Here is a 121,896-nt window from a genome sequence, read left to right as displayed (position 1 = left end):
TACACCTCCCCCCCCCCCCGTTAGGGACTCAAGGCATCTTACAGACTAAGAACAGCTAAAAACATTGGGGGGGGGGGCAGGCGTAGAAACAATAATTAAAAAACAAAACATTGGTAGAATTAAAACTAAGCACACTATTTCAAAAACAACGATACCGATCTTACTGCCAGTTTGAGTAGCCTTTTCAAGGCCACGTGTTGATGTTGGAGCCAGGCTTAAAAACAAGATGGTGCCAGCTTTGATGCCAAGTTGCAGTGGCAGCTTTTTAAAGCCAAGTGCCAATCTTAGAACCAGGCACAAGGTGCCATCCTTAGAGCCAGGCTGCTAACGACTTCTTTGGAAAGCCAAGTGCCAACCTTAGAACTCATGCCATCACAGAGATGGAAGGAACCACCCGGTTCAACCTCCGCAATGCAGAGTGCAATTGCAACATCTCTGACCGATCGCTGCCCAGCCTCTGCTTCCATCCCTCAAGCAAAGGAGATCGCACCCCCTGCTAAGGCAGCCTGATTTATCCATTCTAGCATGGGGGTCCTTCTAATGTTTAGCCAAAATTTGCTTCAGTTTCCAGCCATAGGAACATAAAAAGCTGCCTTATACTGCGTCAAACCATTGACCCATCTAGTTCAGTACTGCTGACACTGGCTGGAAGCAGGCAATTTTCTAGGGTTTCAGGCAGGAGATGTTCTCAGTCCCACCTGGAGGTGTTGGGAATTGAACCTGAGACCTTCTGCATGCGAAGTCTAACCACTGGGCTACGATCACCTGTCCTCTTAAGTTCTGCTTTCTGCTGTTGTTGTTGTTCAGTCGTTCAGTCGTGTCTGACTCTTCATGACCCCATGGACCAGAGCACGCCAGGCACGCCTATCCTTCACTGCCTCTCGCAGTTTGGCCAAACTCATGTTACTAGCTTCGAGAACACTGTCCAACCATCTCATCTTCTGTCGTCCCCTTCTCCTTGTGCCCTCCATCTTTCCCAACATCAGGGTCCTTTCCAGGGAGTCTTCCCTTCTCATGAGGTGGCCAAAGTACTGGAGCCTCAACTTCAGGATCTGTCCTTCTAGTGAGCACTCAGGGCTGATTTCTTTGAGAATGGATAGGTTTGATCTTCTTGCAGTCCATGGGACTCTCAAGAGTCTCCTCCAGCACCAAAATTCAAAAGCATCAATTCTTCGGCGATCAGCCTTCTTTATGGTCCAGCTCTCACTTCCGTACATGACTACTGGGAAAACCATAGCTTTAACTATACGGACCTTTGTCGGCAGGGTGATGTCTTTGCTTTTTAAGATGCTGTCTAGGTTTGTCATTGCTTTTCTCCCAAGAAGCAGGCGTCTTCTAATTTCGTGACTGCTGTCACCATCTGCAGTGATCATGGAACCCAAGAAAGTGAAATCTCTCACTGCCTCCATTTCTTCCCCTTCTATTTGCCAGGAGGTGATGGGACCAGTGGCTATGATCTTAGTTTTTTTGATGTTGAGCTTCAGACCATATTTTGCACTCTCCTCTTTCACCCTCATTAAAAGGTTCTTTAATTCCTCCTCACTTTCTGCCATCAAGGTTGTATCATCAGCGTATCTGAGGTTGTTGATATTTTTTCCGGCAATCTTAATTCCGGTTTGGGATTCATCCAGCCCAGCCTTTCGCATGATGAATTCTGCATATAAGTTAAATTAGCAGGGCTGCTTTCTGCAGACTGCAGCAATAGAGAAAGTCTCCTATCTTCTGCAGGAGAACCCTTCAGATATTTGAAGGCCACTCTCACGTCTCCCCTTAAGCTTCCTTTTCTCTAGGTGAAACTTACCCAGCATTTTCAACCGTTCCTCACAGGACTTGCACCATCCTGGTCAGCCTCCTCTGTGTTGATGCTCTGGGTATATCAATGTCCATCTTAAAAGGTTTTGCCCAGAACTGGACACATTCCTCTAGGTGCGTCCTGTGAGAAGTCACTTACGTGGTCAAGTAATCTGACAAGGAGACACCGAAGTAAGCTTCAATACTTCCTTTATTGTAACGCGTTTGCAAAGGCGGGCTCCCCGACCGAGATGGTGCGAAGAGCCCTGAGCATCCTGTGCATGACAGTTTTAATCCCTATTGCTGCCGCCCCTCCCTCAGAGGCTTGGCTTACAATCTACCTATCAAAATATGACACATTACTAATACAATAAACCAATCTACACTCAACTTTAGCCATTTTACCAAATATGGGCATCAGCCTTTATTGTTCCCCACTTCCTTGTTGATCTGGGTCACCATGTGGCCTAGTGGTTGCAGCTCTGCACTTCGTGTATGTTTCCTCTGCAAGTTGTGGTTAGGCCTCAACCTAAATAGGTCAACTGTCTGACACCTGTATCTCTAATTTAGTCTTGCTAAAACCCCAAAAACAACCCTCGCCCCAATTGCAAAGCTGTCAGTTAAACATCATTCCTGAGTTTGAAGCACAATAGCCATTATCCACTTCTCACAATCCCCCCTCTTTTTATTTTAACTTTTGCTTCAAACTCACAAAGCGTTTATCTCCTTGTTTCTCTATGAAAATAATGTTGCACTCCTTATTACAGTGGACACACTGCACACAACCCTCACAATGCGCACAACAGCAGCACTCATAAAAGCATTTGCAGGTACAATATATACACATCTGGTTCTGATTAATGTCCTGAGTTTTCCTGGTTCCTGGTCTCTCGTCTGGTGTTCGTCACCTTCAGCGGGGCGTCTGGGTTTTGCTTTACCGTCCAACGCTCAGGCGGAGCTCGTTTCACCCGATGATAGTGGGTCCACCCGTGCTCTCTGGTCCTTATTGCCGATTCAGTGGTGAGCAGAACCTGGAACGGACCTTCCCAAGCAGGGTTGAGCTTCTCAGCCTTCCACGTTTTGACGAGAACCAGGTCACCAGGCTGGAACGTGTGCTGTTGTTCTAACAGAGGGGGCCGCTGTGCCAGTATGCCTTGCCTGTGGAAAGATGACAGAGACTGGGACAGTGACTGCAAATATTTCCTAATAAACTGGTCCCTGAACTCAATTTGCGGGTTTCCTAATATCACTAGATATGGGTGGCCCATCATCATTTCAAATGGGGACAGTCCCGTGTCTTTCCTGGGGGCTATCCTCATCCGCAGCAATGTCAAAAGGGAGATTCTTTGTCCATGGCAACCCATTTTCCATATATAGCTTGGTCAGGTGCTTCTTCAGCTCCCCATTTGCCCGTTCCACCTTCCCACTACTTTCAGGGTGCCAGGGGGTGTGAAGATTCCACGTGATGCCTACTGCCTTCATTACTTCTTGCATAGCTGTCTGGGTAAAATGTGTGCCTCTATCCGAATCCGGAGCCTCTATCACCCCATATCGTGGGAGAATATGTTCCAAGATAGCCTTACTGACTACCTGCGCTGTTGCCCTCCGGCTGGGGAATGCCTCCACCCACCCTGTTAGATGGTCCTTAAATACTAGCAGGTATTTCTGCCCCCCTCTTTCTGGCAGCTCAGTAAAATCTACCTGCACCCGTTGGAAGGGCCACACGGCCAATGGTCGACCGCCCCTTTCTGCTTTTCTTGCCCTTGTTTTATTTACTTTCTGGCAAATCAAACATTTCCATGCTATGGCGTGGGCCATAGGCCACATATCCTTACTCCAATATAAAGGTTTCACGCATACCTTAACTCTCAGGATAACAGGCTTGCCTTTCAATACAAGTGCCTGGACTCGGGGCTACGTTTGCTTTGTCCTTTGCCCCCCTTTTTCCAGGCTGAGAAACATGAAATGCAAAATCTCTAAATCACCCACTTTCAAAGGCTAGGAGACCACAGATGACAAAGTTAGGCAAAGAAGGGGAAGAGAAAATTGTGGTTTCCCACAACCCCTCCGATCCAGTTGGAGGAAAAAACACAAGCCTCGCTGCAAACACACCAAAGAGAGACCGTTTGCAAGAACACCCACACACACAGCCCCCCCTTCCTCTCAGCCCTTTTGCTAAAGAGGAAGAGAGGAAAAGCTCACCCCTTTTTCTTCACCAATTCCTCCAGAGCACACAAAACAGGCAGGCTGCCACTGTATAACTATGCTTTCAAAACCCTGACTCTAAGGGTCCCTATAGGTCTTACATCCTCTAAAACCTTGCCTCTACGTAAACTCACTTCTCAGAACCCATTGTATGAAAACCAAAAGATACGCAGAAACATACAAGGAAGTACAAGGGAGTTGCCTCGCTGTGCTACAACGACCAGCATAAAACAAGAAGGGGGGGGGTTGTTTCCTACCCTGCAACCCTCACCATTACACACACACAGAGATTGCTTCTGGCGATCCCAGCAATATTCAAAACTGGAAACCAAAAAAAAAGAACTAAGTCCCCCTCTCCTCCCTCAGGAGAAATCAACTGAAGAAAGATAGCTGGGGAAAACTTAACAAAATAAAGATTCTCTCCCCTGTCCCAGCCCTCTGAGCCCAAAACCCTGGCTTTGACACATACACAGTTATGTTAAAGTAGAGAGGGAAAGAAAACACAAAGAGATCCACACAATATCACACACGCATATATTTGGCCTGTGCTTCTGGGTAACACAGCACTCACCAACAACTCAAAGATAACTTCAGCCATTATTTTGGAACCTATTCTCAATCATACCTTCTGATGGAATATCTGCTACTGAGCAACCTATTATGTCCCCTGTAGTGTTTTTCACCAACCCCCCCCTTTCTTAGTGTTCTTTTAGTCATCCACATTCATCACACAACACTTCATCACACAGTTAAATTTCCCATACTTTACCAAACCATCCCAGCTTCCTTTGCAAGGATTCCACGGATTGTGGGTTTTCTCTACAATCCCCTTCACCCACCAAACCAAACGCTACCTCCCCTTTTTTTTTTTTTTTTCTTTTTTTCTATGCGCGTGTTTTCCCCAGCGGACCTCTTTCCTGCTGAGTACTGGCAGCACGCTGGAGACTGATCAGATCTCCCATCTTCTCCCAATAGAGAAGGCCATTACCCCAGCCGGCTCCTGTCTCCCTCTATTCCTCTGTTCCTTGGTCCGTTGCCGTCTTCGTACAGGACTAGGGAAGCCAAGGGCCCGTCCCAGTTTCCTTCTGACAAACCCGTCAGTGTGGCCACTTGGATTCTGGGCGGCCGTCAACAACCCATGTCCTGTCCGTTGGGGCAAGGGGGCTGCCTTTGGTCAAAGAAGGCTAATGATTTTTACTCGGTCCCTTCCTTAACGTGACTGGACCCATCCACGAACCATCTCTCTCCAGCCTTTGATGGCTGTTACCATCATCTGGCACTTCTGCTTCTGTTTTACCACATCCCTATTAACAAATACCTGTTGAGCCGTCCTCACGAGCTTGCTCGTGTTTGCATCTTGCCAATTCATTTTCTGCAATTTTTTTTTTCTGAATATCTGGCCATGCTTTGGTGACAAATTGCATTTTGAGCAAGTTGTCAAAAGCTGGGGAATTCGGTGCTACCCCTGAATACTTAGTCACATGTTCCCTAATTCTTTGGACGAAGTCCCCAGGGGACTCATCTTTTTGCTGATTGACCTCAAACGCCTTGGTCAGATTTGTGCTTTGCAGTACCGCCGCCTTAATTCTTCCAGGATCATTTCCTTCAGATCCTTCATGTGTTCCCTGTCGGCATGCACATTGGGATTCCAAGTAGGGTCCTGCAGGGGGAATTTTACGTCTGCTGCCACCACCTGTTGTCCCCCTTGGTGGCGCGTTTCCCAATAATTCATAGCTGCCCGCCTAATCATAGTCCTTTCTTCAGGCGTAAAAGGTGTCCCAATATATACATTAACTCAGTATAGGTGAAGACATGGGGACCCATCCACATCTGCAACTGGTTTGCCACCTCTTGACTGTTTTCATGTAATTTTTGGCAAAGTTTGTTTTAGCTCCCTCAACTCCGAGGGCTTGATGGGACTCACTACATGAACCATGACTGCCCTGCCTGCTGCATTGATTCCGCCTGGGGTCTCCCTGAGAGGGAAAGACTGTATCGGCCCTTGACTACTTACTCCGAACTTAGTTGGACTAAAAGGAAGGCTTTCCACATCTTTCTTAAGTTGTTCTACCTCCTTTTGAAGCCGAGGATACAATGCAACGGCTGTACCTGATTGGCCTGGCAAGGTAGGGGCAGTAGGGGCAGAGTCCAGGACTGTAGGCTGATTTCCTGCCCCCGTCTGGGGAGTATACTCTGGAGGTTGACCAAACAATTGTTCCAACCCCAAGTCAAGTAAAGGCTCTGTGGGCTCCCTGTTTTCTCTCCCCCCTCGTTGCTGGTTTAGCATTCGACGGCGGGGATTCCTTGGTCCCGTTCCTCTGCCCGGCAAAAGGTGCTGAGCGGTGGGAACTGGGAGAGTCTCTTCCTCAGACTCCTCACTTTTCCCTCTTAATGGGAACTGTTTGAAGGGAGGAGGATCGGGTCCAAAGAAAGTAACCTGCGACCACAATTCGATGTATGGTGTCTCACTCTCCTTTTTAACCTTTATTAAATAATACTTTAGTTGTTTTATCCAGTAGGGGTCAGTCTCCCCATCGGGATTCCATCTATATTCACCTCCTGGCCCTATTGGATATCCTGGCCACACCACTCTACACAGTTTTATCATCTTAACCTTGGACAGTCCCCGACTATACGGTTTCATCTCCTTATCATCCCATTCCAATAGTACCTGTCCCAACGGACTATTGGGATCTATAGGATCCTGGCCTCGACTCTCTCTCGGCCTCCTACAAGTACTCTGTCCCTCTCCCATTTGGCTATGTAGAAGGGATAATAAGAATCTTGCCTTATTTATGTTTGATATAATTCTATCAAAATAAGGGGATTTGATGTCACTTCCTCCCACAATGGGGCGAACAATCCCTGGTCAAAACTCAGAGTTCTCAGTCTACCAAGGATTGTTTTAAAGCCCGTGGTCTGTTTCCACTTATCGAGAAATCACTGAACCCGTGCTTATCCTCCACACCTCAGGGAAAAATGACCTCACAAACGTCATCCAATACCGGTCCTGGCCCAGCGTGCTCTCGCAGTTGGGAAACGCAGTACCCAGAAACGCTTCGGCAAGGGGTGCTAGAACCCCGCCACACACTCACACGTTCATTCACTGAGGATAAGCCATACGCCCAACCTAACCTGGTTCCCAGAATTTCCCTAAGCCTCACCTCCCTTACGGAGTGTGAGCTTCCCTACGAGTATGTGATCTCTCACATCACATACCTCAGAGGCGCTACCTCTGGCTTCTCCTAAATCAGAGACAAGTCTCTCACCCCCGTCCCTCGCCCCTCTCTCAGGGGTCTGCACGTTCCCCGAACGGCGCTGGGGCCTCTCACCCCTCAATACTCACCCCTTTCAGTCCAGTGCCTCTCTCCCAGTGGCTGGTGTACTGGCAGGCGTCCCTGCAGGGTGAAGAGCCTCTCGCTCTACCGGCTGAGTTAGCCGGGCCTCGCCCCTCTCTCAGGGGTCTGCACGTTCCCCGAACGGCGCAAATGGGTTGCTTCACTTCGGGTCTCCGTCGTTCAGCCCCCGGGCTCCGTTGTCACAGAGTCTGAGAGGTAAGTCTCTCCGAAAGACCGGAGTGGCGCCAGACCCCCTGTCAGTGCTCCGCGACACAGACCGTCGAGGGCCCCACGTTGGGCGCCAAAATTGTGAGAAGTCACTTACGTGGTCAAGTAATCTGACAAGGAGACACCGAAGTAAGCTTCAATACTTCCTTTATTGTAACGCGTTTGCAAAGGCGGGCTCCCCGACCGAGATGGTGCGAAGAGCCCTGAGCATCCTGTGCATGACAGTTTTAATCCCTATTGCTGCCGCCCCTCCCTCAGAGGCTTGGCTTACAATCTACCTATCAAAATATGACACATTACTAATACAATAAACCAATCTACACTCAACTTTAGCCATTTTACCAAATATGGGCATCAGCCTTTATTGTTCCCCACTTCCTTGTTGATCTGGGTCACCATGTGGCCTAGTGGTTGCAGCTCTGCACTTCGTGTATGTTTCCTCTGCAAGTTGTGGTTAGGCCTCAACCTAAATAGGTCAACTGTCTGACACCTGTATCTCTAATTTAGTCTTGCTAAAACCCCAAAAACAACCCTCGCCCCAATTGCAAAGCTGTCAGTTAAACATCATTCCTGAGTTTGAAGCACAATAGCCATTATCCACTTCTCACAGTCCCAACCAGTGCAGAATAAGCATTGTGTCATCAATTCTGGTATCACGTTATTTAACGAAAAATGAAAACTCTAACATCAGGCTGGAACCAGCTTTTTAAAAGCCTGGTACTAACTCTTAAACCCAGTTTAAGGTTACCAGACGTCCCCGTTCCCCGGGGACAGTCCCCGGATTTGCAAATCAGCCCTGATAAAATCCTATCATTGCTACTGAAGTTGAAAAGTGTCCCTGGATTCATTGGAAAAAATCTGGTAACCTTAGTTTAATACCAACTGTTCTCTCTTCCCCCCCTCCCCCCCGGAAAGTGCTAACCTTAATGTGAGCCTGGTGCCAGTTTTTTAAAGTTTATTTCGTTTGGTGGGCTTTTTGTTTTTAACATGTGGTGCTAATCTTACAGGCAGCCTGATACCAGCCACCCCCACAATGCAAAGCTTTGACAATCTTCTGCTAAAGGATGGTCTGCATATTGTATAACTTTCCCCGAGACACTTAGCCTCTCCGCATCACAGCCTTTCCCAGGCACGAAGAAAACAAGAGATAAAATTACAGCCCTATCTTATCACCGTCCAAGGAAGAAGTCTGATTCTGTCAGAGTAATTAGGAGATCAGCCAAACCCCCGCAGCTCTGGTGTGTGGGCAGTGGATTATTTAATTATTGCACTTATCAGGGCTTTACATGGGTGTAAACCACCTTATCACCGTGCTGTTTGCTTTAACCGTAAAAAAAATTGCCTGCAGACACTGTGCGCAGCTCTCCATTTTTTGCTCAATATAGGCTAAGAGCTGCATTTCAGTGGAGACATTTTCCTCAAGGGTTGGAAAGGTGCTTAGATTCCTTTGCACATGGGTAGGCAAACTAAGGCCCGGGGGCCGGATCTGGCCCAGTCGCCTTCTAAATCCAGCTCGTGGGCGGTCTGGGAATCAGTGTGTTTTTACATGAGTAGAATGTGTGCTTTTATTTAAAATGCATCTCTGGGTTATTTGTGGAGCCTGCCTGGTGTTTTAACATAAGTAGAACGTGTGCTTTTATTTAAAATGCATCTCTGGGTTATTTGTGGGGCATAGGAATTCGTTCATTCCCCCCCACTTCAAAATATGGTCTGGCCAACCACATGGTCTGAGGGGTGGTGGACCGGCCCACAGCTGAAAAACGTTGCTGACCCCTGGCTTAGATGCCTTTGCAGCTGCTCCCAAGTCGTGTGGTCCCATTTGGACAATGGTTAAAGGAAACCTTAAGGAGACTGAGTGGGACCCAAAATATGTCTCATCCCGCACTCTGTTGTCAACAGCGGCCACCCAGAAAAGCACATGCTCTCCTACATTTCTCTGATGAAAATAGGGACATCCCATTCCATAATGATAATTTTACTATTTATACCCCACACATCTTACTGAGTTGCCGCAGCCACTCCGGGCAGCTTCCAACATATGTAAAAACACAATAAAACATTAAAAAAAACTTCCCTCTACAGGATCGCCTTCAGATGGCTGGGGGGGGGAGTGCGGATAACCCCATACCCTCCAACATTTCTCCAATGAGAACAGGGACATCCTAAGGAAAAGTGGGACACTGGTATGGACGTGGGTGGCGCTGTGGGTTAAACCACAGAGCCTAGGGCTTGCCGATCAGAAGGTCGGCGGTTCGAATCCCCGTGACAGGTTGAGCTCCGGTTTCTCGGTCCCAGCTCCTGCCCACCTAGCAGTTCGAAAGCACATCAGGTGCAAGTAGATAAATAGGGACCGCTCCAGCGGGAAGGTAAACGGCGTTTCTGTGCACTTCTCTGGTTCGCCAGAAGTGGCTTTGTCATGCTGGCCACATGACCCGGAAGCTGTCTGCGGACGAACGTCGGCTCCCTCGGCCTATAGAGCGAGATCAGCGCCGCAACCCCAGAGTCGGACACGACTGGACCGGATGGTCAGGGGTCCCTTTACCTTTACCTTAATCCACCCCACCCCCACACATATACCATACTTTTCCGTGTATAAGACTAGGGTTTTTTTTACCCTAAAAGAATGTTTTAAAATGGGTATCATCTTATACATGGGGGATCATCTTCCCCCATTTTCATAAATTTGAGTCCCCCAAAATAGGGGGGAGTGTTATACACAGAAAAATATGGTATATATATTTAACAGGAAACCATGGCAGCAGATTCGTCATAGTAATTGGAGAAATGTTACAGTTGCTAGTCTTTAGAAGTCCACCCAACCCAATTAGCTCCTTTTCAAACAAACATACCTGGAGTTCAAGCACTGCACCATCGCAGGAGAAGTCACCGAGAAGAGAACCTGCAAAATAAGGATGTATTTCCAGTGGGCTTTTTAACGTAACTTAGGTAAACAGCATTTCTGTCTGCTGCTTTGGTTTCGCCAGAAGCGGCTTAGTCATGCTAGCCACATGACCTGGAAGCTGTACACCGGCTCCCTCGGCCAGTAGCTAGCAAGACTAGTGGTCAGGGATGATGGGAGTTGTAATCCAACAACATCTGGGGACCCAAGGTTGAGAAAGGCTGGCCTATGATATCAATCACCTGGGCTAGTGGGATATCGCAGAACGTTCAACAACATTCCAACCACTCGGGGAGCAAAAAGCTATTGGAATGTTTACAATCCAACCTCTGTGAATGAAGGCCATTAGTTTTCTACCAGATCAGGGTGGAATCATTATTGCAATGAATGTGACAAAATGTTGATGCCTTTCAAGCCTTGCAGAAGAGCTGAGCCATCCTGTAGAATGTTTTTGATCTGATCTGATGCTAAGAACTCCACGTGTGTGTGTGTGTGTGTGTGCGTGCATGCATTTTTTTTGGAGCTGGGGGGGGGGAAATGCTTAACAAAGGCATGGTTCTAATATAAGAACATGGCCAAAGTATATTAAGATTGTATACTAGAGAAAAACAGGTGGAAGAGCTGGGAGGAAGCAAAGGAGGTGTGGTAGCGGCAACAGGAAGCAGCCGTGAGAATGTAACAACCACAAGACAAAGAAAAACAGATGAAGAAGGTATGCAAGATGCACAAACTTTATTCTTGTTTCCTGGACACCCAATAATAACAACTGTCAAAGGACCTTGAAAATGAACAGCAAGATCTAGCACTGTCCTTAAAAGGTTGAAGAAAACAGAAGAAAACTTCTGCCTCTTTTGCTGACCACAGGCACGACGCTTTCCATTCTTAAGTTAGGAATAGAGTAGTTGCTTTGGAAGATGATAATCAGGCATCCGCACAACATGACCAGTCCAACGAAGTTGATGTTGAAGAATCATTGCTTCAACATTGGTGACCTTTGCTTCTTCCAGTACACTGGCATTAGTTTGCCTGTCTTCCCAAGTGATGTGTAAAAAAATTTGGGAGACACCATTGCTGGAATCTTTCGAGTAGTTGGAGATGGCATTTATAAGTCTCTGTCAAGGCAAATCTAACAAAAATGTAGTATAAACAACAATTGGTAAACACTGGCCTGTGAGTGCTCCAATTGGAGAGCAGCCTTTACCAAAGGTGTCATGGACTTTGAAGACATTCGAACTCAGGATGAAAGGGAGAAATGTGCTAAGAGGAAGGCACTTCGGCAACCCCTCACTGTGATCAACTCCCACCCGGAAACCTATGTCCCCACTGTGGAAGGACGTGTGGCTCAAGAACTGGCCTCCACTGTCACTTACGGACTCACTGTTAAGACCATGTTCACAGAAGACAATCTTATTCGGCTACGAGTGATCGCCAAAGAACTGCCTGACTGACACAGTCCATTGTTGTTGTTGTTCAGTCGTGTCCGACTCTTCGTGACCCCATGGACCAGAGCACCCCAGGCAGTCCATTACTGATATGCAAAGGCTTACAGAGGTGAAAAGTGATCAGACAGCAGAGTTGGAGAAAGCTGGACCGAGGAAGGTTCACATGTACCATCCCACTTCTACTTTAGCCACCACAGAACAGGGAATGCTGGCATAAGTCTCTGCACTGGGAACGCAATTGCAAATGACTAGCAGAAAGGAGCTCTCAGTTGCCAGGCAGCGTTGCAGAAAGGGCTTGCCTCATGTGGGCTGCTGCTGCTGCGTCAGGTCAGAGAAAGCCACCATAATGCACCGGTTACAGCTATGCACAGCCACAGATTCAGAGTGCCAATTACGCAGCAAACACAAAGCCTCGGAAAGAGATTGCAAAAAGGCAGCAGCGACTTGCATAGCACCTGCGCACTGAACGGGTGCAATTTTTGCAGAGCTCCACGACAGGCAGATATCAGTAGGTGCCGTTTTCTTCCTCTGTGTATCTCCAGGCCAGGAAAACATTTCCCCCGCTTGTTTCCGTCTCGTAGGCAGTCATTAAAGACACACAGCCTCTTGCCCATAAAAGTATGAGCTCTCATTTGAGTGCATGTTGGGTGAAGTTGGTTGCAGATGCAAGTGTTTCAGGCTAGGAAAGGACAAACATTCTGAACATTTTCTTAGGGACGCAGCAGGGTCTAAAATGTCAGGTTCATTAGGCTATAAATCAAGGCTAGGCAACTTGGTGCCCACACAATGCTTTGGGGGACTACCAACTCCCTGACCGTTGGCAATGCAAACTGGGGCTGATGGGAATTGGGAGTTTTCCAACCTCTGGAGGCTGGCTGTTCCTACTGAGGTCCAGCGCCGAGGACCTTCTGGCGGTTCCCTCACTGCGAGAAGCAAAGCTACAGGGAACCAGGCAGAGGGCCTTCTTGGTAGTGGCACCCGCCCTGTGGAACACCCTCCCACCAGATGTCAAAGAGATAAACAACTAGTGGAATTTGCTGCCAAGGAGTGTGGTGGAGTCTCCTTCTTTGGAGGTCTTTAAGCAGAGGCTTGACAGCCATCTGTCAGGAATGCTTTGATGGTGTTTCCTGCTTGGCAGGGGGTTGGACTGGATGGCCCTTGGGGTCTCTTCCAACTCTAGGATTCTATGATTCTACCTGACATTTAGAAGACACCTGAAAGCAGCCCTGTTTAGGGAAGTTTTTAATGTGCGACATTTTAATGTATTTTTGATCTTTGTTGGAAGCCGCCCAGAGTGGCTGGGGAAACCCAGCCAGACGGGCGGGGTACAAATAAATTATTATTATTATTATTATTATTATTATTATTATTATTATTATTTAATTTTTTTAAATCTTTATTGAGAATTATAACATTCATACATTAAAAACAATGCACAACAAACAAGCATCCCACACACACAAAACCATACTACATCAAAAAGAAAATTGAACAAAACAAATAAACAAATCATACATATTCATTCATTCTATCTATTAATAAAACATCAATATTCACTACTTAAATAAATAAATCATAACCAATCCAAGTTGATCATAAATCGTAATACCTAGTTGTAAACTTGACTTAGGTCTTCGCCTGCCCTCCTCCCAGGTTGCTTAATTTACTCGTTACTGCATTTTCCAACCATTTAGCCAAACTACATGTGAATTTATCGACTTTTTATCTTTCCTTCCCCTTTTTACCAATACAGAATGTTAGAAATGGATCCAAGTTTTTATATTCGGGCACTGTTTTTTCATATATATTCCAAATTTCCCCCATCTTTGATTAAATTTTTTCCCCCATCTTTGATTAAATTTTTTTTGATTACTACCACCTCTTATCACTTCTGTTAATTTTGCCAAATCCAGGAAGCTATATAGTTTCTCTTGCCATTCCTGTATACTAGGTACTTATTGTGTCTTCCAGTAAGATGCGATCAAAATTCTTGCAGCCGCTACTGCATACAAACATATTATTATTATTATTATTATTATTATTATTATTATTATTATTATTATTATCACAAATTATAGCTTGCTTCCTTCTTCTGATGAAGTATCAACAAAGCCTGTCTAAAAGTGCCGCATTTGTTTGTTTTTCGTTTACAGATGACTTAACCCTTTGGAATTCATTATGACAGGAATGCAGAGGCCATGGCCCTCCAGATGTTTCTGAACTACAGCTACAGTTCTTATCAGACCTGATCACTGGCCATAGCGGCAGAGGCTGATGGGGGCTGAAGCCCGATAACCGCCTGAAGGGCATCTCAGGTTTCCCATTTCTGTAACAACTGACAGAAAGGTAACTTAACCCTTGCACATTTGCACGTGTGCGTCAGAGGCAAAGCAATTTTATTTTACATGCTGCAACCAGCAGCAAGTGGCCGGTTCAAAAACCTCTTATAGCCCACTCCATGCTTATTCAGAATAAATTCCAAGCTTTCCCGACACAATTTTGTTAATAGGGATTGCAATCATTTCAGAGCGGAACCATTGAAATTTAGGTTAGTCGTGTACCGTATATTAATTTCAAGGGGTGTACTCCACACTGGATTCAACCCTAAATTGTATACAGAATTCCAGTCTAAGCCAGGCATCCCCAAACTGCGGCCCTCCAGATGTTTTGTGACTACAACTCCCATGATCCCTAGCTAACAGGACCAGTGGTCAGGGATGATGGGAATTGTAGTCTAAAACATGTGGAGGGCCGAAGGTTGGGGATGCTTGGCTTAGACTGAAATTCTGTATACAATTTAGGGTTGAATCCTAAATCTTCTTCTTCTTCTTCTTCTTCTTCTTCTTCTTATTATTATTATTATTTGTACCCCGCCCAACTGGCTGGATTTCCCCAGCCACTCTGGGCGGCTTCCAACAAAAATCAGATACAGAAATATCACACATTTAAAAACTTCCCTGAACAGGGCTGCCTTCAGGTATTTTCTAAATGTCAGGTAGTTGTTTATCCCCTTGACCTGTGATGGGAGGGCGTTCCACAGGGCGGGCGCCACCACCGAGAAGGCCCTCTGCCTGGTTCCCTGTAGCTTTGCTTCTCGCAGTGAGGCTGAATGATGGGGGTGGAGACGTTCCTTCAGGTATACAGGACCGAGGCCGTTTAGGGCTTTAAAGGTCAGCACCCACACTTTGAATTGTGCTCGGAAACGTACTGGAAGCCAATGTAGATCTCTCAGGACCGGTGTTATATGGTCTCGGCGGCCGCTCCCAGTCACCAGTCTAGCTGCCGCATTCTGGATTAATTGCAGTTTCCGGGTCACCTTCAAAGGTAGCCCCAAGCATTCAAACACCCTCAAAACCCATTGAAAGGTAACTTAACAAGAGTTCTGTAACTCCACAGAACGGATCATAAATTGCCTTGCCTGATAATGGTGTACTTGTTAATGTCTGACACTAGGCCATGGGAGACCAGGGTTCGAATCCCCACTTGGCCATGAGGCTCCCCGAGTGACCTTGGGCGAGTCACCCACTCTCAGCCTAACCTACCTTGTAGCGAGGATAAAATGGGGAAAAGAAGTTCCCTTGAGCTCCCTGGAGGAGCAGTGGCATATAAATGCAATAAGGAAATAATGAGTAGCCAAAGAATCATATTCCGTGGCTACATGTTGTTATTATTTTCAGAAGCAATTGATAGGTGCACGATTCTGGTTTTAAACTTGGCAAAAGCCAAGGTCGATTTTATGGGAAGACGATTAAAGTTCTAAACATATTAAGTGACAGTGAAACACACGGAAAGCTAATCTCGCTCCCCCCCCCCCAACCGAAACAGCCATCTCAAAACGCATTATGGTGGCAGAGCTACTGTCAAAGTGAGAAATATTGAGGGAGGGAAAAGGTTTCTTGCTTGCAACTGGGCCCAGCACAGCAGAGCAGTGAGAGAGAAATGCGCAAACACTAAGCATTGATTCAGAGACTGAGGTACCAGCCAAGAAATTCAGCAGCGGAATGACTTCTACTGTACAATCAAGGAGCATGTTACCATAGAGACAGGGAGGAAATTATTTTTGCTGAGGTGCCAGGGGAGGGGGGGGGGGAGATTCTTGAAAAGAATAGCTGTGTGGATTAGTTGTGGGCAGCTATCCAGTCCGCGATCAGAAGTGAATGATACAGCTTGTTGGCTTTTTAATTAAAGATGGATCAAGATTTGGGGTTGTTTTCTAGGGAGCAGTCAGATGTAATCCGTTATTTAACTTCTGATGTGCTCCTGTAAGATGTCTATGACACAGAGAATGTAGAGTATTTGTATGGAGTGTTTTGCCAGCCAGTACATTTGCTTTTCCAAGCATGCGCCGACAACATTTAGTCCACCACCTCCCTCTGGTGGAGACTGTCTCTCTCTCTGTGTTGTTGTTGTTCAGTCGTGTCTGACTCTTCGTGACCCCATGGACCAGAGCACGCCAGGCACCCCTATCCTCCACTGCCTCCCGCAGTTTGGCCAAACTCATACCAGTCGCTTCGAGAACACTGTCCAACCATCTCATCCTCTGTCATCCCCTTCTCCTTGTGCCCTCCATCTTTCCCAACATCAGGGTCTTTTCCAGGGAGTCTTCTCTTCTCATGAGGTGGCCAAAGTACTGGAGCCTCAACTTCAGGATCTGTCCTTCCAGTGAGCACTCAGGGCTGATTTCTTTAAGGAAGGATAAGTTTGATCTTCTTGCAGTCCATGGGACTCTCCAGAGTCTCCTCCAGCACCATAATTCAAAAGCATCAATTCTTCGGCGATCAGTCTTCTTTATGGTCCAGCTCTCACTTCCACACATCACTACTGGGAAAACCATAGCTTTAACTATACGGACCTTTGTCGGCAAGGTGATGTCTTTGCTTTTTAAGATGCTGTCTAGGTTTGTCATTGCTTTCCTCCCAAGAAGCAGGCGTCTTTTAATTTCAGGACTGCTGTCACCATCTGCAGTGATCATGGAGCCCAAGAAAGTAAAATCTCTCACTGCCTCCATTTCTTCCCCTTCTATTTGCCAGGAGGTGATGGGACCAGTGGCCATGATCTTAGTTTTGGTTTTCTGTGTTACCCAAATCATTTTGTTTTTCTTGCAGTTCAACCTTTGCCATCGGAATATAATACAGTATATAAGAATATAAGAAAATGAAGTGCTGAGAAAATGAAATAATGACATTTGGATTTGGGGATGGAAGATAATGTTTGTTTATATAAAGTGGTTTTGTTAGGTGTTACTTTGGCATGTATGAAGTGATTATTGTTTATATGTAGCAGACAGATGAAGAATCGGAAGTTCTTTAATCTCTGAACTCTATCATTTCTATTTCCTCTTGAAAGCTCTTTTCTATCTCTTTTTCCTTATCTCTCTTTCCTTTAAAGGTAAAGGTAAAGGGACCCCTGACCATCAGGTCCAGTCGTGTCCGACTCTGGGGTTGCGGCGCTCATCTCGCTCTATAGGCCGAGGGAGCCGGCGTTTGTCCGCAGACAGCTTCCGGGTCATGTGGCCAGCATGACAAAGCCGCTTCTGGCTAACCAGAGCAGCGCACGGAAACGCCGTTTACCTTCCCGCTGGAGCGGTCCCTATTTATCTACTTGCACTTTGACGTGCTTTTGAACTGCTAGGTGGGCAGGAGCTAGGACCGAACAACAGGAGCTCACCCCGTCGCAGGGATTTGAACCGCCGACCTTCTGATCGGCAAGCCCTAGACTCTGTGGTTTAACCCACAGCGCCACCTGGGTCCTTCTCTTTCCTTTACGTCATGTTTTTATCTTACAGTACTTAGATTAATGTTGGACAAAAATATTTTTTTAAAAATGAATATAACATACAGGCATCGTTAGGATCTACACACACAAACTAGACAGCAGAGTCACTATTGCAAGCAGCGGTAAACAGTTACTGTATATTCTGGCATATAAGACTACTTTTTAATCCAGGAAAATCTTCTCAAAAGTCGGGGGTCATCTTATACGCCGGGTGGAGAATCTGCGGTCAAGTATTTCTCAAACTCTATATTTTAACTGGGAAAGTTGGGGGTCGTCTTATATGGCCAGTCGTCTTATACGCCAAAAAATACGGTACCCTCCAAAATATCAAGACTATCTACATTAATCAACCAATCACAAACTTAGTTGGTCTCTAAGGTGCTACTAGAAGGATGTTTTTTTATTTTGTTTCGACTATGGCAGACCAACACAGCTACCTACCTGTAACTACATTAATCAGGGCATTAACTGCCAAGTGGGGAAAATGATGGGGCCTTTGGAGATTATCTGGGCTAAGCATTCCAGGCCTAGCTCCCCCTGTGGTCCACAAGGATTGCACAAGAGATAGATCTTTTTGTTTTATTCTGTATTTTGTGTTCTCATTATGTTGGGAACTGCCCTGTGATCTTCGGATGAAGGGCAGCGTGCAAATTTTATAAATAAGAAAGGGTGACAAGTTGGGAAAGGGTGCCCCCACTTTAAAAAATAAACAAATCAGCAAGCCAAATCAAAATCATCCCGTTCCTGATTGTAGTTGAGCACATGCTGGCGGATGCGAGAGGAGTCGGTCCAGGTGATGAAGTCCTCCATCGCCCGAGTCACCAAGAAGGCCGGGTCCGTCACGACCTCGGGCCCAACCCGCACGTGCCCCTGCTCCACAAAGGTGACGGCCGATTTCAAGTTCTGGGCCATACGGAGCTTCAGGAGCAGGCAAGGCAGGCGGCGGCGACAGAAGGAGGAAGCCGAGACTCGGTCGCACAGCTCCAGAGAGCTCTTGGAGGCCACCAACCCCATGGCATAGAGCTTCTCTAGGAGAGCGGCAGTGCTCCGAGCCCGGAAAGCCGCCGACTCTGGCGCTTCGCCGAGGTCCCTAATGCGGCGGGCCAGCTCCCGAACCGCGCGGCTCAGCTGGTTGTAGCGGGTGTAGTCCTCCCTGCGCTGCAAGCGGAAGCGGCGGAGCACTCGCAGCTCGGCAAGGTTCCCAGAGGCGGCCTCCCAGTTCACCAGATCCAGCTTCTTCAGGAGCTTCTGCTCGTGGAATTTCAGCTTGCGCACCATCTTCCCTCCTAGACGCAAATGGCCAGAGAGATAAGCTTAGCTAAACACATTATAATCAATTATAAACTCATTACCAAACTCAAAACCACGGAGAGACCTGGTCTGAACAAAGACATTGGATTCTTATTTCATTATACATGACAAAGCTATCTTTGGCCATCTCACCCCTTGCTTTTTCCTTTAGGACTAATTGCAGTCGTTAACAGTCGTCAACAGGTTTTCCACACCCATCAGCCAATCACCCATTCCCACCACCCTTCTGAGTAATACCCCGCTCACTATATATAAGGGTCTGGTGACTTCAAATGTTCAAATATATAACAGGATGTCATATAGAGGAGGGAGAAAGGTTGTTTTCTGCTGCTCCAGAGAAACGGACATGGAGCAATGGATTCAAACTACAAGAAAGAAGATTCCACCTAAACATTAGGAAGAACTTCCTGACCGTGAGAGCTGTTCGGCAGTGGAATTTGCTGCCAAGGAGTGTGGTGGAGTCTCCTTCTTTGGAGGTCTTTAAGAGGAGGCTTGACAGCCATCTGTCAGGAATGCTTTGATGGTGTTTCCTGCTTGGCAGGGGGTTGGACTGGATGGCCCTTGGGGTCTCTTCCAACTCTAGGATTCTATGACTTCTATTTTAGTGTATCTGAAGAAGTGTGCATGCACACAAAAGCTCATACCAAGAACAAACTTAGTTGTTCTCTAAGGTGCTACTGGAAGGAATTTTTTATTTTTTTATTTTGTTTTAATTATAAACCAGTTAGGTTCCGAGCCCAATTCAAAGTGCTGGTTTAGACCTATCAAACCTTACACGGCTCAGGACCACAATAACTCTTTCCAAATGAACCTCCTCGAACCCTGGGGTCGTCTTCTGAGGCCCTTCTTCCTGTGCCTCCTCCATGAAAGGTCCAGAGGTTAGCAACACGAGAACGGGCCATTTCTTCACTGGCTGCCCTTTTAAAATGGGATGGGGTGGTGGGTATTGGGTTGTTTTTGCTTTTATTTTCATTATGTATTTTTGTGCTTTTATATTGTGATTACAGGTCGTAACCCCCCTGAGACCTGCGGGTAAAGGGCAGTATACAAATTTAATAAATCATCATCATCACGTGTCCTTAAATGCTTACAGGTAGGTAGCCGTGTTGGTCTGCCATAGTCAAAACAAAATAAAATAAAAAATTCATTCCAGTAGCACCTCAGAGACCAACTAAGTTTGTTCTTGGTATGAGCTTTCGTGTGCATGTACACTTCTTCAGATACACTGAAATTTAAGGGTCTGGTGACTTCCGTTTCTACTGCACAGAATATATGCACAGTATTAACTGAGGTCATACTGCCCGCCCTGGCATAAACCTAGCTTTTAAAATAATACCACACGATGCAACAAAAAATATGTATTTTTTAAACTGTTTGCCGTGTCTCTTTAGCACTTGCTATATATCTCTACACCTGACATATAAACGCACAAAGGAAAATAATGTTTTCATGGGGTATTGCCACTATGAATTTTAGAACCAGGCTCAGCGAAGCATGTTGATTTCATTGAAAAGTACAGACTTTGGTAAGTGATCAAGGAAGAAGAGCCCAGCTGGATCAAGCAAAGAGGTCTCTAGTCCAGCTTCCTAATCTTACATTGGCCGGCCAAAAGCCCGTGGGAGGTATACAAGCAGGAACGGGGTAGGTCAACGTTATCCCCACGTGCGATTCCCTGTAACTAATATATAGCCCTCGTGCCGAGCAGCCATCGGCAGACCCCTCCTCCATGTATTTGCCCAATCCCCTTTCAAAGCCATCCGACTTCGCGGTTGTCACTACGCCTTGTGGCAGCGAGTTCCACAGGTTAACCGCCTTCCAACGAAACTACGTGCATTTCTTTAATGGTAAAGGGGGGGGGCTGGATCTAACAAATAAAAACAAAGAGGAGACAGGAAAGCCAGAGGAGAGAAATATTTGCCCCCCCAAAAAACACCCCAGCCACCAACTGACCTGCAGCGGCGTCACAGACAACAAAAATAAGGTTCTGCAAAAGTCCTGGTGGAAACAGCAGCAGGATCAACAACGTGGGGAAAGAGCAGCGGAACTTCCTTTTCCGGTCCCCGAGCTCCGCCCACTTCCTCTTCTGGTTGAACATAGACATAATAAATGTGATATAGATGCGTCCTGTACATCTCCCGGGTTCCCTTGGAATATTCCTCTCCGTCGGAAAATAGTTTTTTCCCCCCCAGTGAAAGCAGCAACTTTTTAAAAGCAGTTACAGTGTATCTGAAAAAGTGTGCATGCACACGAAAGCTCATACCAAGAACAAACTTAGTTGGTCTCTAAGGTGCTACTGGAAGGATTCTTTAATTTTTTATTTTGTTTTGACTATGGCAGACCAACATGGCTACCTACCTATATTTTGTTGGGTTGGTGCAGTCTCAGACAAGGGGCTGCAAAAGGGAGGCCCAAACGAGGTGAAGCTACTGTTTCATGCGGACAGCTTCTAGTTGAGAGCTGAGTTCAGGGTGCAGGGGACCAAAGGTGGACAAACTGTGCCCCCCACCAAAGGCACCAGCCTTCCACTAACACCCCAGACCAGTGCCAGATTTGCGTATAAACTAAACAAGGTATAGCTCTCTTGCGGGCCCCCCCCCAAAAAAATTAAAGGAAAAAACCCACTGGATGTACATTTCCAAAATATAAGATAAAAAACAAATAAAATGAAACCTACATACAGCAACAGTGTTTTGTGTTGTGTAGGCTCCTATGATGTAAGTAAAGGGCCTTGCCTGCTAGCCTACTCCCTAAAATATTGCTGGTTTGCTAATTTCTATATATAGGGTGCCTACATTCTGCATGGGCTCCTGCCAACCTGGCAGTTCGAAAGCACGTCAAAGTGCAAGTAGAAAGATAGGTACCACTCCAGCGGGAAGGTAAACAGTGTTTCCGTGCGCTGCTCTGATTCACCAGAAGCAGCTTAGTCATGCTGGCCACATGACCCGGAAGCTGTACACCGGCTCCCTCGGCCAGTAAAGTGAGATGAGCGCCACAACCCCAGAGTCGGCCACGACTGGACTTAACAGTCAGGGGTCCCTTTACCCTTACTTTTACATTCTGCATGGACTGGTTGCATGGCAATTACTTTGATAAAAATACATATTTTTGATATGTGCAAATGGCTTTAGATACCTATTAGGTCCATAAATTACCATATAGCATATATTCAACACAAAAATAGCGACAATCTGTTGTTGACAAAGGACAGCTGGAGATATAAAAGGCCCCATTACCTTCAGTAGCTTAGTGCCTAAATCCGGCCCTGCCCCAGACATGCCATTTACAGTGGGTTTTTTTAATTTTTACTGATTAATTTAAAAGCTGACATCAAGTAAAGATTCCAACTAAATATCAGGAATAACTTTATGATAGTAAGAGCTGTTTGACTGGACAAGAGGTGGTGGACTCTCCTTCCTTGGAGGTTTTTAAGCAGAGGTTGGGTGGCCACCTGTCACGTATGATTGGTGTATGGGTTCTTATTGCACGGGGTTGGACTAGATGACCTTTGGTGTCCCTTCCGGTTCTACAGTTTGTTCTACGATTTAAAATTCTTTTAAAAAATAGAATCAATGTTTATCTCTTTTCACATTAAATAAATAAGACCTAATTTAGGGGACGACGACACAACAGAAATTCTGTTGCTTGGTTGCAGGTTGCAGTAGAAACTACGTTTTAAAAAAACAACATCGAATTCCTGGAATTTGGAGGAGCATCGAGTCCCGCGAGTACCTAATAGGCGTGCGCCTCTCTCATCTACCTACCTCTATGCCAGCGGCTCTCTGAAAGGAAAAAGCTAGCCAATGAAAGAACGAGTGACGGAATTCTCCGCGTCGGAGCCAATGAAAGCGCGAGTGACGGAATTCTCCACTTCGGGCCAATCAGTGGCCCTGGAAGGAAGTGCGGCGGAAAAGAGAGACGCGGACCGGAAGAAGAAGGCGGGGCCGACGCTGTTGTTTCCTCTCCCCAAAGCGCGCTTGAGTGAGCGAGCCTCCAATTGGTGGGCAAAACAGCCAATGGGCGGCCTGCATTCTGATGCCAGCGACCATTCAGCGACGGGGACTGTAATATTTGAATCTGAGGCGAGCGGAGAGGCGGTTTGGGGGTCGACGCTGGAGGTGGTAGGTCGCGTTTGGTGAGTTGAGCGGGCGGCCGTGGGGAATGAGAAGGCCCCATAAATTGGGGGGGGGGTTGAGAGAAGGGGGTGGCGGGCCGGTCGCTCGGCGGTTCGTTCGTCGACTTATGAGTGGGGAAGCTTCGGTCGAACGCTAGTTCTCCTTCGCGGAGCGCATCTGCGGAACTCCCTGCCACAAGATAGCCGCCTATTTGGACGGCTTTCACAATGAGGGAAGATTCGCGGAGGCTGCTATCGCGGCTGCTCTCCACGAGCGCGCTGTCCTCTGAATGATCCCGGGATATTAGGTGGCCCGCGATGCCAGTCCTTCTCGGAGTAGACCCATTGGAGTCAATGGCCACGAAGGCTCTGCTCTGCCTCCACACCTGGGAGGCAGCAAATGCTTCTGGGTGCCGGTTGCTGGGAACCACAAGTGGGATTCCCAACTGGGGTTCCCGGTCGGCCACTGTGAGATCTGGATGCTGGGCCCCCTTTGGACTGATCCTGCAGCAGGGAACTTACTACTACTGTATGTGTTAAATTTGCAAACCACCCCTCATCCAAATATCTCAGGACATGGTTCCTGCTTGGTAGGGGGTTGGACTGGATGGCCCTTGTGGTCTCTTCCAACTCTATGATTCTCTGAGTAGGCAAACTAAAGCCCGGGGGCCGTATCTGGCCCAGTCGCCTTCTAAATCCAGCCCGCGGACGGTCCAGGAATCAGCGTGTTTTTTACATGAGTAGAATGTGTGATTTTATTTAAAATGAATCTCTGGATTATTTGTGGGGCATAGGAATTCGTTCATCTTTTTCTTTTCCAAAATATAGTCTGCCTCCCCCCCCAAGGTCTGAGGGACAGTGGACCGGCCCCTGCTGAAAAACAGTTGCTGACCCCTGTGTCAGGACGGTGTTTCATAGCATTGCATTCTTCCTGATTGCACATCCTCAAGTAGCCACTTGTTCTGCGTGCAGGGATATTGTAGCTTTCTCTTTTCGATTTACAGGGAATTGCAGGTGGGAAATGCTGCTTGGGGGATCCCCATTGGGGCGCCTGGTTGGCCCCTGTGAGAACAGGATGCTGGACTAGGCTCTTGTATATTGAGCTATACAAGAGTCCTATTGCAGGCAAAGCTAAAGGGGGGAATGGTCTGACAGCCTCATTTTTTAAAGTTTGCTTTGAACAAACTCAGTTGGTCTCTAAGGTGCTACTGGAAAGAATTTGCTGTTTTGTTTCGACTATGGCAGACCAACACGGCTACCCACCTGTAACTGATTCTTTGGTTTGTTAAAGGAGAAATCTGAGGGCTCCCTTGGACAAAAAAACAAGGGATTTTTTTTGCCAGAGCAAAACAGCAGCCAGTAGACTTGGTCTTTATTGAAGGCTGTCGCAACAGGACCTCCACCCGTCACAAGATGAAGCAAGATGGAAGGTCCCAAACAGGAAGAGACCCCAACTTTAATTAGTTACTAATCCCCCAAGTTACACCCCCAAACTGCATCATTACTACATCATGGATACATCAGAACATCACATATTGGGAGGGTCAGAGGAGGTAACCTGAGTATTCTGACAACTATGTCATCCCTCTTCAAACCCCTCCCAGACACAAACAAAAGAGTGTTCGTGATTTCCTTTTCCTGCCCTGCCCGGGCAGGGCTAATGGCCATCCTTTGACTTAGCCTGAGTCAAATCCATTTCCAGGTGGTGGGCCTATTGTGAATGAAATGTCCCATAGTCTGACAGATTTGGGTGGCTACATCCCCCTGTACGCTCAGGGGATTATGGCTGCCTTGTGAGCACACCAAGTCTCCCCCCCCTAAACAGTGGAACGGTTTAGATCTGATATACGGTTAATTTTATATGAATTTATAACAGAAACACTATAGAGAAAGAAATATTTTCACTCAAGTGTGTGTGTGTGTGTCAGTGTCATGCTTGTGGAACTAGGTGGTTTGGGGAAATTCCTGTAACAGGTTCTACTGCATAGTGTTAGTGTACGGTTTATGTCAGCATCGTGGTTAGGTCCTATAGACACACACATAGTACTTTAAAACAGTGTTTTGTTACAATACCATTTACTTATGTTTGCATCAAAGCATGGAGCTTGGCAATGTAAGTGAACTGGAAGGAAGTCCAAAAAACCTAAAGGGCAAGATCTTTGTCCTGGCAGCAGATGTGACAGACTTTGCTTTCCTCTCTTCTCCCTGCCAGCCCCATGAACATCCCACCCCAAACTGCTCCAGAGCGACTTCCAATTCTGCCTGCCAAGCAGATATTGGAGACACTTGGGAAGTGGGTAGCTGCACAGGGCAGGTCCTGTTTGCATTGGCAGAAGTTTGTTGTGCAAGTGTTGTTGTTTAGTCGTGTCCGACTCTTCGTGACCTCATGGACCAGAGCACGCCAGGCACTCCTGTCTTCCACTGCCTCCCACAGTTTGGTCAGACTCATGCTACTTGCTTCGAGAACACTGTCCAACCATCTCGTCCTCTGTCGTCCCCTTCTGCTTGTGCCCTCCATCTTTCCCAACATTAGGTTCTTTTCCAGGGAGTCTTCTCTTCTCATGAGGTGGCCAAAGTAGTTGTGCAAGTAGGGTGCCACAAAAGGGCGGGAATCCATAGCCTATAATCTTTCTCACTTTGCATCTAGAAAACAGCAGGATGGCTGCCGCTTTTGCTGCTCGGTACAAAAAGGACCTAAGTACGGAGGCCTTGAAGACAAAACTTGCCCACCGAAAGTCCATTTCCCAAAAGGAGAGCAGACACAAGGAATTTAATAAAGGCAGGAAGTTTGAACTCATTGATGTCAATGCACAGGCATCAAGAAATGGTGAGCCTTCACTGCTGGAGGAGTCAGGTGAAGGATACTTCCTAAGGAGCAGCACAAAGTCAAGTAAGTAAAGAGTTGCAACTCGTGTTTGACAAAACACTGATTTTTAGTGTCATTGTGGAGTTTCCTACATCACCAAAGTGAACGTGCTACAGAGGCCTATTAACGGAAACTGATAAATGACCAAGTTCAGGGGTCACCCACCCCAGAATTCCTAAGGCAGTCAAATGTTAATAGAGGTGAAAAGTGGGAGAGACGCATTTGCTGATGATAGTAGATTATTTATCAGAGTGGTTAAAACAAAAAGATTGCGAAGAGCTCCAAAAGGATCTCTTGGAAGTGGGTGAACAGGCAGTAAAATGGCAGGTCCAGTTCAATGTAAACAAGTGTAAATGATTCATGTAGTGGCAGATAATACTAATTTTGCATATTTGACCCTCTAGACCAGTGTTTTTCAACCACTGTTCCGCGGCACACTAGTGTGCCGCGAGATGTTGCCTGGTGTGCCGTGGGAAAAATTGAAAAATTACTTTATATATAGTCAATATAGGCACAGAGTTAATTTTTTTAACATTTTCTAATGGTGGTGTGCCTCGTGATTTTTTTCATGAAACAAGTGTGCCTTTGCCCAAAAAAGGTTGAAAAACACTGCTCTAGACTGACAATGAATGACCAGGAATGAGACCTTGGGGTAATAGTGGATAGGTAGATGAATATGGCTGTCTCTAATTTAGGTCCCTTTTGGAAGTAAATCATATTGAAATCCATGAGATGTTTGGATGTAAACACAGATGTGATTGAACTGCTAATTCCTCTGAAGTTATTCTGATGGGATCTAAGGTTATTTTTGCTTCCCATGTAGGCAAGAAATCAAGTGCTTCCCATGTAGGCCAGAAATCAAGTTCTTCAGCTAAGTCTCGCGAACAGGAGCGTTTGGAAATGCTGCAGCGTTACAAAGCTGAGAAAGAACTACGGAAGTTAAATGAGCAGAGAAAGCCCATATTTAAATGTGGGCAGTTCAAACCAGAGGCACCTGGCTTCCTTTTAAAACCGTCAAATATACCGGTGCTCAGCAAGCCAAAGGAGACGGTAACAAAAGCAGCAAGTGTGGTACGTGTACTTAACTCTCCTGTGTTTCTTTTCCTTGATGTTGGGTTGTCCTAGTTTGTCCAAACCAGAGTTGAATATTACGGTTTGAAATAGGTTCTGATTTTGGAGGGGTGGTGTGCCTTATGCGGACCAGAAAAAAAGGATTAGTGGTTAAGGAAGGAAGGGATCAGCTTGATTCACAATGGGCACTCCAGTAATTTATGTCTGTTATGTGTAATTGTGGTGCTGACAGTCAGTTGTGTTCCATTACTAAAATCAAGGGCATTCTGAGCAGGGGTTTGCCAGGGTAGCTTGTTTTGAATAAGATTGTCCCCTGAAGCAGGATAAGGGAAGTACATAAGTTCTCAATTCAAACACTCAAGCACTTCCATCAGGGGGGAAATAAGATACGCATGCAACCTTCTAATGTGACTTGGGCTGTGCACACATTACTGGCTTTAAGCACAAATTGGCCATTCTTTCAGTTTGAAAACATATTTTTTTAGGGGGAGGGGGAATGCATCAAAGCACAATATTTCAAAGGAAATGACAGGATAGATCTGGAGTGTGGCTAACATTGTGTGTATACCTCTTCCCAAAGTGGCAGTTTGAGCGCACTGGATGTAGGGTAAACGGTACTGTGTACACAGGTTTTCATCTCAGAGTAGATAAATGTACCCAGTAAGAACATGGTGTTTGCCCTGGTTTTCTGGTCATAGAGGTATGCTGATAGGTATGTTATAGAAAAATAGGGGGGTGGCTTTTGCTGCCCAACTCCCCAAGGTACTGAGTCCACTAAGTCCATAATCCATCAGAGACAAATGGATAGAGGCAGGATGCAGTGAAAGCAAGGCAAGTCTTGTTTATTTTTTTCTAACAAAGTTCCTCCCATCCTGGTAAGGAGGTAAGAGAGACCAAGAATAAAGTGTGCAGGAACCTTTAAAGACTTGAAATTGTCCAGCCCCTTCACTAGAGCCCACCCTAAAAGCACCATGCATACATCATAGAAGGTGGTGGTCTGTCCCAGAACTTTGAGAGTGTTGCTTCTTTCCTGTCTGCCAGGATACCCGATTATGGTCACTGATTTTGGACAGCCTGGCCATTCTTTCATATGGTTGGCTACTCTGGTTAGGAGGTGCAAATACAGTTTTTTTTTTTAAAAAAACTGTTACAAATTTAATAGGAAATGTGTGTTTCTGAGGGTGATGGATGCTTACTCTATCTGTTGGGTATTCCTAGGAAATGCGGTTAACAAGGTCAAAGGTGAAGAACCAATTGCAAGAACCAATCAGACCACCAGCTAGACCACCAACTAGACCACCGCAATCAGTGGTTTGTCTTTTTATTTTTTTACATGTGGTTTGAACAGAAAAATGAGCTGCTAGAACTATGGCAGCTTGGTAATAAACCAGGGGTAGGTAGTCTTTATTGTTGGTCTTGTTATTTATTTATTTCTGCATATGGGCTTAGGTTTGTGTGTTATGTGTTTGCAGCTTGAAATTAAGGGTCATGGCCAACTCAAAAGGTTTGTAGCTTTGCAAATGTTTTATGTTAATTTGAGCCCTTATAGAAATTTAATAGCAAAGTAAATCCTAATCTACCTATATATATGCAGCCAGAATATAGGCAAGTGGGCTTATTTGCTAGAATAGATGTAAGGTTCATATAACTGAGGCAATTGTCTCACCACAGGTTCTTATTTGGGAATTAAAGGAAGGCTCTGTAGAAGTAAAGGGATGGTAAACTGTGTGTGTCTCCCAGTAACACAGGTATGCAGTTATGAAACCCTGGCTCCATTTCTTTCCATAGAGACAGATCTACGTAGACAAACCTCCCAAAGAGAGAAAAGGTATGCATCACCATACTGCAGGATTGCCCCAAACCTTTTGGGACTGCTGTACATGTGAGTTTCTGGATAGCGTAGTGCTAAAGCACTGCTCCTGGAGCTCTTGAGTTCAGGTCTTCCATTGAACTCCTGGACATGTAAAGCAATGTGGCTGCAGTTGGAATTGGTTGCATTTGTTAATCGTATGAGTGTGACTCCCAACAGCCACGTACAGAAATCTCTTGGCTCCCACGGCAGGTCCTGTCCAGTTATCAGGTCTTCTGTGAATTAATGCCACGTACAGGCTCTGCTAAAACAGAGTGGGACTTGATTCTGAGTAGGTTGTGCTTACGCCCAGAATGTGAAATGTTTTAAAGAGTACACATCATCTTCCCCCCCCCTCTCCCCCATTTCAGGGGTGCAGCCTTCAACTTCCACAACTGCCACTAGAAGACCTACAAGGGCCACTGCTGCTGCTCTGACCAAAATACCACAGATATCTCGGCCCGCTGTGAGCACAGGTGAGTGAGGTAGCAAGTAGTTGTGGATTTAGGGAGTGAAATGTCAAGCAATCCATACAGCGACAACTTCTGCATTTTCTTCTTGGCCCAAATTGAACTTTCAACATGTTTCTTTCTCCAGGAACATAGGAAGCTGCCTCATACTGAGTCAGCCATTGGTCCATCTAGCTCAATATTCTGTACACTGACTGGAAGCAGCACTCTATAAGATTTCTTTAGACAAGGTTCTATCCCAGCCCTAACTGGAAATGCCAGGGATTAAACCTTGGACTTTTGGCGTGCAAAGCAGATGCTCTATCACTGAACCCTCCCCAAATATCTGGGATGTATCCCCACAGAAAGCGTTTGAGAAACTTCTCTGACTTGTCCTTCCTTGTTTTGATGAGCTTTTCAGAACCCTGCAGCTCTTCTTGTTTTAGGTATTCCATTGCAGAAAAAGGAAGCAAGTAAAAGCAAGCCACAGCAGAGGGAGGTCAAAAATGCAAAGGTAACAGTAAGTGTCTTGGCTTTTCCTAGTGTTTCACACACACTGCAACCTTAATATCAATAAACTCTACAGCCCTGTTTGTTAGATTGCTGTTATCAATATGTTGTGGGGGAAAGATTAAGAATCTTGATCAGGGTTCGGAACCAGGTGGCTCTCCATACGTCAGTGGACTTCACTTCCCATCAGCCAACATTTCCAATGTTCTCTGCTGTTCTAGTTCTCCTATCTGCATGCATATTTCTAGAAGTGTAACAATGATGGAAAGTGTGGGTGTGTGTGTGGGTGTGTGGGTGTGTGTATCACCCTTATAATGCCTTTGGGGTGACATGTTGTCTGCTCCTTACCGGCTGAGAAAAGTCTATATCATTCAAGAAAAACAAATAAACCTTTATGTCCTGTTACAGATGGTTTGTTTTTTTAAATGTCCTGTTACAGGTGTTGTGTGGCGTGAAAGAGAATCATTCAGTGGAGCCTCTGATCACCGAAATCACTTTGGCTACAGCCACAGAGCTGGAGAAAGAAAACGTGGAGAAAGAAAACCTTCCCGCCCCTATCATCCTGGCTCCTGCACCACAAAGGAGAGAGCGCTCATTTGCCCCTCAGAATTTTGTGTTCAAGCCTCTGGAGGGTTTGATGGCCTACAAAGTCAAGCCCATGTCACCTTCCAAGGCTGATGTATTCCTGTCGCCCAATCTTTGCTGGAGCCCTGCAGAGACCACCAGGTAATGGGCTACCATAGGGTCCTCTGATGAGATAAGGAGTTGCCCAAATGTTTTTGTGACCTCTCTCTGACCTCTGCAAAAATTGTCCTTTTTAGAAATAAAAAAATGATACTTCCAGCTCCTGAAGGTTTTACCATGAATTACTGTGGCCTTTATCCCCAAAGACATTAGCCACTCTTGATGTGCATCATTTGATAGAGCCATGAGATCTGGGAAGTTCTTTAATAGAGTTGGCACCTTGATCCAGGCCAGTACAGTGGTACCTCATGTGGCGAATGGGATCTGTTCTGGAGCCCCGTTCGCAACATGAGCAGAACGCAACCTGCAGCGCCGCTTCTGTGCACGTGTGGGTTGTGATTCGGTGCTTCTGCGCGTGATGTCATTTCGTGCGTCTGTGCATGCGTGAACCGCCAAACCCGGAAGTAACCTGTTCTGGTACTTCCAGATTCGGTGCATTCGTAACCAGTGCCAAATGCAACCCACAGCGGCTGCAACACAAGGTATGACTGTATTATGAAGGCTCAGATCCAGTGTTCAGATTTCCTGAGTGATCTGAATATTTGCAAACCTGACTTCATTAAAAATACCAGTGGAAATCTGCCTACTGTTTGTTTTGAAGTAGCTGTGGCAAATGAGTGCACTGCCTTGACCCAGTCAAAAAATGCCATGTAAAAGAAGGTCAACCCCCCCCCCCCGGGCCATTCCTTCCCTTGCAGGAGAGTTTCTGTGCTATGTCATTAATGGAACTTAAACTGCCTAAATGCTGTAATGTCCTGTCTATTCCGATGCTTGCCATATAATAATAATAAATTAATTATTATTTATACTCCACCCACCTGGCTGGGTTTCCCCAGCCACTCTAGGCGGCTTCCAACAAAAGATTAAAAATACATTGAAACATACATGTAAAACATAATGCCAAGTAAATTATTATTCTTCCTAGCAAAGTCCCTGGAGAAGGTGCTCTGGAAGCTTTGCCACAGGACTGTGGGCTTAAACAGAAGGTCTCTAGCCCAGGAGTGACAAAGGCAGATCTTCAGGAACATCCATCTGTACTTGAATTTCCAGATGCTAACACAGGTGTGTCTTGGGGGGGGGGCGGAGAGCGCTTTTGTGGCATAGTTACCAACTTTCAGCCAAAAGTCCCATATTCCACTTTGAACTCACAACTGGTCCTAGTCAAGTTGCCCTTCTCCCAGCCCCTTCACCTGCAGTGGCAATCTGCCTTACAGGTTTGTTGTAAGGCTTTCCTAAGCTATCGATCTGTTCATATGGAATATGTATCCTGCTTCATAGCCCCACAAGGCTTTCAAAGCAGCTAATGAAAGTTTCAAATTTAGGAACAGGAATTGCATGTTGTTCGTGTGATGTCCACCCGAAATACTTCAAATATTGTAAGACACAATTAAAATGCTAAACCTGATTTTAAGATTGTGCCATTTAGTGGTCTGAAGCTCAAGCTGATTTATCATTGCGGCTGAGACTGGAGAGTGATACAGTCTTGAACTGTAAGCCGTTGCAACTTCCTGTATCCTCCAATAGCACCTATATTATGGTTTTATGGATATACAGTATAAGTTTAAACTTGGTAAGTCGTCAAAAGCTAGACAATTAGTTCAACCAGGAGGACTGACAGAGTTATATTGCGGCATGATGTTTTTCTGTACTTTTTACAGAGTTCTGCAGTTTACTCTGTAAAAATATCCTTCATCTTTCAGAATGTGTAACTAAAGAAACAATGGATGCTGCTCCCTTTGAAAAGCAGATCAATCCACAGAAAGTGGATCTGCCAGCAAGCGATTCATCTGACCCAGCAGGAGAGCCCCAACACAATGTGCCCTATTTCAGGTTTGTACAAAAGGGCAGAGGGGTCCAGACTGATACACTTGGGAGCGTGACTGAAGGGAACACTGGCTGATGGAACACTCTCTTGATGCGTAGTCCCTCTGCTTTGTATGAGAGTCACTTTGCCATCAAAGTAACTGCAGAACCAAATGCTTGACCCAGTAACAGACACTTTAGTTAGCTGCCCTCTTCCCTTTGAGCTGTAGTGTCTCTAAAGCTCCTTTTTAGCCCATTAATCTGGCACACTTTCCCTCTCAGCTCAGAGCCCATTGACACCTCAAACACATCTGAACTCTTAAATGGAGGGGTTGGCTCGGTTGGCATTAGGAAAGCCCTCCACAGATGTTTTGCGACTTAATAGAACAGCATGAGAACTTATTAACCATCCAAGGAGTTTACCTCTCTTCCAGATTTATCATTATTATTTCTCTCAAACCATTTTATGCTGTCCGTCGTTAGTGCAATACTCAATATATGCAGCAATATCTATAACTGAATTAAATGCATCGTCATACTAACGGGGCCTCAAATGGTAAATAGGTTTTTGCGGACCATTTTATCCTCACAACAACCATGTACGGTCGGTTAGGCTGAGAGACCAAGGTCATGTGTGTTGCACTGGATGGTTGGTTGGTTGGGCCAGGGCCTGGCAAGACTGGGCTCAGATCCTTACCTGGACGCACAACTCCCTGAATGACTTCAAGGCAGTCACCCCCTTTCAGTGAAACCTCCAACGCAGGGCACATTGTAAGGAAGAAGCGGGGAACCCCTAGGGATGCCACCTGAAGCTGCTGCTGAAGGGTGGAGTGCAAATGCAAATTATTTTAAAGGGCTGGGGATTGGAGCAAGGTTTGCGTGATGCGGGTGGTGCTGTGGCCTAGGGCTTGCCAGTCGGAAGGTCGGCAGTTTGAATCCCTGCAACGGGGTGAGCTCCCGTAGCTTGGTCCCAGCTCCTGCCCACCTAGCAGTTTGAAAGCACGTCAAAGTGCAAGTAGATAAAGAGGTACTGCTCTGGCGGGAAGGTAAAGAGCGTTTCCGTGCGCTGCTCTGGTTCGCCAGAAGCAGCTTAGTCATGCTGGCCACATGACCCGGAAGCTGCCTGTGGACAAACACCAGCTCCCTATAGAGCGAGATGAGCGCCGCAACCCCAGAGTCATCTGCGACTGGACCTTACGGTCCGGGATACCTTTACCTTGCCCGAAGCCCACCCTGTCTCCAGTATTGCCAAGTACTCATTCTGTCTATGTGCTTTTTTAAAGGAACCTGCTTCGGTGCGAGGCAGAGAGACTGGCATCGCATTGCCTTGAGTGGGATGGAGCAGCTGAGGCAGATATTCCAGAGGATGGTAAGCGAAGAAGCTGAAGGAGGAGTTGCAAAATTGCTGTCCTGGATGGGGCAGTTTACTCGAGTCTGTCATCCTGAGTGGGTTTGGCTTTGACACTCCCAAGCTACACAAGCGAGATTTGTAAGAATTAGGCTTCTTAAATGTCTCGTCAAACACTTTACGTACATAAGCCCTATGCGGCTTAGGACCCTCATACTTACGGGACTGCCTCTCCTGGTATGCCCACAGAGGGCCTTAAGGTCGACAAATAACAATAGTTTAAGGGTCCCAGGCCCAAAAGAAGCCAGATTATCCTCCACCAGGGCCAGGGCTTTTTCAGTGTTGGCTCCGACCTGGTGGAATACTCTGTCCCACGAGACTAGGGCCCTGCGGGACCTGACCTCCTTCCGCGGGGCCTGTAAGACAGAGTTATTCCGCCTGGCCTTTAATCTAGCCTGATCCCCTTTTCCTTTTCCCCTTCCCTTTTTTTCTGAAGAAACCCTTCTGGGTCCCCACATTAAAATTCCTCCCTGGTCTCCCTACTGGCCTAGCATGACTAACCTCGCCAGTTAGCCCTGGGGATCCCACTGATGTTTGTTTTTTATGCTGCTTTTTAGTTGTTTTTTAAGTTGTTTTAATCATTGTTTTATATTTGTTGTTAGCCGCCCTGAGCCCGGTCTTTGGATTGGGAATGGTGGGGTAGAAATAAAAACTTATTCTTCTTAGTATTATTATTATTATTATTATTATTATTATTATTATTATTAAATATTCCTTTCTACAGCCAAAGATCTTGTCCGTACCACTGTTGGGCAAACCAGGCTGCTGATAGCAGAGAGATTCAAGCAGTTTGAAGGGCTGGTGGATAACTGTGAGTTCAGACGCGGAGAAAAGGAAACAACCTGTGATGATCTGGATGGATTCTGGGATATGGTGAACTTCCAAGTAAGATTTCTGTTTTTTTAAAAGTTTGTCTCATATTCAGGTGGTTCTTCAAGAGCGCATTGTCACCCCACAACTTCAATACAGGACGCTTATCCTTCCCACTTGCATTGTGTGCAAATCAGCTTTGGGAAGCTGTTTCATGATTTCTGCAGGTTTAGCCCCTTTGCTTTTTACCCTGTGAGTTTCTTGGGCATTTAGGGCGTCAAAGAGAGCAGCCAAGTGAAGTTTTAAATTTAAGTCACTTGGGGACCTTTTAAGTAACAAGCAACATTAATCAGTTTAATAAATAATGCTAATTGAGCTGGTTAGTCCTGCAGTTGTTGTTTGTTTCTCATTGCTTTTGGTTTTCTGAATATAGGTAGAAGACGTAAAGAAAAAATTTGAGAACTTGAGGAAGCTCCAGGAGAATAGATGGCAAATGGCAGATGATGTCCAGGCCAAGAGACCCCTCAAGGTATGAGAGGCTTCTGTAATTCTGCTCTTGGGTTGTCAATCTAACATGATTAGCAAAAGACAGACTTTCCCAAAGCTTTCACAGGAGGTTGCCACCCCCCCCCCCACACACAAATACTTCTCTCACTTTTCGGAGTAGATCTTGACTAGGCCTCCAGGCAGGAAACCAGTCTTTTCTCTCTAGGGTAACTGTCACCTAGCCTCAGCAGCTGCAACTGAAACAATCACAGACTGCACTCACATTGCTGACCCATGTATCGTTTGTGCTGTATTTTGGTTTGTAAGCTCATTGGGGTTCATCTTTTTGTTTCGTCCAACCAAAAAGTGGTCCATGCCATCCCCCATCCTCACCCATCATCCTCTTGCTGACTGACTTGGCACGGTGGGAGACTGGGCACTCTGACTGGGGTCGGGAGGGGGAGCCCTGTGCGGTTCTTTGAATTTGCGCACACATGGAGTTCAAATAGCAGAAGGTGCCAGAGAGATGCTTGCTAAGAGTGATCTGTAAGACTTGCAACCTCCAGGTCATGGCCTTTGGCAATCCCCCTGCTCTCAGTATGTGTTGGTGGTAATAATAACACTGGTCAGACTTTCAGGGAAATCGGAGATAATGTGAAGTACATTGATTGCTTGAAATGTGTTCTGGAGAAGTAAATCAAAGAGTGCCTTGAGGAGAAAAAGTCAGGGTTCCATCTGCACACTTTTAGCTGTGATTCCTCCATTGCAGGGGGTTGGACTAGATGACACTTGGGGTCCCTTCCAACAATTATGTTAATCTAACCAGCGATTTTGCTGTTTCTGTAGTGAGTTGAGTCCATGTCATTCTATAGTTCACCACTTTTGTTGTTCAGTCGTGTCCGACCCCATGGACCAGAGCACGCCTATCTTTCACTGCCTCCTGCAGTTTGGTCAGACTCATGCTAGTCGCTTCGAGAACACTGTCCAACCATCTCATCCTCTGTCGTCCCCTTCTCCTTGTGCCCTCCGTCTTTCCCAACATCAGGGTCTTTTCCAGGGAGTCTTCTCTTCCCATGAGGTGGCCAAAGTACTGGAGCCTCAACTTCAGGATCTGCCCTTCCAGTGAGCACTCAGGGCTGATTTCCTTCAGAATGGATAGGTTTGATCTTCTTGCAGTCCATGGGTCTTCTCCAGCACCATAATTCAAAAGCATCAATTCTTCAGCGATCAGTCTTCTTTATGGTCTAGCTCTCACTTCCATACATTCAGCACTAGAGGGCTCTATATCCCAGTGGAACTTTTGTCAACATGGGGGCCCTGCAAATGTTTTGGAACTACAACTCCCATCAGCCCCTGTCAGCACAGCTGGGCTGGCACAGGCTAATGGGAGTTGTAGTCCAAAACATTTGGAGGGCCTCCAGTTGGTGAAGGTTGGTCTCACAGGATAATAAGCCAGCTGTATTTGGCTAGCCCTTAAGTTACTGTGCCAGCTAGTTCCAAAGTTTGCAATCATTGTAAGTTTGCAGGACTTAAGCTGCAACCATTACTGAAAACGCCAGGTCTGGAGGCAGCAGATTGTAGCAACTATTGCCTGGCCACAAATTCTTCCTTTTTGTGGTAGTTAATTGAGAGGGTTGTGGCAGAGCAACTATAGAGATTCCCGGATGAGCCTGATTTTCTGGATCCATGCCAGTCTGGTTTCAAGCTTCGGCTGAGATTTGAATTGGCACTTCCCTGGCTGCTGTGGTAGGCTTGGGGAACCTTTAGTCCTCCAGGTGTTGCTTAAATTCATCTCCCACTAGCCCAAGCAAGCATGACAGGGGTGCTGGTAATTTATCAACATCCGGAAGGCTGAAGGGTCCTGCACTGTGCCAGTTTTCTGTCTGAGCTCTTAGAAGGTGTCGGAGAGAGGGGAGAAAATGCTGTCCTGCCTTTGTCTTTCAGAAGAAGACAGCCCCTCAAAGGGCAACCAAAGCAGGGGGTGGCTCTGTTGAAAGGAGAGCAGCCCGAAGGCGCCTTGCAGCGATAAAGGCAGCCATGAAGAACAAGATGAAAGCAGAAGGGCTAATGGTGGAGGCTGCAGGTCAAGAAACCCCAAAGGAAGTGGAAAAAGTGACGTTTGATGGAGGGTTTTTCAAAATTGAATCACCCAGGCCCTTCCCAGGTCAGTGTTGGAGCAGTTCCTTTTGTGGGTGAATTTGGGCGTGAAGGGGAAACTTCTTTGCTGCAGAGGGCAAAGAAGTCTAGTGCGCTTCTAGTGAGCGTGCCTTACTCATTTTAGTTATTGGGAATGAGGAGCATGGAGTTGATGGTGAAGCAGGTCTCTCTTTAGAAAAGGAATAGTAGGTAGGGGAACCATGAATTTATCTCCCCACCCCCGACCCCAGACCAAATGTTTTGGTTATACATACTGTGAGCTAGGAGGCAGTGTGTGTGCTTCCTGTTTTCCATAGACATACACACCCACCACACAGCACAAAGGTTTATTGAAAAAACTCCAAAAGTGAAAAGACTCAGTTCCTTGGCTTAAGACCTCTCTGTTAATTGGGCCCCATAGCAAGTGAAGATTTCACTCTGTACCTGTTAAAGTTTCTAGCTCACTTTCCAGGGCAGTTACATACAAAGGATATTCTTCAGTAATCCCATTGAGAAGTTTTCAGGGTATGAATGGTGGAAGCCAGCTCCTAGTTTTCTGAGTGGACGCAGCTGGCACACCAGTCCAAACAGGAAGAGAGTCTGGAGCCAATCTTCCGCCATCCCCTATGTTAGATTTAAGCAGCTTCTATATGTTTCAGGTCAGGACATGAGGCAATTCTGAAGAATTCAGATTTTTCTATTGACATGCATGACATCCTAATGGAGTATCCATTGATTTATTCCTCCTCTCTCCACTGCACAGGCAGGACTCCTCAATCTACAAGCAGGACTTCCAGGCGGATGACTCCAAGATCTGCCAACAGGGCCCTGCTTCAGAGCTGTGCAGACACCTGTGTTGTAACCTGTGTAGGCACACCAACCGCGTCCAGTGCCATTCCTCCTCTTTTGGATCTGAGTGCAGTGTTGGAGCCTGCCAGAACTGACCTCCGCTGCATTTCTGAACAATGGTATGCAGTTGGCCTGAATGTGAGCCCTTTTCGGCTGGTGCAGAAATGACTGTCTGTGTTAATGAGATCCAGATGAATCGCCTCGTCAGTGGCTATTTCCAGATCGAACTAAAAGTCCATTTTGTTCGGGGTGAGGAATCTGTGGACCTCCAGATATGGCTGGCCTACAGGGACACAGATGTTGCTGTGGGTTAAACCACTGAGCCTAGAGCTTGCCGATCAGAAGGTTGGCAGTTAATAATAATAATAATAATAATAATTTGTACCCTGCCCATCTGGCTGGATTTCCCCAGCCACTCTGGGTGGCTTCCCCCCCCCCCCAAAAAAAATCAAATACATTAAAGTATCACACATTAAAAGCTTCCCTAAACAGGGCTGCCTTCAGGTGTCCTCTAAATGTCTGGTAGTTGTCTATCTCCTTGACATTTGAAGGGAGGGAGTTCCACAGGGCAGGCGCCACTACTGAGAAGTCCCTCTGCCTGGTTCCCTGTAGCTTTGCTTCTCGCAGTGAGGGAACCGCCAGAAGGCCCTCGGTGTTGGATCTCAGTGTCCGGGCTGAATGATGGGGGTGGAGACGCTCCTTCAGGTATACAGGACCGAGGCCGTTTAGGGCTTTAAAGGTCAGCACCAACACTTTGAATTGTGCTCGGAAACGTACTGGGAGCCAATGTAGATCTCTCAGGACCGGTATTATGTGGTCCCGGCAGCCACTCCCAGTCACCAGTCTAGCTGCCGCATTCTGGATTAATTGCAGTTTCCGGGTCACCTTCAAAGGTAGCCCCACATAGAGCGCATTGCAGTAGTCCAAGCGGGAGATAACCAGAGCATGCACCACTCTGGTGAGACAGTCAGCGGGCAGGTAGGGTCTCAGCCTGCGTACCCCGCGTTTGAATCCCCGCAACGGGGTGAGCTACCATTGCTCAGTCCCAGCTCCTGCCCATCTAGCAGTTTGAAAGCACGTCAAAGTGCAAGTAGATAAATAGGTACCGCTCTGGCGGGAAGGTAAAGGGCATTTCCGTGCACTACTCTGGTTCGCCAGAAGCGGCTTAGTCATGTTAGCCACATGACCCGGAAGCTGTACGCCGGCTCCCTCGGCCAATAAAGTGAGATGAGCACCACAACCCCAGAGTCATCCGCGACTGGACCTAATGGTCAGGGGTCCCTTTACCTTTACAGCTCCCACCAGTGTGATCAACAGTCAGGAATGGTGGGAATTGTAGTCCAGCATCATTTGGCCACAGCCTCCCCCTTCCCTGGACAAGGAAAACACCGTGATTTGCATAGTAAACGGCTAAAATTATTTTGGGTGTTCACACACACAGCATGAAACAGGCCCGCTTTCCATTTGTCCCCACCACAGTTATTCTGTCTTGGTGAATAGAGGCTCCATTCAGCCCATAAGGCTTATCTAGGCTGGTGCTGTTGAGCAGGTTAGTTGCAGCTGCTGGGTGGGATCCACACTGAGCTAGAAGATTGGAACACAAAAGCTGAAACCTTCCAGATGATTGGTTGTATGACTTGGAGTTGAATTGTCATTGGAAGCTGTTAATTTTAACTCGTGCTGAAAATGCCTTCGCGGAGAGCACAGCTGAAAAACTCACTGCCTTCTTCTCCCATCTCAGTTCCCTCCAGCAAAAATGCACGACCCAATTTTTGTTGTTCGCAGATACAGCTCTGTCACCTCGGTCTCTTCCAGTGCTGAGCACAGCATCGTGATATTTTGTTCCAGCTGTAGGAAAGATGCAGTTGGGGCAGGGGGGGATCCTGCTGCTGGCATATTTGCCTGGGAGAATCAGCTGTTCATTTCAGACAAGTGCTTCTCTGCTAATTCACGCTATAAACTTTGCCCTTGTAATTGTTCGTCCAGTATCTTGGACGTAAACTGAGAGGGAGAATTTGGGCTGCCCTTGTCAGCTGTCATTCACTCCCCAAGATGAACGTTTTAAAAACCTAACATGCAAGTTCCTGACTGATCATGAACACGTGTGGTCTCCCCTCCACCCCCCAGTGACATCCAAGCTGCAGAGGAACCCTGTGCTACAGCAGAAGACGTGGCGAAAGAAGCTGCTGTAAGTTGTATCGTCTGTGTTGAATGTGTGCCTGTCTTGAAAGTTCAGAACGGCCCCCTTCTCATTCTGCTCCTTGAAATCTATCTTTCTTCCCTCCTGAACTCTTAGGATGTACAAACAGCCACTTGTGACAGCGGATCACCCTTGTGTGATATGGATGACTTGATTTCCACCGATTCTCAGGGCCTGGAAGGTTGCATTGATAAAATGGAAGTCCCAGAAGCGGCAGAAGAGGTGAAACAGACCATTGCAGATCTGGGCGAACAGGATGTCCTTTCATGGAGTCCCAAGGAGGATTCCCAGCCTGAAGGAACTTGCTCCCAGGATGAAGAGCTGCCCACTCCAGAGTGTCAAACAGGTAGATTTCCATCGGGCTTTTTAGGCAGCTGGGTGGAGAACTTCTCTAGCTGAGATCCATGTATTATTCTGTGATTGCATGAACAATTCAGAATTTGAATTCAAGGAGCTGCCTGTATCTCACTCACCACATTGTGTTTTTGGCGCACTTTAAAGACTAACAAACGCATTGTGGCATAATCTTCTATGGAGGTTACAGCCTGCGTGATCAGCTGCTTTCAGCTGTAGATGGAGTGAGGAATTCAGCACAGGGCTGTAACAAATGCTGTTCTGGAGGCTCTCCTAACCCCCCCTGAGCCAATATGGGGGCCCATGGGAGACAAGGGGGAACCCCAGTTGCTCTAGACCTTGCAAGGGCTAGCAGGGTTTGTCAAATCTGGCCCAGAACCTTTAGGCTGACACCCCAGGCTTGTTTTTCAGGAAAAGGAAGTCTCATTGTGAACAATGTGGCAGACTTACAAGTTAACGTGTTAAGCATTGGGGGTGGGTGTCTCGTTGCTCCTATATTCTCGACCTGCTGACACTTCCTTGTGTTTGACTACTATATCTTGAAGTGAAGATACAGTAGGAGATACTATATCTTGAAGTGAAGATACCTTGGGTTGCGCGTTTTCAGGATACGAATGCGCTGAACCCGGAAGTACTGGAACACGTTACTTCCGGGTTTTGGCGCATGTGCAGAAGCGCTGAATTGCGCCACGGGTTGCGAACGCACCTCCCGCACGGATCGCATTCGCAACCCGAGTTTCCACTCTATTTCCTGTTTGTTGCAGGCAATTCCCCATTTGTGCAGGGGATGCATTCCGAGTCATTATGCACTTGCGTGAAATTGCATATAATCAGAACACCCGTTGGAAAAGCCTCCAAGCACTGTGTTCTGCCCCCCTTGCTGATGTTTCTGCGTCACCTCTAGGTTCAGCGCTGTGCGCATGTGCGGTTGCGCACATATCAAACATGCCCCCAACGGTCACTGCCTGTACTGGTTTTGAGATGGGACAGCAGTGAGTCCCTATTGTCATTCATGAACGATAGGTACTTGGTAACGAGATGTGTATCCTCAAACCTTATTGACACAGCCCACTAGAAACCCTCTCCTACATATTATTGAACCAGACCTAAGTTACGTCAAAAATCCCACTGGAAATACATCCTTATTTTGCAGGTTCTCTTCTCGGTGACTTCTCCTGCAATGGTGCAGTGCTTGAACTCCAGGTATGTTTGTTTGAAAAGGAGCTAATTGGGTTGGGTGGACTTCTAAAGACTAGCAACTGTAACATTTCTCCAATTACTGTGACGAATCTGCTGCCATGGTTTCCTGTTAAATATATATACCATATTTTTCTGTGTATAACACTCCCCCCTATTTTGGGGGACTCAAATTTATGAAAATGGGGGAAGATGACCCCTGTGTATAAGATGACGCCCATTTAAAAAAAATTCTTTTAGAGTAAAAAAAACCTAGTCTTATACACGGAAAAGTATGGTATTTGTTGGGGGGGGTGGATTAAGGTAAAGGTAAAGGGACCCCTAACCATCAGGTCCAGTGGTGTCCGACTCTGGGATTGCGGCACTCATCTCACTATAGGCCGAGGGAGCCGGCGTTTGTCCGCAGACAGATTCCGGGTCATGTGGCCATGTAGCCCTAGACTCTGTGGTTTAACCCACAACGCCACCTGGGTCCCCAGTCTTATACACGGAAAAGTATGGTATATGTTGGGGGGGAGGTGGGATTAGAAAAGACCAAAAATGCCAAGTTCACTCCAGGAATTGCACCCCCTGAACAAATGTGCATAATGCAGATTATGATGCACCATAAGGAGGCTGCATCAAGTTGCAAAGGACTCCAACTGTCTGGTGCAATAAAGTCAGGTTTATGTCAAGAAGCCATTTCTCTTTCAACCCCCCCCCCCCAAAAAAAAATATCCTAAGAAATCAGTAACAATTTGACATAGATTATTAGGAAAGAGCAGCCGTGGGCTCATCGGAGCAACTGAACATGAATACGTCTCCTCACCGGATCCTTTTCTCAGAGTGAAAATTTCTCTGGATGGCATTCTGTCCAACTTCTTGACTCTTTATTTGAAAAGCACTTGACAGCTTCATGAGGACAAATGGCCAGGTCCCTGCCCCAAAGCAGCCTACAATCTAAATTCAACAATAGGGGCTGGCTTCAGTTTCCCCCACATTGCGATTTTTGCATAGCGCGTGCATGCACACACGATTCACAATATATTGCCAGGTCAAAAGTTATGAAACCAATACCAAGATATGGACTTCAAACCATTTTTGTACGATACAGTGATAAATATCGCTCAGCCTTTTGGATCCCTTCATTACTTTGGCTGATCAAAAGCCTAGGGGAAAAGTTAGGGCAACTTAACTTTTCTTAAGGTTGGGCAATAAGGCAATTCAGCTTATTCTGCTTATGACAAGCAACTGTTTACGATAACTACATATCTGTCAGATGGTATCTCTAAATTCGGTGGGAGGATCCTTGATCTCCCTTTTAGGCTGTTTGCTGCGCCAACTGGTTAGGTCAGTTTTTCTAGAGCCCTGCAGGCAGTTGCTGTTAAGCAAGAAGCCTCTGAGTCACTTCTGCTAAGGAAGCAGTTCATTGCATGCATGCATCCAAGTGTGAAGTGTGTGTAAGGCACCCAGCAATGAAAACAGCTTGGATGCTGTTTTTGAAAGCACCTGTCCATCTTTTATCACTTGGCTATTATTGAGAGGAGGCAGATTAATGTATATTCTATCTTGAAATAAGAGGGGAAGTGCAGGTCATAGAATTATAGAGTTGGAAACTCTGGATAACCCCTTGCAGTGTAGGAATCACAGTTGAAGAATCAGGTGACCATCCAGCCTCTGCTTAAAAACTTCGAATGATGGAGAGCCCATCACTTTCCGAGAGAGTCCATTATGCTGTCAAGCTGCTTTTGCTGCCATAAAGTTTCTTCCTAAAGCAGGAGAACAGATTTCTAGCCTGCTTCCAAATGTTTGAATTTTTCAGCAGTGTGCAACATGCACCTGATTTCCATGGACATGATTTATTTACTGTTTTCCTGTCTGTATATTGATTTGTAATCAAACAGTCTCTAATAAAAAGATTAATCTGTCATTGCCAAGATAATGGATGGGAGGGACCTGGAACCTGAGGCTTAAGTGGCCAAGTTGTCTTGGAGAATACAGCCTTAGTGAAGGGAGGGGAAACACTAAATGCCTGTCTTTTGGGAAGTTTTCATTTGCTGGAAATGTCCCCCCCCCAATTCCTTCACCAATTTATCTATCTAGGAATAAGCACTCTGCAACAATGAGATGCAGAAGGTTGCTTGCTTGTCCTTCCAAAAAGAAAAACAAACAAACATTAGACACGATGCCAAAGTTTGCTGCGAAATTGCAGACATGCATCTCTGATTCTAATTATCTCTGCAAGTAAAGAACCTCATAGCACAGATCCTTAATAAAATACATCTTGTGAAGGACGCTTGGATGAAGATCTCCGCGTGAGATGGTGGTAGACCTCAGGAAGTATTTCAAGAGGGCTAGGTAGGATTATGGTGGCTACCAGAAGCCCCACCGCAACCTCCCCCCAATTGCCTGAAAACTGGCAGCAAGTAAGTCTTCTCCAAAAGCTCTCCTCTGCCATCAAGAAAAAATGGGAAACTTGGGTATGGTTTTAAGAGACAGGCGAGGTCCTAAAGATTCTAACCATGCAGAGGACTAGCGGGTAGTTTTCTGGTCCCTTAACCTTCCTTATTTGTTCCCACAGCCCAGCCTGGATGGCAGCCTTTTGGTTACTCCAAGGAACCAGGCGGAGAAATTTGTGGCCAACCCAAGCAACGACCTCATTGTTTTCTCTCCCCTTACTTAATCAGAAGGGGCAGACTAAGTTTGATTTTTATTTACAAACCAGGGTGGGTGGGGGAAGTGGGAAAAAGGAAATTTACTGTGGTTTTTACTATGTTTTTAAGTACTCCTATTAAATGTTTATTAAAGTTTGGTCTGTCTCTTCTGCGTTGCCTTTCGGTATCATCTGTGTGGGTTCTTTAACATCTTTGCTCACCCATTGTAGCCTTTTGCAGACCTTTCCCTCCCATAATGCCCCTTCCCTCCCATAATCAACTATGATCCAGAACTGTTTTGGGGGAAATCTGTTTCAGCTCAGACCTGTCCTGTATTGCAACAAGCTGGGTGTGGTGTATTCTGTGCTGTACACAGCGGTGGGAAAAGAACAAAAACAAAACGCCTCTGGCTAATCTGGGCCAGGAAAATTTGAATGCTGTGACCTGCACCATTCATGGGAATAAGAAAGCTCTGTCGGGGGTTGTTTTTTAACCTAGTTTATGCTGCGATTTGCCAGATTCGGTTGGAGGACATTATGTTCACAGGATTATGCCTTCCTCTGCCTTTCACCTCTACTTCCAGGGAGGAAGATAACTTCCTCTTACAGAACCATGAGAGAGGCTGGAAAATGAGCCCTGTTGGAGCAGGCCAGTGGCCCATCCCCTGGGCCACTGTTTCCCAAATTTTGGTACACATACACCTGGGAGTCCACGAAAGGGTACACAGCAGAATTTTCTCTAGTCCAAATAAAAGCAGTATTAAAACTACCCTTGTTTGGGTTTGTTTGTTTTTTTGCCCAAGGTATGCCAGTAAGACTGGACGCTGTTGGGGCTAGGTGATTATGTTATTAACTGCCCTGGGATTCTACGGATGAAAGGCTGTACACAAATTTAATAAGCGTAATAATCCATCACCTCCTGGCAAATAGAAGGGGAAGAAATGGAGGCAGCGAAAGATTTTGCTTTCTTCGGCTCCATGATCACTGCAGATGGTGACAGCAGTCACGAAATTAAAAGACTCCTGCTTCTTGGGAGGAAAGCAATGACAAACCTAGACAGCATCTTAAAAAGCAGAGACATCACCTTGCCGACAAAGGTCCGTATAGCTAAAGCTATGGTTTTCCCAGTAGTGATGTGTGGAAGTGAGAGCTGGACCATAAAGAAGGTTGATCGCCGTAGAATTGATGCTTTTGAATTATGGTGCTGGAGGAGTCTCTTGAGAGTCCCATGGACTACAAGAAGATCAAACCTATCCATTCTTAAGGAAATCAGCCCTGAGTGCTCACTGGAAGGACAGATCCTGAAGCTGAGGCTCCAGTACTTTGGCCACCTCATGAGAAGACTCCCTAGAAAAGACCCTGATGTTGGGAAAGATGGAGGACACAAGGAGAAGGGGACGACAGAGGATGAGATGGTTGGACAGTGTTCTCGAAGCGACTAGCATGAGTTTGGCCAAACTGCGGGAGGCAGTGAAAGATTGGCATGCTCTGGTCCATGGGGTCACGACAAGTCGGACATGACTGAACAACAACAACAATAATAAGTTTGGGGAGCACTACTTAAAGGCCCCTGGTTCCCAACCGTTTTGGTATAGTCACCCACAAGTCCAAATTGAATCGGTATCGTTATTCATCAGTTTTGGACCTTAGAACTTCTGAAGGTGCCAGTACTCCTATACTGATAAGTTTTGAAATGTTTCTCCCATTCCTTTCCCCCTTTGCTTGAATATCTGATGGACGTTTAGCTTTTTAAAAGTTACTAATAAAAATCAAACCCACTCCAGCCTCCGTCCATTGCCAACACCCTTTCTAACACTGGTGCCCATAAGGACTAGAAACCTGCTTGTGAGGACTTACATATGACACTCAGCCTCTCCTTGACTGGTTTTTTTTTTTTTTATTAAACTTTGCCCTACAAAGCGAAGCCAGCCAGACGTCTTTTTAGAAAAATGAAAGCTGCTGTTTTAATGCACGCAGAGTTGGCGTATTAGGTTGCTGCAACCTTGGGTTAGATTGTCGTCGGTGTGACACTGGTGAGGGTGATGTCGCCACTGATACACAGCTTGTTGATCTGGTTTAACTCCTTGATGCGGTGGTTATACTGCATCAAATGAGCATCGTTGACTGCTATCTTCAGGTGATCGGCTTCGCACAGAATCTGAATCTGGAAAAGGAGAGGTGTTCAAAACATTAAAGGAACCAGGAAAGCAGGTTGGCAGAGGCTGTGAGCAGAGATTAACTAAGTTCCAAATTCTACGAACAGAGCTTGGCTTCCTAGCGCTCTGGCATCAAGGCTTAGGGCTATATTCACTTGCATTAATTTCAGTGGTTCTGCCCTTGAGTAAAGTCAGCAAACCACTGCTGCAGGTCTAAGTCTGTGGAACTCCCTGCCACTTGGAATTAGGTAGGCAACCTTGCTGCACACAGCAAAGACTTTCTTCCAGTAGGTGTTACATGCTGGTATTTAGTTTTATGGTGATTTTTAACTGTGCTAGCAGTCTATAAATGCCTTTTTAAAATAAAAAAATAAAAGCTATTTGCTTGTGTGGAAGAGTCATCGCACAGTTAGCTGCTGATGCAATTTTGTACTGTCAGGTCATGTGGATTCTGGTTCTGGTACAGGATGTGGTAAATGGTGGTTTTACTAAATGTACAGCTCGCCAACCCTAATCTGAAGTCAGAGCCGTAGTTTTGAAGATGACACAGCTCATAGAGGCCACACACTTGCATTCTCTGAACACTAAAAAAAAATAAAAAATAATGTTAAATACTGGATCTTGTGGTCTTGCCAGAAACATCTGGTCGGGAGGCTGGAACTTTTCGTCCAATCCAGTTTGTGGTCATCTTCTGTTCTTACTGCTATAACCACTAAGCAAGACTGCTGCTGAAATGCGTATGTTGCTGACTGAATAATGGGTGTTTACTGGAGGTGATGCAGAAATACGGTGGCAGGCTTACGGTGTAATGAAAGCAGATGTAATTTTTGTGGATTTAGATCAGGTGTGGAGACCTGCAACTCCTGTGGCCGTGCTTTGTAGGGCTGGTGGAAGTTGTTCACACCTTTAGGCACAGCTCATTGTGGAAATGCGGCAATTAATCAATTTTCATGGTAAAATAAGCTGCCCAGCTGTCTTTCATTAGACAGCATGAACGTTTAACTCGTTCATCTCGCTTCTGCTTCAGTTAAGAGAGAGAACCCCATTTCCCTTACCTTGAAAGGTTTGCCAGCCTCGAAAGGGAATCTGGGGGCTGTCCGGTCTTCCTTCCCCCAGGTGTTATGAAGCATGGTGTTGCACACAATAACTTTCCTCCCCTCTTCATTGAAGCGGGGGTTGAAGTGGAGAGCGATGTCATTGCCCTTCTTCAAGTCCACTTTAATGCTAGCAAACAGGGAGACAGGAGGAATGTCTCAACATTTGATCATTAATCACACAGCGGGAGCCAGGAATTAAGACCACTGTTATCAGAGTCACAGTCTTCTCCCAGAGTCCAACAAATCCCCTTAAAGAATAATCAATTTCTTGCGTACAGCCAAAGATCTTTAGGATGTACAGCAGAGGGCAAGAGCTAGGCTTTCCTTTGAAATTTCACAACCTAACCTATAAACATTTTCAGCATAAAAATGTACAGCATAAAATTTTAAAACTAGAAAGCATTAGCAGAGCTGGAACAGAACTTCTTAGCTGCCAGAGCAAATTTGGCTAATAGGTGTGGAATTTGTAGCTCTTTGTCAGCTAAGAGTTTGACGGTCAGAATTCCTGGATGGCTTTTAAAATAATACAGTGGTACCTCTGGTTAAGTACTTAATTCGTTCCGGAGGTCCGTTCTTAACCTGAAACTGTTCTTAACCTGAAGCACCACTTTAGCTAATGGGGCCTCCCACTGCCGCTGCGCTGCCAGAGCACGATTTCTGTTCTTATCCTGAAGCAAAGTTCTTAACCTGAAGCGTTATTTCTGGGTTAGCGGAGTCTGTAACCTGAAGCGTCTGTAACCCGAGGTACCACTGTAATAATAAACTGACAGTTTTGCAGTAAGGAATGTGATGAGGAAACACATTTAAAAGTGTGAGATGAAGGATGGGGGAAATTATATGCACCCTAAGCAAATTAGGACGAAAGCTCAATAAAGACAGGGTAACATCTAACAAAGTGGGTGGTATTGCCCCCCTGGGGGGGTCAGATTACATGGGGGGGGGTGAGTAAAGAGAAGGAGCGGCCACTAGAGGTGCAAATGGCTATCTGAAAAGTTAGTATCGCAGGGATCAAGTCAGTCAATTTTGTTGACTTAACTAACCTTTTAACTGGATTTTGAATAAATGCACCATTAATTGTTGCTGTTCTGAATTTTACTGTGTTATTATCTTCCTTAGTGGGTCGTGCAAACCGCTATTCTGAATAATGCATTTTATAGGCTCGGGTAGGGAGGCACCGGGGATGAGTTTATGGAACCAAGCAGCCGGGCCCCAAAAAGGTTTGGGAACCACTAATCCTCAACTGCATTAGCTTTGTGAAAAGCTGCTCAGAGATGACAATTTGCCTGGAGGATATGTGGGGTAGCAGCCCGGTCTAGAGCATGGTTAGCCAGCTCATTCATGCGCTTCCTCCAGGCTGACTCAAAATAGCACACCTCCACCCTTATCTATTGGACACGGGTGGCGCTGTGGGTTAAACCACAGAGCCTAGGGCTTGCCAATCAGAAGGTCGGCAGTTCGAATCCCCGCGACGGGGTGAGTTCCCGTTGCTCGGTCCCTGCTCCTGCCTACCTAGCAGTTCAAAAGCACGTCAAAGTGCAAGTAGATAAATAGGTACCACTCCAGTGGGAAGGTAAACGGCGTTTACGTGCGCTGCTCTGGTTCTCCAGAAGCGGCTTAGTCATGCAGGCCACATGACCCGGAAGCTATACGCCGGCTCCCTTGGCCAGTAAAGCGAGATGAGTGCCGCAACCCCAGAGTTGGACATGACTGGACCTAATGGTCAGGGGTCCCTTTACCTTTTACCCCTATCTATGGGTTTCTTGTTCTGAATTGTGAGCCTGGGGAGAAGGGACAGGGAAGAGGGAGACACCAAAGCTGTAATTCGGCCCCAAACATGGAATCCCCTCCCTGCAGGAAAATGGACTACCCGTGCATCCGTTTTCCCCCCCCCATCCCTTTTCCATCTTTACCAGCTTGCCCTTTGATTCACCGTCCCGACAATGGTCAATAAAGTGCGAGGTTGGAGTCCTGCCGGCAGTGGGATGTCACAGGGAACTTTCTGCAAAAGATGGTATAGTGTTCAGAGTTTTGGTCGAGGGCAGTGGGTCTCAGGGTGTGGCAGGAAAGGATGGCAAGCGGCAGGAAGATTCAAGGACAATCACAGGAACAGGTGAACATTTCAGTGTATAGCATCAAAATATTTTTTATTTATTTGCAGAATAGCGGATAGCTATCTTTCCAAATTGAGAGCAAGAGCGTCGGCAACCCTTTGGCTATAGTTCTGCACAGCGTATTGTGAACAGGGATTTTCAAGTTCAGAAAAGAGAAAGGCTTCTTTGTGTTGACGAGGAGATGAAAGTGCCTGCCGATCAGAAGGTCGGCGGTTCGAATCCCCGCGACGGGGTGAGTTCATGTTGCCCGGAGGTCCCAGCTCCTGCCAACCTAGCAGTTCGAAAGCACGTCAAAGTGCAAGTAGATAAATAGGTACCGCTCCGGCGGGGAAGGTAAACGGCGTTTCCGTGCACTGCTCTGGTTCGCCAGAAGCGGCTTCGTCATGCTGGCCACATGACCCGGAAGCTGTCTGCGGACAAACGCCAACTCCCTCAGCCAGTAAAGCGAGATGAGCGCCGCAACCCCAGAGTCGTCTGCGACTGGACCTAACGGTCTGGGGTCCCTTTACCTTTTATAAGTGAGTTTACCCGGCAAAGGCAAGTGCACAACTCTCGTTGAGCTTGTATACGTACTTAAGGTACATATTTAAGCGGCTCATTTATAATTATTTTGGGAATATTTCATGTTCTTATGTAGCTGCATTGTTTTGTACTTTCTGGATGTCTCATGAGCATAGTTGTGTTCTATGTTATAAATCAATCATTGCTAGGAATGGTTCCCACCCCACACACACAATGTATTCCTTATCAAGACGAAATTTGGTGTGGTGTCAGCAAAGTTTTCTTCTGAAAGTGTGGCCCAGAGGGAAAAAAACTTCAGAACCACTGAACCTGGGAGACAACCTGAAAGCAGCTCACAATATATAAAATAAAAACAAATCACCAAAAATATAGGTAAAATAGAATAACTGTTTAAAGCCACAACTAGTAAGTTAGAGGGGGGGGGAGAAATACCTTGGTGCAACTCATAAAAAAATATTATTTTCACAGCAATTTTGGTCAGATGTCTCTCTGTTCTGTGAGACCAGAGAGGGAATATAGGACGTTTGAGCATATAAGCGGTAATAATTAATAATAATGAAATGACTCTGGCTAGTTTAATTTAATTCCACCAACCCTCGGATCTTTGCCTCAAGCTGTGGAACTCATGTACCCTGTGGAATGGAGTTTTGATGGGGCAGAAATTGGGGAATGGGGAATATTGCAAACTGATCCTATTCACGGCTTCATCCAGGAGTAACTTTTTGTTCTGTGAACAAAGGGTATTCGTTTCCTTTTTTAAAAAGACACAGAATCCTAAATCTTGCAAGGCGCTTTTGATGTTATTGCTTACCCTCAAGCAGTGTATACATTTTCTGAAATAAGACAGATCACAGAGAGAGAGAGAGATTTCTTAGCCTTAGAGGCACACACAAACAAGTTTCTCACCAATGGGTCGGAAGGCCCTCCGGACGGAACGGAGGAAGGTGGGAATCCTGGTCCAATCTGCGGTGCGGTCGGCTGTGCTCCTCCGCCACTTTGGGGCTGTCCGGGGCCAGGATACATGCCAGAGGCACCTGGTGGAACCACTCCAGGTGCGCTGGGAAATCCGCCTGGCTGGGGTGGGCCTCCAGGGTATGCGCCACCTGCTTGTGGGGCCCCCGGGTATGCGCCGGGGGCCCCAGGATACGCGCCGGGGGCCCCAGGATACGCGCCGGGGGCCCCTGGGTATGCGCCGGGGGCCCCTGGGTATGCGCTGGGTGCTCCAGGATATGGGCCGGGGAACGCTCCGGGATAACCTGGGAAAGTGCCGGGCTGATTTCCCCAAGGGTTTGGCTGGGCATTTGGGTTGGCGTTCGGGTTGGCGTTCGGGTTGCTGCCCCCCCCGGACAGGGCATCAGACAACTGTGTAGAGAACAAAGCAAGCGTTAGCAAAACTGTGTAAGACAGGTCCAAATATTTGCTAGTCCAAATATTTGCTGGAAATGTAAGGAAAAAGAAGGCACCTTCTACCATATATGGTGGTCTTGTAAGTAATAAAATCATTCTGGGAAATGACATACAGTATAATGAGATGGAAAAAAAATGTTCAAATTAACTTTTGTAAAAATAGAACCCAGAGGCTTTTTTTATTAGGAAATATACCGTATTTTTTGCTCCATAAGACACACTTTTTTCCACCTAAAAAGTAAGGGGAAATATCTGTGCGTCTTATGGAGCGAATGGTGGTCCCTGGAGCTGAATTGCCCAGGGGCCAAAAGAGGATCATGCTTTTTATTTTACAAAGAGAAAAGGGGGTATTGAAAGGACCCTGCTCAGCAAGAGATCTGGAGAGAGATAAGAGTCCCGGCTCCCTTTCAGCCCCGCCCTCCATTGTTGAATGTGCTGCAGAGGGAGGTTGTTTGTTTCCCCAGCGACATGTGATTGGCTGATTAGATTATCTGTCTGGAAACTGTAGAAAAGGCTCCCTTTCCTTTAGAAGCTGCAGAAATGTGAGTTGAACCCCATAAAAACGGGGCTTTTCCTCTTTGCTTTTCCCCCTTTGCAAAAGGAGCTTTGCTTTTCCCCCTTTGCCAAAAAAAGCTGCAAAACTTTTAGCTGATCCTTAAAAAAACAGGGTTTTTCCCTTTGCAAAAAAAGCTGCAAAACTTTTAGCTGATCCTCAAAAAAACCAGGGCTTTTCCCATTGCAAAAAAAAGCTGCAAAACTTTTAGCTGATCCTCCAAAAACCAGGGCTTTTCCCTTTGCAAAAAAAGCTGCAAAACCTTTAGCTGATCCTCAAAAAACCGGACTTTTCCCTTTGCAAAAAAAGCTGCAAAACTTTTAGCTGCTCCTCAAAAAAACGGGGCTTTTAGAGGAGGAAAACCAGAAATATATATATATATTTCTTGTTTCCTCCTCTAAAAACGAGGTGCGCCCTATGGAGTGAAAAATACGATAGGTGCAGGTATTCCAAGGGAGCAAAAAGACTTTTTATGTATGCGACGACAGCCGCACGGATGCTACTAGCCAAGAGATGGAAAGAAGATAAAGTCCCTACCAGAGAAGAATGGCAAATTAAATTGCTAGACTATGCCGAAATGGCAAAACTGACCGTAAAACTCAGGAACCAAGAAATCAAAACTTTAACACAGTCTCCGGTTACGTTTTTTTTAGGATACGAACGCGGCAAACCCGGAAATGTATACTTCCAGGTTTCACCGCATGCGGAGAGGCAGCACTCTAGTTGCGGACTTTTCGGGGAGCGAAAGGCACCCCAGAACGGATCAAGTCCGTAACTAGAGGTACCACTGTAATGTCAAAAATCAATGGGCATCATATACACGGATAGTGCCGAGGGTGGACTGGCGATTGGTTGTTGCTCCAAAAATAGGGGACATCTTCTACATGGAGGTGTCTTATAGACGGGGGGGGGGGGAACCCGGGGTATATAGTTTTAACTGGGTTTTGACCAAATGTGCAATTAAATGTCTCCGCTGAAACCGTGGCTGGTGCTTTCTTGACGATACAGAAAGCGCCCAGCTTTCTCAGGCCAAGATCACGTGACGTCTCAGGTCACAGCAACAACACAGTGATCCCTTTTTGAAACGGGCATCAAAAACACTACTGCACCAAGAGAGCAGATACTTACTGAAAAGCCGTCAGACATCTTCCTGAAACACAACAGAAAAAAAAGAACGGGTGAGTGCAAGGCACATCCATAGATTCCACTAGCCAAATGCAGATCTTGGCAGAGCCAAGTGAGACTTTGTGTGGTGCAATGGATGGAACAAGTTTTGCCAACCTGGTGCCCCTCCCAGATGTTTGCTGGCTGTGGCTGATGGAAGTTTACAGTTCGAAACACCTGGAGAAAGAAGCACCAGCTCAATGAAAGCTGGGATTTATTTATTTTTGGGCAAAGAAACAGGAGGAGGAGGAGTTTGGATTTGATATCCCGCTTTTCACTACCCGAAGGAGTCTCAAAGCAGCTCACATTCTCCTTTCCCTTCCTCCCTCACAACAAACACTCTGTGAGGTGAGTGGGGCTGAGAGACTTCAGAGAAGTGTGACTAGCCCAAGGTCACCCAGCAGCTGCATGTGGAGGAGTGGAGACACGAACCCGGTTCCCCAGATTACAAGTCTACCACTCTTAACCACTACACCACACTGGCTCTCAGAATCCCGACGTTGCTTTCAAGAGCTCATGTAAATTCACCGGCATTGGAGTGCAAACTTCTTTAAATGTTCACTTGCCATTTTGCCTAATATAAAGCATGTTCGCCTCTTGTTTTCACTAATGTGTGCATCTTCATAAAGACTTTACGGCAGCAACAGCACATTACTTGGCTGCAGAAGGGCACTGCAAAATCCAGAATGGTGCCGGTTTCAAAAGGACGGGTGTTTTTCAGTTCTCTAGTTTTTCAGCGCTTGTGTTGTTTCGAAAAGTGAGAATTAGGGAGGTTTCCCTTTAAATGCAAACCGTATGGAATTTCTCCCCCTTCCTAGCAAGTGAGCCATCCAGATCTGCTACCAATTCATTTCCTTCTGTGTTCTAAGTATACAAATGATGTTGACTCATCTTGGAACAAGCAGCAAAGACCGCCCAGGAACATATTTGAGGTCCGTCCCCCCTCCCTACTTCTTAACACAAACAGAGCTGTCTTTTGGAGAGGGTACACTCCCCTGAAAGCTGGCCTAAGGGGAAAAAAGAGACAGACCCACAAACTCCATAGAAAGCTTACAAAACATGCACGAACACGCCCTTTCAAAGAGATATTTGGGGAAATTGCCATAGCATCCACTTTGGGAAAACACACAGCCGTTGTCCGTGGCTTCAGGCGAAAGCTCTGTGCAAATATGACTCACTCAGGCCCCGGCATGCCCATGACTCAAATCAAATGCTCCTCATTCATGTTAAGAAAGTGTATCTGCCCCACACAGTTTACTTAGTGCCACCATAAACAATGCTGCCCTGCTGAAGCCATCCTCACAACAGTCCTGCGAGGTTTGTGGCGACAGCTCACGCTGCGAAACGGGGACTCATCACTTCACCCCACCCATGATTGATTTGATTCAATCGTGCTCACTCTACAGTTTATCCTTCGCTGCCATTAACGATAAGGATAGATTCATAGAGGAGAGGGCTGGGAGTGAGCTCCCGTTGCTCTGTCCCAGCTCCTGCCAACCTAGCAGCTCGAAAGCACACCAGTGCAAGTAGATAAATAGGTACCACTGCAGCGGGAAGGTAAATGGCGTTTCCGTGCGCTCTGGTTTCCGTCACAGTGTTCCGTTGCACCAGAAGCGGTTTAGTCCTGCTGGCCACATGATGCAGAAAATTGTCTGTGGACAAACACCAGCTCCCTCGGCCTGAAAGCGAGATGAGCGCCGCAACCCCATAGTCGCCTTTGACTGGACTTAACCATCCAAGGGTCATTTACCTTTTACCTTTTCACCATGGAATCATAGAATTGTAGAGCTGGAAGGGACCCCGAGGGTCATCTAGCCCAACCCCCTGCCATGCAGGAATCTCGGCTAAAGCATCCCTGACAGATGGCCACCCAACCTCTGCTGCTCCACCACCTCCTGAGGGAGACCTTTCCACTGCTGAACAGCTCTTCCTGTCTGAAAGTTCTTCCTGGTGTTTAGTCGGAATCTTTCCTGCAACTTGAAGCCATCGGTTTGAGTCCTACCCTCCAGAGCAGGAGAAAACAAACTTGTTCCCTCTTCCATATGACAGCCCTTGAGATACAGTATTTGAAGATGACTCTCATATCTACTAGCCAGGATCGTTCTGCTCTGTTTCCCCATTTTCCTTAATTTCTGCAGCTCTTAAATCACTCTGATTTTCCCCATCAGGCAGGCAGGCCCAACTCTGTCTTTGTGTATAGTTTCTAGATCAAGGGAGGTAATAGTACCACTATATTCTGCTCTGGTCAGACCTCACCTGGAATACTGTGTCCAGTTCTGGGCACCACAGTTCAAGAAGGATACTGACAAGCTGGAACGTGTCCAGAGGAGGGCAACCAAAATGGTCAAAGGCCTGGAAACGATGCCTTATGAGGAACGGCTTAGGGAGCTGGGTATGTTTAGCCTGGAGAAGAGAAGGTTAAGGGGTGATCTGATAGCCATATTCAAATATATCAAAGGATGTCATATAGAGGAGGGTGAAAGGTTATTTTCTGCTGCTCCAGAGAAGCGGACACGGGGCAATGGATTCAAACTACAAGAAAGAAGATTCCACCTAAACATTAGGAAGAACTTCCTGACAGTAAGAGCTGTTCGACAGTGGAATTTGCTGCCAAGGAGTGTGGTGGAGTCTCCTTCTTTGGAGGTCTTTAAGCGGAGACTTGACAGCCATCTGTCAGGAATGCTTTGATGGTGATTCCTGCTTGGCAGGGGGCTGGACTGGATGGCCCTGGTGGTCTCTTCCAACTCTAGGATTCTATGATTCTTTCATTCTGGATGGGATAGTGAGGATCAGAATGGGGCCCTCAAGAGGCAGAACCTAAATCCCTGCTTATCTTTAGTGAGTCACCTCTACCTGATACCTGAAGGTAGACCTTGCAAGTAAACATGCCAGTTACCTCCTGGTATGCCAAGAGTAAGACTTCGAGACTCAGATCTGCCTGCAGACAAACCATCAACTGAGGAAGGAACTCGTTCAATTTCTTCCAGCTGCAGAATCTAGGTTTTGCAGGAACGAAATTTAAGATGATCAGAGTTTTAGGCAAGAAAAGGAATCAGACCTGAAGATTGCGAGGCTGAGCAACCACCCTGTTCAACTGCTACAGCGAAACGGAGAGCCTTCGTGCCAAACATTCCAACCCAATTAGGCAATAAAATTAGGATAAGTAGAAGTTGTTCAATAGCCAGCTCTAAACCAGCCCAGCGGGAATGGATGACTTTGCTTTTGTTTTCTTCTTGGGGCTTTGTTGCAAAGTTAAGCAACAAATGCCAGTTTAGCCCCAAACACGCAAACCTTTTCTCAAAATACGCTTACTGAAAATCTAGCATGTATCATCCTGGCCCCAGCAACAAGGAATTTACCGGTAACTGTGTTTACTCAGTGGTGAAGGTAAGGCACTTTGAGCATCCTCAAAGGCACTGTTCTCTTACTATTCCTCCAAGTTCACAAAGTTGTGTACTTATTTGCAAGATTAGCTCAGAGAGAAAGGTACTTGTCTATGCATACCTGCGTGAACATTCTCTAGCATACTGATGGCTAATAATAATAATAATAATATCAACAAACTTTCCCACTTGGTCACCTGGAGACAACTGCGACTCACCATAGGTGATCAAGAAAACTTAATACAAGCCTATTTAAAGCACAAGTTCATAGAATCATAGACTTGTAGAGCTGAGCATTTCTGCCCAGGAACACAATAGAATTATTTTCAGACAGATGTTGGGCATATCCCTATCAGGGATGCCTTAAAGCAGGGGTCAGCAAACTTTTTCAGCAGGGGGCCGGTCCACTGTCCCTCAGACCTTGTTGGGGGGGGGAGACTAAATTCTTTTTTTGGGGGGGGGAGGAATGAACAAATTCCTATGCCCCACAAATAACCCAGAGATGCATTTTAAATAAAAGGACACATTCTACGCGTGTAAAAACACGCTGATTCCCGCACCATCCGCAGGCCGGATTTAGAAGGTGATTGGGCCAGATCCGGCCCCCAGGCCTTAGTTTGCCTAAACGTAAAGGTAAAGGGACCCCGGACCGTTAGGCCCAGTTGTGTCCCACTCTGGGGTTGTGGTGCTCATCTCGCATTGCTGGCGTACAGTTTCCGGGTCATGTGGTCCACATGACAAAGCCGCTTCTGGCGAACCAGAGCAGCGCACGGAAACGCCATTTACCTTCCTGCTGGAGCGGTACCTATTTATCTACTTGCACTTTGACGTGCTTTCGAACTGCTAGGTTTCCTACCCAGGCCTTAGAGCACCTTATTGTAGGGCTGAGTGCAACGTCAACAATGGAAAGCACACCGGATCTTTCTGCATATGCTCCTTCCTCCGTCCTCATCATCCCTCCCTGCCATTACAATGCCCTTTCAAGAACCAAGTCCAGGCCGGTGAAGGCAAGCCCAGGCTACTCTCCTGGAAGCAAAGAACGCCTTTACAAAACACAAATCAGGAGGCTCCGGAACTCTGATAATAGCAGCCCTCTTGGAACGCCAACTATTTAGACAACAGAATCCCAGAATCTGAAGCACCAAACAGGCAGTTAACTCTCCTGCCTTCAACACAATTGCAGGCAGCCGAGATCAAAGGGTTGCGTGATTGTGTTTTTGTGTTAACTCTCTCGCTTTCATTGCTGCCTGTTCTTAATGCTTTCCTTATGTCATTCGCCGCTTTGAAAATCTGCCCCATTCTGGGAAACTGGGAGAGGAATGCTAGAATTAAATAAATAAAACGGAGCCTCCATTTCTCTTGAGGCTCAAGCTGCCTCGGTCGCGCTGAGTGCCATCCATCAGCTTCGGCTGTGCCGCTATCTGGACAGGGGCAGCGTAACTTCTATGCTCTGGTAGCCTCTAGGATAGATTACTGCAACACATTATACGCGGGGCTGCCTCTGAAGATGGTTCAGAAACTTCAGCTGGTACAGAATTAAGTGGCCAGGTTGCTCACTGGGACATATGCTCATATTACTCAGACCTATAAATGTCTCAGGAGGACCCCAAAACCTCAAGGACTGCATCTCCCCATAGGAACTGACCCCGGACCCTGATATCATCATCTGAGGCCCTTCCTTGTGTGCCCCCTCCATGAGAGGTCCAGAGGATGGCAACACGAGAGCGGGGCCTTTTCCGCAGTGGCTCCCCGTTAGTGGAACGCTTTCCCCAGGGAAGCTCACTTTGCACCTTTGTTACGTATCTTTAGGAACCAGGCATAAACATTCCTTTCCTCACAGGCCTATTAAACTCTGTGTGTGTGTGTGTAATTGTTTTTGTTTGTTACTATGTTATGTATTTTTCTGCTTTTATATTGTAAACCATCCTGTAATCCTCAGATGAAAGGCAGTATAGAAATTTAATTAAAAAACAAGAGCAGTATGCTACCTTTCGGTAGAAACAGCAGGCAAATACCCTCCCCTTTGCCAAGGTGCTTGTGAACAAGATGTGTCGAGGCAGATCTTTGTTCTAACCCGGCGAAGCAGTTGGTTAGGAGTGTGTCAGTTCAGACCAGAGTGGAATGGATGAAGCCATACTGTATTGAGCCAGTTCATTGGGCCCATCTCTCCCAGTGTTGCCTACTCTGACTGACAGCAGCTCTCAAGGGTCTCGGCTGTCACCCGCTACCTTGCAACTGGAGAGGCCACCGGGGATCGAACCTGCGACCTTCTGCACCCAAAGCAGCCACCTTGCCCCTCCCCAGCTGGGTGCACCCTGGACGGTCAAGGGCTGCAGGCTGTGCTGGGAGGGACTCAGATCTACAATGCAGAAATAATGCCAAGGGGATTATGGAGCCTCGCCCATTTCCAAGCAAGGGGAAACAGGAAAGGGGCCTTCTATTCTCACATGGCTGTCATTTCAAAAGGAGGGGTGTTGACACTGTGACAAATGAAATAAGGCACCACACAAAAAGCTGGGAGTCACAGGGAGTGGGGCAGGGCAGCTGTAAACCAGGAAGTCTCTCCTGAATCAAACCACACAAAAGTTTCCGTTAACTTTTTTTAAAAAAAAAATCCCTTTGCTACTTAGATATCTTTACATTTAGCTGTCTAAGCATTCTGAAAAATAAAATACAATAAAATACATTTATCCAGTGTTTTTTCTTCCCCTAAAGAGAATGTTTAGGGGCACTCTCATTTTCCTATTCATATTGAAATACTGCCCCTCAATGAGGCCAAACTTAAGATGCACAAAATGTTTAGGGGTATGCATACCCCTGCGGGGAGCCCCCCCCCCAAAAAAGCACTGCATTTATCTGCAAAATAAAATGCACCCACAAGCTGGCATCAGGGACGAACACTACTATATCATTATTACCAACTTTAATTTTATTTATTAAATTTATCTACCGCCCTTCATCCGAAGACCTCAGGGCAGTTAGCAACATAATTTTGAATTTTGAATAATTTTGAATTTTTAAATTTGTATTTTAATCTGTATTTTAAATTGATTGTTTTTATGTTTTTGCTGTGATTTTAATTAGTTGTTAGCCGCCCTGAGCCCGGTTTTTGGCTGGGAAGGGCGGGGTATAAATAAAAATTTATTATTATTATTATTATTATTATTATTATTATTATTATTATTATTAAAATGCAAATAAAAACACATCGCACCATTTCTTCCCATTTTGCTGGGGGCGGTGAGTGCCACCTTATCATTACGATAACCCTGCAAGGTAGGCTGGGCTGAAGAATGGGTGGATTTGAAATGACCAAAGGCAGTTCCTCCCTTTGCTGCTGTAGCTTCTGGATCAGGCCAGTGGGCCACCAAGTCTAGCATCCAGTGGCCAAGCCAAGGGTTCAATGGGAGGGGGACCTGAAAGCCTTCCCTTCCCGTGGTCTCCCACAACTGGCCTGCACAAACATCACTGCCTCCACCCATACAGACAGAAGACTCTCTGCAAGTGTTACTAAACAGGAATCCGGACTGTAAACCGCTTTAGTCTTGGACAGAATTGCAGGATACGAACCGCGATTGTCAGTTACAGCACAGTCGCCGCACCCAGCCGGTTCTCAGTTATCCATGCTATGGATTTCTATTGGATGTAGAAAAAGCAAGCGTTTGCTACCTATAGCTCTGTGGAAAGAGAACGGTGCAGATGTGACCTAACTGAAGCGAAACAGCAACTCGGTCGCTGTCACGGTGTTCTATTGCGCCAGAAGCGGTTTAGTCTTGCTGGCCACATGACCCAGAAAGCTGTCTGCGGACAAACGCCGGCTCCCTCGGCCTGAAAGCGAGATGACACCTGAAGGTAGCCCTGTTTAGGGAAACTTTTAATGTTTAATAGACTATTGTATTTTAATATTCTGTTGGAAGCCGCCCAGAGTGGCTGGGGAAAGCCAGCCAGATGGGAGGGGTATAAATAAATTATTATTATTATTATTATTATTATTATTATTATTATTATTATTATTATGAGCGCCACAACCCCAAAGTTGCCTTTGACTGGACTTAACAGTCCAGGGGTCTTTTGCCTTTTACCTTACCTAAACAGCATCTTCTGAAAGAGAGAGAAGAGGCTGTTGCATGCAGGATTGAACTATTCTGCGTGCGACTACAGAAGCCTTTTCGCTTCTTGCCAACACGTGCAAAAAAGCCAAATCGGGAGTCACAGTTCGATATTTCTGCACCACTCCAAAATCTGTACTCTTTTCCTCCCACACACCAACCCCATTCCGCCTAGATTTGAGCACAAAACGACCATTACAATTCTGCGTTCTGGGTTTCCGTTCTCCTCGCTGCGCCCAGCGCCCTGCCCTGCCCTGCCTCTGCACGAGACACAGAGTCCGACCCCGCTGCTGGCCAGCTGTAGCGGGATGTGAAAGGCCAACCATGATGATTCTGCACCCTACAGCTTTGGGGACTGGGGCTGCAGTGCCAGTGGCTAGGGCGTATGCTGGGCATGCAGAAGGTCCCCCAGGCCCAATCCGAAGCACCTCCGCAAGAGCGCCAACAATTTGCCTCTAATCCATGGATAGCTCAGTTGGTTAGAGCGTAGATGGGCTACTGGCCTGATCCTGCAGCCTCTCCTTATGCAACTTGCCAGATCCGTGCGTGTGGATTTACTATCGGAGGGGGATGAATCACCCTCGCAGGGTGGCAGTCAGAGCTCCATGCTGTGAAACAGGCTACGGATTCAGTTTGACGAACCCACATATTCAGACGTTGACAGGGGCTATGGGGGGGGGGGGGAGAGACGTCCAAGACTCTTCTTGTCTAAGACTCCTTTTTGGTTTGGGCTGGACTGATCCTGCCTGGACGGCTTCGGCTCCAGGAAGCTTTGGAGAAGTCAGCTCTGAGCAAGATGCGCTCTTGGCGGGGGGTCTCTTCAGCAAACTCCTGCACGCCCCTCGAGGGCGCAGATTCCCAAACCGGGGGAAAGGAGGAGGAGGACCCCTCAAATCTCCGCCGGCAGGAGGTAATCGCAGACGGCGGGGGTTTGGAGGTGGCAAATGACGCACCTCCTGGCTGGGATAGAGACCCCCACCCTAAAAAAAAAAAGTCAGACGGTTCCCCTTTTTGGAACCGTCTCTCAACACCGACAGCTGGAGAAAGGAACCCCCAAAGTGGCACCATTCTCGGGGGGTGGGGTGGAGGAAGGCCGGCCAACTTTCCTCCCCAGCGTCCCCAAAATCTCCAGGCCCCGATTCCCCGACGACGCCCTTCTTACCTGGCAGGATCCCGTCGTCGGAGCCTCGGACTGAGAAGGGAAAGGAGACGCAACCGAGACGGGCTCGGGCGGGGCCGGCCAGGCGTCTCATATCCCCGTCCCGGGACCGCCCCGTCGGGTGTCCCGCCCCCCGCAGCTTCCCCAAAATGGCCCTCCCAATCGCCCACGGCCTTGCACCGCCTTTTCCTGCAGCCTGGCCCCCATGGGTGCCACCCACCCTAGGGCTGTGCACCCCCCACCCACCCAGCCGGGATTCCCCTCGGCATCCCGCCCCGTCCAGGATGCCTCCGACTCCCCTACGAGGAAAGGGGGCGGCGGTTGGGACTTTTCCCCTCTAGAGAAAAGGCGAGAGAGAGGAGACCGGGTGGAAGATTGCAAATAAGGCTTGAGCTTGTAGGCATCAGTGAAGCTGCACGAGGACAGAGGGGAAAAGGCACTTTTTATTAGTATGTTAGTACTAAGTATTAATAATTTAGTACCAAGTACTGGCACTGATAACATATTATTTTATTAGCGTTTTAGTACTAAGTATTGATACGTTAGTACAGTACTTGGTATTTTAGTACTTAAGTAGTAGCACTGATTTTTTTAAAAAAGTATTTTATTAGTATTTTTGTTCTGAAAATGGACCAGCAGTAAGATGCTTTTGTAACATTAAAAAGGGACCACAATTATTTCAAGGGCACAGGTGCCTTAATCAGGTGACATTTTGGCCCCACACCCACCTATTGTAATAATAAAGGCCTGACAGCTAATGATGATGATGATGATGATAATGATAATAATAATAATAATTTTATTTATATGCTGCCCATCTGACGGAGCTGCCCCAGCTACTCTGTGCTGCTCCCAACAAAATATTTAAAAAATAATGAAACATCGACCATTAAAAGCTTCCCTATACAGAGGCCTGCCTTCAGATGTCTTCCAAAGTCAGATAGTCACTCTTTGACATCTGGCGCATGCGGGGGGGGGGCATTCCACAGGGCAGGCGCCACCACCAAGAAGGCCCTCTGCCTATAGTTTCACGTTTTACTTCTCTGCATGTTTTGCAGTTTTAAATCTCTGCTAGGGTTGGGGTCAGCTGGTTAGAGCGTGGTGCTGAAAATGCCAAGGTTGCAGGTTTGATCCCCGTACGGGACAGCTGCATATTCCTGCATTGCTGGGGTTTAGAGCTGGCCCCCGAAACTTTGCATCTCGGGAGGACAAAGGCGAAATTGCAATGCGAAGGTCGCAAGGCCTCTGATCAGGCAGTCATAATCCTGGAGGATTGGCTCAGATTAGACTACAGCAGCCTTTGCTAACCGGGCGCCTTCCAGACGTTTCTGCACTAGAGCTCCCAACAGCACCAGCGGATGGGAACCGCAGTCCTAAAACCTCTGAGGTGGTGCCAGGTTAGCAGAAGGCAAAAGAGCATTAGGAGTTAAGAGCAGTGCTTTCTTTTCTGGGGGGGATGCAGGGGGGCACATACCCGTAAACATTTTGTGAATCTAAGATTGGCCTGATTGAGGAGCAGTATTTCTTTTTATTTATTTATTTATTTAATTTTTATTAATTCATTTTGTTTAACAAACAAAGAGAAAAAGGTAACAAAATATTACAACTGCTGTTATATAATATTACTAAATAAAATTTAACATCCCACATAGTCGTATCTGTGTCTTATTGTTTATATCTTAAGAGAAAACTAAAAGAAAAAATTATAAAAGAAAAAAAATAAATTCAGCCAAGCATATAATTAGATAGTCCATACATCCACTTACTTATACATGCCTATATATACCTACGTATACATGACAAACTTAACTTGACTTATATATCCACAAGACTTTAGTTTCACAAATCAGACTTCCTGTCAAATCCCCATGCGTCTACCTCTCTTATTATTGAATGTAGATCAAACAATACGACGTCGTTCAGATATTTTTCAGTACATTCCGCCATATTATATATCCATCTTTCCCCAACTCTTTGCCCTTCCTTTAGCACTCAAAAGCTGGCATGGAAGTAAAGTTGTCATTATACTTTTGGGCATATTTCTTATATGTATCCCATTTTCCAGCAAATTTTTGTTTAGAATTCCCTCTGAGATTATTAGTTAGTAGAGCAGTATTTCAACATGAGTAGGAAAATGAGAGTACCCCTAAACATTTTTTTAAAGGGGAAAAAAAAGCACTGGTTAAGAGCATCAGAACAGCTGATCTTATTGCTGTGGAAACAAACACATGGGTGATTCATCAGAACTTGTTTTCCACCCTCGATCTGCACGTGCAACTGGACGTCTTCCTAAGGGGTCACAAGGATTTGCATTTTCGTGAGGTTCTGCTAATGTTCAGGGGCACCAGAGGGCCGTGGTTGGAATTCACCCAGAGATAAATGTGAGGTGGCACAGTCCCTCACTGGCAGGCATAATATCATAAAGTTTATGAGTTTGCAGGGGAAATGTGGGTCCCATTTAACGTCCAAAAACTGAGGTGCTGTTATGGTTTAAGGTTCAAGCACCTGCCCGTTGCTTTCCATTTGTTTTGTTTTATTCATTTCTGTTAATGTTTCCGCGCCACTTGATTGTAAAAGAAACCAACCACCTCAAAGTGGTCTGGAAAAAGATAAAAATAAGATAAAATCAAGAAACATTTGCAACGATAGTTTAAAACTTACACAAAGTTTTAAAACAGGTTCGATTTCACACAGACTTTCTAAGCGCCTGTCTAGGCCTGTCTAAACAAGAATAGTTTTAGCGGGCTCCAAAAAGAATACAGTGCATGGCATCAAGTGGCAGGGAGTTCCAAAGTGTAGGTCCTCCCACACTAAATGGTCCGGTTCTTACAAATGTGGAATGGGGCAGCAGTAGTATTGCCAATCCCACCGATCGAAGCAGTCAAGGAGGCACAATGGGTAAGAGTTGAGCGCAAATCTTTTCAACATAATTAAATAATAATACAGTGGACCCTCAGGTAACGCTACCTGCAGGTAACATAACTTTCGGGTGCGAATGTGGCAAACCCGGAAGCGTATTCTTCCAAATTTTGCCACGCGCGCATGCGCAGAACTGCTCTATCGTGCCGCACACCTGCTCAGAAGCAGCACCTCTATTTGCATATTTTCGGGGTACGTACGGATCCATGGAAGGAATTATATTCGTATCCAGAGGGTCCACTGTATTAATTTATAATATTAATTTATTATTCATACCCCGCCCATCTGGCTGGGTTTCCCCAGCCACTCTGGACGGCTCCCAAACAGATTGAAAACAGAATAAAACATCAAACATTAAAAACTTCCCTAAACAGGGCTGCCTTCAGATGTCTTCTAAAAGTCAAATAGTTGCGTATTTCCTTGACATCTGATGGGAGGGTGTTCCACAGGGTAGGCGCCACTATTGAGAAGGCCCTTTTCCTGGTTCCCGGTGACCTCACTTCTCACAGGGAGGGAACCGCCAGAAGGCCCTCGGAGCTGGACCTCAGTGTCCGGGCAGAACGATGGGGGTGGAGACGCTCCTTCAGGGATACTGGACTGAGGCCCTTTAGGGCTTGAAAGGTCAGCATCAACACTTTGAATTGTGATCAGAAACGTCCTGGGAGCCAATGTAGGTCTTTCAGGACCGGTGTTATATGGTCTCGGCGGCCGCTCCCAGTCACCAGTCTAGCTGCCGCATTCTGGATTGTAGTTGTAGTTTCCGAGTCACATACAAAGGTAGCCCCACGTAGAGCGCATTGCAGTAGTCCAAGCAAGAGATAACCAGAGCTTGTACCACTCTGGTGAGACAGTCCGCAGGCAGGTAGGGTCTCAGCCTGCGTACCAGATGGAGCTGGTAGACAGCCGCCCTGGGACACAGAAAACACTCGCTTAATTTTGACTAAGAAGCCAGCTCATGTGCTTGGCCACATCCAGAAGAACAACAACTATGTGCAACTAATTAGATGATTTACCCATTCATCTGAAATCCTCCACATTTCAGATGTAGGACATGGCTAAACCTCGCTGAGTTTCTTATCCCCTACATGTAACCCCGAGCAGCCGCAAGCCTAGCTAGAAGAGCATTTAATACAAGTTTCCTCAACCTCGGCCCTCTTGATGTTTTTGGCCTACAACTCCCATGATCCCTAGCTAGCAGGACCAGTGTTAAGGGATGATGGGAATTGTAGTCTCAAAACATCTGGAGGGCCGAGGTTCAGGAAGCCTGATTTAATGGAATCGTAGAACTGTAAAGTTGGAAGGGACCCCGAGGGTCATCCAGCCCAACCCCCTGCAATGCAGGAATCTTTTGCCCAAGGTGGGACTCGAACCCACGACCCTCAGATTAAGAGCCTCATGCTGTACCGACTCAACTATCCCGTTCTATGCCTTGCGTGCCTGTGCTGCAATGAGGTCCAATAGTTTCTTGCATCGCTTTGGACTCCAGAATACCAGGAGGACTGTTATGTTCGGGAGGCAGGGTTTATTACGATGGTTGTTTTGTTAAGCTTAGCTCCGCAAGCATTCAAAACAGTTTTGAATGCCAAGCAATGAGTCATGAGGCATCCACCACCACCCAGCCGCAGTTATGCACAAAAGCATTTCAAGAAAGGGTGTGAAATATGTACTCAGGCCACAGTTTCACTCCCCTTTGAGGAATGGGACACCCAGATCGCAACCCACGAGCTGAAATGGAGTAATTCTGGAACCACCTGGAGGCATCCAGCAGACTTCAGTGGATTTCCCCGCCCCCCCATAAATTGTTTCCGAAATCTCTTAAAATACAAAAGAGGGGGACAGACGCCTTCTCTTGAACCCAACCTCCCCCCCTTTCAAAGAATCTGAGGGGACCTCAGTGGTCATCTAGCCCAACCCCCCCACCAATACAGGAGATCCATCGCTAAAGCATCCTTGACAGGTACTCAGCTTAAAATCTTTTAACCAAGGAGAGTCCATCACCTTCCATAGAAAGTAGCCTCCCCCCCCCACTGTTGGTCAACTCATACCATGAGGAAGCTGTTCCCACCCTACTATGGCTAGTCTAAATACATTGTTTGCCACCCTGGGCTCCCATGGAAGGGCAGGTCAGAAATTTAATTAATCTGACCCCTTCATCTCAGGTCCACTGAATTTGCTCCAATGTGTACAAGGAGCACCCTTTAACAACCGAAGCTTGCAATATTTTCCTAATATTTACCTAGTTGCAGGTACACCAGGGCTGGATCTACACTGATCTGCTAAACGGTTTTTTTTTTTTTTTTTAATAACCTTCTGCAATGCTGAATAGCAATTTTCCATTGGCGTTGGCTCGCTGCTCTGCAGTGCCCTCTGGTGTTGCATTTGAATAACACATTTTTAACGTTATATACGACGAATGTTGGTCCGCCCCAGGTGGGAAGCGAGTAGTTCCACAGGCCAGGTGGTGGCAATTCACTATCAATTCCCTAGAGCAAGTCTGCGTCTCAAAACTCAGGCTGCACACTCTTGTGTACACTTACCTGAGAGCAAGCCCTATTGGGCATAGTGGGACTTACTTCTGAGTAAATATGCCTAGGATACACGTGTGAGCTCCAAAAATGATTTTCTTTTAGTCACAATGAATATAATGACTCCAACTCCCATAATCCCCGAGCGTTGGCCATGCTAGCTGGGGCTGATGGGAGTTGTAGTCCAACAAAATCTGAAAGGGCCGCAGGTTCCCCTCCCTTGGTGCAGCTGTAAGGAGTTTCAGTTTAGGATCTGGGTTCAAATTCCCACTCACTCATGAAGTTTTTTGAATGGCCATGGGGCAGTCACTGTCTCTCAGTCTAATCTACCTCACAGGAGAGGGGGAAATGGGATATTTAAGTGTAATGATTAAATATTGTTGAAAGCATACAGAAAATCAAGAGCTGGTATTCATGTCAGCTGCTTTCTTCATTACTAGGTGTGTCCTGCTGGATAACGGCAGGATCAGCAGGAAGGACCCAGATCTCAGTCACAGTCACGGGTATAATCTCTGATGTGACACAATTTATCTCTTGCAAAAGCTGCTGTGAGTCACAAAGGAGCTGCCTCAAGTATCTCATGCCGTAGCAATTTCTTCCAGCCCTTTTCAAGTCCTTCAGGCAGTTCCCTTACATTATTCCAGTAATCCACGCAACAACCCAGGAACTTTGGAACTCACTGCCTATTTATATCAGTAAGGAACCTTCACAGATCTTTTTCCAGCACCTACTAGGAAGATTTCTGCACAGAAATCTTGTATGTTGGTGTGTGTTTTAGTTTATCGCTGATTTTAATTTATTTATTCTTTAAATGCAGCTGCTTTTAACTGTTTTTATCCGCAGGCAGCTTAGGCAATGGTCAGGGATGGTGGAAATTGCAGCCCAACATCATCTAGACCAGACAGCCAAGATTGGCAAAGATTGGCAGATTGTGCAGGGTTTGTACAGCAGATCACCTGAGGCAGAAGTGCTGCAATTTACTATTTCTGCGTCCCAATGCCCCTCAAGGAACCAGAGATCTGTTTTTCACCCAGGTGACCCCCCCCTTGCTGCATGCAAATCGTGGATTCATGTTAACAAGAGACATGTTTCTGAGATCTCATTCTTGGAAACGAGTTTTTAGAAGGGAAGCTGCATGAATCCCTTGCCAGAGTTCCTTGGCTGTGCCCCACAAAACAGCTCTGGAAGTGGTTTAAAACGCTGTTGTAAGACTTTTAGGAAAAGACCCTGGAAAAGACCCTGATGCTGGGAAAGATGGAGGGCACAAGGAGAAGGGGACGACAGAGGACGAGATGGTTGGACAGTGTTCTTGAAGCTACTAACATGAGTTTGGCCAAACTGCGGGAGGCAGTGAAAGATAGGCGTGCCTGGCGTGCTCTGGTCCATGGGGTCACGAAGAGTCGGACACGACTGAACGACTGAACAACAACAACAAGACTTTTAGGGGAAATTATCCCATTAAAGGGTCCGATTCCAGGTGGAATCCTGAACCCCGGCAGGACGTTATTTGAAACCCCTGCCGGCGCAGAAATAACAGAGGCCAGACCAGAATTCTAGTGAAAAGCTAGTTAAGCCTGATCTTTATTAAAATCTATTGCAACAGGGTGCTCCCCACACACACAGGAGGGACCCAGAGCCATGCGTGCAAGCCCTTATATAGACATTTTAAATTGCCCGCCCCGGAATCCAAGACCACCCCCAGAAACATCATACATACATCACAGAAGGGGTGTAGCCCAAGACCACCCCCCAGAAACATCATACCTACAGCAGAAATCTGAGTGTGTTGTTTTGGCAAGTTACCTGATTGCATTATCTGGGTTTTAACTACTCTTCTGTTATTATAACTACTTAATTCCTGAATCTAGGTCACAGGTCACAGGCTCACACCCTGTTCATATCTTGGCATGTACCCTTAAAACAGGATTTCTGAGGACAGGATTTGTGAGGAAAGAGACAATGGGGAGATTTCCCACTTTGACCTTTCAGAGAAATATTTGAGGTCAATTCATTCAGGACCTAATCTGTGGGGTTTCAGACATGTGGTTTAGATATAGAGCTATGAACATTTAATTTTTTTATATATGACCTTAAAATTCTTAACAAAATAAAAAGTAAAAAAATATTCATTCCACTGGCACCTTAGAGACCAACTACGGTAAGTTTGTTCTTGGTATGAGCTTTCGTGTGCATGCACACTTCTTCAGATACACTGAAACATGGCTACCTAGAGATGTTTAGCCTGGAGAAGAGAAGGTTAAGGGGTGATATGATAGCCATGTTCAAATATATCAAAGGATGTCATATAGAGGAGGGTGAAAGGTTGTTTTCTGCTGCTCCAGAGAAGCGGCCACGGAGCAATGGATTCAAACTACAAGAAAGAAGATTCCACCTAAACATTAGGAAGAACTTCCTGACAGTAAGAGCTGTTCGACAGTGGAATTTGCTGCCAAGGAGTGTGGTGGAGTCTCCTTCTTTGGAGGTCTTTAAGCGGAGGCTTGACAGCCATCTGTCAGGAATGCTTTGATGGTGTTTCCTGCTTGGCAGGGGGTTGGACTGGATGACCCTTGGGGTCTCTTCCAACTCTAGGATTCTATGATTCTACCTGTAACTTAAAATTCTTATAACAGCACATTTGTGACTCCATGGGCCTCCCGTTGGGAAGGTTCTTCTAACAGCATGAAATAAGCAGCTCTGCTTGCAGTTTAATATTCTTGGTTGCGCTTTGAGCCAATGTCTCTTCTCTTGCCCACGTAAGCAAGAACCAATAATACCGACACTGTCCGCCGAAACACAGGAGGGAAAAAAAGCACCCAGATCCCCAACACAGCTCTTATCGATAAAGTCTGTAGCCAAATGAAGCGGCAGAGTGCAATGTTCCACTTTAGGTCCAGGCAGGGAAGGTGGAGGCACAGAAACCGACTCCATCAGAAGGTTGTGGACTCTCCATCCTTGGGGGTTTTTAAGCAGAGGTTGGGTGGCCACCTGTCGTGGATGCTTTGAGATTTCTGCACTGCAGGGGGGTTGGTTGGGATAGATGTAAAGGCTATTCTACCATTTCTCCTGCTGCATGCGCAAATCCAGCCTAAAGATAGGAGTAACCATCTTGCAAGATGGTTTCCCAAAATGCCAGGCTCCAGGGTTGCAGGTCTGTGCTTAAAGACATTGGTCCTTGCGCCCTCTCCTGGTTGAAGAAGGAAATGGCAGTTTAAAGTGATACAGCGGTACCTTGGTTCTCAAACGCCTTGGTACTCAAACAACTTGGAACCCAAACACTGCAAACCCGGAAGTAACTGTTCCAGTTTGCGAACTTTCTTCAGAAGCAGAACATGCTCCGTTTTGAATGTTACGCTGAAGTCTGTCTGTTTTTGCTATTTATTTTGCATTTTTGTTTTTGCGGCTTTTGGGGGGCATTTTTGTGGAACCCAGTTCAGCTACTGATTGTTTGTGTGACTGCAGTACATTGTTTATTGTTTTCATTTTATGGATTAGTGGTCAAGTTAGGTAGTAAAATTCATGTTAAATTGCTGTTTTAGGGGTTGTTTAAATTGAATGCAGATTTTCAAAGAATAGCAAGGAGAGACAAGAGGGCCTTTCTAAACAAGCAATGCAAAGAAATAGAGGAAAATAACAGAATGGGGAAAACCAGAGATTTGTTCAAGAAAATTGGAGATATGAAAGGAAGATTTCGTACAAAGATTACAACAATTAAGGACAAAAGTGGAAAGGACCTAACAGAAGCAGAAGACATCAAGAAGAGGTGGCAAGAATACACAGAGGAATTATACCAGAAAGATATGGAGGTCTCATACACCCCAGGTAATGTGGTTGCTGACCTTGAGCCAGACATCCTGGAGAGTGAAGTCAAATGGGCCTTAGAAAGCCTGGCTAACAACAAGGCCAGTGGAAGTGATGATATTCCAGCTGAACTATTTAAAATTTTAAAAGATGATGCTGTTAAGGTGCTACACTCAATATGCCAGCAAGTTTGGAAAACTCAGCAGTGGCCAGAGGATTGGAGAAGATCAGTCTACATCCCAATCCCAAAGAAGGGCAGTGCCAAAGAATGCTCCAACTACCGCACAATTGCACTCATTTCACACGCTAGCAAGGTTATGCTTAAAATTCTACAAGGCAGGCTTAAGCAGTATGTGGACCGAGAACTCCCAGAAGTGCAAGCTGGATTTCGAAGGGGCAGAGGAACCAGAGACCAAATTGCAAACATGCGCTGGATTATGGAGAAAGCTAGAGAGTTCCAGAAAAACATCTACTTCTGCTTCATTGACTACACAAAAGCATTTGACTGTGTCGACCACAACAAACTATGGCAAGTTCTTAAAGAAATGGGAGTGCCGGATCACCTCATTTGTCTCCTGAGAAATCTCTATGTGGGACAAGAAGCTACAGTTAGAACTGGATATGGAACAACTGATTGGTTCAAAATTGGGAAAGGAGTACGACAAGGCTGTATATTGTCTCCCTGCTTATTTAACTTATATGCAGAATTCATCATGCGAAAGGCTGGACTGGATGAATCCCAAACCGGAATTAAGATTGCCGGAAAAAATATCAACAACCTCAGATATGCTGATGACACTGCCTTGATGGCAGAAAGTGAGGAGGAATTAAAGAACCTTTTAATGAGGGTGAAAGAGGAGAGCGCAAAATATGGTCTGAAGCTCAACATCAAAAAAACTAAGATCATGGCCACTGGTCCCATCACCTCCTGGCAAATAGAAGGGGAAGAAATGGAGGCAGTGAGAGATTTCACTTTTTTGGGTTCCACGATCACTGCAGATGGTGACAGCAGTCACGAAATTAGAAGACGCCTGCTTCTTGGGAGAAAAGCAATGACAAACCTAGACAGCATCTTAAAAAGCAAAGACATCACCTTGCCAACAAAGGTCCGTATAGTTAAAGCTATGGTTTTCCCAGTAGTAATGTACGGAAGTGAGAGCTGGACCATAAAGAAGGCTGATCACCGAAGAATTGATGCTTTTGAATTATGGTGCTGGAGGAGACTCTTGAGAGTCCCATGGACTGCAAAAAGATCAAACCTATCCATTCTCAAAGAAATCAGCCCTGAGTGCTCACTAGAAGGACAGATCCTGAAGTTGAGGCTCCAGTACTTTGGCCACCTCATGAGAAGGGAAGACTCCCTGGAAAAGACCTTGATGTTGGGAAAGATGGAGGGCACAAGGAGAAGGGGACGACAGAGGATGAGATGGTTGGACAGTGTTCTCGAAGCTACTAACATGAGTTTGGCCAAACTGCGAGAGGCAGTGGAGGATAGGCGTGCCTGGCGTGCTCTGGTCCATGGGGTCACGAAGAGTCGGACACGACTGAACGACTGAACAACAACATAAAAGTCTGGAACGGATTAATTCGTTTTGCATTACTTTCTATGGGAAAGCACGCCTTGGTTTTGGAACGCTTTGGTTTTGGAACGGACTTCCGAACGGATTAAGTTTGAGAACCAAGGTACCACTGTACATCCAAGACAGCAGTCAAGTGTTTTCCCAACTTGCGATCTCCAGCTGTTTTTGGACTACAATTCCCTTTTGGACTACAATTCCCATCATCCCTGACCACTGGTCCTGCTAGCTAGGGATGAGTTGTGTCAGTCTGCATTTCTTGGTACAGAAGGTATTGCTCTAAAGTGTAGAGATATTTCCTATTCTAATTAATTCAAGAGGGTACTGGAAGCTTCTCTTTGTGAAACAAGCAGGTTTGTGGTGTTTGGGGTTATTCCTTCAGTGAAGTTGAGTACAGCTGGCTTAAACTGGTTCTGTTTTCTCTTTCTGCCAAGCCCATGCAGACTATAATAAGGCCAGATGGAGCCTGGGCTTCATTTTTCTGTCTTTCTTTCCTTCTGGTGTGGTGTTCCGTACTTAGTATACTTAAGTGCTAAGGTTTAGTGTCATTATAAGCTATTTTAAGTTTAAGTCTGCTGCAACTGGATTTCTTATGGACAGTGCCAATCCTGAATGCATTGGATTTGTGACCATTATGCTCATTTACCTTCAGCAACAGTAGTAAACTCTGCTGGATGAAATACAATTGCGTCTGGTCTATTTCGTGGGAATCCTGCAACGTGTTTTTACTCTGCTAACTATACGTTGGGAGTTCTGCTCTGGATCAATAACTTGAGTAAAATTTCATGACAAGTTGTAGTCCAAAAACAGCTGGAGACCCAAGTTTGGGAAACAGTGGTCTGGGCCTTCAGGTTCTTAAGGAACTGCTAATTTAAAAAGGGAATGAGGAAGGTGCATTGCAGAGATTCAGGCTTTTGGTCCATTTATTTCAGTTCTGTCTGCAGTGACAGCCCAGGTTTTTTCTGCAGGGGGAAGTCCCAGCGCTACATGGAGATGCTACACAGATTAAATCTGAGGCCTTCTATACACAAAACCATTGCTCTACTCTGGAGTTCGGCTTCTTCTGTGAGCAGGCCCCCCTGCCTTCTGGACCCAAATATTTTTTCTTGCTCTGGTCTCTGATGTGACACGAGGCAGGTGTGTTTCTGGGGAAAGGGGCAGCTGTCCGAGACAACGCAAATCTGCATTGACCGAACTAGATCACTGCGAAATTTTAACAACTGTGAATGCCCAATACCAAGATGAAGGTCTACCCTTCACTGTTGAGCGTGCTGCTTTATGGAAGTGAACCGTGGGCAACTTCAAGCCGCCAAGGGTGATGCCTTCCAGATGCTCTGCGTTGGGTGGAATTGAAGCATCACACGACAGGACAGGGGCTGAAAGAAAGATGTGCTCTCAGATCTCCCAAGCCCATGTTCCCAGCACGTTCTCACTCATGTCTCAGTGACGTCTACGCTGGCTTGGCCATGTCCGCAGAATGGAAGATGGCAGGATCCCCCAAGGACGTGCTCTGCGGGGAGCTGGCTTCAGGCACCAGGCCCGCTGTCAGACCAACTCTGTGTTACAAAAATGTCTGCAAGCATGACATGAAGGCTGTGGGAACCCCTTGCAGACAACCACAGTGCCTGGAGACAGTCAGGTTGTGTATTCGCAGCAATGATCAGAGGAAAAAGGACCGCTTTAGGCAGCGATGCTTCTGAATACAGCCGTGCCTCCGAAGTCGAACGGAATCCGTTCCAGACTTCCAAAACGTTCAGGAACCAAGGCGCGGCTCCCGATTGGCTGCAGTAAGCTCCTGCAGCCAATCGGAAGCTGCGGAACGCACATCGGATGTTTGGGTTCCAAAGAACGTTCGCAAACAGGAACAGTCACTTCTGGGCTTGCGGCTTTCGGGAGCCAAAACGTTCGTCTTGCAAGGCGTTTTGACTTCCAAGGGACGACTGTACTAGTTGCTGGCCGCTGTGAGTGCAGAATTCTGGAATGGATGGGCCATTGGCATGATCCTGCAGACTCTTGTGTTCTTAAGATAGGGAACCAGATTATTGTCATACAGTGAGTGAGAGGCTGTATACCTGAAGGAGCGTCTCCACCCCCATCGTTCAGCCCAGACACTGAGATCCAGCGCCGAGGGCCTTCTGGCGGTTCCCTCACTACGAGAAGCAAAGCTACAGGGAACCAGGCAGAGGGCCTTCTCAGTAGTGGCGCCCGCCCTGTGGAACGCCCTCCCATCACAGGTCAAGGAGATAAACAACTACCTGACATTCAGAAAATACCTGAAGGCAGCCCTTTTCAGGGAAGTTTTTAATGTGTGATATTTTTGTATCTGATTTTTGTTGGAAGCCGCCCAGAGTGGCTGGAGAAATCCAGCCAGATGGGCGAGGTACAAATAATAAATATTATTATTATTATTTATTAGGCAGCTTTCATCACCTAAGGCAGAAGCCTTTTGAAGCACTCTGAACACCGCCATCTTGAAAATACGTTTAATGTCCAATTGTATACAAAAAAATGACAGCATTTTCAAAAAATATCAAATCCTGTATTTAAAGCCTCTTCACTACCATCATACAACAAATTTATCATCTAGAAAGAATAATAATTATTATAATACAGCAGCAGGTGATATGGTCTATGCTTCAGAAGTGTGATTGCTTAATAATTCCATATTGTAAACAAATGCAGTTAAATATCCACCCCAGAAGCACAAGCCAAAAAACAAAAACAAAACCCGACCCCAAATTTCTCAGCAGTTTTTCCCCCTTAAAAAAACAAAACCAAACCCCAACTCACAAAGTACAGATTGATACAAATTCCATTGCATAACAAGCATCAATTGGGCTAAAAACTGCTCACACTCGGGACAGAATACAGTAATTAAAAGGTTTTACTACACAGCATTGAACAATTGCCTGGGATGGTGGGGTAGGGTCCCTCCCCCCTTTATTTATGACAAAGGGTAGTCTCATGACCAGGGGGGTGGGAGCGGTCCAAGTAACATCAAGGGATAATATGCAGAGGTCGTGAATCCCCAGGAAGGATGCTTTGTTCATAACCAAGTGTAATCCATTTTGGATTTTTGTTATTTTTGGTTAAAGTTTCCCGGAAGAGCCAAGCACAAAGATGCAAAATACATTTTAATTCACAGGACTTCCATCTCCCTTGCATATACTGCTATGACTCTTTCCATATATACCCAGAACAGAAACTTTTGAGATATTATTTATATTATATATCATCCACATATGCACACTGGGAGGGAGCACAGAGAGAAGAAACGCCATGGTGCATCTGCAGTGGCACAACCGGACACCCTCCTCTGCCCCAGCTGCAACAAAACATCTCTCTCCTGTATCGGTCTCTGAAGGGGCACTTTCCCATCGTCTCCTGAGGCGGACAGATGCCAACCAGGAATGCAGCCCTTTTATCCAAATGGTGTTACCAGAGCATCCTGCCCCACAGCCTGGTGCCTTCCAGATGTTTTGGACTGCCAACTCCCGCCACCAGCTTGGGACTGACGCGAGTTGGCAGTTCAAAACATCCAACAGGCACCTGGCTGTGGGAAGGCTGAGCCAGAGCAATGCATCTGTCAAGCAACTCCTATCTAGTCGCTGCCGTGTTCGGGCAGCGTTTCTGAGGGAAGTGGAAAAGGAAGAGAATGTGGAAATCCGGGCGCAGGATCTCAGCTTTCAGAAACTGTGGCAGATCTCCCAAGGGTATGTTTGTTGCCGACTGGGGTTTCAGCAACCTGCTTGGCCCTGTGCTCTTGACAATTTCCTGGCACCCCAGAACTATGCCAAAGTAGTAAGTGGTTAAGGATGGCGTCGTGCACAAACCTCCGCACGGAATCCAGGCTCTCTCTCAGCATGGCATCTGGGCAGAAGTTTAATAAGTGTGCAAAGCCCTGAATTCAGATCTCATCCTCTAGTTTGGAACAGATGAAGCAGTGGCCAGCCAGCCTTTCTGTCCAAGCTGCTTAGTCCAGTGTCTTAATAAACAGCAACCCAGCCCTGCTTCCTTTGCGGGAAGGGTGTAGGCTCAGCTCTCTCTCTCTCGCGCTGCAATCCTATACCCACTTACCTGGGAGTAAGTCCCATCAAGCTCAGTGGGGCCTACTTCTGAGTACACTTGCATAGTGCAGCAGAGCCGCATCTTATGCGGGGGTTAGGTTCCAAAGCCAACATGCAAAGTGAAAACAGTGTATAGCCAAAACCACCTCCTCGTCCTGGCTGAGATACCACCACTTGTTTGTACTGGCTGCTGGCCTGCAAGTGGGGACACACACTGTCTCCACTGCCTCCCCAACACTTTTGCATGTGCATGATCAGTAGGAACAGAAGGGAGGCTGGCAGAAACTTGAAGGTCCTTACATTATCAGGTGGGATCTTAGCAGCTGCTTTTGCAGGAGCTCCAGCCAAGCGGGTTACAGCTGAATTCACGGACAATGCGATGTGCTCTTAGCCAGGTCTACGGTCTTTCTCCTCTTCCTCTCCAGGGGCACCACAAACCCTGCAGTCTCTACAGAAGGTCAGCCCCAGGATGGAGGCACACGTTAGGATAAATCTGTCCCATGAGCTTGAGGTTCGGCAAGAACACTGATCTGCTCCCATCTTGTGAAAAACTCTTTTGTCGTTTGTTATTTCCAAGCGTTCATTAAAAGAAAAGAAAAAAGCACACAGAAGACATACAAGTGGGTCGTCTTAGGCTGGTCTATGGTAGGTACATTCGCATTTCTCTCCTGCGCACCTCAGAAGCTCGCACGCTTTGGACCTGGAACAAACCACTCCCGCCCTGTCCAAAACCTGATGGAATGGCAATTACGGTAAACGACTCCGAGTGCTAACGGTGATTCTGGGGCCTTTCCATAGGTCAATGCATGTCCACACTTCATTTTAGCTTTTCATACTATGGCAGGTCCCTGTTCAGTGCCAATAATGCACCCCATCCAAACAGGAGAACAAATAACTTTGCTGAATGTGCAGGGGGGGGGGCAGGACAGGGCTTTCTAGCACAGAAGCAGCACAGCACACAGCCTTCAAAGAGCCATATTAGAACATAAGCCAAAGGTTGCTTCCCCCTGCCCTTTTTTTTTTTGAAAGGTTAGCAGGACTTTTACTTCAGGGTTTATTAGGCTTGGAGTTCTTGACAAAACTGGTGGAGTTGGGGATGGAGAGGGGAACTGTCACCCATCACCAACCTCAATTACCACACCGAACAATATCCGATAGTTGCGGGTGTTGCGGAGTCACATACCACCGAGGAAATCACAACAACAATGAATGTGCTAGCCGGGGGTGGGGAGGTGGGAATGCATTCTCCCATCCCCACAACCAAGGAAATACTAGGCTCTGAATTTCTGGGAGGGTGCTATATCCCCATCAGAGAAGCGCAACACGGAAGGAAAACACGCAGCCATGGGGAAATAAACGCTGGCCACAAACTTACACAAGCAAAGACTGGAAGGGCCCCTCAATTCCACACATGCAGATATTTTATTTTGTTTGTTTAAACTCCCTGTTCCATGCCCACTCCGCAGCACAGAATCGTAGAGTCAGAAGGGATACAAAGGATAAACCTAGTCCTGCAATGATTAATCATTTTTTGTGTGTTTTTGCAGCCGCTAGAGAAGAACATCTTCATCCTCATCTCTACTCCACCCAGCCTTGCAATTCTCAGGGATGCGACACCGATGAGCAACAGAGTGCCCTCCTGCAGAGCAGTTTCCCGCAGGTGGCTTCTAAATAGCCACTAGCCTATGAAGAGTTAAAGAACTGCCTTTGGATGAGCAGACAGAGGCTTGTTAAACAGACGACACAGCCGGTTTTGCAGACAACTAAACTGTGGATTTATTTGCAAGGCTGCCCTGTGCTGCAACATTGCTGATGCCAACAGCAACCAGATGAGCACACGATGCCATCCCTACAGGGTCTGTTTGAAGGAGAGGTTTACTTGAGCCTAGGGAACAAACTCTGAGAAGCCAGAATGGAAGGGGAAAGTACACACACAGGCAAGTTAAAACTGCTGCTGCAACCACTGTCCGGTGTTGGCTATACACAATTTACTTTGTTGAACCGAGACGGCCTGAGAACAGACTTCAGGAGACACCCGCTGCTGCAGAACGATCTTCCTATTTAATCCGATATTAGACTCTGATTTGGGAACAAGACGACAGCACTCAGGTGAAGAACTGTGCAACTGCGCTTTGTGGAGTTCTGGTAATAGACACAATCGGTTCCCAAGTGAGGGTAGCGGTTATGCAAGGACCATGGGTTCTGTAGCCACTAAGCAAGAAGAGGATTATTCTGGTCGGATTCCTGCCTCCCCCCTACAATAAACATTTTAATTCCATTTGCAGATGTGAAGGACAAAAACAACCAAAAAGTTATCAGGGCTCATCAGTCAAGCCAACGGCAGTTTCGGCCCTAGATTTAACATATGGAGCATCTCAGAGGGAAAACCCATTCTCTTAATGAAAACGGTGAAGTCTAATTCGGCTGGCAGGTTCGGCCCTCATAATATCTATCCGAACTGCCCGAACGCCTAAATTGGGCGGTGCAACGATGTTCACAGCTGCCTGCAGGAGCTAGACATCAAGTGTCAGATCTAAATCTCTGCAACTACCTCCCAGAACATAGCTAAAGAAAAATTGAATGTGATGTTGAGAATTGCCTCCGGATTAACATGGTTTGCTTCTTTTCAGTTTGACGAGTGACTTGTTATGTGTCTAGCCTGAATTTCTCCAGAATACACCGAGTTAATTGAATAACCTGAACACACAGACACAAGTCCAGCAATGGCGATGGGCCCAGGCCTTCCATCAAATTCCTGGACTATTCTGGAGCAGTCCTAACTCACTGGGCAAACAGCCGCATATTCCAAGGTGGGGTCCTCACCTCCCAAGTAAAGACTGGGCAGCTGGGGCATGTTTTATCCTAATTCACTGACAAACAAAAAGGTTACTTCAGCATTTGAACAGAGTCCAGCTTACGCAGAGTCCTCCTCCGTGCCTCAGATGAGCAGGCAGAAAGTGAGCGAGCTCTTGTGAGACTCCAAAAGGTTACAGAAAACGAATGTTTAACTTCTCTTGTAAATAGCAGTTGTAGGTGAGGAGACTGCACTTCATCAGCCCGGCACAAGTTCAACGGTAAGGCTGGGGAAAAGATTAAAGAGAGAGAGAGAGCGGTCAGTCAGATTCTGCAGTTTCAAGACCAAACTACAGAGGGTTTGCTCCAGTAGCCAAATGAAAGGTTGAGAGGTTGACAAATGTGCAAAGCCATTAAACACGCATTTCTCTCAACAGATCAAAATCTATATCCGAGCCTATTGTGTGCGACTGAGGCCAGTTTATTATCTGCATGGGGAAGAAGAAGAAGAGTTTGGATTTGATATCCCGCTTTATCACTACCCGAAGGAGTCTCAAAGCGGCTCACATTCTCCTTTCCCTTCCTCCCCCACAACAAACACTCTGTGAGGTGAGTGGGGCTGAGAGACTTCAGAGAAGTGGGACTAGCCTAAGGTCACCCAGCAGCTGCAGGTGGAGGAGCGGAGACACGAACCCGGTTCACCGGATTACGAGTCTACCGCTCTTAACCACTACACCACACTGGCTCTCCAGTGGACAGTGTTAAGACAGGCAGCAGATTCTAGGGTGGATTTGATTTAAATCAAACTGATTTAAATCACGATTTAAATCACTAGTCAGTAAGGTTCAGGTTGGATTTAAATAAATAAAAAATCCAATTTAATTTTTTTTTTAAATCAGATTTTTTAAAAATTTAAATCCACCCTGAGCCTTACTGACTAGTGATTTAAATCAGTTTGATTTAAATCAAATCCACCCTGGCAGATTCTTTTCTTTTTTTAAAATGGCAACCATGATGCTACCAGGGCTGTTCTTGCAGTGACTACAGAACATGCTAAGGATTAGTGTTGCATTCGGAAATCACACCCTCTGACCAACAGAAGCCATACCTGGAGATTCCCTGGTTTTTAGACCATTGTCACTCACCAATAGGCTCCCCCCCTGAAGCATAAGGCCCCTAAACGCGACTCACTGAAATGCACAGAAGAGGCTATGAGCTGCACCTAGCAATGCACCCATGGCTATTTCCCACCCCCAACAGCAGGTTGCTGCCTGCCCATTGCTGGCTACAATGGGGGTGTTCTCCCTCCCCCGTGGGAGCTGCTAGGATGCCAGCTGCATTGGAATCACAGATGGGGAGGGGGATGCGGCAATCAGGCCCTGCTGTCAGGATTCGCACAGGCACCCGGTTGGCCACTGCAAGGAGGAGATGCAAGGCAGGCCAAGACACTACGCGTCAGAGGGCACTCCAGAAAACACCCCAAGATTCTTTGTGATACGCAGGAATTCCTAAGACAAGCTGCCATGGAAAAGCTTCTCTTAGAAGATCAGGGCTACTGTTTCGGTGTTTCTGTTTTAACTGTTTGTGCTTTTATCTTGTATTTTTATCTTGTGATCTGCCGCGAGATCTTTTTGATGAAGGGGTGGTATATGAATCTAATAAATAAAAACCCAAATGAATAGAATAAGGAAAAATGAAGCTTATCAAATTAAAAGCTGCAATTCAACAGCTGCCTCTGATGAAGCACAGCAAATGGGGGAGGACATTTCTGAAGCCGAGCTGCAAACGAAGGGACTGTCAGGAGAAGAAGAAGCAGCAGCTTGCTGTACTCACATGTAGGCCCCCCGGCATGGACGGAGCTCCAGCGGGCGCAGGTGGCACTTGGTAGGGATTCGGTGGCGTTGGGTACAGTCCTGGAGCCGGATAGGACCCTGTGGGCGGGGGAAATGGGGCTGGTGGCGAAGGCCCCCATGGTCCAGGGGGGACGGCACCCCACGGCACTGTAGGAGCGGCCCCTGGTGCCTGGGTCGGAGTGGAATACGGCCCTGGGGGTGGGTACGGCACACTAGGCGCAGGGTACTGACCCCCCACGGCGGGCCCCCACCCCCCTCCGGCAGACATGGACCCCCACGGCCCTACGGCGGCAGGGGGCGCGGCCGGCTCTGCTGGGCCCCCATAGGGCCTGGGGAGTTCTGGGAAGGACATGCCCGGAGGAGGGTACTGCCCAGGTGGGGCAGGGCCCGGGGGCGGGTAAGGGGTGCCGGGAGGGGGGCAAGTCGACCCAGGAGGAGGGAAGGGAGCAGGGGCTCCAGGGGGGAGGGAAGGGTACATTCCCGTGGGAGGGGGTCCAAAAGGCACGTTGGAGGTGGACGTGCTGGGAGGCAGCCCCGACATGGCCGCGGGGGGAGCGCTCGGCGGGTTGTTCCAGGGGTTGGAAGCTGGCCAGGCTTGGGGGGGCTGGCCGGGTTGCTGAGCAGGTTTCGTGTTGCCCAAGGAGGCGTTCTTGGCAGGAGACGTGTCCGGCAGAGCATCCGCCAGCTAGGGAAACGAAACACCGGGTGAGACTCCACCACTGTTGCTATTCCACCAGAGGAGCCTACAGTTTATCATCATTCCCCACCACCATCTCTGGTATCAGCCACATACAAACAACCTCTTATCTCTCTCTAGACTGTTTTGATACCTTCCTTGCTGATTCCACCATTGAAGGACACCAGATTCAAGACACGGGTGAACTCACTGTGCCTTTCCACAGCAAATTCTCGGCTGGTGAGTCCTGACCCGACTGTGGGGCAGCCACATGGTTTAGGCCCTGCCTTCCCTTCTTCGGAAAAGCTTCCTCTTAAACCTTCTGCCTCCCCTTATCAGTCTCCTACCGCACTCTTGACAGGCGGACAATCTCAACCCGTCTATACATCTGTCTATACATCTGTCTATGTATTTCTAATAGTATAACCAAATCAGTAATTTTTGATATAACTGTAAAAACTACTCTGCAAATTTATCATCCCAAAAACGAAACCTTCATGTTGTTGTAAATATTAAGATTATACCAGCAAGAATGAGTATTTCTGTAAAAAAATGATTTAAATCAAGTCTTACTGACTAGTGATTTAAATCAATTTGATTTAAATCAAATCCACCCTGGTTGCAACTTAGAAAGTAGCCAAGTTGGAAGACTTACCGAGAAGTCGTCAGCAGCTGACATTTTCCTGTAAAAGAAATAAATGAGATTGGTTTAATGCAGAATTTCTGACTACAGCAGGCATGTAATTTAGATGAAGCACATTTTGGTGCACAAATGAGAGTTCCTGAACTACATACCATCAAGCCTTTGCATGTTCAGCCAGCTTCACCATCAACTGGGCTCCTACAAACCACTACAGTCGTACCTTGGTTGCCGAAAAGAATGCGTTCCGGAAGTCCATTCGACTCCTGGAACCGTTTAAAAACCAAGGTGTGGCTTCTGATTGGCTGCAGGAGCTTACTGCAGCCAATCGGAAGCCATGCCAGATGTTCGGCTTCCGAAAATCATTCAAAAACCGGAACGTTCACTTCCGGTTTTCGATCGTTCGGCAGCCGAAACGTTCGGCAACTAAGCCGTTTGACATCCAAGGTACAACTGTATTTGAGAGTCACTGCCTGCAGCCACCGTATTAGTGCCATCAGCGTCAGTATTATTATTAATGGAACTTATTAGTCACTTGTTACCAGAGGTACATTTAAAAACATAAATACACAGTATCATAAAAGGATAAGGAAGAAGTCACATACATCAATGTTTGTATTATTAATTAATTAATTAATTAATTAATTAATAGCCCACCCATCTGGCTGGGTTTCCCCAGCCACTCTGGGAGGCTTCCAACAGAATATTAAAATGCAACTATTAAATGTTAAAAGCTTCCCTAAACAGGGCTGCCTTCAAAACAAATCAAAACAACCCCGCCCAACATTGGTAGCATCTTGTAAAACCACAAATCATCTTATTGGTTGGACTTGGACCCGCTAGACGCAGTGATGGCCAAACTTGGCCCTCCAGCTTGCACTGGTGTGCTTTCAAACTGCTAGGTTGGCAGGAACTGGGACAGAGCAGCGGGAGCTTACTCCACCGCAGGGATTCGAACCACTGACCTTCCGATCGGCAAGCCCAAGAGGCTCAGTGGTTAAGACCACAGCGCCACCCGCGTCCCTGATGCTCTTAATATCTTAACTGCAGCAGAGGTACTTCTGCAAGATACAAATATAGCCGGACAGATCTCTTGGCAGAAGGCTCCGTTCTTATTCACACTTGCATGTGTGTGTATAAAATTTCTTTCTTCTGGATTTGTATCCAATGTTGGTCCTACTCAAAGCAGGGCCACTGGAACCAGTGGGCAAGGCAATCATAGGTCCATTAATCCCAATGGGTCTACTCGGACAACAACAACCCTTAGTTTCCAAGAAGAGAAGCAGGGAAGTAACAGACATATTGAATTACTCTAGTAGAGGAGTGGTATTCAAGAGTTATTCCTCCCTCCCCACCCTGATCAACACTCAGTGTTCTCAGCACTAATTGCAGGCTTTGATGACCTCTGTGCTGCCACACCCATGCCATGAATGGGGAAGGGGAATGGAGGAGAGAGGCAAGACCTTCAAGCCAGCTGCTGACTAAGCCTTGGATTGGCACAACTATGACCAGAATGACAGAGATGCTAAGGTCCTTGGTACTAGCTATACAGCCGCACCCACCAAGGGAAGCCAGGAATTCTGCAACAGTGAAACTGGGATTATAGAACAAGTGCACGCAAGCGACCGAAACTAATTCAGCCTGGCTGCACAACTTCCCCGGGAATTTTGGATACTTTTCTGGTAGGGACGTGTTAGTGGGTTGGAGGAAGTGCTCGAATAAGGCAGGGGCAAATGAAATCTGAGAGAACAGGGTTGACGGCAGCAAGCTAAGCTCCCTTGTTGATCAGACCAGGAAGCAACCCAAACAAAGTTTTGACCTGCTCTGGTTTAATGCTATTCCAAGAATCTTCTTTGCTGTTTTGGTCCTTTGGTCAGAGCATAGGGCTGGGTGAATCACTGTCTCATATCCTTCAGCCCATAGTGTCAAGACTAATCTGAATTCTGATGGAGGCCATGTTCAGACATAAGAATGATCATTATGGGATTGAACCTGGGCAAGTCTCAGGCTCACACACAACCTTCCTCCCCCTGCCCCACCCCGACCATAAGGAGATCAAAAAGCCTTTGCCTCAGTTTTCAACTGGCCACAGTTTAGTGGTATGTCCAACTCTGAAGTTAATTTTAGCTATGGTTTACTGAAACAAGTAAGCTTCACAAAGCAAGGATTGAAGTCTGTCTGTTTCGGCAAGACAACCCACAGTTTGCTCGGGTTAGAACAAAATGCTAAACCGTGGTTTGTTAGAAACAGAAGCAAAAGCTTCCGAGGGAGAGGGAGGGAAATATGTGATTCTGATGCATTCAAAGGACCAACTAGCCGACCCCTTTACAACAGCTAATCATACCTACTTATGAACAAACGACAGCGTATCTGGAATCCTGTGTTATTCTTCTTATCCGCAAATTGTCTAGCTGCTGAAATCTCAGCAGACAACACAGAGCTAAACTGTCTCAATTCCCTCATGGCTTAGTTTAAATTGTTTCATTGTTGGCAACCATTTGGCACCACTTCGCGAGAAGCAAAACGGCACTTGTGATCAACTAGTATCTCCAGAGGTGGTGCAGTTTCAGCTTTTAAGTGCCTCATTAAACCTTGCCCTACAAAATAATCTTAGGTGGAAGGAATCATCCTAGCAGAATGAAAAACTGTGGTCAGTTATTTACGTAAGAACCATGATGATGGGCAGGGTATAAATAATAATTTATGATGATGATGATGATGTCACAACCCCCCCCAAAAAAAATAAGGAAATGCACCAACATACTGCATTATTGCTTAAACATACTGAGCCCTAGGGAATGGGAGGGAGGGAAATACCATCATTTAACTGTAAACTGTTTATGAATAAGCCATTTCTGGAAGTGCCAGAACACCCTACGCCCGAAAAAAACCTCAGTAAGTGATATAAGACACCTGAGACCCCCACACGATTTGATGTGGAAGGAGGGGAGCGTTTTCCATCCGATCTGGTCCAAGAGATGCAGAATGCTGTGGCTTTGGTACGAAAAGCATTACAGAAACAGAGAGGTACTTTAAACGCCTACAGTAGGGATCCACAATCCATACAGTGTACGTTAACAGAAGTTAGGTCTCTGGAGTATGTGTGCATGGCGACTGCTTGCTTTCTAGATTGCCATAGGAGTGCAAATATTGATCGTGGGCCTCCATGAAGTTTATGAAGTGCATGGCCCTCTGATGCTTGTGTGTTAACAAACAGCAAAGCAAGAGGGCATACCTGGTCTTTATACACACACACTAAAGGACGTGCCAGCAGAGAAAGCATTTGTTCATACATAAAATACAGCTATTCTTTAGGTATTAGAGAGAAGAGCAACATGGAGAGCTGTGATGGTATCACAGCTGTAATTCTAGGCACGCTCCTTTGGCAGCAGAACTCACTAGCATTTATTGTACTTTCTAGTAAACATGGCTAAATTCCAAGCCCCACAGCTACAGCATCTCATTTACAATTCCAGTTACAGGTGGGTAGCCGTGTTGGTCTGCCATAGTCAAAACAAAATAGAAAATTCTTTTCAGTAGCACCTTAGAGACCAACTGTGTTTGTTCTTGGTATGAGCTTTCGTGTGCATGCACACTTCTTCAGAAGATATCTGAAGAAGTATGCATGCACACAAAAGCTCATACCAAGAACAAACACAGTTGGTCTCTAAGGTGCTACTGAAAAGAATTTTCTATTTTGTTTCATTTACAATTGCCAGCAACACTTTGTATCAGTTTTTTTTACCCTTGATGCATGAGAGTGCCTTTGGTTTTTTCCTAGATGTAAACTGCTACTAATAATAATAATTAATTAAATTTATATACTGCCTTTCATCCAAGGATCACAGGATGGTTTACAGTATAAAAACACAAAAAATGCTTAACATAATAAAAAACAAAGCAGTTTAAAAGGCCAAAGGCCCGGGAGAAGAGGAATGTTATCACTTGGCACCTAAAGATATGTAAAAGGCCTGTTTATTGCGTTGCCGCCCTCCAGACCTCTCATGGAAGAGGCACACGAAGAAGGGCCTCAGGTGATGATGATCACAGGGTTCATATGGGGAAAGGTGATCCTTGAGGTACTGTAAACCCGCAACTTACGGTATGTGGGGGTCATCTTTAGGGGATTGTGCTGCCCTAAAGCCAAAATCGTCTATAGTCAAAACACAGTGGGTTCAAGGGGGGGGGGGTGTTGCCAAAGTATTTTTTGCACAAATGCTCGTCCCTTTTTAATTTGTGGTTGTTGTTGTTTTTTACACAGTTAAATCTGCGTCAGTTGTGGGCTTTCTGTATTGCGGTCCTGAGCTGTTTAAGGATTTATAGGCCATAAACAGCACTTTGAATTGGGCCCGGAAACTAATTGGCAGCCAGCACAGTCAGGCCAGAAATAAATTTTCTTCAGTCTGCTCTCTTAACAATGGGCAGGCATCCTCATTGCAACTTTGCCAGGCATTCCAAGCACAGAGACAGGGCCGTGGTTTCTGGCAAATGGTGATATTCAGGGATTCCCACACACTAGTCAGCTGTAGCCTGTGATGCCTCAGGTAATTTCCATGCACCATTACTTCCTCCCCAGGGTTGGGATCACTGACCTATATTTAGGTCATCAAGGATTTATCACCAAGGCTATGCAGGGCTTCTTCCTTACTCCCAATAAGCATCCAGCCAGTTCACTTAGGTTTCCATGGCTTACTTCAGCCAGCACTCATGGATTGATAAGCCACTGATGCAGGGCTTAGACTGCTCAATGGTATTTCCTCTTTAATCTTTACATAAGGCTGCAAGGTAAAGTAGTATAATGGCTTTCTCCAACCTCCCTCCCACCAGCCGCTGCCCTTACTACAGGTTAAGGTTATGTACCTGAGGCTTATGTACGATGGAGACATGGGGACTACCTGGTCCTCAGCTCAGGAATCTCCCAGCCACCCACCCCCCACTGCATGTGGTTAAAATAACAACATATTCTTCCCCTATCGACTCTATTTCCCCAGCACCTGTGTTGGAATCGAGGCTTACCATACCTACTGTCTTTAAGAACACAAGCCTTAAGGACAAAAGACCACCCTGCTGGAGGAGGCCTGTTCTCACAGCTGCCAACCAGATATCTTGCTGGATCAAGCCAGCTGTCCATCTAGTTGTTCTCACAGAGACTAAACAGGTGCTCATGGAACAACACCTCTCCCCCACCCCACTTGCAATTCCAAGCAAATGGTGTTCAGAGCCATACTGCCTCCAACACTGGAGTGAGAACATAGCCATTATGGCTAGGAGCCATTGACAAGGGGCCTGTCTTCCAATAAATCGCCTCTCTTTTAAAGCCATTGAAGCTGGAAGCCATTACTGCCTCTTGCAGTAATGAGCACTTGTACTTTATCCTGACACTTCCGATATTCAGCTTCCTCAGATGTCCTAGAGTCTTAATATCATGAGAATGAAAACTTCACACTATCCACTTTTCCCACACCATGCATAATCCTGTATGCTCCTCCTATCACACACACATTATCCAACCAGGTAGGTAGCCGTGTTGGTCTGCTATAGTCAAAACAAAAATAAAAAAATTCCTTCCAGTAGCACCTTAAGGACCAACTAAGTTTGTTCTTGGTATGAGCTTTCGTGTGCATGCACACTTCTTCAGATACTTCTTCAGATACTTCGGATACGTATCTGAAGAAGTGTGCATGCACATGAAAGCTCATACCAAGAACAAACTTAGTTGGTCTCTAAGGTGCTACTAGAAGGGTGTTTTTGTGTGTGTTTTTTTTTACATTACCCAACCTTTCTTCTAAACTGAAAAAGCACCAAACGCAGAAAGCTTTCCATGGGGGTATGTGTGTGTGTGTTTTCCCCATTGCTCCACCCCCTTGATCTATCTTTTGTAATGGCTTTAACAAGACTAAATAAAAAGAACTATATATATCTCTCTCCTGGGTTATTTTGGTTGCCCTTCTCAAAACCTTTTCCAGGGCAGTATGTAGCTGTAGCTGTAGCAGTAACAGTAATAATAAACGAGAGAGACAACTGACTGGGGGGCAAAACTGACCATGGGTGACCTGAACCCTTGTACTCCAGCTCTACCACTGAGACCACCTGCAGGAGTGTTGCTGACCCCCACTCCCACCCCAAGTCGTTGAGGCTCATCTGACAGCAACAAAAAGCAGACCCTTAAGTAACATTGGCCCAGTCCTGTGGAACTCCCTGCCAACAGAAATTCAGAGGGAATCTTCCTACTGAAAACATTCCTGTTTAGGCAAGCGTTTGCCAGGTGCTGGGAAAGCTGAGACGACTTTAACCTGCTTTCGCATTTTAACTTTTGGTCTGTGACAAAGTGGGGCTGTGGGGTCTTTCTAGATTTCTGCATTGGCAAGTTTTTAATGTCTTTCGTTTTATTATGTTATTCTATGTGCAGAAACCACAGGCAGGGTATAAATAATAAATGCATTATTATTATTAATTTATATTCCAATTAATTAGTATATTGCTAAATCCCATGCTGATCGTTTTTACTGTCTATGTGAAGAACTATGAAAAAAATTCTGGTTTTAGTATGCTGGCTGTTTGCCATAATAAACACTGATGATATTATTATCATTTATTATTCCACTTAAACAGCATATTGATTGTTAAATCCCATGCTGATCGTTTCAATTGTCAGAAATTCTGGATTTAGTATGGTGGCTGTTTGACGTAATAAAACACTGATGGCGGTAATAATAAGGTATCTGAAGAAGTGTGCGTGCACACGAAAGCTCATTCCAAGAACAAACTTAGTTGGTCTTTAAGGTGCTACTGGAAGGAATTTATTTTTTATTTTGTTTCGACTACGGCAGACCAACACGTAAGGATATTAATAATATTTCGCCGTTCTGGCCTTAATTTATTTGGGAAAACCTCTTTGAGGTTGCTTTCCGCCCTATGACCGGGCGGGGTACAGATTTCATGAAGCAAATAAACAAAGGGAGCGGGGAGCCAGAGGGGCGAAGGGAGGCTGGCGCAGCCGGGGGCCGCTCTCCGTTCCCACGAGGGCCGCCCCTTCCCCCTCACGAGACGCGCCCCTCCCCTCCCCACCGCCCTAGCCGGGCCCCTTCCCCCTCCATGGCGGGGCCTACCTGGACGCGCGCGTCGAGGAAGACCCTCCACAAACGCCGCCGCCGCTTCTCCTTCTTCTCCTCCGCCTCTTCCCTCGATGCCCTTCCTGAAGCAGCCGGAAGCGGAAATGAGCCTCGTTCTCGCTCTCTCTTTCTCTCTCTACGCCCTCCTCAGCCAGCCGGAAGCGGAAACGAGCCTCATTCTCGCGTCGCAACGGAGGGGAGGGGAGGCAGGGAGCCGCGCCTGATCACGTGTGACGCTGCTAGGCTGCCTTCGCCACCGAGCAGGCGCGCAGTTGAGCCCCGCCCCCTCCATCGAAGATGTCGCTCTAAGTCTCTACCCCGCCCCTCGCCGGGGACACGTGACGGCAGGAAAAAACAACAACCCTGCCCTCGCCCATGCGCCGGCGCCGCCGGAAGAGATGGAGTCTCTGTGGTGCCCCTTGCTGGCGGGAGGAGGGAACTGCACGTATCTCGGATGGGCTGGGAGGATTCGAACTCAGCACCTTGATTGGTACTTTTTAAGAGCTGCATAAATATATACAGTATTGATAGGGAAATTTACCAGCCATCACCTTCCCCCACCGCTATGCCTTCCCGGTAGCGAGTGCGGGACTCGTAAAAATCGCTAAAAGCCCGACGATGAGCGGGCATTCTTTCTCCCCCCCTTTTCCGGCCATTCCCCTCCACTTTCCAAGTCACACAAGCACCACATAAAACCCTCGCGATGAAGGGTTCCCCAAAATCCCAATCTGCGTTCCGAAAAGCCCCTGGAAAAGCGCTTCTGTCAAACAGCGCTCCGCTGGTCTCCATTTTCTCAATGAACGGGAAACCCACCAATCAGGAGCATGCATCCAGCTCAGCCTGCAAAATGGAACGTTCAGGTCAGCTACTATGATTCAATCATCACCTTCACGCTTGACTGAACACTAAGTGGGTTTTGACAGGCTCCCTGCTGGGAGAACAATGGAATCGAAACCAAAATGTAACCAGTTGAGGAAACTATTAATTATAACTTGCAACAATGTATCAAATGGACAATTTAGACGCTGGGTGGCCCAATTTTGACAGCTCGAAATATTTATTATTGTAAAAATCCACAACTCCTGAACGCAGTGTCCGATTTGCCTGGTTCGGGTGTCTATTTGCTCCTTGTAAAATAACCTTTCCAACCCCTCGGTCCCCGCCATCCTCCGATCATCAGAAGTATATTATTTCGAGACTGCATAAGTTTTGGACTCTCCACTCAGTGGCTTTCATAATCCCCTAAGCAGAGAGTCACGTCCGCAGGAGGAGATGCCCCCTCCCGATAATCCAGTCAAGCACCCATCCATCAGCTACCATGGCAGCAGACATCCTCCTAGGAGCTTTCTATTGTCCTGACGCAGAAGAAACCTTCAATGTGTATTGCACCCACCCTGGATCCATTCACCGGTTCCTGCCATCCTTCCTGATATGCAAAACTTGTTTTTCCCCTATGTAAATTTTACTGTAACCTCCTCTCTCCCCTCCCATCTCTGACGTTTCTGTGATGTATTTCGCTATGTATTCTGGGCTATCGCGGGAACTTTTAAAAGTCCAGGACACCCTTTGTTCGGGGTTCGGATCCTCCTGAACCTTGTTGCGCAATAAACTCCTTTGCTTTTGCTCCAATCTCCGGCTGGTCTCCATTGCCTCCGCAGCGAACCACGGGCTTCCTCCGTAGGACCGGGAGCTGAGCCTTCTCGACCCGGTAATTTCCGTAACAGTCTTGGTGCCGAAACCCGGGATCTGCGTTCTCCCGTGGTGGCCGGGGACCCCATCGAGTCTTCAGCCGGCATCGGGACCCTCTTCTCCCGTGGAGACCCCATCGGACCTCCGGCCATCCTCCGGGCGGTAATTGCAGGTCCCAAGGGGAGCCAACCGGGGAGCAAAGGCAAAGCTCAGCCGGCTTCGTCTTCAACGATCCAGCGGATCGCAGTGGAAGACGCGTAAGTATAAATCCAGTGCACTGGTGCATGTGGGAAGGGGGGAGGAAAACCTGGCAACCGCAACTCTGCTTTCTTACCTATCACTTCTTGACTGTTTCTTGGTCTGTCCAGTGGACCACTGCTCGACTCGAAAAGGGGAGTTCTGAGCTCTATCTCTTTTCCTACAATACCCAGTCAGCCGCCCCGTTAGCTGGTCTAACGAACGCAAGGGACTGGGCTCTTTTTCTACTTTGCCAGCTGCCAAGGGGCAAAGGACTTCTCTGCACTATCCCAGACCTCAGCCGCCCCGGTCGGGCCATGTAAAACACGCTGGTCGTGCGTGAGCCCGCTTCCGAACGCAAGGGAGGTTTTTCCGGACCGTTTAAACTCTATCCAAAGGGCTGCCCGATCTGGCACTGCAGTGGCAGGCGTCCAGTAGGGCTCCCTTCCTTAGCTGTTGATGATAGGTAGGAGGTTGCCAGGCGTGGGGTTATTTTGCACGGGTGGAAATGGGAAATGAGAAATAGGAATAGTGAGAAGAAATAGTGAAAAGAAGAATACGGAAGAGAAAGGAAGAGGAAGGGAGCTCCAGAAAAAGAGAGGAAAGGAAAGAGGTAGTTTAGTGTAGATCCCCCTGGTCAGCCGCCCCGCTAGCCGATCTAGTGAACGCAAGGGACCAGGCTAGATTATTGCAACGTTGTGTATTATTTGCTGTTAGAAAACCCCTCTGTCCCACTCCCCTTTGTGAAATTCCCGTTTTACTGAGATATCTCTCCCCTCCCTCTTTCCAAAACCCCAGGTTCCTCTTAAAAAACCAAGGAACAATGGGCGCCAAGGCTTCGAAGCCCGGTCGTACTTCCGCTGGGAAGAAGGCTTCTTGTAAGCCTTCTTTTGCCCAGCCGGAACCCGACTCCCCCCTCGAGTTTGTACTAGATCACTGGAAAGAGATTCCGGGCTCAGAGTTATTATCCAGGCAGAAGTTGCAAGAACTCTGCGAAAACACCTGGCCATCTTTTACTGATAAAATGACATCTGAACTCCGCTGGCCACCGGAGGGATCCTTCAACCAGGATCGTTTGAATGCTCTAAAGAAGCACTTACTAGAGGAAAGACCCCGCCAATTGGACTACCTAAAAGCTTTTGAGGTCGTATATCAAATCCTCACTACTCTGAAGGATTCCCCGGCTCTCCAGATGCCTATGATAAAACCTCCTAAGAAAGCCTCTAGGAAACCCAAGGGAGGTCCTGCACCGCCCCCTTATGAGGATCCATCGGACGATGATTCTATGGATCAGGCCATGGCGCTATACTATAATAGACCCAGACAAGCACCCACAGCTCCCCCTGCACAGAATGATGTCCCTGGGCAAAATAATCTCCCGGGACCTGAAAATGATGCAGACCCGAACAATCAGGCAGGAGCTCAAGGCGGGCAGCTAATAGTCCAACCCATGGACCAGGAAGAGATAGCCACAGTATCCAACGACCAAATGGAACCTGACCCGGTCTTAACGCCAGTCAGTGACCACGCTGCTTATACTCTGTCGCCCCACTCCAATCTTCTTGAGAACGTGGAGGGCATGACCACCCGCTCTATGGTGCAGACTGCTAAGGACCTTGCCATCCGCATCCAGGGTGCCTTTTCGCCATCTGCTTCCCGGCAGCCAGTAAAGGGAAAGGCTAAAGGGAGTGGGGGAATCAATCACCAGGCGACCTCCTACCAGATGCCCCTGCGTGCCTTCCCCATCCCTCCTGCAACTCCGGATGGGGCCCCGCGGATGATTTACACTCACCAGCCCTTCCGGACTGCAGACTTAGTAAACTGGGCAAACGTGATGCCCTCTTTGAGGGATGACCCTGACAAGTGCCACCGGCAAATCGCTACAATCTTCTCCTCCCATCACCCTTCTTGGACGGATGTCCACGTACTCTTAAATGCCCTATTCAATGAGGCTGAGAAGGCTGACATTCTCAGTAAGGCTGAAGAAGCCCTAAACCAGGAAAACTATCAAGAAGGAAGACCTCAAGGGGTGGAGGCCCTGACACCTAGGGATCTCCGTATTGAACCCAACCCTGCTTGGGACTTCAATACCCCTAATGGCGTCTGGTGTCTGAACCTGTTTAAAAAGGCCATCTTAGACGGTATTAAAGCTTCAGGGCAGCGCTCCATAAACTGGACTAAAGTTCAGACTGTGATCCAGGGTCCCAATGAACACCCGTCGGACTATTATTCGAGGTTGGTGGCGGCTATTAAAACCTGGGGCGGAATAGACCCCGAGAATCCGCACCATGATATAATAGTAAAAGGCTTTTTTAAAGACCAAGCGACGCCAGATATACGGAAAGCCTTAAATCTCCTGGTTGGCTACGACGGAAAAACTTTTAGCGAAATATTGTCCATCGCCAAGTCCGTCTTTAATAACCGGGACGAAAAGAAAAAGAAAGACACCAAGGCTGAGGATGAGGCAGTGCTTGCTCTCAGCATGGAACCCCCTTACTTCCCAACCCCAGGATTCCCGGCAAGAGGGCGAGTAAGAGGAAGAGGAAGAGGAGGGGGACCAACTGCAAATCCAGCAATGCCACGACCTTGGGGCCCCTCTACTGGCCTTTGCTATCTATGCTCCCAGCCAGGGCTCATAAAACGAAATTGCCCATATTTGTACCCGGGGAGCCCTTGGGTTGAAGCCACCACTCGCCCAGCCCCTGAAGGAAATCCGCCCTATGCAGCCTTTCCTCAGCACCCACCTAGGCACCAAGGGTACATCAACCAACAGATGGTGCAACCCCCTCCACCAGGAAACTGGCCTCCGCAAAGTGCCCAGGGCCCAACCATCCAGCCAACTACTGGATCACAACCATCAGCACCCTTCAGTGCTCCTCTGCCAGTCCAACCAACACCCCAACCTGCCCAAACCCTTGCTTCCGAAGCTAGAAGGAACCCAGCTAACCCATATTGACAATCAACAGGGGATCTCACCCAAGCCCAAGCCATCTGTCCCGTGTTAGCTCTATCTCCTGAAGATCCCGTCTGTACTATTGAGATAGACGGACACCCCTACACCTGTCTCTTGGACACCGGGGCTACTTATTCAACTTTAACCAGTAGCCACCTAAGACCCGGAGAAGAGACGAGGAAAGTAATGGGTTTGGATGGGATACCCCGCACCTGCCCTCTGTCACAACCAGCAAAGGTTACTTTGGGACCCTTATTGGCCGAACATACTTTCCTCCTTACCTCTAGCCCAGTTAACCTGTTGGGGCGAGACCTCCTGTGCAAACTAAATGCCACCATCACCTGTTCCCCTGATGGCATCTACTTACCTATGCCAGATGAGTCAGTGGCATCTTTCCAGGGGATCTTGCAAGAGGCTAGAGAGGAGCGCCAATTCCCCGACCTTCCTTTGGAATTGGAGCAGGAAATGCCACCCTGGTTGTGGGGGACCGAGTCTACCTCCGTGGGGCTTTTAAAATCAGCAACCCCAGTGCGAATCTCCTTCAAGGCTGACCAACCATACCCGTGCGCAAAACAATACCCCATACCCCCAGAAGCCATTGAAGGACTGACACCTATGATACAGGACTTTTTGGAACAAGGAATATTGGTTCCCTGTGCCTCCCCTTGCAATTCCCCGATACTCCCCATTAAAAAATCGGGAGGTGAAGGAGCCCCTGTGCGCTACCGCTTTGTACAGGACCTTCGGTTAATAAACCAATTTGTAATACCCCGGCATCCGGTGGTGGGAAATCCAAACTCCCTCCTAAACGCAGTTCCACCAGATACCACATGGTACAGTGTAGCTGACTTGTGTTCTGCATTCTTCAGCATACCTGTTGCCCCGGAGAGCCAATTCCTTTTCGCATTTACTTGGGGACCTGGCCAATTAACCTGGACCAGATTACCCCAAGGATATGTGGAATCACCGGCCATCTTTTCAGCAACCTTGCACCGTGACCTCCAGGATGTCAATCTCCCTGCAGGCTCCTCCTACTTGTTATATGTAGATGATATACTCATTTGTTCTAATAGTGAGGAGGCGTGTAGGAGAGACACTAAATACCTCCTTATACAGCTAGCCTTTAAAGGGCATAAGGTGTCCCCCAAGAAACTTCAATTCTGCAAACAGGAAGTCAAGTACCTTGGGCACATCCTTGGGATTGGAACCAGAAGCCTGGCTACCGATCGCGTGGAAGCTGTCGCCAAGATACCCTTACCCCAGACTAAGAGACAGTTGAGGGGGTTTCTAGGAATGTGTGGGTTCTGCAGAGATTTCATCGTAGGATACAGCCAAATTACCAAGCCCCTCTCTGCAATGACACGCCAAGACCACCCAGATAAACTGCAATGGTCAGAGGAAGCCTTTGCCCAATTTGAACGGCTGAAAAGAGAGCTCCGCTCCGCCCCTGCTCTAGGGCTACCAGACTATCGGTTGCCCTTTAATCTATTCGTCCATGAGCAAGAGGGAGTAGCTTCTGGGGTCCTAACCCAATCGTTCCGGGACCGACAGAGACCTATAGCGTATTACAGTCTCCAATTGGACACCACTGCAAAGGGATCCATTAGCTGTCTAAGGGCAATTGCTGCTGCTGCCATTCTCCTCCAGAAGGCGCAAGATACTGTACTAGGACATGAAATCATTGTACACGTCCCACATGCAGTAGCCACCCTGCTGACCCTCAAAGGAACACATCATTTCTCAAATCCCCGCCAAAACCGGTACGAAGCTCTCCTTTTAGCCCCGTCGAATGTAACCATAAAAAGGGTTAACTCTTTAAACCCAGCTACCCTTCTCCCACTACCCGAGGACGGCACCCCACATCACGATTGTACCCAAATAGTCCGGCAGGCAGAGAAACCCCGTGAGGACTTGGACCATCTACCCCTGCAAAACCCAGACCTCATCCTATATACCGATGGGAGCTCAAAGATCGTAGAAGGGGAACGGAAGACAGGGTACTCTGTGGTGTCTGATTTCGAAGTGGTGGAGGCAGAGCCAGTAAACCCCCAGTATAGTGCTCAAGCTGCCGAGTTAATTGCACTCATCAGGGCTTGCGAGCTAGCAGAGGGACAGCGAGTGACAATCTACACCGACAGCAAGTACTGCTTTGGTCTAGTCCATACCACCGGACAAATTTGGCTTCAGCGAGGCTTTCTCACCGCCTCAGGCTCCCAAATCTCCCATGCTGCCTTAGTGGAGAGACTCCTAAATGCTATCCACTTACCAAAAGCTATAGCCGTGGTCCATTGCAAGGCACACACTAAAGGAAGGGATCCCGTCTCAAAAGGAAACAGACGGGCTGATCAGGCCGCCCAGACAGCTGCCCTTCAGCCCATAAGCGGAAGCACCCAGTTCCAATGTATTCAACTGCCTGCCGAAATTGATTTCAGCCTAATGTACGATGGTGCAGGGGAACAGGAACGGGACATGTGGGCATCCATCGGGGCAAAGCTAACCAATGGGGTATGGTCCCTGCCTGATGGAAGAATCGTTATTCCTAAGGCTTGGACCCCTAAATTTGTCAGGATCCTACATCAACAAACCCATTGGGGAAAGACCAGGCTCATAGACTACGTCCAAAGGTGCTGGTATGCCCCAGGAACTGCCATGGCCGCTACTGCAGCAACCAAAAATTGCCTCACATGTCAGTCCTTCAACCCCAAGAGGGAACCAAAACGTCCACCAGGGGCTAGACCATGGGCTTTTGTCCCTTTTGAGAGTCTGCAGCTCGATTTTATCGAACTACCCCCATGCCAGGGGTACAAGTATGCCCTCATCGTAGTAGATCAATTTTCCTCTTGGGTAGAAGGGTATCCGGCTAAAAGAGCCACCGCTACAGTCGTGGCAAGGGCCCTTTTGCAGGAGATCATCCCGAGGTTTGGGGTCCCACGCAGACTGGACAGCGACAGGGGGACCCACTTCACTGCAGAAGTAGTCCAACAGATTGCCAAGGCTTTGGGAATCAAGTGGGAGCTACATACTCCTTACCATCCAGCGTCATCAGGACAGGTGGAGCGCATGAACCAGGAGGTAAAGGTACAGCTTGGAAAGGTATGCAACAGTACTGGACTCAAATGGGTGAATGCGCTGCCCTTGGTGCTCCACAACATAAGGAGTGCCCCTACAGGACCCTTAAAGCTCTCTCCTTTCGAACTATTGTTTGGTAGGCCCCCTCCTGTGTACAACACTCAGTTTCCCCTCTCCGAACTTGACCTAGGAGAAGCTGAACTTACCACTTATGTGATTCAATTCCAACAACAATTACACCGCCTCCACCAGTATGCGGCTATAGAGGGCCAAAACTTACCAGCTGATATGGCAGTACACTCTTTCCAACCTGGGGATTGGATCCTCACCAAGGTATACCCAAAAGTGCCCCTGAAGCCCACCTGGGAGGGCCCCTTTCAAGTGCTCCTCATCTCACCCACGGCTGTTAAAATTGGAGAGAAGAACTCCTGGCTACATCATACTCGATGCAAGCTAACCCAACCCCCCCCGGACAATTTTGAGAGTGGGGGGGAGGACTATACATTTGATAAACCCCCTTCTGCTCCAGACTCCTACATCGACGACCAAGATCCCGAAGAACTACAGACCGGACCTGATTCGGAGCCACAGGATCGGGCTCTACAGACCGGACCTGATTCGGAGCCACAGGATCGGGCTCTACAGACCGGACCTGATTCGGAGCCACAGGATCGGGCTCTACAGACCGGACCTGATTCGGAGCCACAGGATCGGGCTCTACAGACCGGACCTGCTTCGGAGCCACTGGATCGGGCTCTACAGCCTGGACCGGACCCCGACGCCACCGAGTGGACATCAGAGCTCGTACCAGACGGCATCCGACTGCGCTTGAAACGCAATTGATAGCTCAACGCACCCCAGTTCCTGTTCACCGCACCCCAGCATCGCACCCCAGTTCCTGTTCGTCGTACCCCAGTTCCTGTTCGTCGTACCCCAGTTCCCGTTCGTTGTACCCCAGATCCTGTCTACCGCGCCCCAGTCCCTGTGTCACCGTTCCCAGGTCTTCAGGCATCGTTCCTGCTTGTGTTTTCGGACTTGCCGCTATTGACAGCTTTTGACAGCTGTTTGACAGCCCTCCGGGTTTTCGGACTTGCCGCTATTGACAGCTTTTGACAGCTGTTTGACAGCCCTCCGGGTTTTCGGACTTGCCGCTATTGACAGCTTTTGACAGCTGTTTGACAGCCCTCCGGGTTTTCGGACTTGCCGCTATTGACAGCTTTTGACAGCTGTTTGACAGCCCTCCGGGTTTTCGGACTTGCCGCTATTGCCAGCTTTTGACAGCTGTTTGACAGCCCTCCGGGTTTTCGGACTTGCCGCTATTGACAGCTTTTGACAGCTGTTTGACAGCCCCCCGGGTTTTCGGACTTGCCGCTATTGACAGCTTTTGACAACTGTTTGACAGCTCTCCGTGTTTTCAGGACTTGCCTCTATTGACAGCTATTGACAGCTTTTGACAGCTATTTGACAGTTCCCTGTGTTTGTTTCCAAACTTGCTGCCTTTTTGACAGCTCGCCTTCGAAAGCTTACTTTGACAGCTTCTCCTTAAAAGATGAACTCCATCACGGTACTCTTCCTTTTCCCTTTCCTGGGCAGTCCCCTCGCTTGGACCTCTGAACACTGCCCTGGAATAATGACTGACCACCAATACCTGGACTTTCACCTTTTGGAACAGGGCGGCAAGCAAAATCCGGACCGGATTGGGGATTTTGATTTCTGTCTCCCTGAAAGCAGGACCCTGTTACGCCACTCACTGGTCCCCAAGATGAATGGGACACAGCAGTGGGAACTGTTTGTACGCTCCAAGGACTATAGGAGGCTGGGCTCAGCCTCCGTCATTCTAGATCAAGGGAGGTATCGCCTTACCTGTGCCAATGGCTCATACCTCCTCTTTAGCCATGGAGAGGTATCCAAGAGCCCTAATTGGACTGAAGTGCAGCAAGGTGGGGGCTCCCACACTTTTACTGACACTTCCTCTCCCCCCACGCAAAACCTCATTTTTGGGTTTCAATGTACCCGCCTGGTGCCACCGCCTTCCAGACCCCTGATCCAAGGTATCTGCCTGAGACGTTTCTGTTGCTTATGGGACCTGGGTCCCACCGAAGACTGGAGGGGCTCTGACTACCTGGAGGGCTGGTATCATCCCATCCTACCCTCAGACCCACCAGTTTGGGATCACACCGGACCCCTGCGATGTGGAGGAATTGCCAAGACAACCTCCCTTTTAAACACCACTGATCCCCTTCACCCGGTTGGAACTGCTCCACGTCGCCTGGCTGCCGACCCTTCTATCCCTGAGCCAGACTTCCTCTCATCATGGGATCAAAACTCCTTCATCCAACTCCTTGGCAAGGTGGCCAAGGAGACAGAATACCCGAACTGCTGGATTTGTGCCCATGCCCCAAGCCACCTCCGGCAAGGACTTCCCCTGGTTCCTTTTGCAGTCACCCTGGAACAGCTCCGCCTAGGAAACGTGGCTTCGTGGAACCTCACTGCCTTAAACCTCACCCACCAGTATCTGTATCTCACTGGTCCTACCCACGGACCCCTCTGCCGTGTTTTCTCTGGAGGTGGTGCCTCAGTGGGGACTAGTTCCTGCGACACCTCTCTGGAAATCCACGAGAATGGACAAGTGACTGTTAGTACCCAATCAAAATCACATTTGGCTACTGACCTTCCATCAGCCTGGGCGCTGGCAGTAGGTGCCAATCCAGTGGACCAGACCTCGCGCCCCAACATCGCCTTCCTCCACAGCTTTGCCTCTGGCAGACTCGGGACTGACCTAGCCGGACTGTGGTGGATCTGTGCCCACCGTGCCTACCGATGGGTAAGCCCCCACATGTCTGGCTCCTGCTACCTAGGGTACATAGTCCCAGGGGTACGCGTCACCCAAGACCTACCTACTGGGAGACTGCGAAATAAGCGGGAGGAGCAGGCCCTCTCCGACCTGTCTGATGTGGCTGCAAATGGGGAGACCTGGGGAAGAGCCCTATTCCCAGCATACGGCGCCGGTTCAAACCACGTTGATATCCTGAGGCTCACCGATGTCCTCCTCAAATTCATGCGGGAGGCCGAGCAAATCACGGATTCACTGACCACCGAACTCTCACAGGTGAGACAACTTGGAATTCAAAACCGAATTGCTACGGACTTTTTATTATCAGCGGAGGGCGGGACTTGTGCTCTGATTGGCTCCGAGTGTTGCACATATGTGACAGATCAAACCCTGAACATTACAGGACATTTGAACAACATCCACCGCCTGACCTCCACTTTGCACGACATTCAACATGAAGGAATGTCAGACTTTGATCTTTGGAGCTGGTTGCCCAACCTGGGGTGGGCAAAACAACTTTTAAAGGGTATTTTTCTGGTCATCATAGTGATAGTGTTGTGCATGTTAGTGCTTTGTTGTATCTCTCGTTGCTGGACCCCATGCTGTTCTTTGACCCGCTGTCCTTTAAACCCACCTTCCTCCTCCATGTTTCCCCTCCGGGCTTACTATCATGGCCAGCCCACCTTCCCTGAATACGTCCAATTAAGACACCTGGGGGAAGGTGAGTACCAAGTTACGGAGGTGTAGGTGTGGAGAAAAGGATTTGTGGTTCTGCGAACCAGATTACAAATCTTATCTCCAAGTGCGGGACTGATAGGGAAATTTACCAGCCATCACCTTCCCCCACCGCTATGCCTTCCCGGTAGCGAGTGCGGGACTCGTAAAAATCGCTAAAAGCCCGACGATGAGCGGGCATTCTTTCTCCCCCCCTTTTCCGGCCATTCCCCTCCACTTTCCAAGTCACACAAGCACCACATAAAACCCTCGCGATGAAGGGTTCCCCAAAATCCCAATCTGCGTTCCGAAAAGCCCCTGGAAAAGCGCTTCTGTCAAACAGCGCTCCGCTGGTCTCCATTTTCTCAATGAACGGGAAACCCACCAATCAGGAGCATGCATCCAGCTCAGCCTGCAAAATGGAACGTTCAGGTCAGCTACTATGATTCAATCATCACCTTCACGCTTGACTGAACACTAAGTGGGTTTTGACAGGCTCCCTGCTGGGAGAACAATGGAATCGAAACCAAAATGTAACCAGTTGAGGAAACTATTAATTATAACTTGCAACAATGTATCAAATGGACAATTTAGACGCTGGGTGGCCCAATTTTGACAGCTCGAAATATTTATTATTGTAAAAATCCACAACTCCTGAACGCAGTGTCCGATTTGCCTGGTTCGGGTGTCTATTTGCTCCTTGTAAAATAACCTTTCCAACCCCTCGGTCCCCGCCATCCTCCGATCATCAGAAGTATATTATTTCGAGACTGCATAATTTTTGGACTCTCCACTCAGTGGCTTTCATAATCCCCTAAGCAGAGAGTCACGTCCGCAGGAGGAGATGCCCCCTCCCGATAATCCAGTCAAGCACCCATCCATCAGCTACCATGGCAGCAGACATCCTCCTAGGAGCTTTCTATTGTCCTGACGCAGAAGAAACCTTCAATGTGTATTGCACCCACCCTGGATCCATTCACCGGTTCCTGCCATCCTTCCTGATATGCAAAACTTGTTTTTCCCCTATGTAAATTTTACTGTAACCTCCTCTCTCCCCTCCCATCTCTGACGTTTCTGTGATGTATTTCGCTATGTATTCTGGGCTATCGCGGGAACTTTTAAAAGTCCAGGACACCCTTTGTTCGGGGTTCGGATCCTCCTGAACCTTGTTGCGCAATAAACTCCTTTGCTTTTGCTCCAATCTCCGGCTGGTCTCCATTGCCTCCGCAGCGAACCACGGGCTTCCTCCGTAGGACCGGGAGCTGAGCCTTCTCGACCCGGTAATTTCCGTAACAGTATATATGTGTGTGTGTGTGTGTGTGTGTGAGAGAGAGAGAGAGAGAGAAAGAGAGAGTCTAGCCATCTCTTTATCTAAAATATAATAGTGTAGTGTGTGTCTATATAATGTGTGTGTGACAAAGGTCCGTATAGTTAAAGCTATGGTTTTCCCAGTAGTGATGTATGGAAGTGAGAGCTGGACCATAAAGAAGACTGATCACCGAAGAAGAAGAAGAGGAGGAGGAGGAGGAGGAGTTTGGATTTGATATCCCGCTTTTCACTACCTGAAGGAGTCTCAAAGCGGCTCACATTCTCCTTTCCCTTCCTCCCCCACAACAAACACTCTGTGAGGTGAGTGGGGCTGAGAGACTTCAGAGAAGTGTGACTAGCCCAAGGTCACCCATGCATGTGGAGGAGCGGAGACGCAAACCCGGTTCACCAGATTACGAGTCTACCACTCTTAACATCACACTGGCTCAAAAGAATTGATGCTTTTGAATTCTGGTGCTGGAGGAGACTCTTGAGTGTCCCATGGACTGCAAGGAGATCAAACCTCTCCATTCTGAAGGAAATCAGCCCTGAGGCATGTCCAAAGTCCGTTTTGGGGGTCTTATTTGGCCCCCTGGCTGTGTTATATCCAGCCCCAACTTATAGGGGTAAAAACCTTAAAAAGCTCAACAAGTTCAATCCTAAAAAAAGCTCAGCATGTCCACTTCATCAAATCTAGACCACTTGGAGCACCCCTGGGGTTTTGGTGACTGCTTTGAGTCCTATCAGTGAAAAAGGTGGGGTATAAATGAATATATAATTACAACAATAATAATATTAATAAGTAAAATGAACCACGTTGGCCTCAAAAGGGGTAAACCAAAGCAGCACAGCTGGGAAAACTTCTGGAGAAGACAAAATATTGCCATACTTTTGACATGCTAAAGGTAAAGGGACCCCTGACCGTTAGGTCCAGTCGCGGACGACTCTGGGGTTGCGGCACTCATCTCGCTTTAATGGCCGAGGGAGCTGGCGTACAGCTTCTGGGTCATGTGGGCAGCATGACTAAGCCGCTTCTGGCAAACCAGAGCAGCGCACGGAAACGCCGTTTACCTTCCCGCCGGAGCGGTACCTATTTATCTACTTGCACTTTGACGTGCTTTCGAAGTGCTAGGTTGGCAGGAGCAGGGACCGAGCAACGGGAGCTCACCCCGTTGCGGGGATTCGAACCGCCGACCTTCTGATTGGCATGCCCTGTTGCTCATCTCTGCATTTCAGAGTCTTTCAGGCAGCACAAGACTCTTGGCATCAGATGACATCTCTGGTCCAGGAAGCCCTTTGATAGCTCTGGCTGGTACTGTATAGCACTGCCTGCTGCAGGACAGAGACCTTAGCCTCTGTCATCCATCTCTCTGTGTCTTTGAGTCTAGACTGCTGCAATAAGCCCTTTGTGGAGCTGCCCAAAGAGACAGTTCAGAAATTGCAAATACCTGTTCCACAATGCCACCACCTGACGTGTGTGGGTTGGCGTGGTCATATTTCACTGAAATAGTTTTATTGATGATTAGCAGCGTGTTTCCACTCCCTTTAAGCCTGTTTTGACCTAGATATAGCGCTGAATGGTGCCGTTCTGAGATATCTCAGTGCCTGTTCCCAGATGAACTTCCCTGTGGCTTGAGACCATCTGAGAAAGCCCAGAGTTAACATTCCCCCTTACAGGAAGCACAGCATTCTTCCTTGCTCCCTTGGAGCTGTGGAATGCCCTCTGCTGGGCTGTGCCTATTTTAAAAAAAAATGACACAAGTTTGCATGACAAATTCAAATTCAAACTTTATTTGCGTAGCCGACTGGCCATAGCATCTAAAAGACAAACACCAACAAAAATACAACAAATATGGCTACCAATAAAACCTTATAACCTATTAAAACTCAGGATAATAGCTCCTTGGACCTTAACATAAATAGTAAAATGATAATAATAATGATAATAATAAAATCCTATGCTGGGAATCCGGATGTTTGCTTGACTTCCACACGCTGATTTATATTGATAGATGCAAATTTAGAAATAATTACAATTGTTGAAAGCAAGGAGCGTATGGCTCCTTCCCTTCTGGCGTTCCACAGGCGCAGGGGCACAAAGCACTCTCGTTTCCAACATGCCATCAGCCAGCAGGAAAAGGAAATCCAGACCGATAATTGCATTAATCCCTCTTGCATTAAGTGTATTAATAATGATGCGCTCAAAGCTTTTTGGATGGAGGGGGAGGGACCTAATCCTCAAGGAGCTGCTGCTCGTTTCCATGAAACGAAGGGAATGGAATACAAGCACACTTGGCAACAGGGGCAGTTTTGTACAGTGGCTAGAGTTTCCAACCTGAGCCACGGAGAACCGGGGTTTGAATTCCTGGTTCATGACACAGTTTGCTGTGGGGTATTCTCACTCTTTCTGCCTACCTAACCAACTTTGCAAAAAAAAAGGGGGGGGAGAGGACAAGAAAATAAGAGCACCCCTAAATATTTTTTTAAGAAAAAAAGCACTGCCGTTGCCTAACGGTCGGGATGACGGTATTAAGGTCACGGCAGAGGGATGGTGTAGTAGTAGAGAACCGGGGTTTGAATTCCTGGTTCATGACACTGTGGGATATTCTCACTCTTTCTGCCTGCCTAACCAAAAAGAGGAAGAGGACAAGAAGCATGGAATACATATTTTACACTGGGCAGAATCTTGTTTCTTTCATGCTTTGTAAACTGCCTATTAACATTATTATTATTATTATTATTATTATTATTATTATTATTACTACTACTACTACTACACCATCCCTTAATCACACCCTTTTGTCTGGCACTCAGGTATCAGGATGCCAGAGATTATCACTCAGGCAGAGGGCTGATGAGTAGCTGGAGGGGCAAACCCCCCCCCCTTTGTTCCTGAGACAAAGAAATACTTGGTCAGTTGGGAGTCAAAATGGAGTGAGGCCTGTCTTCCTGTGTTGTTTTTCAGACATGTGGCCTTATTTGTTTTGGTACATTAATAACAATTATTATATATAAATAAAATACCTTAAAATTCTTACAACAAATGGAATACAAGCACACTTGGCAACAGGGGCAGTTTTGTACAGTGGCTAGAGTTTTCAACAAAATAGAAAATTCTTTCCAGTAGCACCTTAGAGACCAACTGAGTTTGTTCTTGGTATGAGCTTTTGTGTGGTATCTGAAAGAAGTGTGCATGCACACGAAAGCTCATACCAAGAACAAACTCATTTGGTCTCTAAGGTGCTACTGGAAAGAATTTTCTATTTTGTTTCGACTATAGCAGACCAACACGGCTACCCACCTGTAACTAGAGTTTTCAACCTGAGCCATGGAGAACCGGGGTTTGAATTCCTGGTTCATGACACTGTGGGATATTCTCACTCTTTCTGCCTGCCTAACCAAAAAGAGGAAGAGGACAAGAAGCATGGAATACATATTTTACACTGGGCAGAATCTTGTTTCTTTCATGCTTTGTAAACTGCCTATTAACATTATTATTATTATTATTATTATTATTATTATTATTATTATTATTATTATTAATGTTTAGTGGTTTGCGTCCCCCAGGAGAAAAAAACAACCACTGGGCGACGCCTTTGCTATCGAACTGACTCGACTCTGCTTAACATACTGTCTGCTTAACATGCTCTCCAAATATGGCTTTGCTAATGCAGTATAAATAACTGGGCTTCCCAGCCCCCACCCGGACCCCTCGGGGATATTTATGACGGCAGTAGCAAATCCAGCGAATTCCATGGAAATCGCCTAATTCTTCCGACTCTCGGGGCTATTCATGTAATACCCACCAGTTCCTTTTTTCCATTTATGAACAAAGGAAGAGATTAGGCTGCAGAGGGGGCATATGCAGAACAGCAACCGGTCTCCCTCGGGGAGTTTTATAGACATTTCGGTGATAAATTAGACTTGCTGCAAACTTGCTGCAAGGCGGGGGGGGGGGGCGGGAATGCAGAGCACTCTGAAGTTGTTTGTTCCGAATGGGCCTTCTCAAAAGGCTGTTCGGTGGGAAAGTGGGGTGGGGGGTGGGGGTGGGTGGTCCTGCTGCCTCTGAGCTTTCATAAATTGCACCACCAAGGTCCCCCTCCCACCCCACATCCCCAGCAGCCTCCGGACTGCCTGTCCAGGGCATTGGTCTCAGACTTGCTGCCCTCCCATAAGGAGGTTTGCAAGGATACAGAAGTGGGTGAATGCTCCAGCAGCCTCAGGCGTCATTTGAGGGAATGTCAGACTGTATAATTGAAGCAATCAATCTCTCCTTCAGCTCTGCAAGGGAGCTGACGGTGCTTCTAAGTTCATTTCCATCACTGCTCGCCAAACCCATTTCCAGCAGGATCCGCATCCGCTGCGTTGCCCCTTTCGTGATGGATGTGAGCACCGCTGTGCCGCGACACTGTTTCACGTCCCTCTCTCTTCCTTCCTCGCATCTGCATGCTTAATAAAATTAAAAATAAATCTTTCTGGAAAGCTGCTTAGACGTGCTGTCCTCAAAACCCCCCTTTTTGAGTCTCTCCTGAAACCCCAAGGAAAGAGCGCTCTACCCATGCCTGGGTGAAAAAATCCCTGCCTGTTGAAGCCTAGCCTCCAGCATTTCTCCGTTGAAAATAGGGGTGTCCTATTTAATTAATTGGGATGCGTGTGGTGCTGTGGGTTAAACCACAGAGCCTAGGGCTTGTCGATCGGAAGGTCGGCGGTTCGAATCCCTGCGACGGGGTGAGCTCCCGTTGCTCGGTCCCAGCTCCTGCCAACCTAGCAGTTCAAAAGCACGTCAAAGTGCAAGTAGATAAATAGGTACTGCTCCAGCGGGAAGGTAAGCAGCGTTTCTGTGTGCTGCACTGGTTCGCCAGAAGCGGTTTAGTCATGCTGGCCACATTTACCGGCTCCCTCGGCCAGTAAAGCGAGATGAGCGCCGCAACCCCAGAGTTGTCCATGACTGGACCTAATGGTCAGGGGACCCTTTACCTTTACTTTATTTAATTAAATATAGATAATAATAATAATAATAATAATAATAATAATAATAATACTTTTATTATTTATGTCCCGCCCATCTGAATGGGTTGCCCCAGCCACTCTGGGCGGCTTCCGACATATATAAATTCATAATAAAACATTGAACATTAAAAAAAAACTTCCCTGTACTAGGGCTACCTTCCAGATGTCTTCTAAAGGTTGCATAGTTACTTATCTCCTTGGCTTGGGGGGGGGGGTCACATAACTCCATACCCTCCAACATTTCTCCGATGAATGTCCTAAGGGAAAGTGGAATATTTCAGGATCGAATCAGACGCTGGGATGGCTTCTGTAAATCTAGGATTGTCCCTGGAATAATTTCATACACATCCATCAGGTCCCTTCCTTCCTCACCTTTTCTCTAAAGCTAAAAGGGTTGTGTGTTTGCCTGTATACAGTTTCATCTGCGATAGTTGCAGTGGAACCAGGAAATGGCCTAATCCAATTTGGTCCCTAGCGGCAGACAAGAATTGAATTAGCTGGTGGGATGAGATGCTTTGTGCCATGTGTGGTCCATTGCTAACAGCTACCACCCCCCAACCCAGAGCCGTCTCATCCATAGAAGCCGGTGGCGCGGTGCGCCAGGGCGCTGGGCGCCCCAGGGGCGCCCCCGCGAGCCCGCCGGCATACCGGGCTCCTCCTCCCCAACCCGCCCCCGCCCCCACGGGCAGGCGGGCACTCGCGCGCCGGCGGGCGGGCTGTAAGCCGCCCGCCCTCGCCTCCCAGAGCCCCAGCTGGAGCGCTGGAGCGGCGCGGGGCTTTGCGCGACCTTCCAGCACTCCAGCTGGGGCTCTGGGAGGCGAGGGCGGCCGGCTCGCGCTCCCGCGCAGCTCGCGCTCCCGCGCGCAGCCGCCCGCCCGATGCAGCGCGAGCTGCCCAGCAGCGCCGCGCCGTCCAGCTGCGCGCGGAGCGCGAGCTGCGCGGGAGCGCGAGCCGGCCGCCCTCGCCTCCCATCCCGGAAGCGCTGGAAGGGCGCGCAGAGCCCCGCGCCGCTCCAGCGCCACGCCCCTCACCCCCCGCTCGCCCACCCCCCTCCCAAGGGGCGGCAAGCGCGGGAGGGAGGCGGCGGAGAGGCGGCATGGCGGGGGCGCCGGAGGGATAGCCGCGCCAGGGCGGCAGATCCCCTTAAGACGGGTCTGCCCCAACCCCAAGAAAAAGACCCCACAGAGAGGCGCAAAAGGACTTCCAGCCACCCCAGGTTGTTTTCTTGATCAGAATAATAATAATAATGCATTAGCAGAAGATCAAACAAGGGTAATAAATATTCTGCTGCAGCCCCCCTCATTACGCTAGATAATTTGAAATTGCCTCTTGGGCATTAAACAGTTCATTAGTGTTTTGCGAGGGAGGGGAGGCGAACGAAGGGAACAAACATGAGCGGGGGGGGGGGAGGCGGGCAGAGGAGAGAGCCGTCCTTTTAATTGATATTTAAACCCTGACAAATTGATACAAGAAGCTGCAGCTGGCTGGGTGGGGTGGGGAGGAATCAATTGGGCTCCACAGGCGATGGCGGCAGCGGCGGCGGAAGTCTGTTGCCAGAGAACCACGTTCCTGTACGCCTGACAAATTGGTTCATTCATGAGGACTTGCAGCTTGCCCACCTCTTGTAAGGCACAGCGTTGGTTTTGGTGTCTCTGGGTTGCATCCCATGAGCTCTGCTCAACCCCTGCAAAACGAAACGAAACAAAACCATGTTCCAAAAGGTTTTTTTGGGGGGGGGGGCTGGGGAAACACAGCACAAGTTTGGATGGGGAGTACGAAGATTAAAAAAATATATATATTTTGGTCTTTGTGCTAACGGGACCACTTTGTGGGATACAACCCCATGTTCCTCTTTCTCGGAGTGGTGAAGCACTCACAGCATTTGTTAAATCATTTGGAGAAGGGGCCATAGCTGCTGGTTACAGGAGGGAACTCGAAACAGTTTGAGACAAGATGCTAATACCGCATGCTGCAGACTTTTCGGGGTGCTGAGGTTTTGCTTTTCTGCAATCAACTGGAAGCAGAATGAAAATAGTAGTTCTACATATTACTTTTCTGCAGAAATGCCCTTCCTCATAGATACTGTCCTAAGGTTTACTTAGAAGCAAGTCCTGTTCACCAAAGGTCCCCTGTAATGTTAGTTAGTTGCTTCCTACGTGCAGTTTTTGCCCCTGTTATTTCCTGTTCAGTGTTGCCGGAAGGATTGGTGATGAACTGACCCCGTAGTTGTTCAGGTTCTGTTCCTTGGGGCATTGAGGAGCTTTTAATTTCTGCCTTCCTCTCACCATTATTGTTACCGGTATTATTTTATAACAGAACAGCACTACTTTGCTTTAAAATGCATTTTGGAGATGAGAGGAAAGCAGGAAGCTGACTTAATAAGGAGCAGATAAGAAGCTATTCACCATCAATCTGCCAGCCACTACTGAACAGGAATCAACAGAAGGATCAGAAGCTAAAGGAACAGGAATTTAAGAGCAGGGCAGTCTTACAGGACCGGTTATTCAGGGTTAGCCAATTTCCAAGATCTGATCGCCGTAGAATTGATGCTTTTGAATTATGGTGCTGGAGGAGACTCTTGAGAGTCCCATGGACTGCAAGAAGATCAAACCTATCCATTCTCAAAGAAATCAGCCCTGAGTGCTCACTAGAAGGACAGATCCTGAAGTTGAGGCTCCAGTACTTTGGCCACCTCATGAGAAGAGAAGACTCCCTGGAAAAGACCCTGATGTTGGGAAAGATGGAGGGCACAAGGAGAAGGGAACGACAGAGGATGAGATGGTTGGACAGTGTTCTCGAAGCTACTAGCATGAGTCTGGCCAAACTGCGAGAGGCAGTGAAGGATAGGCGTGCCTGGCGTGCTCTGGTCCATGGGGTCACGAAGAGTCGGACACGACTGAATGACTGAACAACAACAACAATTTCCAAGACCGGAGGAGCACCGATCTTCACTGAACATCGTTTACAGACATTGCACATTATTATTATTATTATTATTATTATTATTATTATTATTATTATTATTACATTTATATCCCACCTGTCCTCCAAGGAGCTCAAGGGGGTGTACACGATTCTTCCCCACCTTTGACTGTATCCTTACAACAACCCTGTGAGGTAGCTCAGGGTGAGAGACTGTGACTAGCCCCAATGTAAGCTTTGTTGCGACCGATTGGGGATTTGAACCCTCGCCTCTCAGCTCTACGTGGTCCTACATGATAACACAAACCCCCTTTCTCCACGTAGGCTCTCCAAAGTGAAGAAGAAGAAGAGTTTGGATTTGATATCCCGCTTTTCACTACCCGAAGGAGTCTCAAAGCGGCTCACATTCTCCTTTCCCTTCCTCCCCCACAACAAAGACTCTGTGAGGTGAGTGGGGCTGAGAGACTTCAGAGAAGTGTGACTAGCCCAAGGTCACCCAGCAGCTGCATGTGGAGGAGCGGAGACGCGAACCCGGTTCACCAGATAACGAGTCTACCGCTCTTAACCACTACAACACACAAGAGTCCTCTCACATGACATTTCGGCAGCAGACTGGACTGCTTGCTTATTTCCCAAAGTGAAAATGCTTCTCCGCTGTTTCCCTTTCTGCTGTTACAGGAATTTCCCCGAACCACCCAGTTCCACAGGCACTTCACTCACACACACACACACACACACACACACACTTGAGTGAAAGTATTTCTTTCTCTGTGGTGTTTCTGTTATAAATTCCTATAAATTCGGCCTTTGTTTCCCACCATGGAGGGAGGACTTGGAGTGCGGGGGAACCATGGTCTCCTGGATGTGGAAGCACGTCCACATCGGCGCTGTCCTGGGACACGCAGCTCCCAGATGGAAGAGAGGTGCCAGTCGCATACTTTCCCCAGACGCTCGCCGCAGCCGAGCGGAGCTACTCACAAATCGACAAGGAGGGTCTGGCAATCGTGAAGGGAGTAAAAAAATTCCATGATTTCTTGTACGGGCGGCCCTTTACCATGGTGACCACAAGCTGTTGCTTGGCTTGTTTGCCCCCGAAAAGCAGCCCCCCCCAAGTGCTGTCTCCTCGCATCCTCAGGTGGTCAATTTTCCTTGCTGGCTACCAGTATGCACTGCTGGCTGCTGTTTTGCTCTGGTATTCCTGGCTGGTGTCCTTAATTTTGTCCAAGGGAGCCCTCAGATTTCTCCTTTAACAGTGCGCAACCTCCAGCAACCTTGTTTTCCTCCAAAGCCTGGAGGAAGAACCCGAGAAGGTTGTTATTGTCAGTCAGGTGATGTGATGCTCCGGGCCGCCGCTCTGTTGATCTACATCTTTTATAAATACATAACAAAAACAAAAAAAGGGTGGCCTTTTGACAGCAGCTGCCTTATCAAGGTTTTCTGCGGAAGCTGTTCTTCAGGGACTGCAGCTCTTATTGCCCCTGACAGTTGGATTCATGTTGCCCGAGGCTGATGAGAGTTGGGGGTTCAACAACATCTGGAGGGCATCAGGCTCCCCCAGCTCTGCTCCAAGGAGACCCCGAGTTTCCACTCGAGCTTTGTGAATTCAAGACACAGAAGTGGACCCCAGGGATTATAGTAAATAAATAAAAAGTGGAGGGGGAAATAAAAGGCATAAGGCTGAACCAACCCCATTCCTGTTTCCGTATCAGCATTTATGTTATTTGTTATGGACTAGTTAGACACAGGTAAACCACTGAGCCTCTTGGGCTTGCCGATTGGAAGGTCGGCGGTTCGAATCCCCGCAACAGAGTGAGCTCCCGTTGATCTGTTCTGGCTCCTGCCAACCTAGCAGTTCAAAAGCACACCAGTGCAAGTAAATAAATAGGTACCGCTGTGGCAGGAAGGTAAAAGGCATTTCCATGCGCTCCGGTTTCCGTCACGGTGTTCCGTTGTGCCAGAAACGGTTTAGTTGTGCTGGCCACATGACCTAGAAAGCTGTCTGTGGACAAACACCGGATCACTCGGCCTGAAAGCGAGATGAGCGCCTCACCCCCAGTGACGTAGGGAGGGGAGGCGAAGGGGGCTGGGCGCCCCAGGTACCACCCTGGAGAGGGTGACACTCTGGGTGCCCCTCCCTGGCTCGCCTCCACCTGGAGGTGCTTGCTCGGGGCTCGTCAGCTATCAGCGCGCCGCTATAGACATGCAAAGCGAGATATGTCAAGCCTTTATTTGTTATAATTGTGATGGTTATGGTGTACAGCTGATGAGAACCCCAAATTAACAATTTCAACTTTGGGGTTTTCATCAGCTGCACGCCATAATCATCACAATTATAACAGCAAAGGCTTGACATATCTCGCTTTGCATGTCATGCATCTATCTCATATATTAAACTCCAGTAGCTAATGAAAACAATTGATTACATAAATGGACTTTTCCACGATATTCTAATTTTTCGAGTTTCACCTGTATAACGTTTTCGCTCCAGGTGTGAACACACCTGCTAGGTTCCCTCCACTGGCTGATACTTCCTGTCCCTTACTTACTAATTTTGAGAAAAGCTTGAATATACTAGAAGTCACTTATTAGTACTGTATGTACGAGAAAGGTTAAAAAGCCCCCTGGTTTCATGGGTAATTTTGCTCCATTGAATGAATGTTCCAGTTCCTTATTGGATTTTTATTACAGCTGCGATTGACAGAGAAAATGACCTGGATAGACTTAAAAATGGGAAGGAAATACAGGGTCCTAATAAATAGGTCGTCAGAGGTCTCCTGTTTCATAGGAAGGAAGCTGTCTTTGTATTACGCCAGCCATAAAAAATGATTAAACCCGGAGCGAGACAGGAAGCTGATAATTTGATTTATCGTCTTAATGGCTACGATTCATGAATAAATAATAGGACGGGTTATGTTATCTCTCGTAAAATGAAAAAAAAAAAGGGTGGAGGGGGGGTGAAAGCAAGAGCCTTTTCTCTAATGAGTGGCAGGCAGGATGACATTTGGGGCCACGTTTGCCCTGTTTAAAAAAGGTTGAGGGAATAGCTTATTTCTCATCATTTCGCAGATCGTGTCTCGGTCTTATTTCCCCGAGTCCTGGGGAAAAAACACACACACGCTTAACTAAAAGCCATTCACTTCCCATTAGCTTTAACATCCAGGAAAGAACATGGAATTGATCACCGGGTCATCAATAAACCTGGCCGAAGATCTGGCTAAAAGCTTCCTTGAGCCTCCTTCATAACCCCCTACCTCCACCCCAGGGCACGTGTCCACCACCCAACAAAAAACTGAGTTAACCTCCCCCCTCAATATTTTAAATTATTTAAGAGCATGTGTCTGCTTTACAGTAAGGTCATACATGAATGGATCATACAAGGGTGACTTCTTTGCACTGGAGCCCAGGGGGGGCAGTTTATTTAAAGAAACGCACCGCAGGTTTGGTTTTCGAAACGGAAGCTCTCAAATATACTGATGCCTACATACATTTGCCTATCTGCTGGGATGCTGTTCACATTATTCATTTCGGGAATGCCCCAAAATAGACACGTACCGTATATACCCGAGTATAAGCCGACCCAAATATAAGCCAAGGCACCTAATTTTCCTACAGAAACCTGGGAAAGCTTATTGACTCAAGTATAAGCCGGTTCACCTTTGCCGCTGTGGAGGAGGAACGAGCAGCCCGAAAGCAGCCCTTTGGGCTGCTCCTTCCTCTTCCTCCTTTGCCGCTGTGGAGCTCACCCTGTTGCGGGGTTTCGAACCGTCATTCTTCTGATCGGCAAGCCCCAGGGCTCTGTGGTTTAACCCACAGCGCAATGTTCCCTTGTGTTATACAGAGAAGGCTGGGGTCCTGTCCTGTTTAAGCAGGAGCCAGGGAAAGTGAGCACCTGTGGGGTTTTAATACTTCCTTAACTGATAGGTTTTCTGCCTTCTGGGGTCTAAAGTTTGCATTTATTCGAGCAGTTCAGGAATGGAACAAGCTGCCTGGGGAGAGAAAAGAACCGCCGTTCTTGTACGCTTCTTAAGGAATGGTTGACTGGGGTGAGTGGGTGGCGGCACGAGCGGAGAGAAAGGGCTTCTTTCTCGCCACCTCCACCGCGCGCCTCACTCGAGTATAAGCCGAGGGCAGCTTTTTCAGCACAAAAAATGTGCTGAAAAACTAGGCTTATACTCAAGTATATACAGTATGTCCTCAGGTTTTCAGTACACGCCAGTGAATGCTGGCTATCGCGCTCTATTTTAACGTGCTGCGGTGGGACTCTGTGATGGAGATGGGCAGAATTTGGCCGAGAATTGTCAAAAGGTTCTTTTTGACTTTCACTAAATTATAAACAGCCACCTTAACTCTCTCTCTCTCTCACACACACACACACACACACACACACACACACAATTCGCGCTAATACATTGCTGTTATTTAGTCGTGTCCGACTCTTCGTGACCTCATGGACCAGAGCCAGGCACTCCTGTCTTCCACTGCCTCCTGCAGTTTGCTCAAACTCATGTTGGCAGCTTCGAGAACACTGTCCCACCATCTCATCCTCTGTCGTCCCCTTCTCCTTGTGCCCTCCATCTTTCCCAACATCAGGGTCTTTTCCAGGGAGTCTTCTCTTCTCGTGAGGTGGCCAAAGTACTGGAGCCTAAGCTTTAGGATCTGTCCCACATGTCTGAAATAGTTGTTGTTTAGTCGTGTCCGACTCTTTGTGACCCCCTGGACCAGAGCACGCCAGGCACTCCTGTCTTCCACTGCCTCCCGCAGTTTGGCCAAACTCATGTTGGTATCTTCGAGAATAGCTTTACTATGTTAAGAGAAAAAAAAAGATATAAGAAGTTAAGATTTGGAATAGGATTTCAGGTGATATTAATAAGTGGAATGATATAAGATGTATAAGAGGCTTATTTGAAGATTAAGAATAATGCTGAATGATTGTTAAACTAGTTACAAAGTTACTAAAGTAAATTAGAATTGAACGCCGAAGAGAGAGTGGGGGAAGTCCCCCCTTAATAGGATTTGAAATAAGATCATAATTAAGAATTGGTGTGTTCCAGTGTCAGGGTGTGAGGTATGTATTCGTTTTCATTTAAGTGTTATTTGTATTGTTTGATGTGTTTGTTTTTTATTTGCAGAATGGATGTTGCTTATTTGTTGTTTTCTTTATGTAGAAATTTATATATATATATATATATATATATATATATATATATATATATATACATACAGATAGCAGCTCTCGATCTCATTGCTCTCTCGATAAATCTGGCAACCTTCTCTGTTATCGAGCTGTTCTGGTCAGCTAGAAGTGAAAACAATTTGGCTTCACAAGAGCGGCCTGGGATGGCAGATAGGAGCGGCGTGATGGTCTCATCCCTCAGATCTCTCAATATTATGTAATAAATGCTGTGTGTGTGTGTGTGTGTAATACATAGAGGAGAAAATGGATAGGGAACTTGGGAACATCCAACGAGTCTGAATGTCTGATTCAGGACAGGCAGAAGAAAGCAATTCTGAATGCAGCGCAGTGTTTGTGGAACTCCCTCCCACTGGAGGCGGCGAGGGTCACCAACTTTGAAAGAGGATCGGACTGATTCGTGGAGGTTAAGGCTACCAGTGGCTGCTGGCCCTGCTGGCAATGGTCTACTTCGACGGCAGTAATGCTTCAGAATGCCCGTTGCTCAGAAACACACGCTGGGGAAAACAGCTTGGGGGTCAGCTCCCGCTCGCTGTCACCTGGTTGGTATAACAAACACATGGCATCCGATTAGGGGGGGGGGAATACAGAACCCGGTGAAAATGAAAATGACAGCAAATGCAATATATATCAATTAAATAATTAAAACGGCAGCATGAGAAGCGCATAAAGCAACAGAGCCTGTTTAAAAATACATCACCCCAGCAGGAGGTTAAATCAGATTAAAGGCAGGACAGGATAGAATAAGTCTTGGCCGCCCTCCTTAAACTCAAGAGAGAGGAAGCCAGGCGAAATTATTTGGGGAGGGAGGTGCACACACACAGGGCGTCCCATTTTAGAGAGGGCAGCTCTCTTTGAAGGTGTCCTCCGTTTGGAGGGCTGTCTGGTTTAAAGATTTAACAAAAACAAACCCATGGAGGGAGGGCACCAGGGACCTTAAAACTGCAGGCTCAGAAGGACACACTTAGTTACCCTCTTCCCTACTAGTGTGAGAGGCACTATTTTTCTATTTAAGATATTGTGGGAATATGTTTTATTCATGTTTATTTATGCTTATGTTTACTGTATCCTTCCACTCTGGAAGGGAAAGTGAAAGTAAGATCCAGCAGGCAATTTACTGTCTGGATCAATCTGCGGGACAAAAAGGCTCCAGCTTTGAATTTCAGTTAATCTTCTTCCCGCCGAAATTAGGGCAACAACAGTGTTGTGATTGGTTAATGTATTGATGATGACGTTGCTTATTCTATTCAATAAATAGCCACCGTTCCCTATTTGGGTAGGAGTTGGGAGTTAGAGAGAGAGAGAGATAGTGTTAGTTGGAAATAGTCAGAGAGGAGTTAGTTGGTGGAGAGAAGCCCAGAAGCGAAACCGAAACCACCCACCTAGGGCAACGGTTGGCTCCTCCATCAGACCGCGGTCTCTCGTCTTTTATTTCATTTTCGTTCGTTTTACTTCTTAAGTATTTTATTTGGCTACTAGTTTTGGCCACCCGTTAGTCTTTATTTCATGGAACATCTTTGTATGGACAGACGCTCGCAAAGGACTCTCGAGGCATTTTAACTCATAGACCCAACCTTCAGGTTCAAGCCAGCGGACCTCCATTTCACGGCGCGGAGTGAGCAGGCTCCGGAATTACCGGCCGTCCCGTCCGCAGGCTTCCCGCAACTGGTGCCCCGTGTACAGCTACACGAGAGGCGTCGGTTGCAGCAATCCCCACAACTGGTGCCCCGTGTGAGGCTACACGTGAGGCACTGGTTATCCCGACAAGATATAGCCATTGTTTCTAGGTTTGACAGTGTGGCATAGTGGTTAGAGTGTAGGACTAGAATCTGGGAGACCAGCATACCCTCCAACATTTTTTCCGTTGAAAATGTTGTTGTTTAGTCGTTTGTTTGTTTGTTTGTTGTTTCCCCATTACGTTTATTGTAATTCATATTTGGTGTTAGCTGCCCTGAGCCAGGGAGGGCGGGGTATAAATAAAATTTTTATTATTATTATTATTATTATTATTATTATTATTATTATTACAAATATAAAATCAAAACCAAAGGAACTTAGACAGACTTCTGATGGTAACTAAGGTGAAGCAAAATATCAAGCGTTAGAGAGAAGGAGCGTTACAACACAGTTGCATACTAGTTGACAATGCAATGCACATTAGGAGATGTAAAGTTATAACTTGTAATAAACAGAAGGCGATGGATTATTCATGAAGAGATTCATTTGCCCCGAATGTCTTGTGAAACTGGTGGAGAGAGGAAGATGTAACTTTCCCTTGTTGATATATTCAGTAAATTCCCACCAGACTGCAATAAATGGGTAGATGACTTCGCTTCCCTATTCAAAAATCTGACGTGCCCGGTAAGTGTTTCTCGAAGGACTAAATTCCACGTATTGCTCCACCGGTTCATAAAGCAGATACCAGCTAAAGTTTTCTCTATTTGAACGGTGCTGCAAAGAGAATACTTTGCCTTAATTTCTTCCTTTACTCCTTCGAAAAGAAAGCAAAACCAATTTTGGTGAGCAGGGGAAAGGTGTGTGCTTGAGTGTACATATGAATAAGTTACAGTACTTCATTTTTTAAAAAGGAAGGGTGGTTTTTCTTGTGTAAATAATTGCATTGTTGCATAAATTGCATTGTATCATTGTATGGATTTAGAATGCAATTGGGCCGGATCCTGCCCCCAGGCCTTAGTTTGCCTATCCATGGCCTAGGAAAGGGGTCAGCAACCTTTTTCAGCCGTGGGCCAGTCCACCATCCCTCATACCATGTGGTGGGCCGGACTATTTTTTTTTTTTTTGGGGGGGGGGAAATGAACGCATTCCTATGCTCCACAAATAACCCAGAGAAGCTGCACTGGCTCCCGGTGGAGTACAGGGTCAGGTTTAAGGTGCTGGTTTTGACCTTTAAAGCCCTATGCGGCTTAGGACCCTCGTACTTAAGGGACCGCCTCTCCTGGTATGTCCCATGTAGGACCTTAAGGTCCTCAAATAATAATCTTTTGGAGGTCCCGAGCAACAAAGACGCTAGGTTGGCCTCAACTAGGGCCAGGGCCTTCTCAGTATTGGCTCCAACTTGGTGGAACAGTCTATCACAAGAGACCAGGGCCCTGCGGGATTTGGCATCTTTCCGCAGGGCCTGCAAGACGGAGCTGTTCCACCTGGCCTTTGGGTTGGCTTCTGTTTAATATTTATGCTTCATCTTTTATTGGTGGGTTATTTTGAAATTGAGACCTGCAGTTTTAATTGAATAATTGAATTTTTAAATTTGTATTTTAATCTGTTATTTTAAATTGAATCGTTTTTATGTTTTTTTGCTGTGATTTTAATTGATGTTAGCCGCCCTGAGCCCAGTTTTTTGGCTGGGAAGGGCGGGGTATAAATAAAATTATTATTATTATTATTATTATTATTATTATTATTATTTATTTAAATAAAAGCACACATTTTATTCATGTAAAGGGACCCCTGAGCGTTAGGTCCAGTCGCGAATGACTCTGGGGTTTTGCCGCTCATCTCGCTTTACTGGCCGAGGGAGCCGACGTACAGCTTCTGGGTCATGTGGCCAGCATGACTAAGCCGCTTCTGGCGAACCAGAGCAGCGCACGGAAACGCCGTTTACCTTCCCGCCGGAGTGGTACCTATTTATCTACTTGCACTTTGAGGTGCTTTCGAACTGCTAGGTGGGCAGGAGCTGGGACCGAGCACCGGGAGCTCACCCCGTCGCGGGGATTCGAACCGCCGACCTTCCGATCGGCAAGCCCTAGGCTCTGTGGTTTAGACCACAGCGCCACCCGCATTCTAAAAGGACACATTCTACTCATGTAAAAACACGCTGATTCCTGGACCGTCTGTGGGCCGGATTGAGAAGGCGATTGGGCCGCATCCGGCCCATGGGCCTTAGGTTGCCTACCCCTGGTCTAGGACTAGATAGCCCCTCAGACAGAGGGCAGCTTCAAGCAGAGGAATGCCCACTGTAAAGAAGAACACTTGTTATTAACAAGCAGCTCAACCAACTGGACTGGTGGTTGAAATTTACTCCAATATTGGGGGTGTCCTCCACTACACTCGAGGGCAGCAGGCTAGCATAGCAGTTAGAGGGCACTCACAGGTCTGTCCACTCTGCTGCTTGCATATACCAGTAATAGTAACTGGTTTTCCCCCTTCTCTACTCTCCCACTTGGAAAACTGCAATTGCTATGTGGGACAGTCATGACTCATAATGACCATTAGGCATCACTGACCTGTTTCCCAGCTCTGCATGCTTATTAAAATGGAAACAATGTCGCTAGATGATGATGATGATGATGATGATGATGATGATGAGCCTTGGATGCAACAAACCACTTGATGTTCTGCATGTATGTAGCACATGTCCTGGTTTTCGAGTGCAAAAATGGCGTCAGGGGGGAACTTTGCCGATTTTGGTGGGTTTCCTTAAAAAAAGCTCATCAACTTTGCGGGAATTTTACTTTTTGAACTATGGCAGCCCTACAGATCAGCTGAATGGTTATAAATGGCCAGGAGTCCTATGATGCCTGAGTGGTCCTGGCAATGGATTAATGCCCCCCGCTGTTTGGTCTCATTTTTCCCTTGCCTCCCACTTTGCTCCCTTTTCTCTCCAGCACCTTGCTTAACTACAACATTAGGAGGCCAGTTTAGGTTAATCCATGTGGGCTTGTCTCTCTCTTCTTGTTTCCATGCAAACTTGCTTTGGGGTGGGAACATTTTTCTTGCAGCCATCTGGACCGAGTGCTCCCTAGAATCATAGAACCCTAGAGTTGGAAGAGACCACAAGGGGCATCCAGTTTAACCCCCTGCCTCATAAGGCATCATTTCCAGGCCTTGGACCATTTTGGTTGCCCTCCTCTGGACACGTTCCAGCTTGTCACTATCCTTCTTGAACTGTGGTTCTCCTATTGATGCAGCCCAGAATTGCATTGGCTTTTTTAGCTGCTGCATCACACTGTTGACTCATGTCAAGTTTGTGGTCTACCAAGACTCCTAGATCCTTTTCACATGTACTCCTCTCAAGCCAGGTGTCACCCATCCTGTATTTGTGCCTTTCCTTTTTTCTTTTTTTTTGCCCAAGTGTAGTACTTTACATTTCTCCCTGTTAAAATTCATCTTGTTTGCTTTGACCCAGTTCTCTAATCTGTTAAGGTCATTTTGAAGTGTGATCTTGTCCTCTGGGGTATTAGCCACCCCTCCCAATTTGGTGTCACCTGCAAACTTGATCAGGATGCTCTCAAGCCCATCATCCAAGTCATTGATAAAGATGTTGAATAAGACTGGGCCCAAGACAGAACCCTGTGGCACCCCACTAGTCACTTCTCTCCAGGATGAAGAGGAGCCATTGATGAGCACCCTTTGGGTTCGGTCAGCCTGTTTTATTTTGTTATTGTTTGTTTAATGCCACTTTTGCCTCCAAGGAGCCCAAGGTGACGTACATGTTTCTCCTTCTCCCCCTCCTCATTTAATCCTCATAACAACCCTGTGAGGTAGGCTGTGCTGAGAGGCAGTGACTGGCCTAAGGCCACCCAGTGAGCTTCATGGCTGAGTGGGGATTTGAACTCCCATCTCCCAGGTCCAAGTCTGACACTCTGGTCACTACAACACATTGGAAGGCCCTCTCATGCATTCCTGCATTGCAGGGGGTTGGACTAGATGATCCTTGGAGTCCCTTCCAGATTTACAGTTCTATGATTCATGCATCTGAGTTTAATTTCCCTCCAACAGAACTGGGATGGTCTTCTCTGCCCTACTGCAAAAAATCTAGAGAACAGGAGTTCTCTAGAAACATTTTGAAGGCTTAAGTGGATCGCTAGACCAATTCTTCTGCAAGGGTTAATAGCTGTAGGATTACACCACCAACCAAAACAGGG

General features: G+C 47.1%; 4 protein-coding genes and 1 non-coding gene across 5 annotated transcripts; 2 read left to right on the top strand and 3 right to left on the bottom strand.

Annotated features, from left to right (window-relative positions):
- Positions 1-18,123: 18,123 nt before the first annotated feature.
- IMP3 (IMP U3 small nucleolar ribonucleoprotein 3) lies at positions 18,124-21,004 on the bottom strand. The gene is made up of 2 exons (XM_033166932.1): positions 20,940-21,004; positions 18,124-18,964 (listed from the first exon to the last, which is right to left on the bottom strand). Exon 2 carries the CDS (start codon positions 18,954-18,956, stop codon positions 18,393-18,395), a length of 564 nt encoding a protein of 187 aa, XP_033022823.1. The 5' UTR covers positions 18,957-18,964; positions 20,940-21,004; the 3' UTR covers positions 18,124-18,392.
- Positions 21,005-23,040: 2,036 nt separating this feature from the next.
- Positions 23,041-44,502, top strand: DLGAP5 (DLG associated protein 5). The gene is made up of 19 exons (XM_033172582.1): positions 23,041-23,121; positions 25,748-25,990; positions 26,790-27,037; positions 28,256-28,348; positions 28,826-28,865; positions 29,258-29,362; positions 29,782-29,849; positions 30,285-30,571; positions 31,515-31,651; positions 32,290-32,419; positions 33,676-33,761; positions 34,525-34,685; positions 35,044-35,139; positions 37,041-37,260; positions 37,996-38,200; positions 40,209-40,269; positions 40,378-40,627; positions 41,789-41,838; positions 44,393-44,502. Exons 2-19 carry the CDS (start codon positions 25,759-25,761, stop codon positions 44,492-44,494), a joined length of 2,571 nt encoding a protein of 856 aa, XP_033028473.1. The 5' UTR covers positions 23,041-23,121; positions 25,748-25,758; the 3' UTR covers positions 44,495-44,502.
- LOC117061566 lies at positions 29,010-29,144 on the top strand. Its single transcript, XR_004428098.1, has one exon.
- A 1,844-nt stretch (positions 44,503-46,346) lies between the features above and the next one.
- Positions 46,347-62,187, bottom strand: LGALS3 (galectin 3). Its single transcript, XM_033166801.1, has 6 exons — positions 62,129-62,187; positions 53,439-53,460; positions 51,257-51,712; positions 49,628-49,716; positions 47,676-47,844; positions 46,347-46,628 (listed from the first exon to the last, which is right to left on the bottom strand). Exons 2-6 carry the CDS (start codon positions 53,454-53,456, stop codon positions 46,473-46,475), a joined length of 888 nt encoding a protein of 295 aa, XP_033022692.1. The 5' UTR covers positions 53,457-53,460; positions 62,129-62,187; the 3' UTR covers positions 46,347-46,472.
- Positions 62,188-77,609: 15,422 nt separating this feature from the next.
- MAPK1IP1L (mitogen-activated protein kinase 1 interacting protein 1 like) lies at positions 77,610-90,149 on the bottom strand. The gene is made up of 4 exons (XM_033166670.1): positions 90,083-90,149; positions 82,989-83,016; positions 81,638-82,342; positions 77,610-80,091 (listed from the first exon to the last, which is right to left on the bottom strand). The coding sequence occupies exons 2-4, from the start codon at positions 83,010-83,012 to the stop codon at positions 80,080-80,082; spliced, it is 741 nt and encodes a 246-aa protein (XP_033022561.1). The 5' UTR covers positions 83,013-83,016; positions 90,083-90,149; the 3' UTR covers positions 77,610-80,079.
- Positions 90,150-121,896: the final 31,747 nt, after the last annotated feature.

Source organism: Lacerta agilis, chromosome 1 (genome assembly GCF_009819535.1).
Source record: "Lacerta agilis isolate rLacAgi1 chromosome 1, rLacAgi1.pri, whole genome shotgun sequence".
In the NCBI taxonomy this organism is placed as follows: domain Eukaryota; kingdom Metazoa; phylum Chordata; class Lepidosauria; order Squamata; family Lacertidae; genus Lacerta; species Lacerta agilis.
Note: the sequence above shows the minus strand (reverse complement) of the source record. Positions and strands in the feature narration are given on the sequence as shown.

Bases quoted from the DNA above. Each gene is read 5' to 3' on its own strand.
- IMP3 (XM_033166932.1), bottom strand. From the start codon at position 18,956: ATGGTGCGCAAGCTGAAATTCCACGAGCAGAAGCTCCTGAAGAAGCTG.
- DLGAP5 (XM_033172582.1), top strand. From the start codon at position 25,759: ATGGCTGCCGCTTTTGCTGCTCGGTACAAAAAGGACCTAAGTACGGAG. The intron at 38,201-40,208 runs GTATGCAGTTGG...TCCACCCCCCAG, and splicing joins CGCTGCATTTCTGAACAATG to TGACATCCAAGCTGCAGAGG. The intron at 40,270-40,377 runs GTAAGTTGTATC...CTGAACTCTTAG, and splicing joins ACGTGGCGAAAGAAGCTGCT to GATGTACAAACAGCCACTTG.
- LGALS3 (XM_033166801.1), bottom strand. The intron at 49,717-51,256 runs GTGAGAAACTTG...CATCTTTTGCAG, and splicing joins GAGGGCCTTCCGACCCATTG to AAAGTTCCCTGTGACATCCC. The intron at 46,629-47,675 runs GTAAGGGAAATG...CTCCTTTTCCAG, and splicing joins AGGCTGGCAAACCTTTCAAG to ATTCAGATTCTGTGCGAAGC.
- MAPK1IP1L (XM_033166670.1), bottom strand. From the start codon at position 83,012: ATGTCAGCTGCTGACGACTTCTCG. The intron at 82,343-82,988 runs GTAAGTCTTCCA...TCGTTTCCCTAG, and splicing joins CAGCTGCTGACGACTTCTCG to CTGGCGGATGCTCTGCCGGA.